Source organism: Nomascus leucogenys, chromosome 2, assembly GCF_006542625.1.
Source record: "Nomascus leucogenys isolate Asia chromosome 2, Asia_NLE_v1, whole genome shotgun sequence".
Taxonomy (NCBI): Eukaryota; Metazoa; Chordata; class Mammalia; order Primates; family Hylobatidae; genus Nomascus; species Nomascus leucogenys.
The window spans coordinates 53,245,525-53,383,800 of record NC_044382.1 but is presented as its reverse complement, the minus strand read 5'-3'; the positions used below and the strand labels follow the sequence as shown (position 1 = coordinate 53,383,800).

The 138,276-nt window shown below is 51.7% G+C and overlaps 7 protein-coding genes across 15 annotated transcripts; 4 read left to right on the top strand and 3 right to left on the bottom strand.

Annotated features, from left to right (window-relative positions):
* Positions 1–5,026: 5,026 nt before the first annotated feature.
* On the top strand, positions 5,027–11,091 carry PDP2 (pyruvate dehyrogenase phosphatase catalytic subunit 2). 2 transcript variants are annotated; one of them, XM_030795725.1, is made up of 2 exons: positions 5,027–5,234; positions 8,824–10,850. In XM_030795725.1, the coding sequence occupies exon 2, from the start codon at positions 8,878–8,880 to the stop codon at positions 10,465–10,467; it is 1,590 nt and encodes a 529-aa protein (XP_030651585.1). In that variant the 5' UTR covers positions 5,027–5,234; positions 8,824–8,877; the 3' UTR covers positions 10,468–10,850. The 2 variants fall into 2 exon arrangements, with proteins under 2 accessions (XP_030651585.1, XP_030651578.1); XM_030795718.1 differs by having other exon boundaries at positions 5,050–5,210; positions 8,824–11,091.
* Positions 11,092–34,029: 22,938 nt separating this feature from the next.
* CDH16 (cadherin 16) lies at positions 34,030–45,170 on the bottom strand. 4 transcript variants are annotated; one of them, XM_030795692.1, is made up of 18 exons: positions 45,098–45,170; positions 44,315–44,372; positions 43,936–44,019; positions 42,293–42,448; positions 42,084–42,222; positions 41,234–41,392; positions 40,152–40,348; positions 39,427–39,549; positions 39,067–39,217; positions 38,612–38,839; positions 38,452–38,528; positions 38,190–38,378; positions 37,847–38,088; positions 37,130–37,263; positions 36,210–36,452; positions 35,936–36,043; positions 35,197–35,313; positions 34,030–34,397 (listed from the first exon to the last, which is right to left on the bottom strand). In XM_030795692.1, exons 2-18 carry the CDS (start codon positions 44,357–44,359, stop codon positions 34,300–34,302), a joined length of 2,490 nt encoding a protein of 829 aa, XP_030651552.1. In that variant the 5' UTR covers positions 44,360–44,372; positions 45,098–45,170; the 3' UTR covers positions 34,030–34,299. The 4 variants fall into 4 exon arrangements, with proteins under 4 accessions (XP_030651552.1, XP_003262914.2, XP_003262915.2 ...); XM_003262866.2 differs by having other exon boundaries at positions 36,210–36,335; XM_003262867.2 differs by lacking the exon at positions 41,234–41,392 and having other exon boundaries at positions 40,152–40,274; positions 42,142–42,222.
* A 2,543-nt stretch (positions 45,171–47,713) lies between these two features.
* On the bottom strand, positions 47,714–51,652 carry RRAD (RRAD, Ras related glycolysis inhibitor and calcium channel regulator). Its single transcript, XM_003262868.4, has 5 exons — positions 51,531–51,652; positions 50,932–51,316; positions 49,856–49,929; positions 49,527–49,731; positions 47,714–48,382 (listed from the first exon to the last, which is right to left on the bottom strand). Exons 2-5 carry the CDS (start codon positions 51,299–51,301, stop codon positions 48,105–48,107), a joined length of 927 nt encoding a protein of 308 aa, XP_003262916.1. The 5' UTR covers positions 51,302–51,316; positions 51,531–51,652; the 3' UTR covers positions 47,714–48,104.
* A 6,989-nt stretch (positions 51,653–58,641) lies between these two features.
* Positions 58,642–61,020, bottom strand: CIAO2B (cytosolic iron-sulfur assembly component 2B). Its single transcript, XM_003262869.4, has 5 exons — positions 60,809–61,020; positions 60,573–60,652; positions 60,203–60,328; positions 59,366–59,411; positions 58,642–58,886 (listed from the first exon to the last, which is right to left on the bottom strand). Exons 1-5 carry the CDS (start codon positions 60,948–60,950, stop codon positions 58,789–58,791), a joined length of 492 nt encoding a protein of 163 aa, XP_003262917.1. The 5' UTR covers positions 60,951–61,020; the 3' UTR covers positions 58,642–58,788.
* A 677-nt stretch (positions 61,021–61,697) lies between these two features.
* On the top strand, positions 61,698–74,388 carry LOC100605306 (cocaine esterase). Its single transcript, XM_012504961.2, has 13 exons — positions 61,698–62,300; positions 67,333–67,537; positions 68,501–68,642; positions 69,495–69,628; positions 69,710–69,968; positions 70,397–70,495; positions 70,780–70,923; positions 71,045–71,125; positions 71,398–71,542; positions 71,958–72,095; positions 72,608–72,680; positions 73,132–73,357; positions 74,272–74,388. Exons 1-12 carry the CDS (start codon positions 62,225–62,227, stop codon positions 73,316–73,318), a joined length of 1,683 nt encoding a protein of 560 aa, XP_012360415.2. The 5' UTR covers positions 61,698–62,224; the 3' UTR covers positions 73,319–73,357; positions 74,272–74,388.
* Positions 74,389–77,088: 2,700 nt separating this feature from the next.
* LOC100599562 (cocaine esterase) lies at positions 77,089–89,868 on the top strand. The gene is given in 13 exon segments (XM_030795672.1): positions 77,089–77,229; positions 77,463–77,690; positions 82,844–83,048; positions 84,013–84,154; positions 84,997–85,130; positions 85,211–85,469; positions 85,898–85,996; positions 86,278–86,418; positions 86,540–86,620; positions 86,879–87,023; positions 87,421–87,558; positions 88,072–88,144; positions 88,606–89,868. Coding segments are annotated over 13 exon segments (1,956 nt in total). The 5' UTR covers positions 77,089–77,105; the 3' UTR covers positions 88,793–89,868.
* A 3,248-nt stretch (positions 89,869–93,116) lies between these two features.
* CES3 (carboxylesterase 3) lies at positions 93,117–120,348 on the top strand. 5 transcript variants are annotated; one of them, XM_004087307.2, is made up of 13 exons: positions 93,117–93,207; positions 108,283–108,487; positions 108,595–108,733; positions 108,907–109,040; positions 109,462–109,615; positions 109,728–109,832; positions 111,358–111,459; positions 111,839–111,979; positions 114,777–114,857; positions 116,369–116,516; positions 117,541–117,690; positions 117,853–117,931; positions 118,039–120,348. In XM_004087307.2, exons 1-13 carry the CDS (start codon positions 93,132–93,134, stop codon positions 118,232–118,234), a joined length of 1,710 nt encoding a protein of 569 aa, XP_004087355.1. In that variant the 5' UTR covers positions 93,117–93,131; the 3' UTR covers positions 118,235–120,348. The 5 variants fall into 5 exon arrangements, with proteins under 5 accessions (XP_004087355.1, XP_003262918.2, XP_012360414.1 ...); XM_003262870.4 differs by lacking the exon at positions 93,117–93,207 and adding an exon at positions 106,028–106,145; XM_012504960.2 differs by lacking the exon at positions 93,117–93,207 and adding an exon at positions 106,028–106,145 and having other exon boundaries at positions 117,862–117,931; positions 118,039–120,280.
* Positions 120,349–138,276: the final 17,928 nt, after the last annotated feature.

The following is a 138,276-nucleotide window of genomic DNA, read 5'->3' as shown; positions in this document are numbered from 1 at the left end:
TATGTGGTGGTGTTCTCCTGTAGTCCCTGTTGAGCCTGTTGAGCCTAGGAGGTTGAAGCTGCAGTGAGCTGTTAACTGTGCCACTGCACTCCAGCCTGGGTGACAGAGCAAGACCCTGTCTCAAAAAAAAAAAAAAAAAAAAAAAAGTCTTGTCTGCATAGGTGAGGAATCAGGGGGCTTTGCAGGAATCATCCAAGAGGTCCATTTCTCTACCCCTGTCACTGACCTGGGTGGTTTTGTTGTTTTGTTTTGTTTTTGAGACACAGTCTTGCTCTGTCATCTGGGCTGGAGTGATCTTAGCTCACTGCAACCTCTGCCTCCTGTGTTCAAGCTATTCTCTTGCATCTGGCTGTTTTAAAAATAATTTTGTGGCCGGGTGCAGTGGCTCACGCCTATAATCCCAGCACTTTGGGAGGCCGAGACGGGCCGATTGCCTGAGCTCAGGAGTTCAAGACCAGCCTGGGCCACATGGTGAAACCCCGTCTCTACTAAAAATACAAAAAAAAAAAAAAAAAAAAAAAATTTAGCCAGGCGTGGCAGCATGTGCCTCTAGTCCCAGCTACTCGGGAGGCTGAGGCAGGAGAATTGCTTGAACCTAGGAGGCAGTGGTTGCAGTGAGCCAAGATTGTGCCACTGCACTCCAGCCTAGGCAGCAGAGCAAGACTTCGTCTCAAAAAAAAGAATAAATAAATAAATAATAAAATAAAATAAAAATACTTTTGGCCAGGCGAGGTGGCTCACGCCTGTAATCCCAGCACTTTGGGAGGCCGAGGTGGGCAGATCACCTGAGGTCAGGAGTTCGAGACCAGCCTGACCAATATGGAGAAACCCCATCTCGACTAAAAATACAAAATTAGCCAGGCATGGTGGTGCATGCCTGTAATCCCAGCTACTTGGGAGGCTGAGGCAGGAGAAGGGCTTGAACGTGGGAGGCGGAGGTTGTGGTGAGCCGAGATAGTGCCATTGCCCTCCAGCCTGGGCAACAAGAGTGAACTCCGTCTCAAAAAAAAAAAAATAGTTTTGCTTTTCCCCCCTCATTATACAAGTTATGCTAGATGGAGTAATGTATATTTACTGTAAAAAAATTGTAATGTTCACCTTTGTCTCTTTAGGATAAATTGAAAGAAGTAGAATTAGTGGATCGAAGGTATGTCCATTGAGTAGCCTCCATGTACGCTCTGTATTAGTCAGTTTTCACACTGCTATGAAGAATACCTGAGACTGCGTAATTTATAAAGGAAAGAGGTTTAATTGAGTTACATTTCCGCATGGCTGGGGAGGCCTCAGGAAACTTATGATCATGGCAGAAGACAAAGGGGAAGCAAGACACGTCTTAAATGGCTGCAGGCAAGCAAGAGCACAGGGGAAACTGTCACTTATAAACAATCAGATCTTCACGAGGTCAGGAGATCGAGACCATCCTGGCTATCACGGTGAAATCCCGTTTCTACTAAAAATACAAAAAATTAGCTGAGAGTGGTGGCAGGCACCTGTAGTCCCAGCTACTTGGGAGGCTGGGACAGGAGAATGGCATGTACCTGGGAGGCGGAGCTTGCAGTGAGCCGATATCGCGCCACTGCACTCCAGCCTGGGCAACAGAGTGAGACTCCGTCAAAAAAAGAAAAAAATCAGATCTCGTGAGAACTCACTCATTATTATGAGAACAGCATGAGGGAACCGCCCTTATGATCCAATCACCTCCCACCAGATCCCTCCCTTGACAAGTGGGAATTACAATTTGAGATGAGATTTGGGTGGGGACAAAGAGCCAAACCATATCACACTCCCTGCTAAGATGGCAATGCTCTCTTGCCAATGTTATGTATTTAAACCATGTTTTAATATTTACCAAGTTGACTGACAAAAATTAATGGTTCATATAATTAGCATTTCTTTTTATTTTATTTATTTATTATTATTATTAATATTATTTTGAGACAAGGTCTGGCTCTTTTGCCCAAGCTGGAGTGTAGTGGCACAATCTTGGCTCACTGCAACCTCTGCCTCCCAGGCTCAAGCCATCCTCCCATCCTCCCACCTCAGTCTCCTGAGTAGCTGGGACTACAGATGCATACCACCATGCCTAGCTAATTTTTGTTTTGTTTGTTTGTTTGTTTGTTTGAGGCGGAGTCTCACTCTGTCACTCAGGCTGGAGTGCAACCTCTACCTACCAGGTTCAAGCACTTCTCCTGCCTCAGCCTCCTGTAGCTAGAATTACAGGCACGAACTACTACACCTGGCTAACTTTTTGTATTTTTAGTAGAGACGGGGTTTCACTGTGTTGGCCAGGCTGGTCTCAAACTCCTGACCTCAAGTGATCTGCCCACCTTGGCCTCCCAAAGTGCTGGGATTGCAGGCGTGAGCCACCTCGCCCAGCCTAATTTTTGTATTTTTTGTAGGGGGGGGTTTCACCATGTTGCCCAGGCTGGTCTCGAACTCCTGAGCTCGAGTGATCTACCTACCTCGGCCTCCTAAATTGTTGGGATTGCAGGCATGAGCCACTGTGCCTGGCCATTTCTTTGGTTTTGAGTGAGGCTGAATATTTTTACATCTTTTCTCTAAAAATGCCAAGCGAACGGCTGGGCATGGTGGCTCACGCCTGTAATCCCAGCACTTTGGGAGGCCAAGGCAGGCGGATCACAAGGTCAAGAGTTTGAGACCAGCCTGGCCAACGTAGTGAAACCCCCTCTCTACTAAAAATACAGAAATTAGCCAGGTATGATGGCACGTGCCTGTGGTCCCAGCTACTTGGGAGGCTGAGCCGGGAGAATCGCTTGAACCCAGGAGGCGGAGGTTGCAGTGAGCCAAGACCACACCATTGCCCTCCCGAGTGGGTGACAGAGTGAGACTCCACATCAAAACAAAAACAAAAACAACCTACCAATCGAGCTATGCTTTCCCTTTCTCGAAGGAGAGAGAAGTAATCCTTTTCCTTCGTATTTGCTTATAAGACCTTGGGACAAGGAAGCCTTGAGAGATCCGGTGAGGGCCATCCTATATAGGGTGACTGAACTGGTTATAGCCTTGAAATGAAAGTTCCAGTGTGCATAAAATCCTCCAGGGTGCATTTTTACTTTGGAAGTGGGTGTGTGTGGTAACTTAGAAAAACTCAGTGGTTTCAGGCTTGGTGGAATGATGTAATTTTTCTCAGGAAAGTGGCGGGGGCAGCCGTCTGTGTGTCTCAGCAGTCAGCCCAGGGCCTGACACATTGTGGGCACCCATAACACCTGCAGATTGAATAATTAAACATTGCTGTCTCTGTCCAGAAGGGTAACCCATTGTGACCCTATATGACCTGTCTGCTGGGGGGAGGGCAGAAGTGTGCTTTTGCATTCTCTTGCACTCATTTATTAGAAACACTTAGACTTATTTTTAGTTTGGGTCTCTTAATATGCAGGAAGAGAGATATTGCCAACCCTGACTTTGAACTTCTGGAAAGGGCTAAGGGTGAGTGGAACTATAAATATACAAGGGCAAGTCTGACAGGAGCAGTTTTATTGTGACCACGTCCTTGGGTCCAGGAGGCTGGCCAGGCTGCCCAGGCAAGCCAGTGTGTCTTCCTTCTGGAAAACCACATTCTCAGGGCTCCAAGTGGCTTTTTCTGGTTGTCTCCCATTTTTCTCTGTCTCCAGGGAAGGACTCCATCTGACTTACCATAGTTACAAGAGTTCTGTTAAAATAATTTATAAGGAAGCAGATGATCACCAGAATGCCACAATGTTAGGACCAGAAGGGACGGAGGGATTATCCGGTGTCGGGGTTCTCTGTCTCTCTCAACCTACCAGCCGCCAGCCATGCTGGTAGTAGCAGACCAATATAATGGTCAGTTCAAAGCTTAATGGTTTGTGGGAAACCACTAAAGACTTTAGGGCAGGAATTTGAGGGTTTTTTTGTTTTTGTTTCTGTTTTTGTTTTTTTTGAGATAGACTCTCACTCTGTCTCCCAGGCTGGCATGCAGTGGCATGATCTCGCCTCAGTGCAACCTCCACCTCCCTGGTTCAAATGATTCTCGTGCCTCAGCCTCCCGAGTAGCTGGGACTACAGGCCCGCACCACCACTCCCAGCTAATTTTTGTATTTTTAGTAGAGACAAGGTTTCGTGATGTTGGTCTCAAACAGGCTGGTCTCAAACTCCTGACCTGAGGTGATCCGCCCGCCTTGGCCTCCCAAAGTGCTGGGATTACAGGCAGGAGCCACCGCACTCGGTCTTGGAATTTGAGTTTCAGAAGTGTCATTCTGCCAGGCGTGATGGCTCACGTCTGTTATCCCAGCACTTTGGGGAGGCTGAAGTGGGAGGATTGCTTGAGCCCGGCAGTTTGAGACCAGCCTGGGCAACATAGAAAGACCTTGTCTCTACCCACCAACCACGAAAAAAGGTGGGAGGGGCGTCATTCTGTCTGTTCTGCTCTGTGGTTAGGACCAAGCCAAAGGTTAAGGAGGGAAAACCGTAAAATCAAGTGAGAGGCTTGGAATAGGGTGGCTGCGTCGCCGGATGGATGAGTGGAGAGAGATTTAGGAGATAGGATTTACAGGATTAGATAATTGGAAAGAGAAGGTGAGGGAGAGGAAGGAGAAGATGCGTCCCAGGGTTTTGGCTTGGGTCTCTGGGCAGATGGTGGGGCCATTATTGGGTTAGGAGAGAAGAGAACAAGCAAGTGTGGCAGAAAGCTGAGTTTGGGGGAAGTTATGTTAGAGGCGCCTGGGGGCCTCCAGAGGCAGGTGTCCAGGTGGCTGGACACCAGGGTGTGGCGCTCAGGAGAGGGTTCTGGAGTGGTCGACACCGAAGTGGAGAGGAAGCAGTGGGGCGTTCTAACAACGGTGAGGAATTGGGGAGGCCGCTGGGTTCGGGGTATGCAGAGTGTAGCGGCCAAGTAGCTGGCGATCTCAGGCACGTGATTGCCTGGTCCCGTAGGCCAGCGCTAGAACACTTTCAGCACCCAGGCAGGGGTAAGGGGCGGTGTTGGCCCCTCCCGGGCCCCGCCTTTCTGCCCGCCTCTCATCCTCTTTAGCCATTGGGCAATACCTCTGTCCATCAAAGGCCCGCCTCCGCAATTGAGCCAACTAGGGCTGGCGGGAGGGCGCTTCCTTCTGGTGCTGGGTCCTGACTAGGGACTGCCTGGGTGAGGTGAGGACCTGGTGGCCGCAGTTGTGGCACTGTGCGCAGGCGCGGAACTGACCGGACCGAGCGGGCGGCTGTGGCCTCGCCAGCTGGTGAGAAGCGGGCGAGGGTCCGAGGTAGGGAAGGGAACGAGCGGGGGATGTGGACACCTCTTTCGCCGCCAGGCCTCGCCGGCCCCTGTCCCTCCCGGCCTGCGGCACCGGCTCAGGTGACTGGGCGGAGAGCTGAGGTGAGGGGGCGGGTCCGCGGCGGAGAGGGACTAGCTGGGCCTACGACCACGGTCACCCCACTCACGTGCGCGCGCCACGTGGGCCCGCGGGCTCGCCGAGGACCCTTGGCTACCTACCGGGGCACCCCACTAGCTGCTCTGGCCCATCGAGCACCCCTTGGAGCTCTGTGTCCCGACTGCGCGCCCCTGTTTTACAGGCTGGCAAGCCGGGGCTCAGAGGCACCAAGCGGGTCACCCGGGGGCACCCAGCTGGGGTACGGCCGTGCCGGGGTTCTAGGGAGATCGGTTTTGGTGGGCTCCGGAGTCCATGCACTTAGCAATGAGACTGTAGTCAGAGATTTGAACTTGGGACCTGTCTGTTTTCTTTAAGGATGCAAAATGGTTTGCGTCCTGGCTGCGGTGGATCTCCCTGCACCGCTGCCTGCCTTGACTGCAGGGCCGGAGCGTCAGGCACCTTCTACTCCAGGACAGACCGCCCCCGCCCCGACTTCTGCGGGGTGGGCTGGCAGGGGGTGGGGAAGTGAGGGGACTGTCCTCAGTCCTGGGAACTCTTGAGATCTCGACAAATGATCTCGAGATCCCGAGGGCAGGATTCATACATGAAACCGGAGAAAATCTCATTATAATGGGTCAAGGTTTTGTTCTGTTTTTTTTTTTTTTAATTTAATTTTATTATATTCCAAGGAAAAGTACCACCAGAGGCTAGTGAAGGGACTAGGAAACTCGTCATCCCCTTGTGGAGGCAGATGTGAAGCTTTTGGAAATCAGTTTGGCAATGAGTCTACACCCTTGGACCTACTGACTCCTTGTTTGGGAAATAACTAGGATAAAACCTAAGTAGAGAAAAGGTTACTGCATAAGGCAGTACAGTTTGGTGGGGTTTTGTTGTTGTTGTTTTTAAAGAGACAGATCTGGCTCTGTCGCCCAGGCTGGAGTGCGGTGGTGTTGATCATAGCTCACTGCAGCCTTGAACTCCTGGCTCAAGCGATCCTCCCACCTCAGCCTCTTGAGTAGCTGGGACTACAGGCATGTACCTGTAATGCCCAGCTAATCTAAAAATTTTTGTGGAGATGGGGCACTTGCTGTATCACCCAGGGTGGTCTTAAACTCCCTAGCCTCAAGTGATCCTCTCGCCTTGGCCTCCCAAAATGCTGAGATTATAGGCATGAGCCACTGTGCCCAATCCAGTTTGGTATTTTATATTAATAAATAGCAAGTAGTAGAAACAACCTCTAAATCTCCAGCAGTAGAGAATAGTTAAGTAAGTTGTGATTATTTATGTCAAAATGTAGCCATCAGATGTGAAAAAATACTCTTATCAGGAATGCTAGATTCAAAGTTGTGGTTACAACTCTACAAAAACATGTACAGAATGACCGGGCACAGTAGCTCCCACCTGTAATCTCAGCACTTTGGGAGGCGGAGGGCAGAAGATCGCTTGAGCCTAGGAGTTTGAGACCAGCCTGGAAAACACAGGGAGACCTGTCTATCAGCTGGGCCTGGTGGCACATGCCTGTAGTCCCAGCTACTTGGGAGGCTGAGGCAGGAGGATCCCTTGAGGCCAGAAAGGTAAGGCTGCAGTGAGCCACGATCTTACCATTGCACTCTAGCCTGGGGACAGAGCCAGGCTCATCTCAAAAAAAAAAAAAAAAAAAGTACAGAATGACTAGAGGGGTATATATACCTAATGATGAAAATAATAACTACTTTTTTTTTTTTTTAGCAGAAGGGTCATATTTTATTAAATTCTCACAAAACCTTCTAAGACTAATATTCCCATTCCACCAATAGATAACTGGAGTGTTACCTCATCTGCAGTGTGTCTGATGCTACACAAGATAGTATCACAGCTAGTGTGCTATTGGGCCTCTGAAAATGTCATATTTAGTCAGTATTTGAGGACTTAGTGTGTGCTGGGTACAGGGCCAGGCACTGGAAAGCTGTTGGTGTGTAAGGCAGCCATAGTTGCTTGAGTCATGGAGTTTATAGACTAGTGGGGAAATATACATGTATGTAAAATTTAGTTTTTGAGACAGGGTCTTACTCTGTCGCCCAGGCTGGAGTGCAGTGGCAGGAGCACAGCTCATTGCAGTCTTGACCTCCAGGGCTTAAGCAATCCTCTCACCTCAGCCTTCCAAGTGAATGGGACTATAGGTGTGCACCACCATGCCCAGCTAATTTGTAAAAAAATTTTTTGTAGAAACCAGGTCTCCTTATGTTGCCCAGGCTGGTCTTGGAACTCCTAGGCTCAAGTGATCCTCCCGCCTCAGCCATTGGAGTGGCTGGGGTTACAGGTATGAGCCACTACGCCAGAAGCAGATTATTTATTTATTTATTTATTTATTTATTTATTTATTTTTGAGGCGGAGTTTCGCTCTATCACCCAGGCTGGAGTGCAGTGGTGTGATTGTGGCTCACTGCAAACTCCGCCTCCTGGGTTCACGCCATTCTCCTGCCTCAGCCTCCTGAGTAGCTGGGACTACAGGCCCCCGTCATCGCACCCAGCTAATTTTTTGTATTTTTAGTAGAGACGGGGTTTCACCGTGTTAGCCAGGATGGTCTCTATCTCCTGACCTCGTGATCCGCCCACCTCGGCCTCCCAAAGTGCTGGGATTACAGGCGTGAGCCACCGCGTCAGGCCTGTTTTTGTTTTTTTTGAGACAGGGTCTCACTCCCTGTCTAGCGAGAGGCCCAGGCTAGACTGCAGTGGCACAATCACTGCTTTCTGCAGCGGCACAATCACTGCTTTCTGCAGCCTCAACTTACCAGGCTCAGATGATTCTCCTACCTCAGCCTCCCAAGTAGCTGTGACTATAGATGCACACCACCATGCCTGGCAATTTTTTTTTTTTTAATTTTTTTGGAGAGACAGGGTTTCACCATGTTGCCCAGGCTAGTCTCCAACTCCTGGGCTCAAGCTGTCCACCCACCTTGGCCTCCCAAAGTGCTAGGATTACAGGCATGAGCCACCACGCCCGGCCCCCGAAGCAGATATTTAAATGAACACTTATAGTCTGCTGGTGAGAGTGAGTTTAGTGTATTTTAAATAGTTTATTCTAAGTCATTTTTGTTCAGGATATTAGCAAATGTTTTCAGAAGTCAGTATTTTTAAGAAATTAAATTTGTGGCCAGGCGCTTTGGCTCACACCTGTAATCCCAGCACTTTGGGAGGCTGAGGCAGGTGGATCACGAGGTCAGGCGATTGAGACCATCCTGGCTAACACGGTGAAACTCTGTCTCTACTAAAAATACAAAAAATTAGCCAGGTGTGGTGGCGGGCTTCTGTAGTCCCAGCTACTCTGGAGGCTGAGGCAGGAGAATGGCATGAACCTGGGAGGCGGAGCTTGCAGTGAGCAGAGATCGCGCCACTGCACTCCAGCCTGGGCGACAGAGCGAGACGCCATCTCAAAAAAAAAAAAAAAAAAAAAAAAAAAAGAAAGAAATTAAATTTGAAATTTCAACTTTTTAATTTTTAGGTTTAAAAATATCCTTTTTTGCTGAAGGAACACATTTGCTGATATAGTTTCAGAATGTCAAGTACTGTGTCCTACTGGATCTTAAATTCTACAAGGAACAGCATTGCCACATTGCAAGGGGGCAGACGCTTATACTCCAGGTATGTCTCAAATAGGAATAAATTAAGATGGAGGCTCTTTTCCCGAGTGCCACCCACCCTAAACAGTTCCCCATGTGGTAGCTTTACTCTGTGCAAAGCCTACAGACACACATCAACAGAGGAAGATGATTTTCACTTGCAACTCAGCCCTGAGCAGATAAATGAAGTGCTTCGAGCTGGCGAGTCAACCCACAAGATTCTTGACCTTGAAAGCAGAGTCCCAAATTCAGTGTTGCGGTTTGAGAGCAACCAGCTGGCTGCCAATTCCCCAGTGGAGGACCGGCGAGGTGTAGCTTCCTGCCTGCAAACCAATGGACTGATGTTTGGCATCTTCGATGGACATGGCGGTCATGCATGTGCCCAAGCAGTGAGCGAGAGGCTCTTCTACTACGTGGCAGTGTCCCTGATGTCCCACCAGACTCTGGAGCACATGGAGGGAGCTATGGAAAGCATGAAACCCTTGCTGCCTATCCTGCATTGGCTCAAGCACCCGGGGGACAGCATCTACAAGGATGTCACATCTGTGCATCTTGACCACCTCCGTGTCTATTGGCAGGAACTGCTTGACTTGCACATGGAAATGGGACTAAGCATTGAAGAAGCGTTAATGTACTCCTTCCAGAGACTGGATTCTGACATCTCGCTGGAAATCCAGGCCCCGCTGGAAGATGAGGTGACAAGGAACCTGTCACTCCAGGTTGCTTTCTCTGGGGCAACAGCTTGCATGGCCCATGTTGATGGAATTCACTTGCACGTGGCAAATGCTGGTGACTGCCGAGCCATCCTTGGTGTCCAGGAGGACAATGGCATGTGGTCTTGTCTGCCCCTTACACGTGACCACAATGCCTGGAACCAGGCTGAGCTGTCCCGGCTAAAGAGGGAGCATCCTGAGTCAGAGGACAGGACGATCATCATGGAGGACAGGCTGCTGGGCGTCCTCATCCCCTGCAGGGCCTTTGGGGATGTTCAGCTGAAGTGGAGTAAAGAGTTGCAGCGCAGCATTCTGGAGAGGGGCTTCAATACCGAGGCCCTCAACATTTACCAGTTCACACCCCCACACTGCTACACTCCACCCTACCTGACTGCTGAGCCTGAGGTTACATACCACAGGCTGAGGCCCCAGGATAAGTTCCTTGTGCTGGCCTCAGATGGCCTGTGGGACATGCTGAGCAATGAGGACGTGGTAAGGCTGGTGGTGGGGCACCTGGCTGAGGCAGATTGGCACAAGACAGACCTGGCCCAGAGACCCGCCAACTTGGGGCTCATGCAGAGCCTGCTGCTGCAGAGGAAAGCCAGCGGGCTCCACGAGGCTGACCAAAATGCAGCCACGCGGCTGATCAGACATGCCATCGGGAACAATGAGTATGGGGAGATGGAGGCAGAGCGGCTGGCGGCAATGCTGACATTGCCAGAGGACTTGGCGAGGATGTACAGGGATGATATCACTGTCACTGTGGTGTATTTTAACTCAGAATCAATCGGTGCATATTACAAGGGGGGTTAAGAATCTCCCATCCTATTGTCAAGGTTAACATAAATGCTCTTCTGAAACGTTTCACTTACTCCTAAACTAGCTATCCAAACCTTACTATTAGAAGTGTGGGCAGATTTAATTTGCTAAATAGACTCACAGGAGGAAAAAAACAAGCAGCCTAGCTTTAAAAACAGTGAAATAGCAGTGATTTCATGTCCCTGTATGTTCTGATTAAGTCTTATATGCAGAGAGGACAGAGCTTAAAGTCTACAGAATTGGCTTGGGCTCGTGTAGCCCAAGTCATTTGATAAAGATGTTGTTAAACTGTGTCAGCCTGAGCCTTCAAAGGGTGAATTTAATCATGATTCTGAGAATAAAGAACTTCAGGATCTTCTTAGGTCTTGCCACAAAAATCTGCAAATTTGATAATTCTCCTGAATTCACAATCATGGACTTCTAGACTATGAAGAGATATTTTATTTGTTTGTCTTTTATTTAAATTACTAAGGCCTAGGTTTACAAAGCATACTACAGGACACTTTTCTATGCAATATCCTAACTGTTTTTTTGTGATTATGCTTGTGAGAAATTTTGTAATACTACGTTCTAGTTCTGTTTTTGTTTATTTTAAAACTGAATCCTTAAACTTGCAAACACACCTACTGTAAGCATGCTTGGAATGACTTGTTTTGGTTTTCAGCTGATAGGATCTATGCCTCTGGACCAGCTGAATTTACTGGTGCAGCTTTTTGTCCCCTCTACTGAGTCCCATTCCAGAAACTTTGAGCCATGCTAGGAGGTAACTAGTCTATGCCTTAACTCCTGACCTTTCTTGCATTAGTAAAATTTCCTCCTGGGCTGAGCCTTTGGGGGTTGATTCACAGCATTTAAGCTTTCTGATTATACCTCTCAAACATTCTTCTGTTAATTCCACACAATCCTTCTACCTCTGCTATGCTGAACCCCTCGTTCATCCTGCGCCTGCCAACTACAAAATACTGTCTGAAAGAATCTTTCACATGTTCCTGCTTCCTGTGGCTGCAGGAAAGGAGAAAATGTGATTGCATGTGATAGTTATGGTGATAGGCGTGTTTAGACAGGACAGGTTAATTTAGTGGATTGTGGACTTAAGATTCAACCTCTATCTGGAGAGGTGAAAACACAAAGGCTTAAGGACAACAGTTTCTAACCAAGATTCTCTGAATCCTTTCCTGAGAGGTGGTGGGGAGGAGGGAGGAGTGAGACTTATCAGATGGGACGCTTGCCCCAAGACTGTGGGATAAACCACCATTGCTAGTCCTCAGGAATTAGACCATATTTAGTATAGGAGTTGGGGCAAAAATAAAAGTGTAATTTGTAATGGTTTCTGTGGGCTATAGACTCTTTGTATTTACTTGGAAATTCAGTTATGTGGATCCGTTTTGGAGATGAATTTCATCTCATGAGTTGCTGTGGCATTTAAACAACAGGAAATGTGTCCCTAAATGGAAACAAATATAATCCCACAAAACCAACAATTTTATTTGCCTCTACTACATCAGGCAGAATTCTTCAATTAAGTTGAACTACATTTGTTGATCCCTTTTCTCATCTTACCTCTTTATGCCACCTACTGAAAAGAAAAGCAGATAGCTAGGTTTGGTTTCCTGTTTTTTGTCTATGTCCCAGCTGACATTCAGTTAAATGTTGGGATACTTCTAATTTGGTGGTGTTTCTCTGTACATTTTTCAGTGCAACTGTTTAGTCATGTGTTTTCATCTAAGAAATTATCTTTTGAATATTTAAGCCTTGATCCTTTTATTCTGAAACCATTAATATTCCTTCTTGGCTGGGTGCGGTGGCTCATGCCTGTGATCCCAGCACTGTGGGAGGCTGAGGCAGATGGATCACCTGAGGTCGGGAATTCGAGACCAGCCTGACCAACATGGAGAAACTCCGTCTCTACTAAAAATACAAAATTAGCCGTGTGTGGTGGTGCATGCCTGTAATCCCAGCTACTTGGGAGGCTGAGGCAGGAAAATCGCTTGAACCCGGGAGGCGGAGGTTGCGGTGAGCCAAGATCGCACCATTCATTGCACTCCAGCCTGGGCAACAAGAGTGAAACTCTGTCTCAACAACAACAAAAAAAAAAAAAAAAAAAATCCATCTTATATCTTAGTTCTTCCTGCCTGCCTGCCTGCCTGCCTTCCTTCCTTCCTCTCTCTCTCTCTCTCTTTCTTTCTTTCTTTCCTTCTTGACAGGGTCTCCCTGTAGCCAGGCTGGAGTGCAATGGCATGATCTTGGCTCACTGCAACCTCTGCAGCCCAGGCTCAAACAATCCTCCTGCCTCAGCCTCCCGAGTAGCTGGGACTATGCACCACCATGCCTGGCTAATTTTTTTAATTTTTTATAGAGACAGGGTTTTGCCATGTTGTCCAGGCTGGTCTGGAACTCCTAGACCCAAGCAATCTGCTCACCTTGGCCTCCCAAAGTGCTGGGATTATAGGCATGAGCCACCACACCCAGCCTATCTCCTAGATCTTGAATCAAAAATAAAATGTAAATCACTTCCATTCCGCTAGCATGAGGGTTTGCTGCTAAAATTGAGGATTCTATCTGACGTTTACTTTTTGTTGTTTTTTGAGACAAGGTCTTGCTTTGTCACCCAGGCTGGAGTGCAGCGGCATCATTATAACTCACTGTCAAACTCCTGGACTCCAATGTTCCCTCCCCTTTTAGCCTCCCAAGTAACTGGGTCTACAGGCATGAACCATCAGGCCCAGATAATTAAAAAAAATTTTTTTTGGTAAAAACATGATCTTGCTATGTTGCTCAGGCTGGATGTCCGACATTTTCTTTGTCCTTTATTCTTTATACCAGCTAAACCCTGGAGTACCCTCGAAGGCTTTACTGGCATACAGAGTACCTGAATCTTACTTTGGAGCCTAGCATAGGTCATAAATGTATCTGATTCATTAACTTGTGAGACAGCTGAGAGAACACAGAGTCCTTACCTGTGTCTCCAGGCATATCTGGTTTTTCTCTGCCTAATAGATTTTCCTGCTTTCTAGTTAGTAATATTGAGAAAGAAGAAAGGCTTATTTATCATTTGCTTTTTTTTTTTTTTTTTTTTTTTTTGAGACGGAGTCTCGCTCTGTCACCCGGGCTGGAGTGCAGTGGCGCAATCTCAGCTCACTGCAAGCTCTGCGTCCTGGGTTCACGCCATTCTCCTGCCTCAGCCTCCTGAGTAGCTGGGACTACAGGCACCCGCCACCGCACCCAGCTAATTTTTTGTATTTTTAGTAGAGACGGGGTTTCACCGTGGTCTCGATCTCCTGACCTCGTGATCCGCCCACCTCGGCCTCCCAAAGTGCTGGGATTACAGGCTTGAGCCACTGCGCCCGGCCTTATCATTTGCTTTTTTTCCACTGTGAATCATCAGTTCTTTCCATGAACATTCTGGGGAGCACCTCCTGATTAGACTCCTGTCTCCCTGACCACTATCCTGCTGTCATTGGACTTCTTGAAGCACATGAGCTACTGCCTCAGGAGACTGGGATTTGAGAGGAGGTTAGTAGTACTTGTCAGGTCTTTCAAAGCATTTGTTATTCCTTTTATACAGAGATTTCAGTATTGAGACTTAAAATGAACTGAAAAATGAGATTGAACATTTAATATTTTGGATGTAACTTTTGAAGAAAGTATGCTTTGGTGCTTAAAATTGTATATGATTTTAGGTAAGAAACTTTGATAATATTGGCATAATTTAGATTTATTTTCTTTCTTTCTTTTTTTGAGACAGTCTCACTCAGTCGCCCAGGCTGAAGTGCAGTGGCACAATCTCAGCTCACTGCAACGTCTGCCTCCCAGGTTAAAGTGACTCTCGTGCCTCTGCCACCGGGTAGCTGGGATTACAGGCATGCACCACCACACACCGCTAATTTTTTGTATTTTTAGTGGAGACAGAGTTTCGCCATGTTGGCCAGGCTGCGAACTCCTGAGCTCAAGTGATCCTCCCACCTCAGCTGCCCAAAGTGCTAGCATTACAGGCATGAGCCACTACGCCTCACCAGATTTTTAAAAAATATATAACTGCATCTCTGTTGATTCTGGGGCTTGGTCGAAATGGATAGATAAGATAGTATTCTAAATTTAAATTCGTGGCTAGGCACTGTGGCCCACACCTGTAATCCCAGCACTTTGGGAGTCCAAGACAGAAGACTCACTTGAGTACAGTATGAGACCAGCCTGGGCAACATAGATCTTGCCTCTACAAAAAATAAAAAATTAAAAAAATTAAAAATAGCCAGGTGTGGCACATGCCTGTAGTCTCAGCTGCTTGGAAGGCTGAAATGAGAGGATCTCTTGAGCCCAGGAGGTCTAGGCCAGAGTGAGCTGTGATCGTGCCATTGCACTCCAAACTGAGTGACAGAGTCTGACTGTGTCTAAAAAAAAAGTTTGAATTAAAAAAAAAAAAGAAGTCAGCTATGCACGGTGGCTCATGCCTGTGATCCCAGCACTTTCGGAGGCCAAAGTGGGTGGATCACCTGAGGTCAGGAGTTTGCGACCAGCCTGACCAACATGGTAAAACCCCATCTCTACTAAAAATGAGAAATTAGCCTGGGATGGTGGCGCATGCCTGTAATCCCTGCTACTTGTGAGGCTGAGGCAGGAGAATCCCTTGAACCCGGGAGGCAGAGGTTGCAGTGAGCCGAGATTGTGCCATTGCACTCCAGCCTGGGCAACAAGAGTGAAACTCCATCTCAAAAAAACAAAAACAAAAAACAAAGTCAAATTAGCTTGATAGATCAGGTTACTTAGATTCAACTTTCTGAGATGTTATTTGTTAACATTAAGGCTAATTTATTATAATGAAAATGTAAACTTTGAGGTATATTAATATATGAACATCTTTTTCCCAGAAGTACCTTTGGCCTAAAAGGTCTTTAGTATTCAGCACACTGGGTAAAGTTCAGTTTAGACACAATCAAATTGGCGTCTTTTAAACATAAGTGAAATATAGAGAGCTTGAACTTGAGCTACTTAAAGAAGATACAGTATAATTAATTATACAGAACAAAACAAAAATGTGTTTAGAGTGACTCTGGCCTGACTCTTGTTCATCAGCCCCTAGTGGCCTATCTTCAGCCTTTGGGAGGTCTTAACTTCCCAGGTTAAGCTAGAATATTCTGGAACTGAGCTGTCCAAATTTCATCTTAAAGTGGATCATTTGACTCTGAAACATGACTCTTGTGGCAGAAAAAGCCCTGGTGTTTCCTCGGAGCTGGGGATAAAGGCCAGTGAGCCAGCCTGTGATGAGAGCTGCCCCTGGCACCATCTGAGTGGAAAGCTCACTGGGACAGCCATGCAGCTCTCCGAGCCGACTGAAGCCCTGTTCCTTACCCCTCAGGCACCTGATGCTTAACTTGCCTCCTGGGAAATAATGATCTAGCATTTACTTGGAACAATGATTAATCATGTTCTTTAATAATTACTGATATTTGTATTTTAAGCTGTATACCAATGTTCGTATTTGACATTGATTTTCTAACCATTAGAGATATTTAATTAAAACTTGTAAATGAAAGAAACAAAACGAAATTTGGTTTCTTTTGGTTTTAATCCTAATTTTTTTTTTCAGTCCTTAGGGTACTAGATTAGGCCAACCTTTGTTTCACCACATTTCTCTGACCGTGGAAGATTTTAGGCTGTTCAAGAGTCCACCCAAAAGAGAAGTATGCTGCTCTGCAAAGTTTTGGTGGCTGTTGCTCAGGAAATCCTCATTTAGTGTTGACCATGTGTGTGGAGACCTGAAAAGAAGTGAAGGCTTTTGTTGTGAGGGTCTCCACACACTCAGGGCCAAAGCCTGCCAGAATTTCATACTATTTAATTTGAGACATTAAAACCAACTTGGTACATTACCCGCCCCCCCCCCCAGAAGAGAGAAGTGGGCAGAAGTGGAAGGGTGCAGTGGCTCATGCCATCATGCCCAGCCAACCCTCCTTTTCAGCGAGATCAAATTGATGCCCAGAGGTTGAAAAACACCCACAACATAGCGGTAGGGCCAGGATTTGAACCAAGTCCAAAGTCCCAATACTGGGCTTTCAGGAAGGGATAATTATGTACAGTTTTTTGCACAATTTTGGCCTGGAATGGGTGGGGCTGGGAGGAGAGGTTGGTGGTACTGAAAGGAAGCTAGAAGGCTTTTTGGGAGTTATTGCTGATAATAGCATAGTTCTATGGGCAGAGTGTGGTGGCTCACACCAGTAATCCCAGCACTTTGGGAGGCCAAGGTGGGAGGATTGCTTAAGCCCAGGAGTTCGAGACCAGCCTGGGCAACATGTGAGACCCCCCATCTCTACAAAAATAAAAATAAAAATTAGCCAGGCAAGGTGGTGTGTTCCTGTAGTCCCAGCTACTTGGGGGGCTGAGATGGGAGGGTTGCTTGAGCCCAGGAGGTGGAGTCTTCATTGAGCCATGATTGTACCTCTCCACTTCAGCCTGTGCAGCCAAGCGAGACCTTGTCTCAAAAATAATAATATAAGGTTGGGCGCTGTGGCTTATGCCTGTAATCCCAGCACTTTGAGAGGCCAAGGTGAGCAGATCACCTGACGTCAGAAGTTCGAGAGCAGCCTGGATAACATGGTGAAACCCTGTCTCTGCTAAAAATATAAAGATTAAATGGGTGTGGTGGCACACACCTGTAATTCCAGCTACTTGGGAGGCTGAGGCAGGAGAATTGCTTGAACCTGGGAGGCAGAGGTTGTAGTGAGCCGAGATGATGCCACAGCACTCCAGCCTGGGCAACAGAGTGAGACTCAGTCTCAAAAATAATAATAATAATAATAATAATAATAATAATAAATAGCTCTGTGGACTCTGATAATGCTTTGGCTCTTATGAGTAAAGCTACATATACTTAACTTATAAACATGCCAATGTCCCATCGTTTTAGAACATGATAAAGGGAACACAGGGAGAATTAATTTCTTTTTTTTTTTTTTTTTGAGACGGAGTTTCACTCTTGTTGCCCAGGCTGGAGTGCAATGGTGCGATCTCAGCTCACCACAACCTCCATCTCCCAGGTTCAAGCAATTCTCCTGCCTCAGCCTCCTGAGTAGCTAGGATTACAGGTATGCACCACCACACCTGGCTAATTTTTAGTAGAGATGGGGTTTCTCCATGTTGGTCAGGCTGGTCTCAAACTCCTGACCTCAGGTGATCTGCCACCTCAGCCTCCCAAAGTGCTGGGATTACAGGCTTGAGCCACCGCATCTGGCCAGAATTAAAATTTTTTAATTGAGCTGTTTGAGCTCTTTAAATAGAGCAGGGGAGGAATTAAACTTATAGACTTATTTTTTGCCTTTCATCTCTATAGGTTTGTTTGTTTGTTTGTTTGTTTGTTTGTTTTTGAGATAGGATCTGGCTCTGTCACCCAGGCTGGAGTGCAATGGCATGATATCTTCTTACTACAACCTCTGCCTCCTGGGCTCAAACCATCCTCCCACCTCAGCCTCCAGAATAGCTGAAACTACAAGTATGTGCCACCATGCCCAGCTAATTTTTTTTGTATTTTGTAGAGATGGGTTTTGCCATGTCATCCAGGCTGGTCTCAAACTCTTGGCCTCAAGTGACCCTCTTGCCTCGGCCTCCCAAAGTGCTAGGATTCCAGGTGTGACCCTCCATGCCTGGCCCATCTCTAGAGTTTCTGTTTCCATTTTACTTGATGCTACTAAATGCCCTTAAATGGTCCCCAGCTTAGTGATCCTCTGAATTGTTGGTGGCCAGTGCTCCAATCAGCTCTCTGGGATGGATGAACCTTTACTGACGTCTGTGGGTCCAAATGTCTTTGCTCCATTGGCCCCTGACTTTCTCTACCAGCAAGCAGCCTTGATCTGGGAAATCACCTAGCTGGGAGGAGCAAGGCAGGAAGTGGGAGGGAGGGTGGAGTGGGGGAGCAGGGCTGCGGAGGCCTGGGCTCCAGTTCTGATATATACATATATATATATATATATATATATTTTTTTTTTTTTTTTTTTGTTGTTGTTGTTGTTGTTTTTTAAGCAGGGTCTTGCTCTATTGCCCAGGCTGGAGTGCAGTGGTTTCAGTCATGGCTCTCTACAACCTTGAACTACTGGCCTCAAGTGATCCTCCTGCCTCAGGCTCTCGAAGTGCTGGGATTACAGATGTGAGCCACCATGTCCAGCCCCAGTTCTTTTTTTTTTTTTTTTTTCATTTTTTCTTTTTTTGAGACGGAGTCTCACTCTGCTCACTCTGTCACCCAGGCTGGAGTGTAGTGACGTGATCTTGGCTCACTGCAACTTCCACCTCCTGGGTTCAAGTGATTCTCGTGCCTCAGCCTCCCGAGTGGCTGGGACTACAGGCATGTGCCACCACACCTGGCTAATTTTTGTATTTTAGTAGAGATGGGGTTTCACTATGTTGGCCAGGCTGGTCTCGAACTCCTGACCTCAGGTGATCCACCTGCCCTGGCTTCCCAAAGCAGCCCCATTAACCTAGCCCCTGGAAGAGTGGTCTGTAGAGGGAGTCTCCAAAGCCTACTCTGTCTCAGATCTCAACTCCTCCTGCCTTTCTGGGGTTCTGGGAAGCCCTCCCATGCCTCACCCCATTTTTCCTCCAACAGATGAACAGAAGGAATGTCTGCCATGAGCCACTGCTCTGTCCATCCTGCACAAGCTTGTGGCCCCGTACGGTGGGTCTGGGATGGGGCTGCAGGACCACTGTGGAGGCAGCGGGACTAGCCAATGTGGCTAGGTGGGAGGAGCCCTGCAGGTGACCTCCTGGAATGGGAAAATAAGCAAGGTCATGTGGTGGCCTCAGGAAGGGCTGGGGGCATGGCTGGCTCTTCATCAGCATAGAGGTAGAGAGGGGGCAAAGTAGAAAGTCCTGCCTCTGGCCGGGCGCGGTGGCTCACGCTTGTAATCCCAGCACTTTGGGAGGCCGAGGCAGGCGAATCACGAGGTCAGGAGATCGAGACCACGGTGAAACCCCGTCTCTATTAAAAAAATACAAAAAAAAAATTAGCCGGGCGTGGTGGCGGGCGCCTGTAGTCCCAGCTACTCCGAGAGGCTGAGGCAGGAGAATGGCGTGAACCCGGGAGGCGGAGCTTGCAGTGAGCTGAGACTGCGCCACTGCACTCCAGCCTGGGTGACAGAGCGAGACTCCGTCTCAAAAAAAAAGCCGGGCGCGGTGGCTCACGCTTGTAATCCCAGCACTTTGGGAGGCCGAGGCAGGCGGATCACGAGGTCAGGAGATCGAGACCACAGTGAAACCCCGTCTCTACTAAAAATACAAAAAAATTAGCCGGGCGTGGTGGCGGGCGCCTGTAGTCCCAGCTACTCGGAGAGGCTGAGGCAGGAGAATGGCGTGAACCCGGGAGGCAGAGCTTGCAGTGAGCCGAGATTGCGCCACTGCACTCCAGCCTGGGCGACAGAGCGAGACTCCGTCTCAAAAAAAAAAAAAAAAAAAAAAAAAAGAAAGTCCTGCCTCAATCCCCCACTTTCCCTGCATGTTGATACCAGGGCTTTTGGGTATTTGTCCTTGTTTCCTCGTTTGCCTCCTCCTCATCCCCATCCCTGTGGCTGCAGTCCTGGTCCCCTGACCTGCCCTGGGGGTGCACAGGCTGCCTGTGGAATGAGTGAGGAAGGATGGGAGGACTGATGGAGCGGCGGATAGACAATTAAGGGAGGAGCAGGTGAGAGAGAAAGGGGCGAACAGTGAGTGGCTGCATGGCTGTGAAAAGTAAGGAAAGTTGGTGAGGAGTGTCCAGTACCAGAGGGCCCTTGGGTGTGGGTGGATGGAAATGAACAATTCGCCAAAAAAAGAACACTACATAGCCAGGTGTAGTAGTGCATGCCTGTGGTCTCAGCTACTTGGGAGGCTGAAGTGTGAGGATCGCTTGAGCCCGGGAGGTCAAGGCTGCAATGAGAGATGATCGCACCACTGCACTGCAGCTTGGGTGACAGAATGAGTTCCTGTCTCCAAAACAAAACAAGACAAACAAACAAAAACAGAAAAATGGGAACACTACAGAAAGGTGAGGGCCATTCTGTGTTCTCACTCAGGGCCCTGGACACAGGATGATCCCGGATGGTGAGGAGGAGATGAGGACATTACTGTATGAGCGGAGAGTTGGCTGAGCTGCTAGAATCCCTTCCTCTGAAACGAAGCAGTGCAGGGATGGGGAGGGGAAGGTTGTCAACCAGCCAGCATGCTCCTGGGCCTCTGGAAGGGGAGAGTGTCCACGGTTCACTTGGGGTCCCAGGGACCTTGCCAGCCCTGTACTGGGCTTTGGCATGAAGGGGTGGAGAAGCTCTTCCAAGTTCTGACTGGTGTCTTGGTTACTAAATCCTGAGGGTGGCATGATGAGAACACCAGTGGGGAGCCTTTGGCTATGGGGTTCTGTGAGTGAGGCAGCATGAAGCAGAAGTTGCCTCTAGATGTCGCCATCTGACCACGCTGGCCTCAGCTGAGTGAAATTGGAGCAAAGTGTTCATGAGATGCGGCCTGAGGCCTGTCCCCAGCCCAAGCTGGGCTTCCCGGCGACTGCAGCCTAGAGTACCTTCGGGAAGCCTCCTGGGACTCGGGATGTCTTTGGGACTGGGAACAAGTGTGGGTGGAGGAAGGGCTGGGTCCTGTGGTCACCCAGCCCTGTCTTGTAGGGAAGGAACTGCTGGGGTCCCAGGAGGAGCGGGAGCCAGGCAGTGGGCTCCAGATGGTGGGGGAGTGGCTGCCACCTTGACCATCTTCCCCCCCATGGCTGTTCCCCTCTGTGGACCGCCCCATGCCTCTGACCCCCATCCTCCCTACCCCATTCCCTACAGCCAGTCCCCACAGCCACTCTTCCAGCAGCCCGGGGGGCCATTCCCATCTGTCCTCCCCTGTCCCAGTTCCAATAATGGACCACACCACCTTTATCTTCCACCGCCTCAGATGACGGCTGTCCGTCTAGTCACCACTCACCACACCATAGTCATCCTGACCATGTCACTCCTTTGCAATGAACCATGGCTCCCCCACACCCTAAGGAGGAAAGCTCAGACTCCGTCTCCCCAGGGTGGCCTCTCCAGCCTCCTCCATCTGCTCCCAGCAGGGTGGGCATGGCCGTCACATGTTCCTAGAACATGCCAGGTTGGCCGGGCGCAGTGGCTCACGCTTGTAATCCCAGCACTTTGGGAGGCCAAGGTGGGCGGATCATGAGGTCAGGAGATCGAGACCACGGTGAAACCCCATCTCTACTAAAAATACAAAAAAATAAAAATTAGCCGGGTGTGGTGGCGGGCACCTGTAGTCCCAGCTACTCGGAGAGGCTGAGGCAGGAGAATGGCATGAACCCGGGAGGCGGAGCTTGCAGTGAGCCGAGATTGTGCCACTGCACTCCAGCCTGGGCAACAGAGCGAGACTCTGTCTCAAAAAAATAAAAATAAAAAAAATAAGAACAACATGCCAGGCCTTTGGCCTTGCTGTTCCCTCCGCTGGAACACCTACCACTGTGCCATCCACCTCCACCTGGGCTTGTTCCTTCGACTCAGCATGACTCTACTGAAGCATCCCCTGCCCTGGGAAGACTTCCTGGCTTTCCAGGCAGTACCAGCTCCTGTCTCCAGTTCCCATGGCAGTGGGACTTCCATCACATCTCCTCAGATAGCTCCCCCATGTCTGTCAGTCTGTCTGCCCTCTTGGCAGCACCAGGAACCTCCTCTGACTCTCTGAGTCCCCAGGGATCAGCCCAGTGCCTGGTATGAAGGAGGCACTTGCACATGCATTTAAAATGTTAGGGAGGAAAGAGTGGGAAAAGAGAAAGAAGTCCTTGTCTTTCCTCACAAGCAGAAGAAGTCACCTCTTGCAAGCATTGGGCCTGTGCCCTGGTTATCCCGGGGATGGAGCCCAAAACCCTCCACCTTTTGCTTCTTGCTATGGGCTTTTTGTTTTGAGACAGAGTCTCACTCTGTTGCCCAGGCTGGAGTGCAGAGGCACGATCATGGCTCACCGCAGCCTCAACAATGTCCGGCTCTGAGCCCAAGCTAAGCCATCATATCCCTTGTGACCTGCACGTATACATCCAGATCACCTGAAGCAACTGAAGATCCACAAAAGAAGTGAAAATAGCCTTAACTGATGACATGCCACCATTTTGATTTGTTTCTGCCCCACCGTAACTGATCAATGTACTTTGTAACCTGCCCCACCCTTAAGAAGTTTCTTTGTAATTCTCCCCACCTTTGAGAATGTACTTTGTGCATTGCTCCTAACTCCACCACCTATCCCAAAACCTATAAGAACTAATGATTAGGCCAGGCGCAGTGGCTAATGCTTGTAATCCCAGCTCTTTGGGAGGCCGAGGCGGGCGGATCACGGGGTCAGGAGATCGAGACCACGGTGAAACCCCGTCTCTACTAAAAATACAAAAAAAAAAAAAAAAAAAAAAAAGAACGAATGATTAATCCACCACCCTTTCTTTGCTGACTCTCTTTTCGGACTCAGCCCACCTGCACCCAGGTGAAATAAACAGCCTTGTTGCTCACACAAAGCCTGTTTGGTGGCCTCTTCACACAGACATGTGAGACAAACTTCCCCTGGCTCAGGTGATCCTCCCACCTCAGCCTTCCGAGTAGCTGGGGCTACAGGTGTGCACCATCACCTGGCTAATTTTTGTATTTTTTGTAGAGATGAGGTTTCGCCATGTTGCCCCAGCTGGCCCTGTTATGGTTTTAAGGATAACCACAAATTCCTTGACACTCTTTCCATCAAGGAGTGGGGTCTAATTCCTCTCCTCTTGAATCTGGGCTGGCCTTAAAGGCTTGCTTATAACTGTCTCATGCGCATCCATGTGAAGAGAGTCCACCAAACAGGCTTTGTGTGAGCAACAAGGCTGTTTATTTATTTTGGACTCAAGGTGGGCTGAGTCCGAAAAAGGAGACAGCAAGGGTGGTGGGATTATCATTAGTTCTTATAGGTTTTGGGATAGGCGGTGGAGTTAGGAGCAATGTTTGGCAGGCAGGGGGTGAATCTCACAAAGTACATTCTCAAGGGTGGGGAGAATTACAAAGAACCTTCTTAAGGGTGGGGGAGATTACAAAGTATATTGATCAGTTAGGGTGGGGCAGAAACAAATCACAATGGTAGAATGTCATCAGTTAAGGCTATTTTCACTTCTATTGTGGATCTTCAGTTGCTTCAGGCCATCTGGATGTGTAAGTGCAGGTCACAAGGGACGTGATGGCTTAGCTTGATGAGCTCAGAGGCCTGACAATAACTAATAGAATATAGTAAGTCTTTATATAATGTCCTCACTTAATGTAGTTCTTGGAAATTGCAGCTTTAAGCAAAATGACGTACAAGGAAACCAATTTTGTCATAGGCTAATTGACATAAACAAGAGTTAAGTTCCTACAGCATATTTCTGGTGATAGAAATATCATCAAACTTCTAAATAAAGACCCAAATGCTTCTCATATTAAACACTGAAACACATGTAAGAAAGACTAACAGAAACAAGGCCAGGCGTGGTGGCTCACGCCTGTAATCCCAGCACTTTGGGAGGCTGGGGAAGGCAGATCAACTGAGGTCAGGGATTTCAGACCAGCTTGGCCAACATGGCGAAACCCTGTCTCTCTAAAAATACAAAAATTAGCTGAGCTTGGTGGTGGGCACCTGTAATCCCAGCTGCTCAGGAGGCTGAGGCAGGAGAATTTCCTGAATCCGGGAGGCAGAGGTTGCAGTGAGCCAAGATTGTGTCATTGCACTCCAGCCTGGGCAACAAGAGTGAAACTCCATCTCAAAAAAAAAAAAAAAAGAAAGAAAGAAAGAAAGAAAGATTAATAAAAACAAAAACAAGTAATACAATTATTTATACAGTTATTCCAGTTCAAGGTCATGGATGGCTGGAGCCTATCCCAGCAGCTCAGGGCGCCAGGCGGGAACCAGGCCTAGACAGGATGCCATTGCCTTGAGTACACTCACACTCATGCAGACTGGGAGCATGCAGACAAGCTAGTTAATCTAACATGCACACCCTTGGGATGGGGGAAGGAATCAGAGTACCCGGAGAAAGTCCACTACAGACTCCACACAGACCGTAGCCCCAGCCAGAAATAGATTTTTTTCTTCATCAATGTTGCAACAAAATAATGTTGAACAAAATGAGCCAGGAGTGGTTGCACACCTCTCTTCCAGCTACTTGGGAGGCTGAGGCAGAAGGACTGCTTGAACCCAGGAGTTTGAGGTTACAGTGAGCTATGATCATGCCATTGCACTCCAGCCTGAGCAATAGAGGCAGACCTGTCTCTAAAACCAACAAACAAATCATTAAAAATAATAATAAAAGCTTTCAGTGACATCCTCCCATTCCTGCCTCCCACCATCCTCCCCTGCTTCCAAGGAGTCAGAAAAATGTCACAATCCCTTCATGATGTGCAAGGCTGAGTGTGACCTGGCCCTGCCCACTCTTCAACCCCATCTCGTACCTCTACCACTTCTGTGCTTCAGCCACTCTGATTTGCTTCCAGCGAGAGAGTCTCTCTGTTAACTGGACATAGTAGGGACTCAATTTGTGATAATTTGTGATCATAAACTAGGTCACATCTGTGAGCCTATGCTCAGAACAGGCTGTGCTGAGCACTTTACATGTATTATCTCATTTAATCTTCATGCAACCCTATGATCAAGTATTATTAAGCCATTTTACAGATGAAGAAACTGAGCCTGGGCAGGTAAAAGGATGTGCCCAAGGTCACAAAAATAGCAAATGCAAAGTGGAGTTTGAAACCTTGGTGTCTGACTCCAAAGCTTCCTCAGCAATAATGCGATTCCACTGAATATATATTGATTTGATAAGAAGCACGTGCTCCACCTGCTCCCCAAAGGCCTGGCAGCAACTTAGGAAGGAGAGTTGGTCTATGGAAGCATTCTAGCAAGAGCTGTAGAGCACTAGGCAAGACGTGAATTGGATGGAGTGTGGGGGCCCCACCCTGAGGCTGGGACCTCTGCCTATGCGTGGGATTTGGGGCTGTGTGCACGCATGGGTCATGGGATACCCTGCATATGGCCTTTCCCTGTGTCCAGGCCAGCCCAGTCCTTGGGGCTGGGAGTGGGCAAGAGCAGGTGAAAGCTTGGGGAGCCCGCCTCGAGCAGGCAGAGTCCAGCAGACCACAGCCTGTCCACTGTCCTGACCCTGCGGCCCTGGACTGGCCTCTGCCCTGGGCCTGGCACCTCTGGCTTGGGGAAGGGCCCAGAACTATTCAGGCACACAGTGAGGCCTGCCCTCCCACCCGCTACCAGTCAGAATTTATCTCAACTGAGTGAGAAATAGAGAGAGGTAGAGAGAGAGAGAGAGAGAGAGGCAATTGCGTAAGAGGATTTGAACATAACTGGTTATGGCACTGGTGTTTGTAAGAAAGAGAAACTGGACACTGTTGACACGTCCTCCTCAAGGGCTGGACAAAGAGATTCTGATGTGTCCATCCTGGCAGACTTTAGAAATAATTAGGAAAAGAAAAAGCGATGGGGGAAGATCTTTATAGTTTATCTGACAGGAAACTGCTAATTGTCAACACTGTAAATGTCGGGGGGAATTGATCACAAAACAGAATGTACAGTGTGACCCCGAGTTGAAATCCCTCCCCCAGCCCTCACACACACTCTTCCACCAGCTCCCTCGTGACTTACCCTATTGGCCAGTGGCCAGAGGGTGGGGGAGGGGACTTATCTTGGGAAATGGATGAGATCATCCCAAGGCTGGCTGATTTAGTACTGGGTAACTTTTTCCACCCTTGTGGCTCTCAGAGACTTCTGTGCTGGCTCCTAAACCTTGGCGCCAGCCTCAGGCTGGAGGGGGGTTATGCTCCCCCACCCCAGGGTGGAGATGGTGGCCAAAGCTGGATAGGGCACAGGTGCTGGGCTGACGCAGAGATGGAGTGGCAGAGGGGCTCTGGGGAGTTCCAGGGCTCAGCTGGGACCCTATGAGAACTTTGCTCCCGGATCTGGGTGTCCTATCATTTCCCAGGGACCTGTGTGTGCAGAAAGTGCATTTTGTGGATACAGGAATATCCCAGAGGATAGCCACTGTGTGAAGAGCTAAGGGGTCTCCCTAGCAGTGCCTCTAACACCTTGGCATGTCTTAGGATTCCAATCAGCCAGCCGGGCTCTCCTCAGACAGGACTCCCCTTGTTTCTGGCCAAAATTCTGGTGGGGATGGTCGTGGGGGGAAGAGATAAGTCTGTGCTGGGAAAGGGACTAGGGCTCAATTCCAGCTCAGCAAATAACCATTCAGTTCAACTCGCTGCCTGCCCCCTACATCCCACGCCCCCACTCTCCCACCCCTTGGTGCCTATCAGGCAATTTCCAGCCTTAAGGAAACTTTGCAGTGTGTCCCAATCCCCTGAGCACAGCCACACCTCTGAGCCTTTGCCTAGACAGTTGTCCCAGCCTGACCACCTTTCCCCTCTCCAGCTGCCTTTGTCAACCCCCACCCTGGAGCTGGGTCAGGTGTCATCTGTCCCCAAGTCAGCGTCCATCATGTCAGCTTGTCTATGTTCAGCTGGGGTGGGCCTGAGGGCAGGAGCTGGGTCCAGGGAAAATTCTAGGGCATGCTGGATGAACGAAACGGTGGGCTCCTGGAAGGAGTCAGGGGTTGGGAGAGGACCAACTGTGTGCTCAGACCAGCTGTTCTGTGCCACGGCCTTGAGGGGGGCACCCAGGAGCCTCAGGCCCCTCAAACCCCACAGCAAACAGCAAGAGAACAGGGTGTGGGGCACTCTGCCTGGGCTCTGCCGGCGAGGAGCAGGAACTGGACAGAACCAGAGTGAGCTGGAGTGTCTCCTCCTTAGCCTGGGCCCTGGGCAGCAGGGCTGGGAATGGAATTCTCCAGTTGGATAGAGCTGTTCCTGGAAAATCCCTATATGCCCTCCCAGAAATGTGCTTTTGTGCCTGGCTCTGGCTCCTTCAGGGTTGGAGGAGAAGGGACCTTTCTGCTGCTAGGCAATTCAGGCAAGGCCCTTACCCTCTCGGACCCCTGGGCCTAGACTCCAGGACAGATGAGCAGAGATTCATGCATCTATTGAGTGCCATCTGTCAGCCTCACTAAATTCTCTCACCCATCTTAAGAGGCAGGGATCAGGGTTCTCGGAGACGCCAAGTGGCTTACCCAAGGTCACATAGCTGAGTTGGGACTCAAGCCCCTACCGATCGAGGGTCAGCCTGCACGCGGTTCCAGCCCCCCACCTGCATTTAGGGTCCCTGAATGGACAAAGTGAGCCTTCAGGCTAAGGACGCCACTGCCAGTTCAGGTCCACCTGACTGAGGCCAGACCTGGCCCTGTGCCTGCCACTCAAAATAACCCTTGTGGTTCTGGGCATGGATCATGGCCCATCACCTGGGACCTATTTTTGTCCTTCGGGTAACAAGGAAGTCTCACCTTGTGCAGTAACCATTTGGGACAAGGATGGAACATGTGACCCCCCAACCCCAGCTGATCTTGCTGCCCTGCCAGGAAGTGACCCCAATTGGGAAGGGGAGGGCCTGCCCCAGCCGCTTCCCAGAACTTGGCTTCCTACCCTCATCCCCCTCTTCTCAGCAGCCCATACCCCTGCACACACACACACACACACACACACACACACACCCACACACACACACACCATAAGCAGGGTGCCCAGAGCATCTGCATTTGTCCTTAGGATCCATTGCCACGCCTTATGCAGTGGCAATGCCACTTTCTCACATCTAGCTGTGGACAAAGCCCATTTCCTCAGGTTCCAGTCAGAGGGCTCTAGAACCCAGCCAGGGATCTAGCATCTAGAACTGGACATTCAGAATTGGGGGCCTGGAATCCTATGGGGCAGTGGCTGATGGCATTTGAAGAAATCACAGAAGCTGTGGGCACGACTACATCCACTCTGAAAGGTCAAGTGCGATCTCAAGGGTCAACCCCAAAAGCCTTTTATAGAAGGGGTGATTCCTGTATGGAGTGGAGCACAGAGACATAGAGCGCACCCCAGCAGACTGAGAAGGGCTGCTTTCTGCTGAAACTAGGCATGTACGCATGTATGGGGATGGGGTGGGAAGGGTCATGTCCGAACCCAGTAACATAAAATAAATGCATAGAAAAAAGACTGGAAAGAAATCTGGTAAAAACATAACTATAACAACAAAACCAAGAATGAGTGCAGCTGTAATGACAATAATAACAGAAGTTGTTCCATTTTTTGAGAGCCAATTATGTGCCGGCCTCTGTGCAAAGTAAGGGCTTTGCTTGTATTATCTCAGTTAATCCCCACCGCGTGCTCTTCTCTGGTTGGGGGTGGGTGGGCAGTGGCCTGTGGGGTGAGCTCTATAAATGTGGTTGTTTTCTACCAGGTCTGCAGCTTCCACAGAGGTAGACAGAGGAGCCCTTAGGCCCCATCTATAGGAGATGTCGTGCTCTCCCTGCCAGCAATGCAGGGTGTGAGATGGCATGGCCAGCCCCCCTTGGGGATGCCTTCAGCGAGCCAGCCAGGCCCACTGAGCTAACCTCAGCCGCCACTTGGCCCTACTCCTCTAGGCGTTGGGGCTCAAAATAGCAGCCACTCGAGAGCTGACAATCAAAGCCCAGCTAAAAAAAGGCCCCTCAGTCTGGGCTCTGTCGCACACGGCTCGTAGAGCCTATTTTAGGGGAGAGGGTGCCGACGTGCCAATGGAAAATCCATAGGGCGGGAGTCTCCCAAAGTGGGAGACCCATGTGCCTCCCTCTCCCCACTCCAGCCCCCCCACCCAAGTGCTCACGTGCACACACACTCACATTTTGCAGCCCTTAGCCTGCTTCCTGACCACTGGACCCTGTCATCTCCACCACAGCCCAGGAGAGGGATGAGGAAATTGAGGATCAGAGAAGGGAATTGACTTGCCCAAGGTCACGTGGCTGGGAAGTGGGCAGGACAGCTGCCAGATGGGGCCACTGTGGCTCACAGTCCAGTGCTCTCCCGTGGAAGAAGCCGCATCACTGAGGAAGCCAATACATTGTTCTCTGGAGTGCCCAAAGCTCAGAGATGGGGCCAACGGTGGGGTGTTCTAGGTTGGACTGAGGGTGAGTAGGGGCTGAGGGTGACCTGTGGTCTTAGCCTCCGCATAGGAAGAAATCTCACTAGAACCCCCCAGGCCAGTTCTAAGGGGACCTTGCCTGGAGAGGCGGCTGGAGCGGGTCCTCATGGGCACTGAGCCCAGCCCAGCCCCCTCATCCTATCCCTGTGACCACCTCACGTCCTGCCCCGCCCAGGCCCCCAGAGGCTGGCAGGCTCTGCCAAGTTTCCAGGGAATGTGTCAGATAAAGGGCTGGTGCTCATGACTCTCTCCCACCCAGCAGCTATCTCTGACCCTATTGCCACTACCACTGCCACCACCACTGGGAGATGGATAAGAATAGCAACAGCCCCAGTGAGTGGGCACCCACAGGGACACCAACCATGTCTTTAGGTGTCCAACCTCAGCCTCAGACTGAGGATGAGTCTCCAGGTTCCCCTTTTCATCAGTTCCAGCCCCACCTAACTCCCCCATCATCCCGGGCCCCAAATCCTACCACATCTTAGGGTAAAACTCCAAGCCTCATCCCTTGCGGCTGCTGCCTCAGCAGGGGGAATCTGGAGGGGATGGCATCGCCACATTGGTCCTGAGCTGGGGCCTGAGCCCTGCCCTTCACTGGGGAGCTGTGTGACCTGGAGCTGGACATTGTCCCTCTCAGGGCCCACAAGCAGGGCAAGGTAGCACAGCAGCCCGTGGAGAATGAGATAGCCAGCCAAGGCCTCTCCAGGGGCTGGGTCCCCTATTGTCCTGGTGACCACAGTCTAGTCTGGCTTCTGAGTGCCCCTGTGAACTCTGACTTTCTGGTCAGTGGGGATGTGAAGAGGGTGAGCGTCCTCATGTCTCACAGATAGGGGTCACTGGGATACGACCACTGGGTGGTGTTGGGGGGGCCCTGCATGAGTCCTGTGACACTCCTGTGAGGGTGTGAGGGTGGCTGCGTCACTACAAGGTAAGAGGCTGTTGTCTTGGAACCCAGGGTGAGCGTAGTTGTGACACCGGAATTGGGAGATCCAGGGAGCCTCATTTCCAACTGTGACACATGGGGGTGATGGAGGGAGCCGAGTCCCAGTCCCCACGTCAGTGACTCCTGCAGCTCTCACAGCCTGACTCATTGCATGGCCCCGGACCTGGTACCCCCAGCCTCCTTGCCCCGGCTCTGGCGCCTTTCTCTCCTCGCGTCCTCCCTGTTCTCAGGCGACTCTTCCTCTTTTGTCCCCCCCATGTCCCCCACCTACAAAGGGGTCCCAGGGAGGAGGTCAGGGATGCTAGGGAAGACCAAGGAAGGGTGGGCCGAGGCAAGCTCCTCGCACACTCACACATTCTGATGTATACATCACACAGACCAGACTGCAGCATATACTTATACACCCACAGACACACGTGTGCACATACGCCTGGTAGAGTGACCGGGCCACTAAGAAGTCTCCCAAGCTCAGTCTTCCAACACCAGCCCTGTCTGGTAGGCCCCCACCACCCCTTAAGTCAGGGCCCCAGGCCGCTGAGGCCCTCACATTAGAAACGCATCCTCCCGCCGCCGCAGCGTGTCTGGAGGTGACACCCTAAGAAGAACTTCTGCCCCGAGGCCCCAGCAGAGTCCTGGGTGGGTGTAGGTAGATGTGGGTGGGGTGGGGTCTCTGAGGGCCCGAGACTGTTGCTTTCTTTGTGGGTAAGGGCTAGACTGACCTCTGGGCCTCTGGCTTCAAGAGCCCTAATCGCTGGGGCTGGAAAAAGTTTAAAAATATCCTCATGTTTACATTCTTTCCAAGCTGCCTCCCAATCCTCCGTGCTGGGTCCCTTTGATCTGGCCCAGTGCCTCTGGAAGGGGCCTGGGAGATGGGGAGCATGAGGCCTCTGCTGGGGCCGACCCCTCAACCCCCTCCAGCTCCAGCCCAGAACCCCGTGAGAACCTGGACATCACAGACCCAGTGAGCACCTGGGCACTGGAAGGGAGCTGGGGCTGGAAGTGGTGTCTTGCACTCTTGCGTTGGGGCTGGAGGTGGGGCCCCTCTCCAAACTCCCTCCCAAAAGCCTGGGCCTCTTGGGACCTCTAGGGAGTGTGTGTAAGTGTGGGGCTGTAGGTCCCTCAACAATCCATGCACTGGGGAAAGTCACATTTACTGAGCCCTGCAGTGCCTGGCACTGTGCTAAATGCATTGTGCAGGGATTAGCTCATGTAGTTTTCCTAACAACAAAAACTTGTATCACCAAGTAAGCCAAGGCTCAGAGAGGTGAAGCAGTTTTCCTGGGGACACATCGCATGGATAAGCACAACACATGCTCTTCTACCTATAGAGCTATTGGTTGGCCCCCACCTTGCTCTAGCAGGGGCGAGGCCCTGCCTGCAGAATGAAGCCTGCCTCACTAGCATTAATATTTACAGGCATTCACGGCCCACTGCCAAGCCTAGAGACCAATCAGCTTTGTGTCTCTCTTCCTCTGTGACCCAGGATAAGCCACACCCCCTCTTTGATCCTCACCTTTCTCTGTTTCTCTATTTATGTAGAGACAGTTTCACTTTGTTGCCTAGGCTGGCCTTGAACTCCTGGCTTCAAGCAATCCTCTCACCCTGGCCTCCCAAAGTGCTGGGATTACAGGCGTGAGCCACCGCACCTGGCCACCTTCCTCTGCAGAATGGGGCTGAGGATACAGGAGAGTTTTATGTCCCCAGATGCCCAAGGAACCTGGGCCCTTGTCTGTGGAGAAGGGGCTTGTGGACCTGGTGGTCAGCTCCAGCACTGACAACCAAGAGTGGTCTGGGTCCTGGAGGCCTGAGGAAGAAGCCCTCAAACTAGAGCAGATGCCTTCATTTGCCCTGGTATCCTGTCATCCACCCTTTTGTCTGTGGGTCTCCCACCCACCTGATTACCAACCCACTCATCCATCTACCCACCAGTCCATCCGGCCATGCATCTGCCTAGCCATCCACTTATCCACTCACCCACGCACCCTCCTATCTCCCTACTTATCCATCTAGGATAAGGGCCAGAAAGTGATGGTTATAGCTCAAGTGACGCATCTTATGGCTGTATGAACCTAGAAATTTCCCTCCTTCTCTTTGCAATTCACCTTTCCATCTTTACGAGAAGGAGCTGATATGGGTGATCTCTAAGGCCCTGCTGGGAGATCTTAGGGGAGCAGAGACCACCTGAACACTGTGGACATTTCCAGAGAGGAAACACGGACCTCGGCCAGATAGTTACGCCATGTGCCGTGGTTCTAAGACTCCCAGCTACGGCCCTTAACCTCCCTGAATTTCAAGGTCCTCCACTGCAAAATGGGGCCAATAATCCACCCTCGTAGGTTGATAGGAAGATTAGATGAGACACTACCTCCAGAAGGTTTGCACCCTGAAGACTTCTGAGTGCATGCAGGCCGAGCAGAGGATATCCTGGCAGAGGGGCAGGGAAGTCCTGCCTGGACGAGGGTAGCCAGCAGAGCCTCCAGTGGGGGTACCTGAGCCAGGATGACAGGGGCCAGCCTCAGAGTCCAATCCCTGGGCTGGGGATCCTGGCTGAGTCTTTGCCAGGTTGCCCGCCCTGTCTCTCTTAGCTGGGCTTGGCCCCTATCCCACAGAATCTGCCAACAGTGGAGAGATTATCTCCTAAAAATAGGGCCTGGGCCCTACAGAGGTTGTTTTTCTCCCTTTCCCGTGATTCACCATCATCAGCTTATGGTGCTTGGGACAGCAAGTCCCACCCTGACTCCCCAGAGATGGTTGCGAAGGGGACATAGGGGATCAGCATGTATCTGGGGTCACCCACAGGTCAGTGATAGAGGTCAATCTGGAGAGCTCAGCTCTTAGCAGGGCTCAGCCGGGCTCAGCAGAGCATCAGGACATGGCTTAATCTTGGGCCAGGTTCAGGAGTTCACCTCAGAGAGGGGCAGCTCCAGAGTAAGCCACAGGGGTGCCTGTCCCACTTCGATTGTCTCCATCTAAGTGACTCCGCTCCTCTAATTTCCTGCAGATGCCCTCATGCACTCACCAGCTTGTGTGTGAAACACAGCAGTGCCTTGGAGCCTACACTGGGGCAGAAGGACGCATCCCCAGCCTCACCTCTCATGCTCCTGACCCATGGGGCCTCACCATCCTGCCCAGGCCCCTGCAGAGACTGAGGGGCCTCTGCCCATCCCTGGGTGTAGGTGACTCATGCACAGGAGCACAAGGTGCTCACACATGAGCAGAAGATGGGGACTCACAAGGTTTTGCCTTCCCATAACAAAGATGACATCGGGGAAAACAGAGAGATGACACCCTCAAAGACACCCCTCCTTGACCATCACCTGCATAGAGTTCACCCATCCAGGGTCTGTGGCTGGTGGGCTCTGGATGCCCACAAAAATGACCCACTTTGCTGTGGCCCCAAGCTCTCACCAATAGCCCATATGATGTCTTCATGCCCTTCCCTGCAGGGGATCTCAGTCTTGTCCTTCAAGCCCAGATCTTTCTATGTGGCAGGAGATGGGGAAGGGATGAAAAAGCAGATGTGTGCAGATTCACACACACACACACATGCACACATAGACACTGAGACACAGACATACCAACTCCGTAGGGCCCAGTCCAGCTCTCTGCGGCTTTATTATTGGGCAAACCTCCTGACATTCGGAGCACTCCCATGGGCAGTGCATAAAGTCGGTGTCCAGGCTCTGGAGACATGCCTGGTGATGGTGATGGTGCCTCCAACCCAGGGCAGATGGAGGGGCTTCTACTTTGTCCTGTCCCCTGCTGGATCTTGGGTGTCGGGCTCTCTCCCAGGGGACTCCGATGGAGCCAGAGGCCAAGCTCCCAGCTACAGCTGCCTGGGCCATTCAGACGGTCGCCTTCAGGGGCACACTGTCCGCTGGTTGATCCGGGTCCTTCTTCCTTGACATGGTCCAGTGGGTGAAAATAAGGATGAGGAAGATTCCTGTGGGGCCCAAGAGGGATGGATCAGGCCTCAGAAGGGGCTGTGGGACTTGTTCATCACGAGGGACTTCCTGTGATTGGCATTGGCTTAACGAAGAGATGAGTTTCCTGGACAGCATCCTGAGGCTGGGCTGGGTATGACTCTGTGGTCCTGGTACCGGGACAAGCTTGACTGCTCCGCCTGCTTGGCCCCTACCCCTCTGAGACTGACCCAGTATACTCAGCCTCCAAAGTCCCCTTCTCTGGGGGACATCAGGGAATGAGTAAGTTGGATGCCAACTCCATGGACCTCCAAGAGAAAGGCTCATCAGAGCAGTGTGCTAGAACCAGCAAGGAAAACCAGCAAGGAGAAAATTTGAGGGGATAAAGAAATAAAGGGGATGGAAGGGGATGCAATTAGGCTAGAAAGACCTGGGTTCTGTCACAACCTGACTGGGTAACCTTGGACCAGTCACTTAACCTCTCTGAGCCTCAGTGACCTCATCTGTAAAATGGGGAGATACCAGGATCTACCTCACAGGGTTGCTGGGAGGGTTCCCAGCAATAGTCCCTACCACACAGTCAATGTGCAATCATGTAACCGTAGATGCTATTATCAGTGATGATATGACTATGATTAACAATTAATCAATGATTAACAATGACTATGATCAAAGGGGCAGGCGCATAATGACTAGGAGAGTTGGGGGCTTCCTTTTTCAGAGCTGGGGGCACCATGGGGACAAAGGTGTTTATTTGGAGGCTGTGGTTCCAACCACCCATTGCCCTTGCCCACGCAGGTAATGCCCAACCTCCATTACCTATTGCTACCAGGGTGCCTACAAGGATGCCTACTGCCGACAGCTTCGTGGGCATGCCCTTCATGCGGCCCACCTTGCGCATGCACTGCCCCTCCATGTTGCAGCGACACACGATCACTGGGGGGAGAGAGGAGGAAGGTAAGAGTAGGGAGGGGAGGGCTGCCCAGCTGCTCAGAGCCCCAGCCCAGCCACCTGGCTGATATGTGTGTGTTTCTGCACATGTGTGTATTCACGTGTGTGTGAAGATATATGCACTAGCCAGGTGTGGTGGCTCACACCTGTAATCCCAGCCCTTTGGGAGGCTGAAATGGGTGGATCACTTAAGCCAGGAGTTCATGGCCGACATGGTGAAACCCTGTCTCTACTAAAAATACAAAAATTAGCTGGGCATGATGGTGCACACCTGTAATCCCTGGTGCACACCTGTAATCCCAGCTACTTGGGAGGCTGAGGCAGGAGAATTGCTTGAATCTGGGAGGCGGAGGTTGTAGTGAGCCGAGATCATGCCACTACACTCCAGCCTGGGTGACAGAGTGAGACTCTGTCTCAAAAAAAAATGTATGTGCCTCTGTGCCTGTTCCTGTGTGCCCAGGTATGTGTGCCCAGCCACAGGTGTGCAAGTGTGCACAGGCATGTGCTGTCCACATGAGGAGTCCGTATGCATGTGTATCCAGCTCCCTCCCCCTGCATCCCAGCAGTTTCCTCAGGAACTGCAGGCTGCACCCAAGCCCAACCTCACCTCGAACCAGGAGCTGCCACATCTGGGCATTGTGGCTGACCACCACGGGGATTATGTGTTCACGCGGCTCCACCCAATGCAGGGCCAAGGTGAGGTAGGCATGGGAACCTTTGGGGACGGCAGGCAACGACCAGGGTCACCAGCCTGGACAGGCCCTCTGGGGGCTGCTCCCTCTAGGCCTAGCCCCACCCCCGTGGTAGAAGGGCATCTCACTTCCAAGTGACACCCCCTCCCTACCTTGGCCACATCCTCCCTCCCTTTCCCCACCACACACCATTGAGAGTCTGGAGGCGCCAATCCCGCTGCACCGTGGGGTTGGGACCAAGGGTGAAGTTGTAGGGACCGTGCCCACTGGCCAGATCGGGGTCCTTGCTGGGTCCACTCACGATCAAGCCATGGTCTTGGCGGGGCGTGCAGAGGTATCGGGTGGGCACAGGGGCGGGAGTCAGGGTTGGGGCAGGAGGGGCCTTCAGGAAGTGGATCACCAGGGGCACAGAGGTGCTCAGTTTCGGCTCATCTGCAGAGGAGGCAGTGCTGAGCTGGCCAGGTGTTGTCAGTGGGAGGGTGAGCTCTGAGGTCCCTGGGCTGCTCCCACAGCCCATGAGTCTTGCCCTACAGACTCCCCTGCCACTCTCCCTCCATGCTTCTCTCCACCTGTCATCATCCCCATGCCACTGTGGACATCCCTGACTGGCGGAGCTCACTGCCGCTGGGTCTGCCCTGTATCACAGTCCAGCTCGGAGTTGAAACCTGCCTCCCGGGGCTCCCCATCCTGGGGCCAGCTCTCTGTCTTGAGCAGTGTTCAGAGTCCTCCACACCTGGCTCCAGTGGCCCATTCACTCCAGCACTCCTTCCCCAGGGGCAGCCTCTGGTCCTCCTGCCACCTCCCCGGCCCTGTACCAGTCCCTGAAGCTGACACCCTGAGAGGCCCTCCAGGGACTAAAGGACAGGGTTGGGAGATTTTGTGTGTCAGTCTAGAAGAGTGGCCAGAGAGGGGAGGCAGACACCAGACTTGCCCGCCGCAGGAGTAGATCCATTCTCAGAGAGGAACATTGAACCCAGCTTCGTATCCGCCTCTCCTGCTTGGGGCTGGGGGTTGCCAGTGAGGGCCTCTGGGAGGAAGTTCAGTCCTGCTGTCTGTCTGTCTGAGGTTTGTACCCCCTCCCAGGGGCTCCCATCACTGCCTGGCCATACCTGTATCCTGGGCCTCCACGAGGACTGTGTAGGTGTCCCCAGGCTGGGCGCCCTGCAGGGACTGGGCAGTGTGCACCTCCCCGGAGACCTTCTCAATGCAGAGCCAGCCCTCTGAGTCATTGACTAGGGAGAACCTGCCGCCCAAGGAAGGAGGTGAGGAGGTACTGGGACTACATACAGGGTTTTGTTCAGAATCCCTCAGGGCTGTGTGACTTGCTTAAATTCTACACCCTCTCTGTGACTCAGGGGCCACAGCAAAGCCTGGGGGGCCCAGTCTCTCTCTCCAGCTTCAGGATTTGTTGTTGTGGTGGTGGTGGGTGTGGGATGAAAAACAGATCATGTGGGTAGGGGAGAAACTCTCAGAGCCTGGGAGGCCCATTTCAACTTTGCTCACTCCAGGTCACCCTGCAAGGGAATCAGAGTCTAGGAACAACCTTGTCTGTCTGAAATCCATTGGGGGGCATTGGAGGAGGGCCTGGTCCTCCCTCCAGGTGCTGAGGCATAATCTGAGCTCTCATGGGGTCCAAAACACCCCTCTCCATGCCCCACCCAGTCCATCCAGCCCCGATCCCTGCCAGGAGTCACAACCTTGGCATTTGCCATAGTTTGAGAAATATTGCAGGCCATAGATAATGTGAGTCCCCTCTGAGGCCCTGGGGTCATCCCCAGGGAGCAGGGGCCATCCAGTCCAGGTAAGGGGCTGGGATTTTAGCTCACCTGAGGGTTCGGCTGATGGGGTCGGAGGGTTGGATGGTCAACAGGAGAGAGCCGGCTGGGGCACTGATGGGGACACTGGCCTCGTAGCTCTCCTGGTCCAACTTGGGGGGTGGCATCATTCTCTCCACCAGCACAGTCACTGTGGCTGTGGCTCCCGGACCTGGGCCTGGCCCCACCAGCTTCGCCACACTCCGCACCACCACTACCACCTCATGACTTGGAGCTACCTCATAACTGAGGTTCTGGAACCAGGAGGCCCAGGTCACTGTGTGGGCCTGGGCAAGGCACACGTGCATGCATGAGTGCATGTGTGGGCCCCTTTCCCAGCCACCCCGGCCCTCACCTTGCAGAGTCTGAGTCTAACATGCCCAGAGTCTGGCTCCCAATCCAGGCCAAAGGTCCCTTCCGTGTCTCCCCTCTCAATGGCAAAATCCATGAGGCGGAAGGCGGGCTCGAGGTCAGCATCAGTGGCTGTGAGCATGGCCACCAGAGTCCCGGGCTCCACATCCTCAGGGAGGCTTATAGGCCCAATCTGGAGAAGGAGGAGGGATGGTGAGCCCCCTGCCAGCATCCTTCCCAAGGCCTTCCTCCCTGCGACTGCTTACCTGGGAAGTGATGAACTCAGGGGCATGATCATTGATGTCTGTGACTGTGACTTCGACCTCACAGGTGCTGCTGAAGCCTGGGGCAGAGGAGAACGTGTTGGTGAGGTCAGGGTAGGAACAGAGGGGACAGGGGGCCTGGGTCACCAATCAGGGCACTTACCACCCTCTATGCCTGCCAGGTCCATGGCCAGCACCAGAAGCAGGATGTTCTGGCCAGCTCGGAGTGGGAGCACCCCCAGTGTCACACTGCCTGAAGTGGGGTCCACCTGGAAGGCTCTCCCCTCTACCCCATCCTCAGGCTCAGGGCTCAGGAGCTGATACACAATGTGGGAATTTGGGGAGCCGGGGGCATCTGCATCCTCTGCTGACAGTCTAGTCACTTCAGTACCTGCAAGACAGCACCTGCCTGGATAGGACCACAGCCCAGCCTGGAGGCCTTACCCACCCACTCCTTATTTTGTGCTGAACTAAACTGAACTTGAGCTCGTGCGTGTGTGTGTGCGTGTGTTATGGAGGGACATTGACATGGGGGCCTGAGGCTGGGTCCTTATCCGAGAGAAGAGCGAGACCAGGTGGTTAATAGAGACTTCGTCCCTCTCCCATCCTGTAGCTCACCTGGGGGGCTGAGCTCAGGGATGCTGACTGCGGGGCCACGTGGAGGGCAGACAGGCACATTGTCATTCTCATCCATCACCAGCACGTGCAGCTCCAGAGGGGCCGCATAGTCCTCGCCACAGGAATTCTGAGCCCGCACCTGGAGCAGGTACTGCGGTGGGCAGTAGGGGGCTTCAGGTCAGGACCAAGGGCAGCTCCAGTCTTGCCTGGCTCTGAGTTTCCTTCTGGTGGGCCAGCTCCAGCTCTTCGGGGCTCTTTCCCACTGCCTCAGCCTCTGTTGTAGTTGTGACACCCCCAAAAGCCAACTGGACCCTGACCAAGCACCCCCAGCCTGCATCCCTGGCTCCCCGTTCATATCACCTCAGCCTGGGCTTCTCTGTCCAGCTCTCTGGTCACGTAGAGGTTTCCCTCCGCATTCACATCAAAGGGTCCCAGGGGATGGCTCTCCAGGTGATAGTGCACATCACCCCCACTCCAGTGTACCTGGGGGGGACACCCCGGGCCAAGGGGCAGGAACGATCCATGTCAGCCCTTGCACCCCATCTGATTTCTGGTTGAGGAGCCTGAGCCCCAACTGTGTGACCCAGGCAAGGTGCTGCCCTCCCTGGGCCTGGAGTCCAGGTGGAATCCTTCTGTTCAGGGCACATGTTGTTAGTGGCCTTGCCCTGGTCCAAGCCTGGAACCTGCCCAAAGTGCCTGAGTGACCAGGTTACTTTATTTTCTGCCCTCTCAGCCTGGGCCTGACCCCAGGGCATTCCTAGAAGAGGCCTGAGACATTCCTGGCCCGGGGTGACAATCCCCATGGCAGCAAGAGGTGACAGCTGTTCTCCCTGAGGAAGCCTTGGGCAAGTTCAAGAGGTCAGAGCACAGAGTCACGCCTGCTAGAGGATGGCAGGGCAGGCTAGGGGCTGTGGGCCTGCGTCCGGGGCCTTGAACACCCCAGTCCACAGTGGGAAGTAATGGGAAGAGTGGAGGGAGGAGCAGGGGTCATGTGGGTTCCAGACCCAGCCCCCAAATATCCATGAGACTCGGGCCTGGCTGCACCATCCATGGGGCTGCTTCAGCACTGACAGCCACTCACTCACCTGGGCCATGTGGTGTGGGTATAGGACTTTGAGATTCTCTGCTAGGTGGATAGGCTCTAGGGGCACCCAGGTGCTCTCTATGATGGAGACTTCCACGGTGGCAGTGGCCTGGTGGCCTGAGGCCTGGTCACCCATGTCCTTGACCTGTACCAACAGGTGGTAGGTCCTCTCCAGGGCATGGTCAAGGCTGGTGCTCCCTAGAACAAGGAAGATGGTCAGCTGAGCAGGCAGCCAGGGAGCAGGCAGCCAGGGAGCAGGGGCCAGGGCATCATTCTCAGCAAGACACCAGACACAAAACCAAGCATACGGCAGGTGATTGGGACACTCTCTTGGCCAAGGGAAGAGAGGAACTTTAAGCACTGTTGTGAGCCTCCAACCACGACACGACAGTTTGCAAAGCCACCTCCATATCTCTCCACACAATGAATGTGTGATAGACTAGAGGGGTAGGTGGATGACCAGGATGAGGTGGTGGGTAGATGGTAGTTGATGGGTTGGTTGGATGAATGGGTGGTTGACTCGGTAGGTGGACAGGAGTTTGAGTGTGTGAATAGGAGAGTGGTTGGATGAAAGGGTGGTTGACTTGGTAGGTGGATGGGAGTTTGACTATGTGAATAGGACAGTGTTTGGATGAGTGATGGGTGGTTGGATTGACTGTGTAAGTGGTTGGGCGGTAGATGGGTGAATGTGTGGCTGGCTATGATGATGTCTGATTCACTTTTCTTTCCATCCCTAGTTCATGCCTCTGGTCTGAGCTTCCAGGTCCAAGTCTCTTCTGCCATCAGTCGCAAGGTCGCCCAGCAGCATCTTAGCTATAAGCCCTTAGACTGTTCCTATCCTTGTCCCTTAGGCCCAGGTCTCCATGGAGTGTGGAGTTGAGGCCCTCCATTCACACCATGTCCTAGCTCTCCATGCCTGGCCCTGCCTCCACACCCTCCTGCCTTGTTGCTCTCTCCACCTAGAGTGCCCTTCCCTCCCTTTTTACCTCTCAAGCTCCCACCCATGCTTGTCTTATGGTTCAGATACCACCTTCTCCAGCCTTCTCTGACCCTCCCTCCCCAGCACATCCTTCTCGGGCTCACCCTTGGGGCTGAGGGCCAGAGCCCCCAGCTGAGTCTCCAGCTGGAACATGTCTGGGGAAGGCTGGGCTGGAACCTGGCTCAGGACGTGAAATCGAAGATCCGAGTTGGCTGTGCCTGGCTCATCCCGGTCTGAAGCCTCAAGGAAGAGGAAGGGGATGCCTGGTTCACGGTGGGAGGGTAAACTGTAAGGGATAGAGAGGGTGGGGAGAGTCTCCCATGCCTCTCCTATTTCTCCTCTGTCCTTTCTTCCCTATCCATCATCACATCAGGACTCTGGAGATGAGCCACAGCTTTTCGTCCTACTTCCTAGATGAGCAAACTAAAGCCAAGAGTGGATGGCACTCTCAGTGGAGTAGGGAGGAACAAGATGGGACAGAAATGGTACAGGATGGGCCAGGCGTGGTGGCTCATGCCTGTAATTCCAGCACTTTGGGAGGCCGAGGCGGGTGGATCACCTGAGGCCAGGAGTGCTAGACCAGCCTGGCCAACAAGGCAAAACCCCGTCTCTTTTAAAAATACAAAAAATTAGCCGGGTGTGGTGGCAGGTGCCTGTAATCCCAGCTACTTGGGAGGCTGAAGCAGGAGAATTGCTTAAACTTAGGAGGAAGAGGTTGCAGTGAGCCGAGATCATGCCATTGCACTCCAGCCTGGGCAACAGAGTGAGAGTCCATCTCAAAAAAAAAAAAAAAAAGAAAAAAGAAAAAAGAAAAAGAAGAAAAGAAAAGAAAAAAGAAATGGGATAGAAATGGCTGCCCTGTCCTATGCCAACTCTCTGGCCATCTCTTCGCTCTCTGCTGTTCCATCAAGGCCCACCTGACCTTACTGTAAATTGGCTGTCCTGGTCACTCACCAGGCCTGGTACCCTGGCTCAGCCGAGCTCTGTAGATGGCTTGAGAGAAATGGGGCACCTGGTCATTCTCATCCTTCACATGGACAAGCACAGGCTGTGGACCCCACAAGACACGTCCATCCTGTGTCTCCAGGGTGACCTGGCAGGGAAGGGGAGTCAGCGTCTGGCCCTGCCTTGCCTGCTCTCCCCTACACCTGGCCCAGCCATACCTGTAGCTGGTACTCTGCCTGCTCCTCTCGGTCCAGGGCCCTGGTCACCAGCAGGAAGCCAGAATCTGGATCCACAGCAAATGGGCCCTCAGCTGCCTTGCCTGAGTCCCCTGACAGCACGATCTGGCCTTCAGCCCCCTCACGGGGCAGCGGCAACTGATGGAAGTGAATAGAAGTGAAGGGAGTGGTGGCCAGGCCTGGGAAATGCCCCCCTCCACCTGATGGCCTCATTTTACATGCGGGGAAACTGAGTCTCAGAGACATCTGGCTCACGTCTGAGGTCACACAGCCAGTAAGCATCAGGACTGAGACTCAGAGCCAGAACTCTTTTCCCTGGACCTGATGCTCCCCAAAACTCTCTGACTCTCTGCCCTTCTTTTTTTTTTGAGAGGGAGTCTTGCTCTGTCACCCAGGCTGGAGTGCAGTGGCGCAATCTCGGCTCACTGCAAGCTCCGCCTCCCGGGTTCACGCCATTCTCCTGCCTCAGCCTCTCCGAGTAGCTGGGACTACAGGTGCCCGCCACCACGCCTGGCTAATTTTTTTGTATTTTTAGTAGAGACGGGGTTTCACCGTGGTCTCGGTCTCCTGACCTCATGATCCGCCCGCCTCAGCCTCCCAAAGTGCTGGGATTACAAGCGTGAGCCACCGCGCCCGGCCCTCTGCCCTTCTTTCTGAAACTTGTTCTTTAACTTAAAGCTCTACTCTCCACTAGGATTAAAATCTGTTAGTCATTCCCACTGCAGGTTGAGCATCTCTAAGCCAAAAATTTGAAATCTGAAATACTCAAAATCTGAAACTTTTTGAGCACCAACATGACGTGACAAGTGGAGAATGCCGCATCTGACCTCATGAGACAGGTCACAGTCAACACATAGTCAGAACTTTGTTTCATGCACAAAATCATTAAAAATATTCGCCCAGGAGCAGACTCACACTGGGCTCTTGGCCCCTCAAGGATTCTATCAGAATTTCACTTCTATACCGTCAGCTCCTTCTCGCCATAGCCTCCCCAGCTCGCAAATCCCAAAGTGGTAATCCCAGCACTTTGGGAGCCCAAGGTGGGCGGCTCACCTGAGGTCAGGTGTTCGAGACTAGCCTGGCCAACATGGCGAAGCCCTGTCTCTACTAAAAATACAAAAAAAAAAAAAAAAAAAAAAAATTAGCCAGGAGTGGTGGTGCATGCCTGTAGTCCCAGCTCCTCAGGAGGCTGAGGCAGGAGAATCTTTTGAACCCAGGACGTGGAAGTTGCAGTGAGCTGAGAACACGCTACTGCACTCCAGCCTGGGTGACAAGAGTAAAACTTCGTCTCAAAAGAAAAAAAATGTGTAATGTTACCTTCAGGCTATGTGTATAAGGTGTATATGAAACATAAATGAATTTCGTATCTAGATTTGGGTTCCATTCCCCAAGATATCTCATGATGTATATGCAAATATTCCAAAATCTGAAAAAAAAAATTCAAAATCTGCAACACTTCTGGTCCCAATCATTTCAGATAGGGGACATTCAACCTGTATAACATGTACATACTCTCTGGAAAGTAGGGTTTCAAAGAGAAACAGCAAGAGGAAGGGTGCCAGAGGAAGGAGAAGGACTTTGTGGGGAGGGATCCCCCCTGCCCCAACCCCAGCTCTCCGGCTCACCTTGGTCAGGTATAAAGGGAAATTTCCACCATAGTTTTCTGGAACGTCCACAGACAGCTCTGCAGGCTGGGCCTCCGGGAGAGCCTGTGGGAGGATTCTCACCTTGTCACCAGGCTCTATCTTCCTGCGTGGGCACTGGGACCCAACAGAAGAGGGGAATTTCTGCCCCCTCCCAGGGCCTGGCCATACCTTAGTCCATCCACCCGCACTCTGGCCTTTGACCTCCTCATCCCACGGTAGCTCTGTAGTCCCAGCTCTGACCCCTCCCATGCCTTGCACCGTTCTCATGGTCAGTGCAATTGGTCTGGGTGGAGTTGGGGGCAAGAGTGTCAACCCCCAAGGCCAAGACCTGAAGGAGAGGAGGCAGGGCCTAGCTCACCTGGGCGACGGAGACACAAAGCAGCCACAGCCAGGCAGGGACCATGGTCAGGACAGGCCTGAGGGACACAGCAGTGAGGATCCAGCCCAGGTGGGTGGGGAGGGGCTTTCCATCCCACACACACAACTAGTGGGATCGCACTGCAGACTAGCCTCCTCTTCCTCCCCTCCAAAGGAGCTGAGGCTCCCCATCTCCTACAGGGTAGTGCCCTGCTCCTTGGCCAGGCCCACCAAGGCCCCCAGGCCCAGCCACCTTGCATCTAGGCTCTTGGCCCATCAAGTACTCTATCGGAATTTCACCTCTAGACCTCCAGCTCCTTCTCGCCATAGCCTCCCCAGGTCGCAGATCCCAAAGTGGTAATTTTCTAGCAACCCCCCAAATCACAAAAGTTTGAAGCTGGAAAGTTCCTGAAGACTTGGAGGGTCACTTCCTGAAGTCACCTCTTGTTGCAGGCAAGGCCTGAAGGCTGGGGTCTGGCCAAGGTCACAGAGGACTTGACCACAGGAGGAGTCCTCCTAGCTCAGGGCCTCTGGGATTGTCCTGCCTCCCACTGCCACCTTCTAGACAAGGAGAGCCCCCGGAGCAGGAGCCCGGCCCTTGTCTCATTATTTCCCAGCCCTTGTCATGGAGCTGGGCAGGCAGAGCAGCGATAAAATAACAACCCCTCTAAGATGAGGCCCTGAGAATTCTTTCCCAGATGACGAGGACAGGGCAGTGTTTCTCCTTTCTCCGACACCAACCCCAGCCTCAGCCATGCCCTCCCCTCCACTCCCAGCCCCTCACCCTCCAGCACCCAAGACTGGCTCCCTAGGTCCAGCTGCCAAGCAAGAGGGCTCCTTCTCCAGGGGGCTCTGGCCAGGCTGGGCTGGGTGGGGCAAGGCAGGACACTTGATCAGGTAGGAGGGTTCAGCCACGCTTGCTCAGGAGTGGAAAAGGCCACTGGGCCCACAGCAGCAGGCCTGGCCCTGCCCAGCCCCCCAAGTTACTCATTGACTTTGGAAAGCTAGGAGCTGCTCAGCATCCGTGACTGCCAGCCCCAGGAGGTGGGGAGATGGTTGGCCTGGCACTCCCTCGACCCCAGCACAGCCCAGGAGGTATTCCTTGGCCCTCTGGGTCTGGACACTGCTTTTTCTGTGGCTCCAGACTTGGTCTCACTTATCTCCCAGGCTCCAGAGTCTGCAGCCACACCTTTGCACACTCTGTTCCTTTTGCATGGAACACCCTTCCCACTCATTCATCTGTGTGGTAAGCACCTGCTCATGCTTCAGTGCTCAGCTCAAATGTTCCTTTTTCCAGGAAACTTCCCCTATGTTCCCAGGCTTGTTCAGGAGCCTCCTCTGGCAATGCCCCTCCCCCTCACGCCATGCCATGTGCTATCTCTATTAATACACAGAGGACACCAGATTGTCATTGTCTGCCTCTTACATTAGACTGGGAGCCCTTTGAGAGCAGAACTCAGGGACTCAGGAATGACCTGGCTCTCATTCTGCCCTGGCAGCTCCCCATGGCTTGTGGAACTAAGACAAGGAGCTGGAGGTTGCAAAGGATGGGTGAGCAGTGCATGAGTGGAAGTGGGTATTGGGGCTCCAGACCACCCCCCGAGGGGGACCTGTGGTGGGGGAGTGCAGCAGCCTATGAGCTCCCGAAGTCCTTACATTGGCCACTCAACAGTGACAGGGCTGAGACAGTCGGCAGTCTCGTGCCTCTAAGAAGATTAAACTGGCTCAGGTGACCTTGAGGGAGTTGCAGGGCTGAACAGGGGCTCTCCCCGCAATGAGGGCAGCCAAGCAGAGCCAGGAGATGCTTCTGGGGCCTGGGAGTCTGGAACGAGGGGAGAGGGTGGGAAGTGGGTCTCCAGTCCCTCCCCAGCCTTGGAGCTTCCCATGGTCCCCACGAAGTCCTTCCCACGGTACATCTGATTAGTCTCTCTCTCAGGCCAGAAGCTACCCCCAGCTGCCCCCAGCCTTGTCACAAGCTGAGTGCCTGCTTCAGGGTCACTCTGGCACCCAGCCTGGAGCAGTGCAGTGTGGGGAGGTTGAAGGGGCTTTCACACGTGTTAAGCTCCTGCTCTGCGCCCAGCACTGCTCTGAGCACATACCTTCATTATGCCACATACTGCGTTCTGAAGGGCCATTGTGCCCGTGTCACACGCTGGGGCACAGAGAAGCTGAGTGGTTTGCCTAGGGTCACACAGTCAATAAGTGACAGCCAGGAAGGCCTGGGGACCCTCACTTGCTCTGAAACTACCATGCCTTCTGCATTCCTTGAAGTATGTGGGGAGGAGGGGCAGAGCAGCAACAGCTCTGAGCAGTTACCTCTGCCCTGGGGAGCACGTGGGTGAATCTCAGCACTCCCCTGTATATGGAGGGGCAGCCCTCAAGCCTCCTCCTGCCATTCAACAAGCTGCAATCAGGATTCTAACCAGGTTGCCAAGGCTCCCTGGAGTCTGTGGAATGAATACATTGAACTAAGGAAGGAATGTATGGACCTTGGCCCAGAACCTTCTTAGAAACTGCCCCCCACCTCGCCCCAGGCTGCCTCCAGGCTTTGGAGATGGGCAGACCTGTATACCAGTACCCACTCAGCCACTTCCCACCCGGCACCAAATGGGGATGGTTTTTCCTGAGACCATGTAGATAAAAACTCTTAGCAGCACTTGTGCCGAGGGTGAGGGAGCCATGGGCATGGGTGGGCAGGGAGACAGGTGCATCCCTAAACATAAGCATGAGTACACCTTCCTATACAAATGCAAGACCTCTCATTCCAGGCAGGGCGGGCTCCCGGCAGCTGTTCCCACCAAAACTGAATTAGCCAATGCTGAGCATGGAATGTTCTGGCCTGGATACTCATGGTAGAGAGAACAGTGAGGGCCTCCTCAGTAGCTCAACCCCAGCGAAGAGGTGGAGGAGCCATGTGGAGCTGTGTGTGCCTTCACAAACCACCCTTCCGAGGTCTCTATCCCTAACCTCAGCTGATTCCAGCCCCTCAAGAGGGAACAGGGCAGAAATACCAGCTGTGGAGCCAGATCCTGCCTGGTTGTGAGACCCAGGGTTCCTGCCTGGTTGTGAGACCCAGGGCAGAATGTGTTCCCTTGAGCAGCCTCAGTTTCCCTTTATGGACAGTGAGGTGATTGAACCCTCAATCAGTTGGGCAACACCAGGCCCCAGTGCAGAAAGAGAAGAATCTGGATAACAGGGACTGGGAGGGGTTTGTGTCTCCTGCTCCTTGAACTCCTAACCAGACCCGATGCCCATCCCAGCTGGCTATATCCGGACCCTCACATTAACACATCATGGCCACACACTAGGGTGGGGCAGTGAGCCCCCACCCCTCAACTTCAGAAATCCTTCCAGCTCCTGAAGCGCCCAGATAGGAGGAAAGAGAGTCAACAGCCATGACTATCAGGAAATAGCCTTTATTACAAAAATCTGCATGTAAACAAATAGCCACCGCACTGATCAGCCTCCCTCCAGGGCAGGCACACCCGGGCTGTGAAAAAAGGCAGAGTCCTCTCCCGGCACACAGGCCTGCCCCGCGGCTGCGCTGCGGCTTCTTGGGACGCATATGAGCCTGCGCATGCATCTCTGTGGGCCCAGCCCTCACTGGCCCCTGGGAGCCACCTCTCAGGGCAGCACTGTCTATCTGTCCATGACCATGAGGTTGGGGGTGCCCGGCTGGCAGCTCCGAGGGACCCAGAGTCTGAGCCTGCTCTGAGGCACCTGGGGCAGTTGGCTGGGCCAGCCCACCAACCCTTCCGTTCGTCTCCCACCACAGTGGGAGCGGGTGGGACCTAGAGAACCGAGAGGTCGTGGCAGGACTTGGACTTGGCGCGAAAGGCCATCTTGCGGCTGTTACGAGCTACGATGCGGCCCAAGAAGCGCTTCGCCTTTTTGCCAAGGCTCTCTCGCCTCCGGGTGCCTGCTTGCCGTCGCGCGTTGGCCTCTTTGCTGTCCCTGCGCAGGCGTATCTGGCGCACGACACCTTCAAACAGCGCCTGGACATTGTGGTGCAATGCCGCTGATGTCTCAATGAACTTGCAGTCAAAGACCACCGCGCAGGCCCGGCCCTCTGTGTGGGTGGGGAAAGGCAGGCACCAGTAAACAAAGGGTGGGTGAGTGAGGAGCCCCCTCCAACACTGGCCACCCATGGAAGCTGCCACTCGAGAATTTGCAAGGTCCTCCCCGAAAACACAGAGACCCCAGCTCCTGTACTGAGGGTACTGGGCACTGCTGTGTCACCCAGTAGGCAGAGTGCCTGCGTTTAAGGAGCCCCTAAAACAGTGGCCCTCAAAAGGAGATCCACTTATTGAAATAATTTGAAGCCTGATGTTTAAACAAAGTACGACAGTAGTAAACACAGGAAAATGAGAACTATGTTGGACAACTTAGTATCTTATATTATTTTTCTGAGACGGAGTCTCGCTATCTCCCAGGCTGGAGTGCAGTGGCACAATCTCGGCTCACCGCAATCTCCGCCTCCTGGGTTCACGCCATTCTCCTGCCTCAGCCTCCCGAGTAGCTGGGACTACAGGTGCCTGCCACCATGCCGGGCTAATTTTTTGTATTTTTAGTAGAGACGGGGTTTCACCATGCTGGCCAAGATGGTCTCAATCTCCTGACCTCGTGATCTGCCCGACTCGGCCTCCCAAAGTGCTGGAATTACAGGCGTGAGCCATCCCCCGGCCCGCACCCGGCACAACTTAGTATTTTTTTAATTCGAGGTTATATCACGATGAATGATCCAGTGGACTGGGGTTGCGGGGACAAGATCACCAAGTCACTGCTGGGTTCCTCTGAGGGGCTCAGTACTGGGGACCACAGAAAAGGATGCTGAGGCCAAGTGGGAAGGGTCTTCCCCGGAGCCAAGTCTACTCTAAGAATGGCCCAGACCTAGGACACAGGCTCTGATCTCCTGGCCTGTTCCCCTACACTCTCTTCCACCCACTTACCCCCCAACCAGCCAGGCCAGGACCTAGAGGGGCAGGAGAGGAGGGCCCTGTGGTCCCCAGCTCCCCTATCAGATTTGGTTCTTTCACCAGCCCTCTGGGGCCTTCCGGAGCCCTGCGAGCAGGCACCGGCTGTCTCCCATTTCCCTCCCCGCCAGTTTTCTTTCTGAACATTTTTAGCCTCTGATGATCCGCGGGGACTCAAGCTGAGCCAAGACTGCCTGGATCAAGGGTGCTCCCTCCCCCTGCGACCTGCCGCCTACTCACCATCCACTGAGACCTCACGAGAGCGCACCAGGTCACTCTTGTTGCCCACAAGGATGATGGGCACATCATCTGTTTGCCGTGCACGCCGCAGCTGGACTCGCAGTTCTGAGGCCTTCTCGAAGCTGCCCTTGTCCGTCACTGAGTACACGATGACATAGGCATCCCCCATGGCCATGCAGTGGCCGGGCAACCAGCGGCCCCCGTCCTGGGGAACACACACACACATCTGCTCAACAGTCCTCATGCCCCCGACACGAGCCTGGCACTCCCAGACCCCTAACCCAACTCACTCCTCCCTCCCCTGCCCTGGGTCTCAGCCTGCACCCTACCTGCTCCCAAATGTCGTAGACCATGAGTGATGCCTCTTCTCCGTCCACCACAATGGAGCGATCATAGGTGTGCCCTAGGCAGGAGGCCAGTAGACAGGTTACCAGCTGACTGTCAAAGCCCCTGCTGCCAGGTTTCCTGTTCTGGCCACACCCTCCAACTCCTCCCCAGAGCCCTCCTTACCCTCCACTCCACTTGCAGATGCTGGTATGTGGCAACAGCAGTGCCAGGCAGGGAAGTGGGAGCTGGAGGGCATGGTGTGCCTGACCTCCACCCACATGCCCCCCAAGCTAGCAATGTCCCAGGTGGCCGCTTCAATGCCCCCTGCCCTTCTGCTTCCTGGGTCCCAAGATGGCTCTGACCCAGTGGCCTGAGTTAGAATACTGACTGTCCTGCTCCCTGGGGACCTTGGCCACCTAGGGCTCCTCTCTTACAGGAGGAACTCTGGTTAGAAACTCTGACCTGTCCCTGATAGGCAGGGAGGGATGTCCGGTCCCATCCCACAGAGTAGCCATATCTATGCCCTGGCCTTCTACTCTGGGCATTTCTTCCCTACCAAAGGCTGGGGGGTGTCCCTTCTTCTTTCCTTTCCCCATTTATGAAATGGGTAGGTAGAGGCATGATTCCGAAAGCGCCAATAGAATTCCACACTATTGGCCAGGCGCGGTGGCTCACGCCTGTAATCCCAGCACTTTGGGAAGCCGAGGTGGGCGGATCACGAGGTCAGAAGTTCGAGACCAGCCTGGCCAACATGGTGAAACCCCATCTCTGCTAAAAACACAAATATTAGCCGGGTGGGGTGGTGGGCGCCTGTAATCCTAGCTACTCTGGAGGCTGAGGCAGAAGAATCCCTTGAAACCTGAAGGCGGAGATTGCAGTGAGCCTAGATCGAGGCCACTGCACTCCAGCCTGGGCGAAAGAGGGAAACTCCATCTCAAAATAATAATAATAATAACAATAACAATAATAACAATGATAATAACAATAATTCCACGGTACTTGCGGCTTTGAGTTCCGGTCTCAGCCCCTAGTCCTAGCCCCCTGATCGTCCCTCCCCTGAACAGCTGGGTCCCCTCACCTGCTGCCTCTGCCTCAGGACCGTCCTCCACACCGCCGAAGATGCGCGCCAGGGCGCTCTTGCCCACGCCAGGCGCCCCCAGTAGCAGCACCTTGTAAACGCTCTCGTCTGAGTCACTGCCCGCTGAGCTGAGCGAGTCCTCGGAGTCCTCGGGCCAGTCCAGTCTGGGACCCTGGGTCCCCGTCCCGGCCGCGGCCGCCGCCAGGGCACCGGGGGCCAGCGCCGCCTGCAGGTCGCGCTCGTCCACCGGCATGCTGCGGCGGTGCAGCGGCGGCGCGGGGCCCCAGGGTGTGCTGCCCCGACGGCGCTCGCGCTCCTGGCCCCCGCCGCGGCTCCCGCCCGCTCCGCTGCCGCCGCCGTTCAGGGTCATCGCGTCCGGGGCCGTCTAGGGGATCAGGAACCCGGGTGGCTGTGTAAGCCGCGAGGGAGGCGGGACCCGGGGCGCACCTGCCCAACCTGGAGTCAGACGGGATGCTCCGGCCGAGGTCCCGCCGCAGCCCTCCCCCAGCCCCGAGGTCGCGGAGCCCTCACCCGGGACCCCTCCGGACCTGACGCATCCATCTGCAGCTGCCCCGACCCCGCTCCTCCAGGACACTCACCCACTCGCACACAGACACGCTCAGGACTAGGATCGGGATTAGGATGCCACCCACTCGTAGTCCGGACTCGGACTCTCGGGTTTCCGCCGCCGCTGCTGCGGCAGCCACCGCCTTCTCAGCCCGCACTGGGCTCTGGCTCCAGAGCCACCTATTTAAGCCTCCACCCGCCCCCGCTCCCGCCCCCGGTCCGCGCTGCTGCGGGGGCTGACGTGTCTGTCCACCCCCACCAGGGGAATCCCCCACCTCCTCCTCGGACCTCACACCCCCGACACCCCGCCCTACCCGCCAGGGGAGTAGCGGTAGCTGTCTGGGAATAGAGGGGCTGACCGGTAGGCGAGGTCCGGGGCTGTGTGTGTGTGTGTGAGAAGGAGAGAGAGAGTGAGGTTGCTGGGGGAGTACGTGATGGGGAGGCAGGCAGCGGGGTAAACTCAACCAGCCAAGAGCAGCAACTGCCCTCTGGAGAAGCATTCGGTCTGGCCCCGTGAGAGTGAATTCTCCCTTCCCTCTCCCCAAGTCCCGGTTCGTCCTCTTAGCAAGTAAACTAGTTACAGGCTGGACAGAGATCCCCCTTCTCTGCCCATGACACCCACTCGCCATAGGCTCAGGTCTGAGCTAGAATTTAGGGGGTGTCCTAAATTCACACAAAATCCTTTCCACTCCCTCCCCATCCTGGAGTTGAAGATTCTCCCTAACGAGCCTACCCTTCAGTGTGAGGGTTGGTGTCACCCCATGAGCCCCTGGGGGCCCTAAGAGGGCTGCTGGGGGTGGGGGCAGCTCTGACAGTGTTGCAGGTGGAGATGCCTGCTTGAATCCCGGGGAGGAAACCCCAGCCCAGAAGAGAGAAGGGATTAAACTCAGTCCCCATCCCACCTCCCAGCACCCACCAGGCAGCTGCCAGCAACTCTGCTAAAAATAAATAATCTGCCCCAGCCCTGGCCCTGGCCCTGGTTATTCTGCTCCTGGACTGGAAGTTGCCCAGAGTTGGGGAAATCCAGGCCAGTGGGTGTTGAATGCCAGCTGGAGCCAGCCACTTTGAGTCGTCAAGGTCTCCCTTCTTCCCTCTAGCTGCAGGCTGAGCCAGCCACCCAGGGCACATCCAGGGCCTAGAGGTTCAGGCCCACACCCAAGAGGGGCATAAACACAGGGTGTGGTCAAGGCATGAGGAGTGTCTTAGCTCCCTGCTCATCTCTCAGGGGTGTGAGGGCTGCAGGTCAGGCTGTGAGGTATTTTGTGACAGGGACCTGCTATCAGACTGTGACATCTGATTGTGACAAGTGTGGTGGGGGTGGGAGGGCATCCATTTGGGGCTCAGGTGACATCACAGATGGATGGACCCTGGTGGGTTGTAGTAGGTTGTCATGGAGACCTGGGCCAGGCTCTTTGGCTGCTGCATCAGTTTCCTTGGCAATGCCTAAGAAGCCCTCGGATTGAGGAGGACCTGGCTCGGTAAGATTAGGGCCCTCTTGTCCTTGAGGTCTCCAAAGTAGGCAAAAGCTGGGCTGAGGGGTGGCCTGCCCATGGTCCTAGGGGATCTTGGAGGCCTGAGCATCCCCATGCTGATTCTGGCTTCCTGAATGAACTCCAGTGGGAAGAGGGAGTTATGGGCAGAGCTTCCCATTAGCAGACAAGTCTAAAGAGCCAGCACACACTTCCCATGAGGAATCCTGGCTGGGCTGCCTGTGCCCCCTCCAACCCCACAATTGTGCCACTGGAAAGAGCCCCTAGGTGTCTGGCAGAGGGTGAGGGTGGGGGGTAGCTGTGGCCCTTCCCAGCAGGGGGCCATGCAAAGAAGGAGGGCTGGGTTTCCCCTCTGGCAATCTGAGCTCTTGACCTCAGCAGTGTTTCTTCATTGCCAAGGGAACTGCATCCACAAAGGGCCACTCAAGCCCCAGGCATTCCAGTGGCTGCTCCAACAGGCCAGAGACACTCACCACAAGCTAGATATGGCCAGGGGCCCCAGGGATTAACACCAGGACACGACCTTGAGACACCCCCACTCCCATCACCTGGTCCTCCCAGCTCTCTGGGCTGAGCATGGCTGCCCAGGAGGAATAAACTGAGGCCAGAACCACTCCTAGGTCCACCCGGGCTTCAGATCCCAGCTGTGCTCCTTGCTAGCTGTTTCACCTGTGTCCATTTATCTAGGCTGAGCCTCAGTTTCTCCAGTGTAGAACAGGGATCATCCTTTCCTGACGGTTATTATGAGACAAAACAAACATGAAATGCAGAGGCACAGTAGTTGGCTCAAGTTGGACACACAGTAATATCTCACTAAGAGCACGTTTATCATCATCATCCTTGGTTGGATGGGGCAGGTTAGGTGAATTTGTGGTCCCTCTCCTGTTTCTGCTCCACTCTCTCCAGGACGGTGGTCTGTCCAGGAGTGGGGCAGAGGTCTCAGGAACAATGCAGATACCTCTGCCCTAGCCCCATACCCATGTCTCCTCTCTGCAGGACCCCACACTCTTCCCCCTCCCTCAGGTGACAAGATGTTGCAGAGGAACTGGGCTGGGCTTCAGTGTCCCCACCCCCTCCTCACACCACAGCCTTCAGGCCCCAGGGCCTCTGCTGTGTTCTAAGGCCCAATGCATTCATTCATTCCGCAGTCCTGTACTAAATGCCTACTGTGTGCCAGGCCCTTGTGCTGGGGGCAGGATGATGAGCAAAAATAGACATGGCTGGGCATGTTCATACATGTCATCTAATCCCTGGGTCAAACTCAAGCTATGATTTGTTGTTCCCATTTTGTAGACATGGTAACCAAGGCCTGAGGGGTCACAGGCCAGAAACAGCAGAGCCAGAGATACCTGGTGGAGGGTTTCAGGAACCTCAAACTTCACCACCCCCTGTACCCGTGTCCTCAGATAGCATCTGGGGTTCCAGAAAGTTCCCTGGGCACTGGCCCAGGATGCACAGATGGTGGCCCTGCAGGCAGCCAGGGGCCAGGCACTGATGAGTCAAGAGTGACAAGAGAACTATCTGATACATCAGCTGTGGCATGAGCAGTTTGGTGTCCCTTACCCACCATGGCCTGGCTGCCAGGAAGGCCAGCCAAATGACTCAACCACACCTGCCGCCCCCATGACTCCCTTTGTCCCCAGCTCAACACAGACGCCATGGCCACCTCAGACAGGGACTGTCAGGCAGAAGGTACACACGTCGCAGGGTGAGGCCTTCAGCTTGGGAAGGCTCCCCGGGGCTCAGCTGCTCACCCTGCCTCTCTGGAGCCCTCAGCTTCCTCATCTGTGCGGGATACAGTGCCTAGATCATCAGAGCTAGGCCTAGACCCATTTAAATCTCCCAAGAGCAGTCCCGAGTGGTTGCCATGACTATCCCCCTATCACAGATGAAGCAGCTCTGGGCAATAGGGGCTGATGGCTTCACCTCTCTGATCTTAGGTAGCCAGATCTAGCACCTCCTCTTGGTCATTAGGTGGTGAGACCACTCCCTCCTAAGAGTGAGCCGAGTGGGGGCAATAGGAGTTGGGGTTCAGGATGGGCTTAGCCCCTTCTGTAGGCAACGGCGCCCCCTGCCAGCTGCACAGCACCTATCAAGCTGCTCAGGGCCTCCTTTACTCCCTAGCCAGAAGTCTTTTTTTTTTGAGACAGGGTCTTGCTCTGTCACCCAGGATGGAGTACAGTGGCACAACAGCTCACTGCAGCCTCAACCTCCTGGGCTCAAGTGATCCTCCCACCTCCACCTCCCAAGTAGCTGGAACCACAGGCATGCACCACCATTCCCCACTAATTACACACAAAAATTTTATTTTAGAGACAGGATCTTGCTATGTTGCCCAGGCTTGCCTCAAACTGCTGGGCTCAGGCGATCCTCTCACATCAGCCTCCCAAAATGCTGGGCTCAGGCGATCCTCTCACATCAGCCTCCCAAAATGCTGGGATTACAAGTGTGAGCCACTGTGCCCGGCTAGACGTATTGAGAAGTAAATTAGAGGCCGGGCGCGGTGGCTCACGCTTGTAATCCCAGCACTTTGGGAGGCCGAGGCGGGCGGATCATGAGGTCAGGAGATTGAGACCACGGTGAAACCCCATCTCTACTAAAAATACAAAAAAAAATTAGCCAGGCGTGGTGGCAGGCGCCTGTAGTCCCAGCTACTAGGAGAGGCTGAGGCAGGAGAATGGCGTGAATCCGGGAGGCGGAGCTTGCAGTGAGCCGAGATTGCACCACTGCACTCCAGCCTGGGTGACAGAGCGAGACTCCGTCTCAAAAAAAAAAAAAAGAGAAGCAAATTAGAGTTGTTCCTTGGTATCCACAGGGGATTGGTTCCAGGATCCCCATGAATCCCAAAATCCATGAATACTTAACTAACTCCTTTTCATATTTTTTTACTTTATTTTTTAAATTCAACTTCAGTGGCTGAGATCAAGTCTCTTATATAAAATGGCATAGTATTTGCATTTAACCTCTGCACATTCTTCCATATATTTTAAGTCATCTCCGGATTACTACTGTAATACCTAATACAATGTATTGTAAGTTGTTGTTAGACTGCATTGGTTAGGGAATAACAAGAAAAAAAGTTTGTACATGTCTAGTACAGATACAGTCATCCTAGGCCTAACTACATTTTCGATCCACAGTGGGTTGTACCCATGGATGTAGAACCCATGCATAATGACTACATTTATTCTAGAAGCCCATTTCCTGTCCAAAAATTGGGGATAAAGAATAGCAAGCTAGGTGCGATGGCACACGCCTGAGAGAGAGAGAGAGGACAGCAATTGCTGCATAGGGCTGGATGGAGAACTAACTAGATAGTAAGTGTAAAGCCCTCGGCTGAATTCCATTCTTAGGATAGGCTCAATGCTGTCAGCAGGCCCTCAAGAACAGATCTGCAAAATGGCCAGGATCCCTACTGAGGTTTCTCTGCCCACAATCACATCTGGGCCTCAGTAGGGATGAGGTGGGGTTGGGCACTGCTTCTTAATATTGCCATTTATCCTCAGAGAATGAGACTAAGGCAGGAAGGATGTTCCCCTGGGAAAGTGATCCTAAGCGGCTAAGCCAAGGTCTAAGCCCTACAGTCTGTCCAAATGCAATCTGGGCACAGGGCCAAGGGGAGGCAGAGGCCTTAGACCCGAGCACATCACTTCACGGTGCTGAGCTTCCCTCTTACTCAACACTGGGGGTGACACACGCCTTTGGGAGGGCTGATTGAGAGGGTGCCTCAGGTTCCCTTCAACAGAGAAGTCTGATGTCACTGCCCTTACCAGGGACCAGATGGCCATCACTAACAGCAGCAAAAGCTGGCATCACACACCTACTAGTGGGTTTATAAAATATATATGCCATTCCTGGGCAGGGTTTTCATCAAAAAGCTCAAACCTGGACTCATTGAGGCCTTTAGATCAATTTCCAGTTACAGGCAACACATATCAGGAACAAATCAGACTGCAGGACTGGGACTTCTCTGAACTTTTCCAAAAAATCACTGTGAAAAAAGACAAAGGGCCGGGCATGGTGTTCACACCTGTAATCCCAGCACTTTGTGAGGCTTGAGCCTGGGAGTTTGAGACCAGCTTAGGCAACATAGGGAGACCCAGTCTCTACAAAAAATTAAAAAATTAGCCTGGCATGGTAGCACATGCCTGTAGTCCCAGCTACTCGGGAGACTGAGGCAAGAGGATCACTTGGGCCTAGGAGGTTGAGGCTACAGTGAGCTCTGATCATATCACTGCACTCCAGCCTGGGTGGCAGAGCAATACACTACCTCTTAACAAAATGTTGTTTTGAATTAAAAAAACTGAAAAACAGCCAGGCGCGGTGGCTCACGCTTGTAATCCCAGCACTTTGGGAGGCCGAGGCGGGCGGATCCCGAGGTCAGGAGATCAAGACCACGGTGAAACCCCGTCTCTACTAAAAATACAAAAAATTAGCCAGGCTTGGTGGCGGGCGCCTGTAGTCCCAGCTACTCGGAGAGGCTGAGGCAGGAGAATGGCGTGAACCCGGGAGGCGGAGCTTGCAGTGAGCCGAGATTGCGCCACTGCACTCCAGCCTGGGCGACAGAGCGAGACTCCGTCTCAAAAAAAAAAACAAAAAAAAACAAAAAAAAACTGAAAAACAGCTAGGTGTGATACTCAAGCCTATAATCCCAGTGCTTTGGCAGACCAGGTGAGAGAATTGCTTGAGGACAAGAACTCAAGACCAGGCTGGGCAACACAGCAAGGCCTCATCTCTACCCAAAAAAATAAAAAATAAAAATAAATAAATAAATAAATAAATTTTAAAAAAAATTCGGCTGGTTAGGGTGGCTCATACTTGTAATCCCAACATTTTGGGAGGATGAGGCAGGAGGATCACTTAAGCCCAGGAGCTAGAGACCGGCCTGGGCAACCTAGGAGACCCTGTCTCTACAAGAAAATTAAAAATTAGCCAGGCATGGTGGTGCATGCCTGCAGTCCCAGCTATTCGGGAGGCTGAAGTGGGAGGATCCCTTGAACCCAGGAAGTCAAGGCTGCAGAAAGGTATAATTGTGCCACTGTATTCCAGCCTGGGCAACAGAGCAAGACTCTGTCCCCTCGAAGAAAAAAAATTTGGCCAGGAATGGTGGTGTATGCCTGTAATCCAAGCTACTTGGGAGGCCAAGGCTGGAGGATTGCTTGAACCCAGGAGTTGGAGGCTGCAGTGAGCTACAATCTTGCCACTGCTCCTAGGCCTGGGCAACAGGGTAAGACCTTGTCTCAAAAACAAAACAAAAACAACTATGAATGACACATTAGGGAAATCCAGATATGCCTGGGTATTAGATGGTATTGAGGAACTGTTCATTTTCTGATCAGATAAAAGTATTGTGGCTATACAGGCTTATATTGACTATAGGGGCTGCAGTACTTCAAAGTGAAGAGTCAAGTCTCTGCAGCTTACTTAATGATATTTACATACGCACACATAAATAAGACCAGTGTTGCAATATGTCAACAACTGTTGACTCTAGTGGTGGTGGTGGGCATACAGGCACATTCATACACTACTCTTTCCATTTTGATTTTATTTTACGAAAAGTTGCAAGTACACCACCCTTCAGAGGCACTTACTACCACCATCCCCCCTCAAACTCCAAATGACTCCACCAAGATGAAAGACACCAAGGCACGCTGGGAACTGAATATAAATTAACTTTATTACAAAAAACAAAATGTTAGTTTCTCATTGTGAGTGACTCAAGAAAACAAGGGTAAGAGCCCTGGCAGGAGCTGGGACCAGGATAACAGTATGCAGGCTGAGGGGCCAAAGGCCAGGCTCAGGAGCGGGCTGACAGGCACTGATTCACAACCTCCAGGAGGTGGGTGTTCTCCAGGGCAGCTGCCACCCGCTCCTTATCTGCAAGTTGCTTGTTCACTAGGTGGGAAGGAGGGTGTGGGGAAGGCAGAGTCAAAGCTAGGCTCTGGCCAGAGTGCTAGCCAGCCCTACCTCTGAACCTCTGTATAGGATCTGTCCCCCACAGCAACAGAGCCCTCCTGTCACCTCCTTCCCAGGACCCCACATCTTGATCAGGCTACTTCAACCACGTGAGCCCACCTAATCTGCCTTGTTAGGATCCCTCCCCCTGGCTGCCTCCTGCGCTGCTGAAGCCTGACACATTCTGGTCCTGTATATTTGGTGAGAGGGGATTTGGGAGAAGAGGACATGGTAAGCACAGGAGAGTCTTGTCAGGCCAGCTTTGGTTTAGGTTATAACCTACACTGAGGAGTCTCTGGCAATTTCACTCATGCAGTTACCCATCCCCAGTCTTGCCCATAGACTCCTGTGCAAGGGGGAAGCCTCAGACTGCTTAGGGGGTGCCCGGGCCAACACCCTCACCACCAGTCCACACTTACCTGCATGCTCTGAGGCATGGGTCCCCGGAGTAATGTGCACGTCCATCTGGGAGGGAGATAACCAGGGCCTGAACACCCACCCACCGACCCACACTTTTCCCTGCAGCCCCCAGACCCTCAGGCACCATTTCCAGCTGATCCTTCCTCCTAATCATGCCTTTGGACTCTGGCCCTTCCGTTACACCCCAAACCCATCCACAAGTATTCCAATTCTTTTTTTTTTTTTTTCAAGACTGAGTCTTGCTCTGTTGCCCAGGCTGGAGTACAGTAGAGTGATCTTGGCTCACTGCAACCTCTGTCCCCCAGGTTCAATTTGATTCTCCTTCCTCAGCCACCCGTGTAGCTGGGACCACAGGCACATGCCACCACCCCCCGCTAATTTTTGTATTTTTAGTAGAGATGAGGTTTCACCATGTTGGCCAGGCTGGTCTCCAACTCCTAACCTCAGGTGATCCACCCGCCTCAGCCTCCCAAAGTGCTGGGATTACAGGCGTGAGCCACCGCGCCCGGCCCTAGCTATTCCAATTCTGTCCAAAGAACTGGCCCACTACTGCTGACTTAAAGTGCTGCCTGTGCCCCACCCCTGGTCCAAACCCATCTGCCGCTCCCTGCTGCCCTTCCTGCCACACTCTTCAATACTTTTCTCCACTTTCCAGCTCAGATCTTTATTCTTGTCACATCGACTTGGAAAGCTTCCTCCCAGTTTCCTCTCTGCTAATGGGGATCCTTCCAGGCCCCACTCTGATGTCCTCTCCATGTTCATGCTCTCCCAGTCCCCATCCTCAGCAGTAGACCCTCAATGCCTGGTCCCACTCCCGGGGCTCAGCTCCAACTTACCTTGAAACGCTGAGGAAGGGAGCGCAGAAGCTTGACCTTGATGGACAGGCCAATAAGGGTGGCCATGCTGCAGTGCGGAATGGTTGGTGTGAAGGCCACAGCCACTGTACTCTCGGGGTCGCTAACCTGGTTGTGGAGGGGAGATGTCAAGAGTCAACCACCCTCAGCCCAAGGCCCCTCTTCTTAGTTTGTTGCTTTGGGCAAATCACCCAACTTCTATGGGCCTCCGTTTCAACACCCATAAAATAGGCACAATCTCCCTTCCCTAAGATACCCTTCAGTGTTCGTGAGCGTAGAGCACGCCAGCTCCTGGTGCACAGAAACCTTTCTGACTCTCTGGAACAACTCGCTCCCCTCGGAAGTGACTCACCTGAACCCGCACCTGCTCTACTACGTTCAACTCCTCTAGCGTCAGTGGATGCTCCGGGTCATTGATGGAGCGAATCAGATGTGGGAAGTGAAGGAAAAGGGACTCTACGCCCTTGCCCACTCAGAACCCTCTGTCAAGAACGCCCTGCTGGGATGCGGCTCCACCAGCTGCTCGACATCACTGCTCCCCCCACCGCAAGCCCCCGGAACCCGCCCGCGCCCAGCAGCGGCGGATATCGAAGATCTCGCGTGCGTCGATGCTGTCGGGAACCTGCTCGTCCTCCTCGCCCGCCGTCACGGGCCGCTCCCCAGAGCGCTGGTAGATGAGGGGGTTGGCATTCTCCAGGAGGCCGCCGCCTACCCCGCCGCCGCCTACCATCGCGGAACCACCACCGCCGATCCCAGCAGGCCTGCGCTTCCGCTCCTACCCGCGCACTTCCGGAGAACGGGAAGGGGGCGTGGCGTGGCGACGGGGTCGCGCGAGGGACACGCCGCGTTGTGGGTTCTCCGCCTGAGGTGTGAGAGAATCCGTGACCACGGCGCTGGCCGCTCCGACTCGGGAACATGATGGTCGCTGGAGCAAAGGCGCTGAGAAGGGACCTTGGCGGCGCTGGGTCGTGCGAGCCAGTAGCGGGCTGAAACGTAGAGGCCAGAGCCAGGTCTCAGGGGGCACTAAAGGCGGTCGGAGGTGATCCCCACACCGCTTCCTCCTGGAAGTCAGGCTGGCCGGGAGCTCCCGTATCCAGGACGGTTGGTCGCCTCTGGCCTGGCAGGGCTCCTAGTGTCTCGGGACCTCCCGGTGACGCGCCTGCGTCCCCTGCTGCACCATAGGCCCAGGAGTACGGCGTCCCCATCGCTCGGACCGGCAGGCGCTGGTGAAATGTTTGTCAAGTGGATAAATGACCATGGCCGTGGTCTCCGCGGGAGGTGAGGAAACTGAAAGCCACCAAGGCAAAGGGGGGCGGTCCTTAAGAAGTGCCGCGGTCACGTGTACGTTTCAAAAGATGGGCGTGACTGAGTAGGGAGGGGACCGCGGAGACCCTCAGGCCCTGGACTGTAAGGGGATGAGGGGCCGTGAAGGGGAACCCAGGAAACTGAGTCCTGAAAGCAAGGAGGAGCTTCTAGAATGAAGGGCGCCATCACGCCTCCCTGCCTTTGCTCAAGCGGTTCCTTCACCCCGATCAAGTTCTTTCCCATTTCTCCATCTGGGGGGATCCTGAATGTGCACCTCCTCAGAGAAGCCCTCCTGGGGTCTCCAATTCTAGTTTATTGCCCCCTCCTATCGATCCCCCAGCACGCTCATCGGGCCTGTGGACAAGGACAGGTTTGAGGAGAGGATTCCCTGGATCGCGGAGGGGCTACAGAAGCCGCCCAGCCCCTTCCGAGGATGCCAAAGGGGCCCGGGCAGAGGGGAAGTGGCCGTGCCCGGACCTGCCTGCCACTAGATCCCCACCCACCTATGACTGCTCAGTCCGGCTCTCCTGCCAGACCCACCTTTCCTTGGCCCAAGCTAGCGCACCCCGCCCACTCCCTGCCCAGTCCAAACTCCGAGGCTGGGCAAGGCACTTGATCCACGGCTGGAACGACCTGGGGCAGCCTCTGGGTGAACAGCAGCGTGATCGCCGGCAGCGAACCGAGACCAGCGAGCCGACCATGCGGCTGCACCGACTTCGGGCGCGGCTGAGCGCGGTAGCCTGTGGGCTCCTGCTGCTTCTAGTCCACGGCCAGGGTGAGGCTCCCGCGGAGGGGTGACAGGGACCGGGCTCAGATCTGCCAAATGCTGCGGAGGCAGAACCTGACAGTGCGGGGAGGGAAGGTGCCTGAGAGGTAGGAGCTGGTGGAGATGACAGCGTGGAACTCGTGAGCCCCACGCGACGCCTCCCCACCACCCAGGGTGGGCTCCTAGAAGCGCAGAAGGGGTCGGGCTGCGGGACACCACGGCGAGGAACCAGCGGAGTACAGGGACCCCAGGAGCGCCGGGACATGCCAGGCCGGGTCGGCAGCCTTGGGCTGGAGTGGGTGAGGTATTGAGGGTGCGGGAATTCAGTCCATTTCCCTCTTATGATTGGGGCTGTAGCCAGTGCTGCCGGCCGGTAATAACAATAACAGCTTCTCGCAGCATCTGGCTCTGAGTGTGTGGCGTCCTTTGCTAGGGGGGCGCTCTGACCCCTCCAAAGGGGCCTCAGACAATGTTAGTGGTCCTTGGGGAACAGAAGCCTCCAGTCCCCAAATCCGAAAACAGATCTAAGATGCTGCAGTGGTTGGGTGCGGTTGGCTCACGCCTGTAATCCCAACACACTGGAAGGCCAAGGGGGAGAATCACTTGAGCCCAGGATTTGGAGGCCTCCCTGGGCAACATAGTGAGACTCGGTGTGTACAAAAAATTAGAAGAAATTAGTGCGCTGTGGTGCCTTGTGACCTGTAGTCCCAGCTACTTGGGAGGCTGAGGTGGGAGGGTCACTTTAGCAGGGGAGGGTGACCTGTAGTCCCAGCTACTTGGGAGGCTCAGGTGGGAGGTCACTTTAGCAGGGGAGGGTGACCTGTAGTCCCAACTACTTGGGAGGCTGAGGTGGGAGGTCACTTTAGCAGGGGAGGTTGAGGCTGCAGTGAGCCTTCATCCCAGTACTGCACTCCAGCCTGGGTGAAAAAGCAAAAATCTGTCTCAAAAAAAAAAAAAAAGCCAAAAAGCTCGTGGTGTCCCTGACACCATTTACGTCATCCTGGGGAAGGGCACAGCTTGGCTTCCAGGGCAAAGGTGAAGGCTCTGTGTGCCTGCCAGGCTTCTCCAGACCCTTATCAGAAGCTCCAGGAGTGTTTCGGCCTTTGGTCCTCTCACCCGAAACTCTCCTGTGTATGATCTGACTGTCTCTCCCGACCCTTTCCTAATTTAATCTGCCCAGGTGAAGTCCATGCTCCCCCACCCCATGGTGCACTCCTGCAGGGCTTCCTCCCATGCCTGCCCTTGACCACATTCTAGAATTCACCAGGAGCCCAGGCAGGAAGATCTGCCTGGCCTCACAGATGGCTACCTTTTAAAATACTTTGGGCCAGGCGCAGTGGCTCACACCTGTTATCCCAGCACTTTGAGAGGCAGAGATGGGAGGATCGCTTGAGGCTAGGAGTTAGAGACCAGCTTGGGCAACAAGACTGGTTTCTACCAAAAAAAAAAAAAAAAAAAGTCAGGCATGGTGGCAGACAGCTGTACTCCTAGCCACTCAAGAGGCTGAGGTGGGAGGATCTCAAGCCCAGGAGGTGGAGAGCTGTAATCACACTACTTTACTCCAACCTGGGCAACAGATAGAGACCTTGTCTGACAAATATATAGATATACATATATAGATATACACACATATATGTATATATATATACATATATCTATATACGTATATCTATATATGTATATCTATATATATATATATAAATTTTGGATTGGACCCACATTCAGAAAAAATAATTGACAAGCCATAGGAGGGTACAGGTGATGTGTGCCACACTCTTTTTACCCAACCAGTCCTGGCTTCTCCTCAGGGGCCATCAAAGTTCCCATGGCCCACACTGGAAACTGCTTGTTGACACTGCAGTACACACAGTGCCCAGCAGTTTACACAAGAATAGATGTGTGCACTTGTCCTTGATTTTCATCTAAATGGTCATAAACTCACCCACTTTCTGGGGCCAGGATTTTCCACTTTCTAACACGAGGGGTGGCCTCCACACACCCCTACATGGTAGAGCTTCTTCATACTGATTAATGGAAGGGCTTCTCTCAAGGATGAAGCAAGTAATGAATCTCTTTATTACATGAGTTGATGTATCAGGTCTCTAACCAGGGACATTTCAGCAGGTGATGTCCTTTGCCGTAACAAACATCAGGCATCAGTGGCCAGTGGCCACAGAGAATTACCTGGATAGACATCCTCTCCAGCAAGGAATCGTGTGTAGGAGCGTGTTACTGGGGAGAGGAATGGGCCTTTTGACTTGGAGACATTGTTAAAATGTCCTCTCTGGTGTCTGTAAATGTCTACTGACCCTGGGCTCACCCACACCAGGTGGCATCAAACATATTGATCCATGTTGAACTGACAGGTGTAGGGTGGCATTAGCTCCCTAAGGCTGCTTTCGTTTTTTGACTTTTTTTTTTTCTTGAGACAGGGTCTCACTTTGTCATTGAGGCTGGAGTGCAGTGGTGCCATCTCGAGTTACTGCAACCTCTGCTTCCCAGGTTCAAGAGATTCTCATGCCTCAACCTCCCAAATACCTGGGTCTACAGGCACGCACCACCATGCCCAGCTAATTTTTGTGTCTTTTGGTAGAGATGGGGTTTCACCATGTTGGCCAGGCTAGTCTTGAACTCCTAACCTCAAGTGATCCACCTGCCTCGGCCTCCCAAAGTGCTGGGATTACAGATGTCAGCCACCACACCTGGTCTGTTTTTTGACTTTTTATTATGGAACTGGGCTCAGATCTTACAGAAAGCAGAACCTGAGATTCCAAAAGGGAAGATGCCAGGCAGGTGGGAGCTAGTGGGAATAATAATAGCAGGTGAACCTCCCTGAGGCACAGAGAGGGTCAAGGCTGCTCGAGGGCTGCACAGCACTAAAGGATGAGCCAAGTCTGAGGTAGAAAGAGTAGTATAACAAATCCAATGTACCCATTGTCCGCCTTCAGCAATGACGAAGATCTTGTTTTTGTTTTAAATCAGCTTTCTCAGGTTGAATATAACCTGGTGTTTTCTGGATGGCCACCTCTCTCTTTCACCATCATTTGAAACAAATCCCAGACGTGATATCATCTGTAAATCTTTCATCATGTCCTACTAAAAGAAAAGGAACATATATATGTATGTGTGTATTTCCACAACATAATATGTTCTCAATTTAATCAAATATATAGTCAAGTGTTCTTTAATATTTATAAATGATACTTGTATTAATACAAGTTTTTAAAAAATAAATCAGGATTAAATAAAGTTCATAATTTGCAAGTTGGTAGTTTTTTTTTTTTTTTGAGATGGAGTCTCACTCTGTCACCCAGGCTCACTGCAACATCCATCTCCAGGGTTCAAGGGATCATCATGCCTCAGCCTCCCAAGTGGCTGGAATTACAGGTACACACCACCACACTTGAGTATTTTTTGTATTTTTAGTAGAGACAGGGTTTCACCATGTTGACCAGGCTGGTTTTGAACTCCTGACCTCAGGGGATCCACCCACCTTGACCTCCCAAAGTGCTGGGATTGCCAGCATAAGGCTCCATGCATGGCCAATTCTCTTGTTTTATACTTAGGAGTAGAATTGCTCAGTCATATGGCAACTCTATGTTTAATCTCAGAAAAACTGCCAGACTGTTTTCCAAAGCAGCTGCACCATTTTACCTTCCCACTGGCAATGTATGAAAGTTCCAAGTTTTCCACATCCTTACCAACGCTTATTATCCTCTGTCATTTTTATGTGCTTCTTGAATCTCTTTCAGTCTTCAGATTTACCCTCTGCCTGTCTTTTATTTTCTTTCTAAATTTTGTTGCATGTTGAAGAAACCAGTTTATTTGTTCTGGAGAGGATCCCACCATTCAGGTTTTGCTGATTGCGTCCCGGCGGAGTCTTCTTAACTGTTCTTCTGTCTCCTGTCGACCCTGTAACTTGTATTTATATTCTAGAGGCATAATCAGATTTGGGTTTTAGGTTTTATTTTGTTTTGTTTTTTTGGAGGGCTACTTCACATGTGGTGCTGCATACTTCTGATAGAAAATATGTAATGTCTGATTGTCTTGCTTGTTGTGATACCACAAAACGAGTGGTTGACATCACAGTGAGAATTCAATGTGCATTTCTCCTACTATAAATGAGGTAAAGCTCTCTTTGTTTATTTGAGAGACACTGAATTTGTATCGCTTATTCTGAACATATTCCTATGCTGCTTTTCCTTTTGTGTAGCTGGCATATTCTTTGTTTGTAGAAATTCTGTATCTATTAAGAGGACTGACTTTCTCTGTTAGGTGATTTTCAATTAATTGCTCCCTGCCTGATCCCCACAGCAGATAGGCGGTGTTTTTTTGTTTGTTTGTTGGTTGGTTTTTGAGACAGGTTCTCACTCTGTCACCCAGGCTGGAGTTCAGTGATGCAATCACAGCTCAATGTAGTCTCAACCTCCCAGGCTCATGCAATCTTCCCACCTCAGCTTGCTAAATAGCTGGGACTACAGGCATGCACCATCATACCCTGCTAATTTATTTTCTTGATTTTGTTTCAGAGACAGAGTTCCACTAGGGTCCCCAGGCCAGGCGCAGTGGTTTTTCTGTCCCAGCCACAGCCATAATTCTCTCTTGTAGCTCTTTTCACCAACATCACTCACAGTTTCGAGGATGCATTCTTTATGTCATTTCTTGCCACCTTGGGCATGACATCCCTGAGGACAGGAACCTTGCCTGCCCAATTCCCACCATCATCCTACTGTCACATGACCTGGCACACAGTTGAAAGGATACTCTAGTCCCATCAAGAACATGTGACCCTTTGTTTGAAGGTCCTAGGGCTGAACGATGATGCCTGGCCCCAAGGAGCCTCAGCCTGGTGGGAAGGAGACAGGCCCAGGAAGGCAGAGCAGGAAGGGAGTGTTACAGGCAGGAAGTTTGTAAAGCCCATGTTTATAGATCAGGATCCCTTGAGCTGAGCTGAGGATGGCAAGGAGGCGGCAATACCAACAGTCTGGGAGGGCAGTCGATTGGTCAAACCCAACCGTGATGTCTGTCTCTCTGCCCACAGGCCAGGACTCTGCCAGTCCCATCCGGACCACACACACGGGGCAGGTGCTGGGGAGTCTTGTCCATGTCAAGGGCGCCGATGCCGGGGTCCATACCTTCCTGGGAATTCCCTTTGCCAAGCCACCTCTAGGTCCGCTGCGATTTGCACCCCCTGAGCCCCCTGAATCTTGGAGTGGTGTGAGGGATGGAACTACCCATCCGGCTGTGTAAGCTTTCCCAGGGGTCCAGGGAACTCCAGGCCCTGGGGCAGGGGTGGGGGTGCTCTGAGCTCAGCTAGGCTGCAGTTGTCATTTCATCTAAACCCCCACAGCCAGTTTTCCTTCTGAGTTTCGTGGATTCCCATGTGCATTTTTCTGATCAGCATGCTGAGGCTCGGGAGGGCAGAATAACTTCTCAGACTCCTGGCTCAGGGCTTGGCATTCAGAGGACATTGGCTCCAGGTGCTGAAGGGAGGGGCAGACACATATATCTCCCCAGATTCTGGTTATGCCGAGCTTTCCCTGCCACCAGTGGCAGATGTCTCTGGGAAAGGTTCGGGTTGGCTCTATGAACCTTGTAGGAGCCCCTAACTCTAGTGGCAGATATTTAAAATAGCTGAAGAGAACAGTAGGGGTAGCTTTCTGGGGACCCGCACTCTCCACAGTCACTGTGTCCACTGCCGGGGCCAGGAGCCATTGGCCAAGAGATGTGTATATTTTTCCAACTGGAGGCCATGTGGGAATGATGAGTTTTTGAAAGTTTAGACTTGGGATGAGGGACATCCCACTGCCCTTCTCATGAGAAATTAACATCCATTCACTCATGTGGCACACATATGTGGGCTATTCCCCTGTTCCAGGCCTGTGGGGGTACAGCGATATAGTGGTGAAAGTCAACACATGCAGCCAATGGTCCTCATAGAAACCCTTAAGAGTCAAGGTTTCCAGCATTGGGAGGAATGATACCCAAGGTCCTCAATAACCTCGAGGCCTCCCTGGAAGTCCAAGCTCCATCCCAGCTTCCCCAGAGCCTGTGGACTGTAACTTGGTGGGAAGGGATTTTTGAGAGGGATCATGTGTGTGCAGGGTATTGTGGGAAGGATCTGAGGGTGGCTGGGAGCACATCTGAATCCAGGGTCTCGTTTTGGCCATGATCTGGCCGCTGGACTGATTGTTTGCCCTGGTTACCAGGTGTCTACAGGACCTCACCATAATGGAATCAGAGGTTCGGAACCAAGTCAATGTGACCATCCCTTCCATCTCCATGTCTGAGGACTGCCTGTACCTCAGCATCTACACGCCAGCCTATAGCCATGAAGGCTCTAACCTGCCGGTGGGTGTCTGGACACACAGTTCCCTGCGGGTTGGAGGACAATTCTTCTGCAAGAAGCTAGAAAGGCAATATTAGTTCAGGCCCTGCTGCAGAGTGGACACTGCTGAGAAGTTTCTCACTACCAGGTCCAAGAAATGCTCCTTACCCAGGCTGGGCAGCTGGCCCCTGGACATGGGGTCACAGAGTTCTGGCTGCTCCCAGAGGTCAAAGGCTGTGGCTCTGGGCTGGACCCAGGACTCACCCAGCCAACGCATGCCCAGGAGATCCACTCAAGTGCCCAAGGGCTGCACCTTGAGGTGACCAAGAACCCCAGCCATGGATAATCCGTTGGGCCTATGAGAATGGGCACACACAAAAACTTTTTTGTTAGAGATGGCATCATGCTCTGTTGCCCAGGCTGGAATGCAGTGGCATGAACGTAGCTCTCTGTAGCCTCGAATTCCTGGATGATCTTCCCATCTCAGCCTCCCGAGTGGCTGGGACTACTGGCCTATGCCACCATGCCTGGCTAATTTTTAAAACATTTTCTGTTGAAACAGGGTCTCACTATGTGGTTCAGGCTAAGGACATTTTTGATTAATGTTCATGTGGAGCCATCAGGGAGATAACCCTTTTCTTTTCACTTTGGCGAGTTTCCTGGGACTAATAAAACCAGGCTTTGATACAGGGGGTCGATCCCAAAAGATGTGAGTCCTGGTCTTCCTGTTAGATCTTGGGTGCCTAGTCTGTGGCCCACGTAATGAATTTGTGCTGGAGTTCTAATGGGGAGGTAGACAAAGGCAAAGCACTGGTTGGTCTAGTTGGGGTTCTGGCTGGGTGGGCACATCGTGGTAGCTGCCTTGATTTCCCCAGGTGATGGTGTGGATCCACGGTGGTGGGCTTGTTTTTGGCATGGCTTCCATGTATGATGGTTCCATGCTGGCCGCCTTGGAGGACGTGGTGGTGGTCACCATCCAGTACCGCCTGGGTGTCCTAGGCTTCTTCAGGTGAGACTAGGGCTGGGCTGGGCAACGTGGGCTGAGTGGGGTCAGGACAGCCCTATGATCCCTGTCTCTGCTACTTCTCAGCACTGGAGACAAACATGCAACCGGCAACTGGGGCTACCTGGACCAAGTGGCCGCACTACGCTGGGTCCAGCAGAATATCGCCCACTTTGGAGGCAATCCTGACCGTGTCACCATTTTTGGCGAGTCTGCGGGTGGCACGAGCGTGTCTTCACTTGTTGTGTCCCCCATATCCCAAGGACTCTTCCATGGGGCCATCATGGAGAGTGGCGTGGCCCTCCTGCCTGGCCTCATTGCCAGCTCAGCTGATGTCATCTCCACGGTGAGTGCCCTCAGCTGCGTAGGCCTAGGCCTGCTCCCTCCCCTCATACCCCTCAGAGCCTCTGTCTGTTAAACAGGGATGACTAGGGCCATCGGGAGCATGCCCCAGGAGCTGCTGCCTACCGTGGAATTGCTGGGGGGCTCCAGGGTCAGAATGCGCATCCTTCTGCCATTGCAGAGGCCAAGTTTGTTCTGTGACCTCTGTGCAAAGTTGTCACCCTAGGGATCCCCATCATGAGGAGAACCATTTAGGCAGATGGGATGGCCCCTATGTCTGGGACTTCTGAGGTGGAACAGTGTCAGAACTGCAGGACTTCATACACAGTACCCTCTGAGATTTGGGGTGCCCCTGTCCTTGGCCAGGGCCTTGGGCAAACTCCTCTCCTCTACCTGGAAGGATGAGCCAGCCCCTGCCTGGTCCCTTTGCAGGTGGTGGCCAACCTGTCTGCCTGTGACCAAGTTGATTCTGAGGCCCTGGTGGGCTGCCTGCGGGGCAAGAGTAAAGAGGACATTCTTGCAATTAACAAGGTTGGTCTAAACGGATGTGGGTGTAGAGGAAGGGGTGCAATAGGCATGGTGCTGGCAGGCCTGCATGCCCCTCATATTCCTTGGGCACAGTACCTCATCTGCATGCCTGAGTGTCATAGCCCTGGGTGGGGACTGAAGGTTGGTGCATGCCCGAGCCAGGCATTGACCTCCTGGGGTGGATATGAGCATCCGGGGATGAACCGGGAAGGAGTGGAAGGTACTCAGACAGCATCAGAAGATGTCTGGGACCTGATCTTGTTCCCTGACCTTGCATTTCCCCTCAGCCTTTCCACATGATGATCCCCGGAGTGGTGGATGGGATCTTCCTGCCCAGGCACCCCCAGGAGCTGCTGGCCTCTGCCGACTTTCTACCTGTTCCCAGCATCATTGGTGTCAACAACGATGAATTCGGCTGGGTCATCCCCAATGTGAGGCCCAACCCAAGTCCTCAAGTGCCTGGGGAGCCCATCTGGTAGTGGGGGGTATTCAGGGCTTCAGAGCTCCAGGCTTATTCCATCCTCAACTACTGACTCTCTCCCGGCCTCCTAGGTCACAAGTATTTATGACACCCAGAAGGAAATGGACAGAGAGGCCTCCCAGGCTGTTCTGCAGGAAATGTTAAGGCTAATGGTAAGGCTCCTGGGGTCCCTCGTCAATGGAGACGGGCTCCTGTCTTGTCCCGAGACAGAGGGAATTCAACCCCCAGATACCCTGCCTATGTAGTGACCGCTATGAGCAAAGGCCCAGGTGTGTGTGTGCTTGGGGGTGGGATCACCTCAGAGCCTCGCCTTTGCTCCCCCTTCCTGTTCCATCTCATGGTCCATCTCCCCAAGCCTGAGGCCACCTCCTCCCTGCCCCTGGCAACCAGACTAACCTGCCTTTTCCTGATCCACCTGGGGTAGATGTTGCCTCCTACATTTGGTGACCTGCTGATGGAGGAGTACATTGGGGACAATGGGGATCCCCAGACCCTCCAAGCCCAGTTCCAGGAGATGATGGCGGACTCCATGTTCGTGATCCCTGCCCTCCAAGTAGCACATTTTCAGTGTGAGTATATTTGGACCTAAGGCCTGGCTGGCAGGGGTACAGCTCAGGGCTGTGGGTTCCAGGTGAGACCTGTTGCTTTTCCAGTCCCCACTCATTTTTACTGGGCCCCTGAGACACTTGATGTCCATCATTGCAGTAAATCTTCATGGCTAGCCCAAAAGACAGACATTTCCCCATTTCACAGATGAGGAAATTGAAGTTAGGGACCTTCAGTGACTTGCCCAAGATGACACAGCTAAGAAGTCCGAGGCCATGATTTATCCCAAGTCTCTTCCTCTGCTCCTTCCCGAGCCTGGGGCTCCTCACCCCGCTGTCCAGATTCCAGCCAGCTTTGGACCTAGGTGTCTTATCACCATGGGTGAGCAAGAAGGCTGCAGGGGAGGGGCCACCGTGTCACAGGCTGTCCACCCCACAGGTTCCCGGGCCCCTGTGTACTTCTACGAGTTCCAGCATCAGCCGAGCTGGGTCAAGAACATCAGGCCGCTGCATGTGAAGGCAGACCATGGTGATGAACTTCCTTTTGTTTTTGGAACTTTGTTCTGGGGCAACTTCGGTGAGTCTTCTTCCTTTCCCGGGAGGTGGGCTGGGACCCTGGTGGGTCCCTGAAGGGTGATTGATTGTCATCACTGCCCAGATAAGGAAACTGAGGCTCAGAGAGAGGATGAGATCAGGTGTCCAAGGTTTGACAGCTCCAAAGGCTGCGCCAGGATTAGAATTAACTACTCTTCAGACTGTAGCCTGTGCTCCCTCCGCCCCTCCCCACCCTTGGGTGTCTGGCGTGGTGCAGAGCAGGTGTTTCAGCAACATGTTTGTTTCTTCAATGACTCCCAGAGACAGAAGGAAAAAGGGGCCTTCGGGGCCAGGAAGGAGCCCAGGATGGAGTCAGCCAGAGCTTGGACTAAGGGGAAAGTTTGGAAAAGGGGAAGGCTGGCTCCTGAGGGCAGTGGGAGAAAAAGCAGAGAAGCGGGACTGGGGACAGAGGGCAAATGGGCCAAGGACAAGCTCCACCTGGGATACTGAGGTAGGACATCCTGACCAAGACACATGTCCCCTTTCTTTCTGCAGTTAAATTCACTGAGGAGGAGGAGCGGCTAAGCAGGAAGATGATGAAGTACTGGGCCAACTTTGCTCGAAACGGGTGAGACGGCACACCCCTGTCCCAACCTCCCTGGGTTGGGGGGCTTGTGCCCATCCAGCAGTCTCCTAGTCGGGGTGACCTCATGAGCACAGCCGCATCCTTCATCACATGATAGCCCCTTCCTCAGCTCAGGGACCCACTCGGACAGCGTGGGGGTGTGTGGGGCAGTGGACACGCTCCATCTCTCCGGTCTACCTAGAGGGTGGGCACCAGTGCTGTGCCACTGTTAGGGTCTCCCTCTCAGAGAGAGGGACACAACAGAGCCGGCCGCCCCGCCTCCACTGGTGCTGACACTAGCTTGTTTCCTGTTTCTGGAAGCCTCCCCGCTCATTCCCCAAGCCCACCTGGCCTGCTTGGCTGCCTTGCCTGACCAGACTCAGGGTGCTGAGGTCTGGGCTCCGGGGGCTCAGAGTGACCCTCATAACGCCCTGCTGGGATGGCATGTCTACAGGAACCCCAATGGCGAGGGTCTGCCACACTGGCCGCTGTTCGACCAGGAGGAGCAATACCTGCAGCTGAACCTACAGCCTGTGGTGGGCCGGGCTCTGAAGGCCCACAGGCTCCAGTTCTGGAAGAAGGCGCTGTCCCAGAAGATCCAGGAGCTCAAGGAACCTGAAGAGAGACACACAGAGCTGTAGCTCCCTGTGTTGGGGAGGAGGGGGTCGGCTCGCTTACAGGTGAGGGTCAGCCTGCTGTGCCCACACACAGCCACTGAGGAGAAAGAAGTTGATTCCTTCATTCACTTAGCCATTCATTCATTATTCCGTCCATCCATTCAGCAAGCATTTATTAAGAACTTACTCAGGCATGAGGGCTCATACCTGTAATCCCAGCTATTGGGGAAGCTGAGTTGGGAGGATGGCTTGAGGCTAGATGTTTGAGACCAGCCAGGGTAATAAAGTGAGACCCCTTCTCAAAAAAAAAAAAAAAAAGAGAAAGAGAGTGTATGATTAGAAACTAAATAGGAAAGTTTTGAGCTTCAAGTCAATGACAAGTAAAAAAGATTTTTGAAAAGCAAAGCAAACAAAATATAAAGGGAAAAAACTATGAGAAAAATAAAAATAAAAAGAGAATAATAGGCCAGGCACTGTGGCTCATGCCTGTAATCCCAGCACTTTTGGGAGGTCAAGATTGGCAGATCACTTGAGGACAGGATTCGGAGACCAGCCTGGCAAACATGGTAAAACCGCATCTATATGGAAAATACAAAAATTAGATGGGCTCAGTGGTGTACACCTGTAATCCCAGCTACTCAGGAGGCTGAGGCAGGAGAATCATTTGAACCCGGGAGGCAGAGGTTGCAGTGAGCCAAGATTGGGCCGCTGCACTCCAGCCTGGTCAAGAAGAGCAAAACTCCATTTCAAAAAAAAAAAAAGAGAATAGAAGATGCTACTGTACCATGTTAGCTACCAAACCTGCCACGGTTCCTCTCTTGTTAGACACACTCGATAGATCCCCCACTGAGCTGTGGATGGGCAAAACCCAGTGGAATCCCACCCTCCCCAACACCCCACTGAGCCTTGGGCCCCATCCTCCCTTCCTCATCTCCACCTTCTCCCTGCCTTCTCTCTTCTCTCCTCTGAACCCCCAGGCCTTTCCCACTTTGAGGGAGGTGCTTTCAAGAATGTTGCCCACACCTGAGTGTGAGAAGCCTATGTCTGGTTCATCCCTGAGAGGTCTGAAAGAATAAAAATAAATTCTAAAAAAAGCCTCTGTCTGCCTCTCCACAAGCCCCAAGTGCTCTTATATCTGTGAGTGGCCAATAGAAAACCTGGATACCGGAATGCCTAGTGTCTTAGTCCATTCAGCTGCTATAGCAAAAATACTACCGGCTAGGCTAGGTGCAGTGGCCAACACCCATAATCCCAACACTTTGGGAGGCTGAGGTGGGCGGATCATTTGAGGCCCGGAGTTTGAGGCCAGCCTGGACAACAGGGTGAAACCCTGTCTGTACTAAAAATACAAAAATTAGCCAGGCTTTGTGGTGCATACCTAGAATGCCAGCTACCGGGGAGGCTGAGACACGAAAATCACTTGAACCCAGGAGGCAGAGGTTACGGTGAGCCATGATTGCACCACTGCACTCCAGTCTGGGCGGCAGGGCAAGACCCTGCCTCAAAAATAAATAAATAAAATTACCGGTTAGGCCGGGTGTGGTGGCTCATGCCCGTAATCCCAGCACTTTTGGAGGCTGGGGTGGGCCTCCTGAGCTTGAGCCCAGCAGTTCAAGACCAGCCTAGGCAGCGTGGAGAAATGCCATCTCTACAAAAAAATACAAAAATTATTTGGATGTGGTGGCACACACCTGTAGTCTCAGTTACTCAGGACGCTGAGGCAGGCGAATCACTGAGGCTAGGAGGTCAAGGCTGCAGTGAGTAGTGATTGCACCACTACACTCCAGCCTGGGCAACACAGCAAGACCCTGTCTGAAAAAAATAGAGTTTCCTTTACTGATATAAAGTTTAAACAAAATACTACAGGTTGCTATTATAAACTGGGTGCCTTATAATTACAAAAATGTATTGCTTACAGTTCTGGAGGCTTGGACATCGAGGATGAAGGTGCCAGCACATTTGATGTCTGGCAAGGACTTGTTCTTTGGTTAATAGATGACAACCTTAGGCCAGCTGGGTGCCTCACACCTGTAATCCCAGCACTTTTGGGAGGCCAAGGCTGGGGGGATGACCTGAGGTCAGGAGTTCAAGACCAGCCTGGCCAACATGGTGAAACCCCATCTCTACTAAAAATACAAAAATTAGATGGGCCTGGTGGCAGGCCCCTGTAATCCCAGCTACTCAGGAGGCTGAGGCAGGAGAATGGCTTGATACTGGAGGCAGAGGTTGCAGTGAGCTGAGATCACAGCACTACACTCCAGCCTGGGCAACAATGGGAGACACCATCTCAAAAAAAAAAAAAAAAAAAAACCACCCACCCAACTATCGATGTCCTGCAGAGGTGACTCACCCCATTTTTGTCAGAAGCAAGATTGGACTTGTCCATAGGCCCCTGAGCCCGGGCCTCTGGCACAGTGGCCAGGAAAGCCAAGCTGCTTCCTCAGTCGCCAGTCTCCTGAAGGTTGCTCTTCTTCTCAGTGGTTCTACAGACACTGTAAGGCCCATACTCACAGGATATTAGCACACTTGCGAAGAGATTCCTGTCCTCTGGCTCCCAGGGGCCTCTCCATCCAGGGAGATGTCCTCTCGCTTTTCAGAATTCCCCTGCCAACCTTTCAACCCCCTGAGCATCCACGAACTCACCATGTGTATCCACATGATTATTTTCCTACTTACCTCATTGTTGTCCCTAAACTTTTCTCCTTCCCCGCTCTGCAAAAACCTCATCTTTTATCTCGTGTGCAAAAGTGGCCAATTGTGTTTAATCGGCCTCTTGGTTTCACCCAAGTATATTCTCTCTGTCATTAAAAGGCTGTATTCCTGTCTCACAGACCCTAATAATCCACTTATGCCCCTGCCTCTGACCATCTTGCCTCTCAGGGCACCAGTTTTCCACGGGGAAAGTCTCCCTTCTTTCCATCCACGGCCTTTAAGCCCAACTATAGAGCCCTGTGAAGTTTGGGACAAAGACCAGGACACCCACATTGCCCATATTGTCCACCAGGTGGTAGACAAGGATAATATTAAGCCAGGACTGACTTGAATTTGAGAAAGGGAGGAGACTTTCCTTTCAATGAACACTGATTGGTGCATAATGTTCCCACTACATTCTGAAAGCATTTATTGAGCACCGGCTGCATGCATGTTTCTGTATGTTTTTCAGTTCTGCAGATCTACAATATACCTTCCCAAAGTCGGTTTCCAGCATTACTGTTTAGACTTAATAGTTATATTTTTAACAGCTTTCTGGTGGAATAACTTACAATTAAATTTACCTCCTGCCCCTACCTTTTTTTTTTTGAGACAAGATCTGGTTCTGTCACCCAGGCTAGAATGCAGTGGCGTGATCACAGATCACTGCAACCTCCACCTCCGGGCTTCAGACACTGCACGGCCCATAGTTACAAGACCACAGCACACTCCCATGCCCAGGCTGGTTGGTCGCCTCTGGTCTGGCAGGGCTCCCAGTGTCTCGGAATCTCCCAGTGACGCGCCTGCCTCCCCTGCTGCAACACAGGCTCAGGAGTGCCGGATCTGCATCGCTCTGACCGGCAGGTGCTCATGAAATGTTCGTCAAGTGGATAAATGACCATGGCCCTGGTCTCCGCAGGAGATGAGGAAACTGAAAGCCACCGAGGCAAAGGGGGGCGTTCCTTTAGAAGTGCGGTGGTCACGTGTACGTTTCAAAGAAGGGCGTGACTGAGTAGGGAGGGGACTGCGGAGACCCTCAGACCCTGGACTGTAAGGGGATGAGGGGCTGTGAAGGGGAACCCAGGAAACTGAGTCCCGAAAGCAAGGAGGAGCTTCCAGAATGAAGGGCGCCCTCACTCCTCCCTGCCTTTGCTCAAGCGGTTCCTTCACCCCGATCAAGTTCCTTCCCATTTCTCCATCTGTGGGGATCCTGAATGTGCACCTCCTCAGAGAAGCCCTCCTGGGTTCTCCAGTTCTAGTTTATTGCCCCCTCCTATCGATCCCCCAGCACGCTCATCGGGCCTGTGGACAAGGACAGGTTTGAGGAGAGGATTCTCTAGATCGTGGAGTGACTGGAGAAGCGGCGCAGCCCCTTCCGAGGATGCCAAAGGGGCCCGGGCAGAGGGGAAGTGGCCGTGCCCGGACCTGCCTGCCACTAGATCGCCACCCACCTATGACTGTTCAATCCGCTCCCCAGACCCATCTTTCCCCGCCCAAGCCAGCCCACCCCGCCCACTCCCTGCCCAGTCCAAACTCCAAGGCTGGGCAAGGCACTGATCCACGGCTGGACCGACCCGGGGGCAGCCTCTGGGTGAAAAGCAGCGTGTCCGCCGGCAGCGAACCAAGGCCAGCGAGCCGACCATGCGGCTGCACAGACTTCGCGCAGTGGCCTGTGGTCTCCTGCTGCTTCTAGTCCACGGCCAGGGTGAGGCTCCCTCGGAGGGGCGACAGGGACCGGGCTCAGATCTGCCAAATGCTTCGGAGGCACGACCTGATAGTGCGGGAGGGCAGGCGCCTGGGAGGTAGGAGCTGGTGGAGATGACAGCGTGAAACTCATGAGCCCCAGGCGACGCCTCCCCGCTGCCCAAGGTGGGCTCCTAGAAGTGCGGAAAGGGTCGGGACACCTGCGGGACACCACGGCGAGGAACCAGCGTGGTACAGGGGCCCCAAGAGCGCTGGGACATGCCAGGCTGGGTCGGCAGTCTCGGGTCAGAGTGGGTGAGGGATTGGGGTGCGGGGATTCAGTCCATTTCCCTCTTATGATTGTGGCTGTAGCCGGTGCTGCCGGCCGGTAATAACAATAATAGCTTCTGGCAGCATCTGGCTCTGAGTGTGTGGCGTGGCCAGGGGGGCGCCCTGACCCCTCCAAAGGGGCCTCAGATAAGGTTAGTGATCCTTGGGGAACAGAAGCCCCCAGGCTCCAAATCCTAAAGCAGATCTAAGAGGCCGCAGTGGCTGGGTGCGATTGGCTCACTCCTTTAATCCCAGCACTTTGGAAGGCCAAGGGGGAGAATCGCTTGAGCCCAGGAGTTGGAGGCCAGCCTGGGCAACATAGTGAGACTCGGAGTGTACAAAAAATTAAAGGAAATTAGTGGGCTGTGGTGGCCGGTGACCTGTAGTCCAGCTACTTGGGAGGCTGAGGCCGCAGTGAGCCTTCATTGCACTGCTACCCTCCAGTCTGGGTGAAAAAGCAAAAATCTGTCTCCAGAAACAAGAGCCAAAGAGCTCGTGGTGTCCCTCATGCCATTTACCTCATCCTGGGCAAGGGCACAACTTGGCTTCCAGGGCGAAGGTAATGGCTCTGTGTGCCTGCCAGGCTTCTCCAGGCCCTTATCAGAAGCTCAGGGAGTGTTTTGGCCTTTGGTTCTCTCACCTGAAACTCTCCTAAGTGTATGATCTGACTGCCTCTCCTGACCCTTTCCCAATTTAATCTGCCCAGGTGAAGTCCATACTCCCCCCGCCCCATGGTGCACCCCTGCAGGGCTTCCTCCCGTGCCTGCCCTTGACCACATTCTAGAATTCACCAGCAGCCCAGCAGGAAGATCTGCCCAGCCTCACAGATAGCTACCTTTCAAAATATTTTGGGCCAGGCACAGTGGCTCACACCTGTTATCCCAGCACTGTGAGAGGCAGAGATGGGAGGATCGCTAGAGCCTAGGAGTTAGAGACCAGCTTGGGCAACGAGACTTGTCTCTACCCAAAAAAAAAAAAAAAAAAAAAAGGACTCACGCATGGTGGCACACACCTGTACTCCCAGCTACTCGGGAGGCTGAGGTGGGAGGATCTCAAGCCCAGGAGGTGGAGGCTGCTGTGAGCTGTAATCACACCACTGCATTCCAGCCTGGGCAACAGATGGAGATCTTGTCTGACAAATATATATGTATAGAAAATTTTGGGTTGGACCCACATTCAGAAAAAATAATTGACAAGCCATAGGAGGGTACAGGTGATGTGTGCCATCCTCTTTTGTCCCAACAAGTCTTGGTGTCTCCTCAGGGGCCATCAAAGTCCCCATGGCCCACACTGGAAACTGCTTGTTGACACTGCAGTACACACAGTGCCCAGCAGTTTACACAAGAATAGATGTGTGCACTTGTCCTTGATTTTCATCTAAATGGTCATAAACTCACCCACTTTCTGGGGCCAGGCTTTTCTATTTCCTAACACAAGGGGTGGCCTCCACACACCCCTACATGGTAGAGCTTCTTCGTACTGATTAATGGAAGAGCTTCTGTCCACGATGAAGCAAGTAATGAATCTCTTTATTCCATGAAGTTGATGTACCAGGTCTCTAACCAGGGACGTTTCAGCAGGTGATGTCCTTTGCTGTAACAAACATCAGGCATCAGTGGCCAGTGGCCACAGAGAATTACCTGGATAGACATGCTCTCCAGCAAGGAATCGTGTGTAGGAGCGTGTTACTGGGGAGAGGAATGGGCCTTTTGACTTGGAGACATTGTTAAAATGTCCTCTCTGGTGTCTGTAAATGTCTACTGACCCTGGGCTCACCCACACCAGGTGGCATCAAACATATTGATCCATGTTGAACTGACAGGTGTAGGGTGGCATTAGCTCCCTGAGGCTGCTTTCGTTTTTTGACTTTTTTTTTTTTTCTTGAGACAGGATCTCACTCTGTCACCCAGGCAGGAGTGCAGTGGTGCCATATCGAATTACTACAACCTCTGCTTCCCAGGTTCAAAAGATTCTCATGCCTCAGCCTCCCAAATAGCTGGGTCTACAGGCACGCGCCACCACGCCCAGCTAATTGTTGTATCTTTTGGTAGAGACAGGGTTTCACCATGTTGGCCAGGCTAGTCTCGAACTCCTAACCTCAAGTGATCCACCTGCCTCAGCCTCCCGAAGTGCTGGGATTACAGACCTCAGCCACCACAACTGGTCTGTTTTTTGACTTTTTATTATGGAACTGGGCTCAGATTTCCCAAACCCTACAGAAGCAGAACCTGAGATTCCAAAAGGGAAGGTGCCAGGCAGGTGGGAACTGATGGGAATAACAATAACAGGTGAAACTCCCTGAGGCACAGAGAGGGTCAAGGCTGCTCGAGGGCTGCACAGCACCAAGGGATGAGCCAAGTCTGTGGTAGAAACAGTAGTATAACAAATCCAACTTACCCATTGTCCACCTTCAGCAATGATGAAGATCTTGTTTTCGTTTCTGTTTTAAATCAGCTTTCTCAGGTTGAATATAACCTGGTGCTTTCTGGGTGGCCACCTCTCTCTTGCAGCATTATTTGAAACAAATCCCAGACATCATATAATCTGTAAATTTTTCATCATGTCCTACTATAGAAAAGGAACATATATATGTATATGTGTATTTCCACAACATAATATGTTCTCAATTTAATCAAATAGTCAAATGTTCGTTAATATTTATAAATGATGCTTGTATTAATACAAGTGTTTTTTTTTTTTTTGAGACGGAGTCTCACTCTGTCGCCCAGGCTGGAGTGCAGTGGCATGATCTCGGCTCACTGCAAGCTCCGCCTCCTGGGTTCACGCCATTCTCCTGCCTCAGCCTCTTGAGTAGCTGGGATTGCAGGTGCCCGCCACCATGCCTGGCTATTTTTTTTTTTTTTTTGTATTTTTAGTAGAGATGGGGTTTCACCATGTTAGCCAGGATGGTCTTGATCTAACCTCGTGATCTGCCTGCCTCAACCTCTCAAAGTGCTGGGGTTAAAGACATGAGCCACCGCACCTGCCAAGTGTTTTTTTTTAAAAAAATATATATTGGGGTTCAAATAAGGTTCATACTTTGCAAATTGGTAGATTTTTTTTTTTTTTTTTTTTTTTTGAGAAGGAGCCTCATTCTGTAGCCCAGGCTCATTGCAACCTCCACCTCCTGGGTTCAAGGGATCCTCATGCCTCAGCCTCCCAAGTAGCTAGAATTACAGGCACATGCCACCATGAATGGCTAATTTTTGTATTTTTAGTAGAGACAGGGTTTCTCCATGTTGACCAGGCTGGTTTCGAACTCCTGGCCTCAGGCGATCCACCCACCTTAACCTCCCAAAGTGCTGGGATTACAGGCCTGAGCCTCCATGCCCTGCCAATTCTCTTGGCTTTATACTTAGGAGTGGAATTGCTGAGTCATATGGCAGCTCTATGTTTAATTCCCTGAAAAACTGCCAGACTGTTTTCCAAAGCCCATTTTACCTTCCCACTGCCCCATTTTGCCTTCCCAGTGGCAATGTATGAAAGTTGCAAGTTTTCCACTTCCTTACCAACAGTTATTATTATCTGTCATTTTTATGTGTTTCTTGAATCTCTTTCAATCTTCAAATATTCCCTCTGCTTCCCTTTTATTTTCTTTCTCAATTTGGTTGCATATGGAAGAAACCAGTTTATTTGTTCTGGAGAGGATCCCACCATTCAGGTTTTGCTGATTGCATCCCAGTGGTGTCTTTTAACTGTTCTTCTGTCCCCTGTCTACCATGTAAACTTGTATTTATATTCTAGAAGCATAGTCAGATTTGGGTTTTAGGTTTTGTATTGCTTTGTTTTGTTTTTTGGAGGACTACTTCACATGTGGTGCTGTGTACTTCTGATAGAAAATATGTAATGTCTGATTGTCCTGCTTTTTGTGATACCACAAAAAGAGTGGTTGACATCACAGTGAGAATTCTATGTGCATTTCTTTTACTATGAATGAGGTAAAGATGTCTTTGTTTATTTGAAAGACACTGATTTGTATTCCTTATTCTTAACATATTCCTATGCTGCTTTTCCTTTTGTGTCGCTGGTATATTCTTTGTTTGTAGAAATTCTTTATCTATTAAAGACTGACTTTCTCTGTTAGGTGATTTTCAATCCCTTCCTCCCTCCCTCATCCTCACAGAAGATAGGCTGTGCTTTTTTTCTTCTTCTTTTTTTTTTGAGACAGGTTCTCACTGTGTCACCCAGGCTGGAGTGCAGTGACGCTATCACGGCTCAATGTAGCTTCAACCTCCCAGGCTCAAGCAATCCTCCCACCTCAGCTTGCCAAATAGCTGGGACTACAGGCATGCACCACCACACCCCGCCCATTTATTTCCTGATTTTTTTGCAGTGACAGAGTCCCACTATGGTCCCCAGGCCAGCTGCTGTGCTTTTTATATCCCAGCCACAGCCATACTTTTCTCTTGCACCTCTTTTCACCAACATCACTCATGGTTTGGATGATGCTTTCTTTACGTCATTTCTTGCCACCTTGGGCATGACATCCCTGAGGACAGGAACCTTGCCTGCCCAATTCCCACCATCATCCTACTGTCATATGACCTGGCACACAGTTGAAAGGACACTCTAGTCCCATCAAGGGCATGTGACCCTTTGTTTGAAGGTCCTAGGGCTGAATGATGATGCCGGGCCCCAAGGAGCCTCAGCCTGGTGGGATGGAGACAGGCCCAGGAAGCCAGAGCGGGAAGCGAGTGTTACAGGCAGGAAGTTTGTAAAGCCCGTGTTTACGGATCAGGATCCCTTGAGCTAAGATGAGGATGGCAAGGAAGCAGCAATACCAACAGTCTGGGAGGGCAGTCGATTGGTCAAACCCAACCGTGATGTCTGTCTCTCTGCCCACAGGCCAGGACTCTGCCAGTCCCATCCGGACCACACACACGGGGCAGGTGCTGGGGAGTCTTGTCCACGTGAAGGGCGCCAGTGCCAGGGTCCAAACCTTCCTGGGAATTCCCTTTGCCAAGCCACCTCTAGGTCTGCTGCGATTTGCACCTCCTGAGCCCCCTGAATCTTGGAGTGGTGTGAGGGATGGAACCACCCATCCGGCCATGTAAGCTCTCCAAGGGGTCCAGGGAACTCCAGACAATGGGGCACGGGTTAGGGTGCGCTGAGCTCAGCTAGGCTGCAGTTGTCATTTCATCTAAACCCCCACAGCCAGTTTTCCTTCTGAGTTTCGTGGATTCCCGTGTGCATTTTTCCAATGAGCATGCTGAGGCTCGGGAGGGCCGAATAACTTCTCCGACTCCTGGCTCAGGGCTTGGCATTCAGAAGACATTGCCTCCAGGTGGTGAACGGAGGGGCAGACACACATATCTCCCCAGATTCTGGTTATGCCAAACTTTCTCTGCCACCATTGGCAGGTGTCTCTGGGAAAGGTTCGGGTTGGCTCTATGAACCTTGTAGGAGCCCCTAACTCTAGTGGCAGGTGTTGCAAATAGCTGAAGAGAACAGTAGGGGTAGCTTTCTGGGGACCCGCACTCTCCACAGTCACTGTGTCCGCTGACAGGACTAGGAGCCATTGGCCAAGAGACGTGTATATGTTTCCAACTGGAGGCCATGTGGGAATGATGAGTTTTTGAGAGTTTAGACTTGGGATGAGGGACATCCCACTGCCCTTCTCATGAGAAATTAACATCCATTCACTCATGTAGCACACATATGTGGGCTACTCCCCTGTTCCAGGCCTGAGGGGGTACAGCCATATAGTGGTGAATGTCAACATATGCAGCAAATGGTTCTCACAGAAACCCCTAAGATTCAAGGTTTCCAGCATTGGGAGGAATGATACCCAAGGTCCTCAATAACCTCGAGGCCTCCCTGGAAGTCCAAGCTCCATCCCAGCTTCCCCAGAGCCTGTGGCCTGTAACTTGGTGGGAAGGGATTTTTGAGAGGGATCACATGTCGAGCAGAGTCTTGTGGAAAGGGGCTGAGGGTGGCTGGGAGCACATCTGAACCCAGGGTCTGGTTTTGGCTACAGCCCCGCCCCTGGACTGATTATTTGCCCTGGTTACCAGGTGTCTGCAGGACCTCACCGCAGTGGAGTCAGAGTTTTTTAGCCAGTTCAATGTGACCATCCCTTCTGTCCCCATGTCCGAGGACTGCCTGTACCTCAGCATCTACACGCCAGCCCATAGCCATGAAGGCTCTAACCTGCCGGTGGGTGTCAGGCCACAGTTCACTGGGGGTTGGAGGACAGTTCTGCAAGAAGCTGAAAAGGACAATCTTAGCTCAGGCCCTGCTGCAGAATGGACGCTGCTGAGAAGTTTCTCACTACCAGGTCCAAGAAATGCTCCTTACTCAGACTGGGCAGCTGGCCCCTGGACATGGGGTCACAGAGTTCTGGCTGCTCCCAGAGGTTAAAGGCTGTGGCTCTGGGGTGGACCCAGAACTCACTCAGCCAACTCATGCCCTGGAGATCCATTCAAGTGCCCAAGGGCTGCACCTTGAGGTGACCAAGAACCCCAGCCATGGATAATCTGTTGGGCCTATGAGAATGGGCACGCACAAAACCTTTTTTTTTGTTAGAGATGGCATCATGCTCTGTTGCCCAGGCTAAAATGCAGTGGCATGAACATACCTCTCTGTAACCTCAAAATCCTGGGTGATCCTCCCAGGTTAGCCTCCCGAGTAGCTGGGACTACTGGCCTATTCCGCCAGTAGTGTTGAAATGGGGTCGCACTATGTGGTTCAGCCTAAGGACATTTTTGGTTAATGTTCATGTGGAGCCATCAGGGAGACACCCCTTTTCTTTCCACTTCGGTGAGTTTTCTGGGGCTAATGAAACCAGACTTTGATACAGGGTGGTTCGATTGCAATGATTGGGAGGCCTGGTCTTCCTGATAGATCTTGGGTGCCTAACCATTTGCCCATGTAATGAATTTGTGCTCGAGAGCTAATGGGGACGTAGAGAGAGGCAAAGCACCGATTGGTCTAGGTAGTGGCCCTGATGGGGTTCTGGCTGGGTGGGCGCATCGTGGTAGCTGCCTTGATTTCCCCAGGTGATGGTGTGGATCCACGGTGGTGCGCTTGTTTTTGGCATGGCTTCCATGTATGATGGTTCCATGCTGGCCGCCTTGGAGGACGTGGTGGTGGTCACCATCCAGTACCGCCTGGGTGTCCTGGGCTTCTTCAGGTGAGACTAGGGCTGGGCTGGGCAACCCGGGCTGAGCGGGGCCAGGACAGCCCTGTGATTCCTGTCCCTGCACTTCTCAGCACTGGAGACAAACATGCAACCGGCAACTGGGGCTACCTGGACCAAGTGGCCGCACTACGCTGGGTCCGGCAGAATATCGCCCACTTTGGAGGCAATCCTGACCGTGTCACCATTTTTGGCGAGTCTGCAGGTGGCACGAGTGTGTCTTCACTTGTTGTGTCCCCTATATCCCAAGGACTCTTCCACGGAGCCATCATGGAGAGTGGCGTGGCCCTCCTGCCTGGCCTCATTGCCAGCTCAGCTGATGTCATCTCCACAGTGAGTGCCCTCAGCTGAAGAGGCCTAGGCCTGCTCCCTCCCCTCATACCCCTCAGAGCCTCTGTCTGTTAAACGGGGATGACTAGGGCCATCGGGAGCATGCCCCAGGAGCTGCTGCCTACCGTGGAATTGCTGGGGGGCTCCAGGGTCAGAATGTGCATCCTTCTGCCACTGCAGAGGCTGAGCTTGTTCTGTGGCTTCTGTGCAAAGTTGTCACCCTAGGGATCCCCATCATAAGGAGAATAATCTAGGCAGATGGGATGGCCCCTATGTCTGGGACTTCTGAGTTGGAACAGTGTCAGAACTGCAGGAACTCATACACAGTACCCTCTGAGATTTGGGTTGCCCCTGTCCTTGGCCAGGGCCTTGGGCAAACTCCTCTCCTCTACCTGGAAGGATGAGCCAGCCCCTGCCTGGTCCCTTTGCAGGTGGTGGCCAACCTGTCTGCCTGTGACCAAGTTGACTCTGAGGCCCTGGCGGGCTGTCTGCGGGGCAAGAGTAAAGAGGACATTCTTGCAATTAACAAGGTTGGTCTAAATGGATGTGGGTGTAGAGGAAGGGGTGCAATAGGCATGGGGCTGGCAAGCCTGCACAGCCCTCATATTCCCTGGGCACAGTACCTCATCTGCTTGCCTGGGTGTCATAGCCCTGGGTGGGACTGAAAGTCGGTGCATGCTGAACCAGACATTGATCTCCTGGGGTGGGTATGAGCATCCGGGGATAAACTGGGAAGGAGTGGAAGGTACTCAGAGGGCATCGGAAGATGTCTGGGACCTGATCTTGTTCCCTGACCTTGCATTTCCCTCAGCCTTTCAAGATGATCCCCGGAGTGGTGGATGGAGTCTTCCTGCCCAGGCACCCCCAGGAGCTGCTGGCCTCTGCTGACTTCCAACCTGTCCCCTGCATCGTTGGTGTCAACAGTGATGAATTCGGCTGGCTCATCCCCAAGGTGAAGCCCAACCCAAGCCCACAAGTGCCTGGGGAGCCCATCTGGTAGTAGGGGGTGTTCAGGGCTTCAGATCTCCAAGCTCATCCCATCCCCAGCTACAGACTCTCTCCCGGCCTCCCAGGTCATGAGGATCTATGACACCCAGAAGGAAATGGACAGAGAGGCCTCCCAGGCTGCTCTGCAGGAAATGTTAACGCTGATGGTAAGGCTCCTGGGGTCCCTCGCCAATGGAGAAGGGGTCCTCTCCTGTCCTGAGGCAGAGGAAATCCAACCCCCAGATACCCTGCCTATGTAGTGACCCCCATGAGCAAAGGCCTGGGTGTGTGTGTGTTCAGGGGTGGGGTCACCTCAGAGCCTCGCCTTTGCTCCCTCTTCCTGTTCCATCCCCAAGCCTGAAACCACCTCATCCATGCGCCTGGCGTCCAGTCTAACCTGCCTCTTCCTGATCCACCTGGGGTAGATGTTGCCTCCTACATTTGGTGACCTGCTGATGGAGGAGTACATTGGGGACAATGGGGATCCCCAGACCCTCCAAGCCCAGTTCCAGGAGATGATGGCGGACTCCATGTTCGTGATCCCCGCACTCCAAGTAGCACATTTTCAGCGTGAGTATATTTGGACCAAAGCCTGGCTGGCAGGGTACAGCTCAGGGCTGTGGGTCCCAGGTGAGACCTGCTGCTGTCCGGGTCCACACTCATGTTTATTGGGCTCCGGGAACACTTGACGTCCATCATTGCAGTAAATCCTCATGGCTAGCCCAAAAACCCGACATTTCCCCCATTTTGCAGATGAGCAAATTGAAGTTAGGGACCTTCAGTGACTTGCCCAAGATGACACAGCAAAGAATCGCAAGTCCCTTCCTCTGCTCCTGCCCCAGCCTGGGGCTCCTCACCCCGCTGTCCAGATTCCAGCCAGCTTTGGACCTAGGTGTCTTATCACCATGAGTGAGGCAAGAAGTCTTCAGGGGAGGGGCCACCGTGTCATGGGCTGTCCACCCCACAGGTTCCCGGGCCCCTGTGTACTTCTACGAGTTCCAGCATCAGCCGAGCTGGGTCAAGAACATCAGGCCGCTGCATGTGAAGGCAGACCATGGTGATGAACTTCCTTTTGTTTTTGGAACTTTCTTCTGGGGCAACTTCGGTGAGTCTTCTTCCTTTCCCGGGAGGTGGGCTGGGACCCTGGCTGGGTCCCTGAAGGGTGATTGATTGTCATCACTGCCCAGATAAGGAAACTGAGGCTCAGAGAGAGGATGAGATCAGGTGTCCAAGGTTTGACAGCTCCAAAGGCTGCGCCAGGATTAGAATTAACTACTCTTCAGACTGTAGCCTGTGCTCCCTCCGCCCCTCCCCACCCTTGGGTGTCTGGCGTGGTGCAGAGCAGGTGTTTCAGCGACATGTTTGTTTCTTCAATGACTCCCAGAGATAGAAGGAAGAAGGGGCCTTCGGGGCCACGAAGGAGCCCAGGATAGAGTCAGCCAGAGCCTGAGCTGAGGGGAAAGTTTGGAAAAGGGGAGGGCTGGCTACTGAGGGCAGTGGAAGAAAAAGCAGAGAAGCAGGACTGGGGACCGAGGTCTTGGGGGCCACGGACAAGCTCCACCTGGGATGCTGAGGTGGGACATCCTGACAAAGACACATGTCCTCTTCCTCTTGGCAGTTAAATTCACTGAGGAAGAGGAACGGCTAAGCAGGAAGATGATGAAGTACTGGGCCAACTTTGCACGAAACAGGTGAGACGGCACACCCCTGCCTCAACCTCCCCGATTGGGGGGCTTGTGCCCATCCAGTGCTCTCCTAGTCTGGGGTGACCTCATGAGCACACCCGCATCCTTCATCACATGATAGCCCCTTCCCCAGCTCCGGGACCCATTTGGACAGGGTAGGGGTGCGTGGGGCAGTGGACACGCTCCATCTCTCCGTTCTGCCTGGAGGGTAGGCGCCAATGCTGTGCCACTGTCAGTGCCTCCCTCTCAGAGAGAGGGGCACAACAGAGCTGGCTGCCCAGCCCCCACTGGTGATGACACTAGCCAGAGGGAGCTTATTTCCCGTTTCTGGAAGCCTCCCTGCTCCTTCCCCAAGCCCACCTGGCGTGCTTGGCTGCTTTGCTTGACCAGATTCAGGGTGCTCAGGTCTGGGGTCCAGAGGCTCAGAGTGACCCCCATACCACCCTGGTGGGACGGCATGTCTACAGGAACCCCAATGGCAAGGGTCTGCCACACTGGCCGCTGTTCGACCAGGAGGAGCAATACCTGCAGCTGAACCTACAGCCTGTGGTGGGCCGGGCTCTGAAGGCCCACAGGCTCCAGTTCTGGAAGAAGGCGCTGTCCCAGAAGATCCAGGAGCTCAAGGAACCTGAAGAGAGACACACAGAGCTGTAGCTCCCTGTGCTGGGGAGGAGGGGGTCGGCTCGCTTACAGGTGAGGGTCAGCCTGCTGTGCCCACACACAGCCACTGAGGAGAAAGAAGTTGATTCCTTCATTCACTTAGCCATTCATTCATTATTCCGTCCATCCATTCAGCAAGCATTTATTAAGAACTTACTCAGGCATGAGGGCTCATACCTGAAATCCCAGCTATCGGGAAGGCCGAGATGGGAGGATGGCTTGAGGCCAGAGGTTTTAGCCCAGCCAGGGCAATACAGTGAGACCCCTTCTCAAAAAAAGAAAGAGAGAGAGAGAAAGAGTGTGTGTTAGAAACTAAATAGGAAAGTTTTGAGCTTCAAGTTAGTGACAAGTAAAAAAGATTTTTAAAAAGCAAAGAAAACAAAATATAAGGAGAAAAAAAACATGAGAAAAATAAAAATAAAAAGAGAATAATAGGCCAGGCACTGTGGCTCATGCCTGTAATGCCAGCACTTTTGGGAGGTCAAGGTGGGCAGACCATCTGAGGACAGGAGTTTGAGACCAGCCTGGCCAACATGGTGAAACCCCATCTCTATGAAAAATAAAAAAATTCGACGGGCACAGTTGTGATGCACACCTGTAATCCCAGCTACTCAGGAGGCTGAGGTAGGAGAATCACTTGAACCTGGGAGGCAGAGGTTGCAGTGAGCTGAGATTGTGCCACTGTACTCCACCCTGGGCAATAAGAACGAGACTCCGTTTCCAAAAAAAAGAGAGAGAATAGAAGAAGCTACTGCATGATGTTAGTTACCAAGCCTGCCATGGGTCCTCTCTTGTTAGACACACTGGATAGATCCCCCCACTGAGCTGTGGATGGGCAAACCCCAGTGGAAACCCACCCTCCCCAACACCCCACTGAGCCCTGGGCCCCCTCCTCCCTTCCTCACCTCCACCTTCTCCCTGCCTTCTCTCTTCTCTCCCCTGAGCCCCCAGATCTTTCCCACTTTGAGGGAGGTGCTTTGAAGAATGTTGCCCACACCTAACTGTCAGAAGCCTATGTCCGTTCATCCCTGAGAGATCTGAAAAAATAAAAATAAATTCTAAAAATAAAAGTCTACCTCTCCACAAGCCCCAGGTGATCCTATATCTTTGAGTAGCCAATAGGAAACCTGGACAGCGGAATGCCTAGTGTCTTAGTCCATTCAGCTGCTATAGCAAAAATACTACCAGTTAGGCTGGGTGCAGTGGCCCACACCTATAATGCCAGCACTTTGGCAGGCCAAGGTAGGCGGAACACTTGAGGCCAGGAGTTTGAGACCAGCCTGTCCAACGTGGTGAAACCCTGTCTCTACTAAAAATACAAAAATTAGCCGGGCTTTGTGGTGCATACCTAGAATGTCAGTTACGCGGGAGACTGAGATACGAAAATCACTTGAACTCGGGAGGCAGAATTTGCAGTGAGCCGAGATTGCACCACTGCACTCCAGTCTGGATGGCAGAGCGAGACCCTGCCTCAAAAATAAGTAAATAAATAAGTAAATATTACCAGTTAGGCCGGGTGCAGTGGCTCATGCTTGTAATCCCGGCACTATTGGAGACTGAGGTGGACCTCCTGAGCTTGAGCCCAGGAGTTCAAGACCAACCTAGGCAGTGTGGAGAAATGCCATCTCTACAAAAAAATACAAAAATTATTTGGATGTGGTGGCACACACCTGTAGTCTCAGTTACTCAGAAGGCTGAGGCAGGTGAATCACTGAGCCTGGGAGGTCAAGGCCACAGTGAGTCGTGATTGCACCACTACACTCCAGCCTGGGCAACACAGCAAGACCCTGTCTAAAAAAATAGTTTCCTATACTAATATAAAACTTAAACAAAATACTACAGGTTGCTATTATAAACTGGGTGTCTTATAATGACGGAAATGTATTGCTTACAGTTCTGGAGGCTTGGACATCGAGGATGAAGGTGCCAGAAGATTTGGTGTCTGGCAAGGACTTGTTCTCTGGTTAATAGATGACAACCTTAGGCCAGCTGGGTGCCTCACATCTGTAATCCCAGCACTTTTGGGAGGCCAAGGCAGGGGGATCACCTGAGGTCAGGAGTTCAAGACCAGCCTGGCCAACATGGTGAAACCCCATCTCTACTAAAAATACAAAAATTAGACGGGCATAGTGGCAGGCCCCTGTAATCCCAGCTACTCAGGAGGCTGAGGCAGGAGAATGGCTTGATACTGGAGGCAGAGGTTGCAGTGAGCTGAGATCACAGCACTACACTCCAGCCTGGGCAACAATGGGAGACACCATCTCAAAAAAATAAAACAAGCCACCAACCCAACTATCGATGTCCTGCAGAGGTGACTCACCCCATTTTTGTAAGAAGCAAGATTGGGCTTGTCCATAGGCCCCTGAGCCTGGACTGCCTGCACAGTGGCCAGGAAAGCCAAACTGCCTCCTCAGTGGCCCGTATTCTGAAGGTTGCTCTTTTTCTCAGTGGTTCTACAGACACTGTAAGGCCCATACTCACAGGATCATAGCACACCTGCTAAGAGATTCCTGTCCCCTGGCTCCCAGGGGCCTCTCCATCCAGGGAGATGTCCTCTCGCCTTTCAGAATTCCCCTGCCAACTTTTCAACTCCCTTAGCATCCCCAAACTCACCATGTGTGGCCACATGATTACTTTTCCTACTTACCTCATTGTTGTCCCTAAACTTTTCTCCTTCCCCCCTCTGCAAAAAACCTCATATTTTATCTCAGTGTGCAAAAGTGGCCAATTGTGTTCAAACACAATTTGGTTTCACCAAAGTATATTCTCTCTGTCATTAAGAGGCTGTATTCCTGTCCCATAGACCCTAAGAATCCCCTTATGCACCTACCTCTGAACGACTTGCCTCTCAGGGCACTGGTTTTTCAGGGGGAAAATCTCCCTTCTTTCCAGCCACAGCCTTTAAGCCCAACTACAGAGCTTTATGAAGTTTGGGGGTGAAAGACCAGGACACTCACATTGCCCATTTTGGCCACCAGGTGGTAGACAAGGATAAAATATTAAGCCTGGACTGACTTGAACTGGAGAGAGGGAGGAGAATTTCCTTTCAATGAACACTGATTGGTGCATAATGTTCCCATTACATTCTGAAAGCATTTATTGAGCACCAGCTGCATGCATGTCTCTGTATGTTTTTCAGTTCTGAAGATCTACAATATACCTTCCCAAAGTCCACTCCTAGGATTATTGTTTAGCCTTAATGGTTACTTTTCTAAAGCTTTATGGTGAAATAACTTACAATTAAATTTACCCCCTACCCCCCACCTTTTTTTAATTTTTTTTTTATTTTTATTTTTTGAGACAAGATCTCATTCTGTCACCCACGCTAGAATGCAGTGGTGCCATCACAGATCACTGCAGCCTCCACCTGAGGGCTTCAGACACTGTACGGCCCGTAGTTACAGGACCATAGCACACTCCCGTGCCCAGAACGGTTGGTCGCCTCTGGTCTGGCAGGGCTCCTAGTGTCTCGGGATCTCCCGGTGACGCGCCTGCCTCCCCTGCTGCACCATAGGCCCGGGAGTGTTGGGTCCCCAGCGCTTACGCCGGAAGGCGCTGGTGAAATTTTCGTCAGGTGGATAAATGACCATGTCCATGCTCTCCGTGGGAGGTGAGGAAACTGAAACCCACCGAGGCAAAGGGGGGCGCTCCTTAAGAAGTGTTGCAGTCACATGTACGTTTCAAATGAAGGGCGTGACTGAGTAGGGAGGGGACCGCGGAGACCTTCAGACCCTGGACTGTAAGGGGATGAGGGGCCGTGAAGGGGGACCCAGGAAACTGAGTCCCGAAAGCAAGGAGGAGCTTCCAGAATGAAGGGCGCCATCACGCCTCCCTGCCTTTGCTCAAGCGATTCCTTCACCCCAATCAAGTTCCTTCCCGTTTCTCCATCTGTGGGGATCCTGAAAGTGCACCTCCTCAGAGAAGCCCTCCTGGGGTCTCCAATTCTAGTTTATTGCCCCCTCCTATTGATCCCCCAGCACGCTCATCGGGCCTGTGCACAAGGACAGGTTTGAGAAGAGGATTCCCTGGATCGCAGAGGACTACAGAAGCCGCGCAGCCCCTTCCGAGGATGCCAAAGGGGCCCGGGCAGAGGGGAAGTGGCCGTGTCCGGGCCTGCCTGCCACTAGATCCCCACCCACTTATGACTGTTCAGTCCGGCTCTCCTGCCAGACCCACCTTTCCCCGGCCCAAGCCAGCGCACCCCGCCCACTCCCTGCCCAGTCCAAACTCCGAGGCTGGACAAGGCACTGATCCATGGCTGGACCTACCCGGGGCGCCTCTGGGTGAACAGCAGCGTGTCTGCCCGCAGGGAATCGAGACCAGCAAGCCGACCATGCGGCTGCACCAACTTCGGGCGCGGCTGAGCGCGGTGGCCTGTGGGCTCCTGCTGCTTCTAGTCCACGGCCAGGGTGAGGCTCCCGCGGAGGGGTGACAGGGACCGCGCTCAGATCTGTCAAATGCTGCGGAGGCAGAACCTGACAGTGCGGGAGGGAAGGTGCCTGGGAGGTAGGAGCTGGTGGAGATGACAGCGCGGAACTCTTGAGCCCCAGGCGACGCCTCCCCGCCGCCCAGGGTGGGCTCCTAGAAGCACAGAAAGGGTCGGGACACCTGCGGGACACCACGGCGAGGAACCAGCGTGGTACAGGGGCCCCAAGAGCGCTGGGACATGCCAGGCTGGGTCGGCAGCATTGGGCCGGAGTGAGTGAGGTATTGAGGGTGCGGGAATTCAGTCCATTTCCCTCTTATGATTGGGGCTGTAGCTGGTGCTGCTGGCCGGTAATAACAATAATAGCTTCTGGCAGCAGCTGGCTCTGAGTGTGTGGTGTTCTTGGCCAGGGGGGCGCCCTGAACCCTCCAAACGGGCCTCAGACGAGGATAGTGGTCCTTGAGGAGCAGAAGCCCCCAGGCTCCAAATCCTGAAGCAGATCCAAGAGGCAGCAGTGGCTGGGTGCGATTGGTTCACGCCTGTAATCCCAGCACACTGGAAGGCCAAGGGAATTGCTTGAGCCCAGGAGTTGGAGACCAGCCTGGACAACACAGTGAGACTCAGAGTGTACAAAAAATTAAAGGAAATTAGTGGGCTGTGGTGCCTGTGACCTGTAGTCCCAGCTACTTGGGAGGCTGAGGTGGGAGGTCACTTTAGCAGGGAGGTTGAGGCTGCAGTGAGCCTTCATCCGCTCAGCCTGGGTGAAAAAGCAAAAATCTGTCTCCAGAAACAAGAGCCAAAGAGCTCGTGGTGTCCTTCATGCCATTTACCTCATCCTGGGCAAGGGCACAACTTGGCTTCCAGGGTGAAGGTGATGGCTCTGTGTGCCTGCCAGGCTTCTCCAGGCCCTTATCAGAAACTGGGGGAGTGTTTCAGCCTTTGGTTCTCTCACCTGAAACTCTCCTAAGTGTGTGATTTGACTGCCTCTCCCGACCCTTTCCCAATTTAATCTGCCCAGGTGGAGTCCATGCTCCCCCGCCCCATGGTGCACTCCTGCAGGCCTTCCTTCCGTGCCTGCCCTTGACCACAGTCTAGAGTTCACCAGGAGCCTAGCAGGAAGATCTGCCCAGCCTCACAGATAGCTACCTTTCAAAACATTTTGGGCCAGGCACAGTGGCTCACACCTGTTATCCCAGCACTGTGAGAGGCAGAGATGGGAGGATCACATGAGGCTAGGAGTTAAAGACCAGCTTGGGCAACAAGAGTTGTCTCTACTAAAAAAAAAAAAAAAGGACTCAGGCATGGTGGCACACACCTGTACTCCAAGCTACTCGGGAGGCTGAGGTGGGAGGATCTCAAGCCCAGGAGGTGGAGGCTGCAGTGAGCTGTAATCACACCACTGTGCTCCAGCCTGGGCAACAGATGGAGTCCAAGGTTTTACATATATATTATACTACATTACATTATATTATATTGTATTATATTATATTATAAATATATGTGTGTCTGACAAATATATTATATATTTTGGGAGAGACAGGATTTCACCATGTTGGCCAGGCTGGTCTCGAACTCCTAACCTCAAGTGATCCACCCACCTCGGCCTCCCAAAGTGCTGGGACTAAAGACATCAGCCGCCTCACCTGACTTGTTTTCTGACTTTTTATTATGGAACTGGGCTCAGATTTCCCAAATCCTACAGAAACAGAACCTGAGATTCCAAAAGGGAAGGTGCCAGGCAGGTGGGAGCTGGTGGGAATAACAACAGCAGGTGAATCTCCCTGAGGCACAGAGAGGGTCAAGGCTGCTCGAGGGCTGTACAGCACCAAGGGATGAGCCAAGTCTGAGGTAGAAAGAGAAGTATAACAAATCCAATGTCCCCATTGTCCGCCTTCAGCAATGACGAATATCTTGTTTTTGTTTTTTTTTTTAAATCAGCTTTCTCAGGTTGAATATAACCTGGTGTTTTCTGGATGGCCACCTCTCTCTTGCATCATTATTTGATCACAGACATCATATCATCTGTAAATTTTTCATCATGTCCTACTAAAGAAAAGAAACATATGTATGTATGTGTATATTTCCACAACATATTATGTTCTCAATTTAATCAAATATGTAGTTATGTTCTTTAGTATTTATAAATGATACTTGTGTTAATACAAGTATTTTTTTAAAATCAGGATTCAAATAAGGTTCATACTTTGCAAATAAGTAGACGTTTCTTTCTTTCTTTCTTTCTTTCTTTCTTTCTTTCTTTCTTTCTTTCCTTTTTTTTTGAGATGGAGTCTCACTCTGTCACCCAGGCTCACTGCAACCTCTGCCTCTCGGGTTCAAGGGATCCTCATACCTCAGCGTCCCAAGTAGCTGGAATTACAGGCACACACCACCACGCCTGGCTAACTTTTGTATCTTTAGTAGAGATAGGGTTTCACCATGTCGGCCAGGCTGGTTTCAAACGCCTGACCTCAGGTGATCCACGCATCTTGACCTCTTAAACTGCTGGGATTACAGGCGTGAGCCTCCATGCCCTGCCAATTCTCTTGGCTTTATAGTTAGGAGTGGAATTGTTGAGTCATATGGCAACTCTATGTTAATCCCCTGAAAAACTGCCAGACTGTTTTCCAAAGCAGCTGCACCATTTTACCTTCCCACTGGCAATGTATGAAAGTTCCCATTTTTCCACATCCTTACCAACACTTATTATTCTCTGTCATTTTTATTTGTTTCTTGAGTCTCTTTCAGTCTTCAGATTTCCCCTCTGCCTCTCTTTTAAAAATTTTCTTTCTAAATTTTGTTGCATGTTGAAGAAAACAGTTTATTTGTTCTGGAGAGGATCCCACCATTTAGGTTTTGCTGATTGCGTCCCGGTGGTGTCTTTTAACTGTTCTTTCTGTCCCCTGTCTACTGTGTAAACTTGTATTTATATTCTAGACGCATAATCAGATTTGGGTTTTAGGTTTTATTTTGTTTTGTTTTTTGGAGGGCTACTTCACATGTGGTGCTGTGTACTTCTGATAGAAAATATGTAACATCTGATTGTCTTGCTTGTTGTGATACCACAGAATGAGTGGTTGACATCACAGTGAGAATTCAATGTGCATTTCTCTTACTATGAATGAGATAAGGATCTCTTTGTTTATTTGAGAGACACTGATTTGTATTGCTTATTCTGAACATATTCTTATGCTGCTTTTTCTGTTGTATAGGTAACATATTCTTTGTTTGTAGAAATTCTTTATCTATTAAGAGGACTGACTTTCTCTGTTAGGTGATTTCCAATCACTTCCTCCCTCCCTGATCCCCACAGCAGTCACACTATGTTTTTTTTTGGAGACTAGGTCTTGCTTTGTTGCCTAGGCTAGTGTGCAAGCACAGGATCATAGGTCATGCAGCATTGAAATCCTTCTGCCTTAGCCTTCTGAGTAGCTGAGTAGCTGGCCCGGAGTTTGACACCAGCCTGGCCAACACGGTGAACCCCTGTCTCTACTAAAAATACAAAAATTAGCCAGGCTTGGTGGTGCACACCTATGATCCTACATATTCGGGAGGCTGAGACACAAGAATCACTTGAACGCAGGAAGCGGAGGTTGCAGTGAGCCAAGATTGCACTACCGCACACTAGTCTGGGTGACGGAGCGAGATTCTGTCTCAAAAAATAAATAAATAAATACTACTGGTTAGGCCAGGCGCAGTGGCTCATGCCCGTAATCCCAGCACTTTTGGATGCCAAGGTGGGCCTCCTGAACTTGAGCCCAGGAGTTTGAGACTAGCCTAGGCAGCATGGAGAAATGCCATCTCTACAAAAAAAAAAGTAAAAAATTAGCTGGATGCGGTGGCACACACCTGTAGTCTCGGTTACTCAGTAGACTGAGGTGGGCATATCACTTGAGCCTGGGAGGTCAGAGCTGCAGTGAGTCATGATGGTGCCACTACACTCCAGCCTGGGCAATGCAGCAAGACCCTGTCTCAAAAAAAAAGTTTCCTATAATGATATAAAACTTTAAAAAAATTCTACAGATTGATATTATAAACTGAGTGCCTTCATGTGACAGAAATGTATTATTTACAGTTCTGGAGGCTTAGAAGTCCAGGATCAAGGTGTCAGCAGATTTGGTGTCTGGCAATGACTTGTTCTCTGGTTAATTGATGGCAGCCTCTCACTGTGTGCTCCCCTGGAGGAAAGGGAAAACAAGCTCCCTCTGGCCTCTTTTGTAAGGACACTAATCCCTTCACCTCCTGAAGTCCCCACCTCTTGATACCATCACACTGGGGATTAGGTTGCACCATACAAATTTTTGAGGCAATACGAACATTTAAACCATAGCACTTAGAGCTCCCAGATTTCAGCCACCAAGGTCACCAACTACTGAAAATGTAAAAGTTCTTATACTCCCCTTTTGTCCCACTAAATGTCATCTATCACTGACATTTAAAACAAGCCACCTTTACAGGCCAGGTGCGGTGGTTCCTGCCTGTAATCCCAGCACTTTGGGAGGCCAAGCCAGGTGGATCACCTGAGGTCAGGATTTCGAGACTAGCCTGGCCAACAAGGTGAAACCCTGTCTTTACTAAATACAAAAATTAACCAAGCGTGGTGGCACATCCCTGTAATCCCAGCTACTTGGGAGGCTGAGCCAGGAGAATTGCTTGAACCCGGGAAGTGGAGATTGTAGCAAGCTGAGATTGTGTCATTATACTCCAGCCTGGGTGACAGAGCAAGACTCTATCTAAAAAAAAAAACAAAAACAAAAACAAACAAACAAAAAAAAAACAAGCTATCTCCCCACCTATCTGTGTCCTGCAGAGGTGACTCACCCCATTTTTGTAAGAAGCAAGACTGGGCTTGTCCACAGGCCCCTGAGCCTGGGCCGCCTGCACAGTGGCCAGGAAAGCCAAGCCGCTTCCTCAGTGGCCCGTCTCCTGAAGGTTGCTCTTCTTCTCAGTGGTTCTACAAACACTGTAAGGCCCATACTCACAGGATCATAGCACGCTCGCGAAGATGTTTATCTGTGGGTGTGCCCTGGAAGTGGGATTGAGGGTCCAAAGGTCCAGGCATATCTAAGAAAAGAGATTCCTGTTCCCTGGCTCCCAGGGGCCTCTCCACCCAGGGAGATGTTCTCTCGCCTTTCAGAATTCCCCTGCCAACCTTTCAACCCCCTGAGCATCCACGAACTCATCACGTGTGTCCACGTGATTATTTTCCTACTTACCTCATTGTTGTCCCTGAACTTTTCTCCTTCCTTGCTCCTCAAAAATCCTTCTCATATTATATCTCAGTGTGCAAAGATGGCCAATTGTGTTCAATCAGCCTCTTGGTTTCACCAAAGTATATTCTCTCTGTCATTAAGAGGCTGTATTCTTGTCCCATAGACCCTAATAATCCCCTTACACCCCTACCTCTGACCAACTTGCCTCTCAGGGCACCGGTTTTCCAGGGGGAAAGTCTCCCTTCTTTCCATCCATGGCCTTTAAGCCCAACTACGGCCTTTCGAAGCTTGGAGGTGAAAGACCAGGACATCCACTTTGCCCATTTTGGCCACCAGGTGGCAGACAAGGATAATGTTAAACCTGGGCTGACTTGAATTTGAGAGATGGGGGGAGACTTTCCTTTCAATAAACACTGGTGCATAATGTTTCCACTACATTCTGAAAGCATTTATTGAACACCGGCTGCATGCCTGGCTCTGTATGTTTTTCAGTTCTGCAGATGTACAATTTACTTTCCCAATATATATTCCCAGGATTACAGTTTAGACTTAATAGTTGTTTTTTAACAGCTTTATAGTGAAATAACTTACAATTAAATTTACCTCCCCCCACCCTTTTTTTTTTTTTGAGACAAGGTCTCGTTCTGTCACCTAGGCTGGAATGCAGTGGCACAATCACAGCTTACTGCAGCGTCCACCTCCTGGGCTCAAGTCATCCCCCACCTCCGCCTCCCAAGTAGCCAGGACCACAGGCGCATGCCACCATGGCTGGAGAACTTAAATTTTTTTATTTTTTTATTTTTTTATTTTTTTTTTTTTGAGACGATTTGCTTTCAGGCTGGATGCATAATTTTGGTAGAGGCAAAGTCTCACTAGGTTACCCAGCTGGTCTCCAACTCCTAGGATCAAGTGATCTTTCCATCTAGACCTCCCAAATTGGTAGGATTACAGGCAGATGTGAACCACTGTGCTTGGCCTAAACTCACCCATTTTCAGTGTACAGTTTGATCACTTTGAGCAAATGTATAAGACATGCAAACATCACCACGTGGAGTTTTACAATGTTTCTATCACTCCAAAATTCGCTCAAGCCCTTTTGCAGTCAATCGTCCTGATCCATGCTCCTAAGCAACCACCAAATTGCTTTCCATTGCTATAGTTTGCGTTTTCTAGAATATGAATGAAATAATACAAATTATAAATTAATATAATAATACTAATCATATAAATGAAATAACTTGCGATTGGCTTCTGTCAATTGTGTTTTTGAAATTCAACCAGTAGTTCTTTTCTTTTATTGCGGACTGGTATTCCATGTATAAATATACCCCCTTTCTTTTTCTTTAGAGACAGGGTCTTGCTATGTTGTTCAGGCTGGTCTTGAACTCCTGGGCTTAAACAATCCTCCCGCCTCAGCCTCCCAAAGTGCTGGGATTGTAGAAGTGAGCCAGTGTGCCTCGCCAATATATGCAATTTTATTAATTCATCAGTGTAGGGGTGGCCTGCCCCTCCACACCTGTGCGTATATTTCACCAGGTGGGATGAGAGACTGAGAAAAGAAATAAGACAGAGAGACAAAGTATAGAGAAAGAAAAGTGGGCCCAGGAGACCGGCACTCAGCATACGGAGGACTTGCACCGGCACCAGTCTCTGAGTTCCCTCAGTCTTTATTATTATTTTCACTATCTCAGCAAGAGGAATGCGGCAGAAGAGTAGGGTGATAGTGGGGAGAAGGTCAGCAAGAAAACATGTGAGCAAAGGAATCTGTGTCATAATTAAGTTCAAGGGGAGGTACTATGTCTGGATGTGCACGTAGGCCAGATTTATGTTTCTCTCTGCCCAAACATCTCAGTGGAGTAAACATAACAAGGCAGCATTGCTGCCAACATGTCTCACCTCCCGCCACAGGGCGGTTTTTTTCCTATCTCAGAATTGAACAAATGTACAATCGGGTTTTATACCAAGACATTCCGTTCCCAGGGGCAGGCAGGAGACAGTGGCCTTCCTCTTATCTCAACTGCAAGAGGCCTTCCTCTTTTACTAATGCTCCTCAGCACAGACCCTTTACGGGTGTCGGGCTGGGGGACCGTCAGGTCTTTCTCATCCCACGAGGCCATATTTCAGACTATCACATGGGGAGAAACCTTGGACAATACCCGGCTTTCCAAGGCAGAGGTCCCTGCGGCTTTTCGCAGTGCATTGTGCCCCTGGTTTATTGAGACTAGAGAATGGCGATGACTTTTACCAAGCATACTGCTTGTAAACATTTTGTTAACAAGGCACGTCCTGCACAGCCCTAGATCCCTTAAACCTTGATTCCATACAACACGTGTTTTTGTGAGCTCAAGGTTGGGGCAAAGAGGTTGGGGCAAAGTTACAGATTAACAGCATCTCAGGGCAAAGCAATTGTCCAGGGTACAGGTCAAAATGAAATTTCTTATATCTTCCCTCTCTACACAGACACAGTAACAGTCTGATCTCTCTTTCTTTTCCCTACAATCAGTGGGTGCACATTTGAGTGACTTCCATTTTTGTGGTATTTTTATAAAGCTGCTGTGAACATTTTCAGACAAGTCTTTCATTTCTGTGGGGTAGATAGCTGAGAGTGGACACTCACCATATAAGGCCATTCTGGATCATATGGCGAGGGTGTGTTTTACTTTTAAAGAAAACGCCCCTTATTTAAAGATCTACACTAGGCTGGGCGCGGTGGCTCACGCCTGTAATCCTAGCACTTTGGGAGGCCAAGGCAGGTGGATCACCTGAAGTCAGAAGTTTGAGACCAGCCTGGCCAACATGGTAAAACTCCGTCTCTACTAAAAATACAAAAATTAGCCGGGCATGGTGGCACATGCCTGTAATCCCAGCTTCTTCAGAGGCTGAGGCACGGGAATTGCTTGAACCTAGGAGGCACAGGTTGCAATGAGCCGAGACTGCACCACTGCACTCCAACCTGGGCAACAGAGCAAGACTCTCAAAATAAATAAATAAATAAATATCTACACTACACGATAAATACACAGATTTCTTTTGTGTGACAGAGTCTTGCTGTGTCACCTAGGCTGATATTTTTAAAAAATAAAATGCCAAACTGTTTTCCAAAATGACTATATGATTTTTGCAACCCTACTAGCCATCTGTGAGGGTTCCAGATGCTCTCTATCCTCACCAAAACTTGGTCTTATGGGTCTTAAATCTGATTTTTTCAGGTTTTGGTTTTGGTTTTTGTTTTTTTAGAGTCAGGGTCTCTCTGTCACCAAGGCTAGAGTGCAGTGGCATGATCATAGCTCGCCGTAACCTTAAACTCCCGGGCTCAAGGAATCTTCCCACTTCAGCCTCCTGAGTAGCTAGCAATACAGGCATTTTTAAAAATGCTGTGGCTGGGGCCAGGCGCGGTGGCTCACGCTTGTAATCCCAGCACTTTGGGAGGCCGAGGCAGGAGGATCACAAGGTCAGGAGATCGAGACCATCCTGGCTAACACGGTGAAACCTCGTCTCTACTAAAAATACAAAAAATTCTCCGGGCGTGGTGGCGGGTGCCTGTACTCCCAGCTACTCCGGAGGCTGAGGCAGGAGAATGGCGTGAGCCCGGGAGGCGGAGCTTGCAGTGAGCGGAGATCACAACACTGCACTCCAGCCTGGGTGACAGAGCGAGACTCCCTCTCAAAAAAAAAAAAAAAAAAATTCTGTGGCTGGGCGCAGTGGTTCATGCCTGTAATCCCAGCACTTTGGGATGCTGAGGCAGGCAGATCACGAGGTCAGGAGATCGAGACCATCCTGGCCAACATGGTGAAACCCCGTCTCTGCTAATAATACAAAAATTAGCTGGGCGTGGTGGTGTGCACCTGTAGTCCCAGCTACTCTGGAGGCTGAGGCAGGAGAATTGCTTGAACCCAGGAGGTGGAGGTTGCAGTGAGCTGAGATTGCACAACTCCACTCCAGCCTGGCGACAGAGCGAGACTCTGACTCAAAAGACAAAACAAAAAGACATTGTAGAGATGGGATCTCATTATATTGCCCAGGCTAATCTCAAAATCCTGGGCTCAAGCTATCCCCTTGCCTGAGCCTCCCATATTGCTAGGATTACAGGTGTGAGCCATCACACCTGACCCTGATTTTTTCTAATGGGTGTTTAGTGGCATCTCATTGCAATTGGTCCCTTGGACTTTTAGCCTCTGCTTTTGACTCTTTGTCTCTCTCTGTGTGTCTCTGTCTCTCTACATTTACTATATATGTAACATTTCCTCACACACAGAGAAATGTGCTCCCGAGATGACTCTTCTTTTCCTTTCACTTCTTTTTCTTGAGACAGAGTCTCCCTTTACTACCCAGGCTGGAGTGCTGTGGCACGATCATGGCTCACTGCAGCCTTGACTTCCTGGGCTCAGGCAATCCTCCCACCTCAGCCTCTTGAGTAGCTGCAACTAAAGGCATGCAACACCAGCCTAGCAATTAAAAAAAAATTCTGTAGAGATAGGGTCTCGCTATGTTACCCAGGCTGGTCTTGAACTCCTGAGCTCAAGTGATCCTTCTGCCTCAGCCTCCCAAAGTGCTGGGATTACAGGTGTGAGCCACCATGCCTGGCCTTCGTTTCACATTTTTATGATTCCCTCAGTCATCATCAATGCCAGGACCTCTGAACGATAGCACGGTAAGTGGTGGAATACATGGGCATGTTCACCCCAGTAGTCATGGACAGCAGCCCAGGAATTTGGAAGAAGTTGACCTGTTCATGTAAAGGAGCTTTGTCACTGGACTCTGAGCTGGGAGGAGCTGGGGACCTCTTAGCACCCAAAGCCCAGCTATTAATTAGGGCATGGGAATTAAGGGCAGAGTTAGCGTCTACCAAGGCAGGAGGCTGGGAGGATGGCTGGGGCCACAGTGAGTTGGATGGGAGACATTGAATCAATAACAGGCCGTGCTGTTGGGTGGAGGTCAAGAGCAACTTCTGGTGGAGACTGGAAGGAGAGAAACTGGAGACAGCAAAGGTGGATGACTAGCTTTCCTAGAAATAAGAACAGAAGGGCCAGGCGTGGTGGCTCACGCCTGTAATCCTGGCACTTTGGGAGGTGGAGGGAGGAGGATTGCTTGAGCCCAGCAGTTCGAGACCAGCCTGGACAGCATAGGGAGATCCCATCTCTACAAAAAATACAAAAAGTAAAAAAATAACCAGGCATGATGGCACACATGCACCTGTAGTCCCAGCTACTTGGGAGGCCAAGGTGGGAGGATCACTTAAATCCAGGAGATCGAGGCTGCAGTGGGCCAAGATCATGCCACTATACTCTACCCTGGGTGACAGAGTGAGACCCTGTCTCCAAAAAAAAAAAAAAAAAAAAAAAAAGAAGAAGAAGAAAGAGAGGAAGGTAGGAAGGAAGTGGAGGGGAGGGAAAGAAAGCAAGAAAGAAAAAAGAAGAAAGAGAAAGGAAAGAAAAAAGAAGAAAGAGAAAGAAAAGAAAGAGAGATACAGAAAAGAGAGGAAATAAAAAGAAAGAGAAAAAGAGAAAAGAAAGAGAAAGAAAGGAAAGAAAGAAAGAGAGGGAGAGCGAAAGAAAGGAAGGAGGGGAGGGGAAAAGACAGAAGAATGGAGCAATATCTAGAGGGCAAAGTGGGTCAAGGCAGGCTTTGATGGTGGCATTTACACAGAAGCTGTGTTTGCAGCTGATGGGAGGGATGCCGCTACGGAAGAGACAGCCCTGAGGACGTGGGAGGGGACCAGGGTCTAGTGTCCATGGGTAGGTCCCAGATCTGGGACTAGAGCAAGACAAGCAAGTGTAAAATTTAGAAGGCATTCATTCTCAGGTGCCGACCCTCTACTGGTATGACCCCGGGGGTGAGTGACTCTTTAACTTTTATGCCCTGGGCGCCTTGCTGGCCTGTCTCACCCTAGTCCTGGCCCTGGTAGGCCCATCCACAATGCTAGGAGGGATGGCAGACCTAGCTGCAGGGAGTTGGGAAACTTGGCCTTGGGAGCAGATGGAGAGCTCTCCTGACAGCATCTATACCTGAAGATGGAAGGTAAGATTGCGGGCGGAGAAGAGATCCAGGTGCCTTGATGTGAGTGTTGAAGGTGGAAAGCATGCCAGAGCCAGGTGCTAAAATCTTCAGCAAATGATCAAGGGAGTGTGGCTGGGAGGTGGCAGGGCTGTGATGGCAACAAGAAGAGGAAGGTGGAACAGGGAAGGACAAAGGTCTGGAGGCAGCTCTGAAAAGGAGACCCCACCCCAGGCTGCCGGGGAGATTCAGGAAGCTGCAATGGTTTTTTATTGATTTTTTTTTAGAGACAGAGTCTTGCTATGTTGCCCAAGCTGGCCTCAAGCTCCTGGGCTCAAGCAATCCTCCTGCCTCATCCTCCTGAGTAGCTGGGACTACAGACTTGTGCCACAATGCCCAGCTGGCACTAGTTATTTTTTGTAGAAGGGAAGTTTCATCCTAAAGCCTGTCTCTTCAGCTCTGGGTGCCAGCTGGAGCCCCGGAAGGGGATCTGGAATCGTGTTTAGGCACAACCCTCACTCTGTCCTTCACTGGGCCAGCAAATATCTATCCATCCTCCCACCGCCTACTCCCAGCCAGACATGTTCCTGACACTGAGGCCCAAAAGTAAGTCCTGCCCTCCCTTGGGGTGGGAGCCTCCTAAGCCAGCAGAGAGACAGATGCCCTGCAGATCCCCACCCCGGTCAAGAGCAGGCTTCCATCATTTCTGGTTCCCAGCCTCTCCTCTCCTCAGGCTTCCATGAATTCTGGTTCCAAGCCCCTCCCCTCCTCTCCCCTCCCCTCCCTCCCTCCCTCCCTCTCTCTCTTTCTTTCTTTCTCTCTTTCTTTGTCTTGCTCTATAGCCTAGCCTAGAGTGCAGTGGCATTATCACAGCTCACTGCAGTCTCGACAGCCTGGGCTCAAGTGATCCTCTCACCTCAGCCTCCCAAGTAGCTGGGACCACAGACATGCACCATCACACCTGGCTAATTTTTTTATTTTTTCTAGAGACATGTCTCCCTGTGTTGCCCAGGTGGGTCTCAAACTCCTGGGCTCAAGCGATCCTCCTGCCCCATCCTCCTAAAACACTAAGATTACAGGTATGAGCCACCACACCCAGTCCCAAGCCTCATGTTTTCACACACACACACACACACACACACACACACACACACACACGCAAACATGTACCCTCACTTCAATGCTATGAGGTGGGTCCTATTATCATCACTGTTTCATTTTCTTTCACATTTTAACATGAGATTTGGAGGGGACGAAACATCCAAACCATATCAAGCCCTCACCTCAGGCCAGGTGGCCCACTCAGAGTGGCACCCCAGGGTCACTGGCCACCACTTCCTAGGGTCAGTGATGTGATCATCTTGGGATGAACGCACAGGATTTCATGGAGATCACCAAGTCAGGAGAGCTGGAATTTGAAAACAGTGGGTCTGGGAGGGCTGTGATATCAACCAGGCCTCTGCAGGGCGCTCAGCTAGCCCTGCCTCTGGCTCAGCCTGAGCATGGGGCTGGCCACCAGCTAGGTGGCGCTGTCCTTGGAGGTTCTATAGCACAGCCCTTTAGAGATCAGTGGTGCTGAAGGGCAGGGATCTTATTCCACCTTCTGAAGCTTCTGTCGAACCAGTTGTAAGGAGAATGGAGACAGCAGTGAGAGTGGAGTCTGGGGTCCTTGTCGGGGTGGTCTGTCTGCTCCTGGCATGCCCTGCCACAGCCACTGGTAAGACACACCTGCTGGGCCTGCAGAGGGACTTGGTGTGGAGGAGTCAAGAGTGAGACAGGGACAGGGAGCAGTGGGCAGACCGCTCGGGAAAGAGTCCTGTTTGGAGGCAGAGCAGGGGTTGTGCATTCTCTCTGGGCAGGCGCTCTGCTCTTGCTATATTTGTTTCATTGTTTTTGTTGTTGTTGTTTGTGATAGAGTGTCCCTCTTGTTGCCCAGGCTGGAGTGCAATGGTGCGATCTCGGCTCACTGCAACTTCTGCCTCCTGGATTCAAGCGATTCTTTTGCCTCAGCCTCCTGAGTAGCTGGGATTACAAGCACCTGCCACATGGCCGGCTAATTTTTGTATTTTTAGCAGAGATGGAGTTTCACCATGTGGGTCAGGCTGGTCTCAAACGCCTGACCACAGGTGAACCACCTGCCTCGGCCTCCCAAAGTGCTGCCATTACAGGCATGAGCCACTGTACCCGCTCTACTCTTGCTATCTTCAATGATCGCCAAGGGCAGCCCTGCCAGGGGCCATGATTGCCTTTATGGTTTTTTGTTTGTTTGGAGGCAGTTGCGTTCTGTCACACAGACTGGAGTGCAGTGGCGTGATCTCGGCTCACTGCAACTTCCACCTCCCGGTTCAAGCGATCCTCCTGCCTCAGCCTCCTGAGTAGCTGGGATTACAGGCACCTGCCACCATGGCCGGCTAATTTTTGTATTTTTAACAGAGACGGGGTTTCACCATTTTGGCCAAGCTAGTCTCAAACTCCTGACCTCAGGTGACCCACCTGCCTCGGCCTCCCAAAGTGCTAGGATTACAGGGGTGAGCCGCCGCAACTGGCCTGTCTTTATGTTTTAAGGGGGCTTGAGATTTGTTTTAATGAAGTATAGTAAGACAAGCAGATATGCAAATGACTATCATGAGGGAAGGAGTTTGCTCGTAGTTCCCTGTGAACAGGAAGCAGGCCATGCCACACTGGGCCACAGAGGGAAGCACCAGGTGGCATCGGCCAGGAGGCAGAGGGAGCAGGGGGAAAATGTGGGCAAGCTCCTTTGCCACAGTTGCTGTGGGAAGGAATAGGCAAGGCAGGCTAAACAGGTTTACAATTGGCAGCAGGCTCTGAGGAAAGGGGCTGTCCCCAGCTTCCTGGTACCTGGCTCTACAGTGATTATGGCTAGTGGATGGCAGCCAGGGGCTGAGAGCTGTATAAAGGAGGTGGTTGGGGTATGGCTCTGGACTGGTTTGCCTTTGCTCCCTAGAGAATTGCCTGCCAATTCCAACTCCCCAGAGAGCTGCCTCCTATCTGTAGGAATTGTCTAGCCTGGGAGAGGCAGTCCTCCAGTCTTAGTCTGTTTGTGTTGTTGTAAAAGAATACAGGAAGCTGGGTAATTCACAAAGAAAAGAAGTTTAATTAGCTCACAGTTCTGCAGGCCATACAAGAAACATGGTGCCAGCTGGGCATGATGGCTCACACCTGTAATCCCAGCACTTGGGAAGGCTGAGGCAAAAGGATTGCTTGAGCCCAGGAGTTTGAGACCAGCCTGGGCAACATAATGAGACCCCATCTCTATTTTTTAAAAAATAATTCAGGGCTGGGTATGATGGCTCATGCCTGTAATCCCAGCACTTTGGGAGCCCCAGGTGGATGGATTACTTGAGGTCAGGAGTTCGAGACCAGCCTGGCCAACATGGTGAAACACGTCTCTACTAAAAATACAAAAATTAGCCAGGCATTGTGGTGCACACCTGTAATCCCAGCTACTTGGGAGGCTGAGGCCCTAGAGTCACTTGAACCCGGGAGTCACAGGTTGCAGTGAGCCAAGATCGTGCCACTGCACTCCAGCTTGGTCAACAGAGCTAGACCCTGTCTCAAAAACAAAAAAACAAACAAATGGGCAAATGGCTGGCCCCAAGGCTCAAGGCCCTAGTGGCAGGCCCGGTCTGGCCTGGAGTGGAGTGGTAGTGACTCTCAGGCAGGCAGGGAGGAGGAAGTTGGGCGTCAACCTAAGACCAGGCTCACCGGCTTGCTGGGAAGGTTACCAAGATGCTGTGTGGTAAGTACTGAGAACAGCCTGAGTGTTTGTCTTTCACTCCTTCCCCTCATGGGGGCTGCAAACTCACCCAGTGGCCTTTCTGTCCTTCCCTCAGGGCCCAAAGTTGCTCAGCCTGAAGTAGACACCACCCTGGGTCGTGTGCGAGGCCGGCAGGTGGGCGTGAAGGGCACAGACCGCCTTGTGAATGTCTTCCTGGGCATTCCATTTGCCCAGCCGCCACTGGGGCCTGACCGGTTCTCAGCCCCACGCCCAGCACAGCCCTGGGAGGGTGTGCGGGATGCCAGCACTGCGCCCCCAATGTGAGTAGTGCTGGTGGAGGCGGGCAAACAGGCAGGTTGCGGGAGAATCCTGCTGCTGGGGCTTGTGGGGCTGAACAGCTGGACCTCAGGCCCACCCTTGGCCACAGGTGCCTACAAGACGTGGAGAGCATGAACAACAGCAGATTTGTCCTCAACGGAAAACAGCAGATCTTCTCTGTTTCAGAGGACTGCCTGGTCCTCAACATCTATAGCCCAGCTGAGGCCACCGCAGGGGCTGGCAGGCCGGTAGGCACCCCAGAGGGCCCTGTCCACCTGATCCAGCTCCACTATGCCCACCTGTCCCCTCCCTGTCCCTGTTTCCAAAGCACCCTAGAGATCCTGAGACTGCCCTGGGCTGGCAGGTGGGCAGCTGAGGTCTCAGGAGCTTGGGGGTCAGTGCCCCATGGCCACCTCTGCAGGTCATGGTATGGGTCCATGGAGGCGCTCTGATAACTGGCGCTGCCACCTCCTACGATGGATCAGCCCTGGCTGCCTATGGGAATGTGGTCGTGGTTACAGTCCAGTACCGCCTTGGGGTCCTTGGCTTCTTCAGGTGAGACAACAGGCCTGGCCAGAGCACTGCCTGCACCAGGGAGAGGCCAGCTCACCAGAGCAACTGGGGATCTAGGCTGGGGTCCGGAACCTGAATGGAGGGCCGCTTACCCATGCTGTCTGGGGCAGAGAAGGGCAACCCCCAAGCCTCCACCCTGGGAGAGGGGTCCAGCCAAAGCCAGAATTATACAGTGAACTTGATCCCTTGGGCAGAGGGCATTGATTCCTGGGCTGAAGCCCAGGTTCCAGCAGGATATGGGACAAAGAGCAACAGGCTCCGGAGATGCCAGCCATGGCTCCCAGACAGGCCAGACCTGGGGAGCAGAGAAGGGTCTAGCATCCTGGTGGCTAATTCAAAGCAAACCTGCAGAGGCTGGCGAGGAGCCAGGCTGAACTAACCATTGCCCCAACACTGCCCCCAGCACTGGAGATGAGCATGCACCTGGCAACCAGGGCTTCCTAGATGTGGTAGCTGCTCTGCGCTGGGTACAAGGAAACATCACCCCCTTCGGGGGTGACCTCAACTGTGTCACCGTCTTTGGTGGATCTGCTGGTGGAAGCATCATCTCTGGCCTGGTAAGTCACCATAGGGGGCTAGTGATGGTGGCCAGGATGGCTCCGGTGGTCTCAGAACTCCCAGCTCCTCTGCCCTCCTCTGACAGCAATCTACTCTCTCCAATGCACCTAGGTCCTGTCCCCGATGGCTGCAGGGCTGTTCCACAGAGCCATTACACAGAGTGGGGTCATCACCACCCCAGGGATCATCGAGTCTCACCCCTGGCCCCTAGCTCAGGTCTGCATTTCCTTCCCTCTCTTACTCCATGCGTGCCTCCCATACCCCACTCTATGCTGGCCCTGGGGTCTCAGAGTAGCGGGGGTTGCTGGCAGGGAGCTCCCTGTTAGAAAAGAGGAGCCCAATAAGACGAAGGAGCATCAGAGGAAACAACTGCTGCATTCTAGCATGTTGGCAGTCAGGGAGGGCTTCCTGAAGGAGGCCACCCTGAAGCATATCATTGTTGGTCCTTTCTCCAGGGTGTGGTCTTCAGGAGCACCCCTCTCTGCCCCAGACAGCATGGTGGAGGAGGTCTCCATTGCCAGCCACCTGCTGCCTGAGAGCTCTCCATTCAGGCTCCAGATCCCCACCCTAGATCCTCATTGTAAGGCCTTTTGAAGAGAATCCAGGGGAGGGAAGTCACAGTGGGAACTGCATCTGCAAAGGCTGCAGGTGTGGGAGAGAGTGACAGGTCCTGCAGCAGCAAGCTTGCAGGTTAGGGAACAGGGCAGGAAGTGAAGGCGCTGGAGAAGTGGGGGCCATGCCTGGGAATCTGGACTTTCTCCAGAGGGCAAGAAGAAGTTGGGCAAAGACAAGGTTGAGCTACTTGGAGCAGAAGGTGGGTTGGAGGGCGCTGTCCTGAAGATCAAGAGGCCAGTGAAATGACCAGGGTAGAGTCCAGGAGAAAGAGACAGGATGGAATAGCGATAGAGCCATCGTGGGGAGAGGGGGCAAATGTGAGCAGGATTTGGAAGGCTGGGTCAGTTCTCTCACCTGGCCCCAGATGGCGGCCAAGGCAGAGAGGGCTGGGCATTGTAACCACTGGGTACAAGATGATTCTGGGACCTCTGCGTGGGCATGTTGACCCTTGTATGGACAACAGCATCCACCTCTCAACCTCCCCATCCCATCCTCTTTCCCATGGCCAGGAGATATTTTCTCGACCACAGACTTGAGGTCATTCCCTGTCTCTCCCGTGTCCAAAGAAAAACACAGCTCAAGGCTGAGGCGGGCAGATCACAAGGTCAGGAGATCGAGGCGATCCTGGCTAACATGGTGAAACCCTGTCTCTACTAAAAATACAAAAAATTAGCGGGATGTGGTGGCAGGTGCCTGTAGTCCCAGCTACTCAGGAGGCTGAGGCAGGAGAATGGCATGAACCTGGGAGGCAGAGCTTGCAGTGAGCCGAGATCACGCCACTGCACTCCAGCCTGGGTGACAGAGCGAGAGTCCGTCTCAAAAAAACATAAATAAATAAAAGATAATGACACTATTCTTAGAGGGCAATGAGGACTCAGCGCCCCCATTCCCCCAGATAATAAAATTATGATCTAATAGGGGACGCAAGGGGGCCCTTGGGACCACCCAAGCTGACGGGCAGGGCAGGCTTCTCAGGAGTGGTGGCAAGTCTATGACCAGTCTCGGGGTCGATCTGTGACATCGCATCCGGCTGTCCTACAGATGCACCCTCTCTGTGGGAGGCAGAGGGCTGCAAGGTGGGGCTGAGTGGCTGAGAGGGAGCCATGACTCTTTCATTTGTCCCCAGAAAATCACAAACACCTTGGCCTGCAGCTCCAGCTCCCCGGCTGAGATGGTACAGTGCCTTCGGCAGAAGGAAGGAGAAGAGCTGGTCCTTAGCAAGAAGCTGGTATGGCCACCCTTTGGGGGATGGTGCCGGGCAATGGCACAGAGGGGGTTCTATCCATGCCCTGCAGGAGCAGAGGGGTAGTCTACTCCTAGGTGGGGCTGGGGACAGCAGCTCATGAGGGGAAGCGGCTGAGGGCTTGGAGACAAAAATGGAGGGCCATCTCCATCCCCACAGCAGGCCTGTCTTCTAGGAAAGAAACTGGAAGCGTCCATCGCCCTGATCTCCCGGTTCCCCTGACCCCCTTAGCCCTGGTGATCTCCATCCCTTCACTTTCCCTCCAGGTTCAGCCACTCAGGCCTGCGGCTCAGTGGCTCCTGGGGTCCTAGCCTTTGAGGCTTGGCCCTAACTTGGGAGCCTCCTGCATTGCTTTCTCCTGCAGAAAATGACTATCTATCCTCTCACCGTTGATGGCACTGTCTTCCCCAAAAGCCCCAAGGAGCTCCTGAAGGAGAAGCCCTTCTACTCTGTGCCCTTCCTCATGGGTGTCAACAACCATGAATTCAGCTGGCTCATCCCCAGGGTGAGTGTGCTCCCGCCCCTGTGCCCTTCAAGGCCCTGCGCCAGCCAGTACCTCCCACCCCAGCATCAACACTACAACCTTGTGAGCTGAGCACTCCTGTTACTCCCATTTGATAAGTGAGAAAGCAGAGGCCCAGAAAGGTTTGAGGGACTTGCCCAAGGTCACTCAGCTTTGTTTTTTTGTGTTGTTGTTGTTGTTTTGTTTTGTTTTCTTTTTCTTTTTTTTTTTTTTTTTTGTAGACAGAGTCTTGCTCTGTCACCCAGGCTGGAGTGCAGTGGTGCGATCTCAGCTCACTGCAACCTCCACCTCCTGGGTTCAAGAGTTTCTCCTGCCTCAGCCTCCCAAGCAGCTGGGATTACAGGCACATGCCACCACACCCGGCTAATTTTTGTATTTTTATAGAGATGAGGTTTCACCACGTTGGCCAGGCTGGTCTCGAACTCCTGACCTCAAGTAATCCACCTGCTTTGGCCTCCCGAAGTATTGGGATTACAGGCGTGGGCTGCTACAATAAAGCAAATGTTTTATTTTAGGGAACCAGACTTTTGCACAAACTGGCCTACTGGGCAGTGCTGATCTGGTCAGCATATTCCTGCCTTGGTGTCTGGTTTATACATCAGGCTCTATGAGACTGGTTAGTGTGATTCAGTGCCGGAGCAATTGACTAAGACTCTCAGGTTTTAGATATCAAGCCACTGGGGACCTCATGAGCTAAGTGCCTTCCAGTCCTTTCCAGGTGCATAGAACTTCCCACAAGAGTGCCAGCACTGTGCTTTCATCTTTCATCCCAAGGATCTTGTTTATGTCATTCTTATTCTTCTACCCATCTTCATAGCAATGATTTTCTTCACTTTTCTTTTTTTTTTTTTTTTTTCCATCTTGGCCCATTGCACACCCTAAGACAAAGCAATCCGTTTTTTGTTGTTGTTGTTTGTGTTTGTTTGTTTTTTGAGACAGAGTCTCAATCCATCATCCAGTCTGCAGTGCAGCAGCGCCATCATGACTCACTACTGCCTCAACCTCTCAGGCCCGAGCAATCTTCCCAGCTTCCTGAGTAGCTGGGACCTCAGGCCTGTGCCACCACACTCTGCTAACTTGGCCTCAAGCAATCCTCCTGCCTTGACCTCCCAAAGTGCTGGGATTACAGGCATGAGCCACAGCACCCAGCCAGCAACCACTTTTAATGGCTGCAAATCTTCCACAAATGGAGGGTCTGATTACATTGTTCTTTCATCTTGGCATTTGGGCAGCTTCTAGTTTTTTGGTTTGTTTGTTTGCTTTGTTTTTGAGATGGAGTTTCGCTCTTGTTGCCCAGGCTGGAGTGCAATGGCGTGATCTTAGCTCACTACACCGCAACCTCTGCCTCCCAGGTTCAAGTGATTCTCCTGCCTCAGCCTTCTGAGTAGCTGGGATTACAGGCATCTGCCATCATGCCTGGCTAATTTTTGTATTTTTTTTAGTAGAGATGGGTTTTCTCCATGTTGATCATGCTGGTCTGGAACTCCTGAACTCAGGTGATCCACCAGCCTTGGCCTCCCAAAGTGCTGGGATTATAGGCATGAGGCCACACCCGGCCCTGGCAACTTCTAGTTTTTACCACTGAGGCTGATAGCGCAGTGAATGTCTTCATGTCCATAGCTTTTGTCCTCTGACTTAGCCCTTTGGAATCAATCCCCTCATATTGGTCTCTTGGTATGTGAGAGAGAGGCTCATGCGACCTTGACACTCAAAGACAAAGCTTAAGCCGGGTGCGGTGGCTCATGCCTGTAATCCCAGCACTTTGGGAGGCTGAGGTGGGTGGGTCACTTGAAGTCAGGAGTTCGAGACCAGCCTAGCCGACATGGTGAAACCCCATCTGTACTAAAAATACAAAAATTAGCTGGGCGTGGTGGTGCATGCCTGTAATCCCAGCTACTCAGGAGGCTGAGGCATGAGAATCACTTGAACCCAGGAGGCAGAGGCCGCAGTGAGCCGAGACTGTGCCACTATACTCCAGCCTGGGTGACAGAGTGAGACACTGTCTCACAAAAGACAAAGCTTGTAAAAGTTTTCGGGTCAATGCCCTAGACTCTGGCAGGCAGCCTTAACCCCACACCATCAACTTCCAGTTGTATGAGTGAAACCAAGGGAACCCCAAACTGGCTGTGCCCCAGGACCTGGGGAGATCTGCCTGGCATGAAAGGCTGTGCCCAGGACTTGTTACTGAGAATATTTCTTAGAAGTTGGGTGACTAAGGCTGGGCACGGTGGCTCATGCCTTTAATCCCAGCACTTCGGGAGGCCAAGGCAGGCGTTATCACTCAAGGCCAGGAGTTTGAGACCAGCCTGGCCAACATGGCAAAACCCCACCTCTAGTAAAAATAGAAAAATTAGCCAGGCATGGTGGTGCGTGTCTGCGGTCCCAGCTACTCGGGAGGTTGAGGCAGGAGAATAGCTTGAACCCGGGAGGCGGAGGTTGCGGTGAGCCAAGATTGCGCCACTGCACTCCAGCCTGGGCAACAGAGTGAGTCTCTGTCTCAAAAAAAAAAAAAAAAAGTTAAAGAAATTCTTTCATTGTCTACAGTTGCCTTTAACCACTTGCCTGTTGTATTTGGGGCTGCTCTCCCCACCCACACCCACCACCTCCCACCAATTTGAGGTTTATCTTTTTGGGTCTGTGGACTTTTCGGCCCCATTTTGGCCAAGTGCTCCATGATGAGTTTCTGGCCTCAGGACTGTGAACACTTTCTTGCCCAGGGCTGGGAGTCGGGGTGAGCCAGTGGGCAGGCTCCACTGAGAGGGCCTTGGTGTCCACACAGGGCTGGGGTCTCCTGGATACAATGGAGCAGATGAGCCGGGAGGACATGCTGGCCATCTCAACACCCATCTTGACCAGTCTGGTGAGACAAGAGGCAGGAGGGAGGAGGCTAGTGGGTATCCCATCCAACAGCACAGTCTCTGCCCCTACCTTCCCACACTCACAGCTACCCACCTACCACCAAGCCCCTTTGTCTAACTGATCAATTTTACTTCCACTCTGGAATCTCCTTAGACACGAGCCAGTGTGGTTCTCAAAGGAAAACCATCATCACCATCATCGTCAAGATGAAACTGCCCGTTAATGAGCACATATTATGTGCCACGGACTATGGTGCACTGAGTGCCGGGAAAGGGATTCATCTCCTTCAATCCTCACTGCAACTCTTTTTTCTTTTCTTTTCTTTTCTTTTCTTTTTTTTTTTTTTTTGAGACAGAGTCTTGCTCTGACGCCGAGGCTGGAGTGCAGTGGCCCGATCTCGGCTCACTGCAACATCCATCTCCCTCATTCAAGTGATTCTCATGCCTCAGCCTCCCGAGTAGCTGGGATTACAGGCACCTGCCACTATGCCCGGCTAATTTTTGTATTTTAATAGAGACAGGGTTTCACCATGTTGGCCAGGCTGGTCTCACACTCCTGACCTCAGGTGATTCGCCCGCCTCAGCCTCCCAAAGTGCTGGGATTGCAGGCGTGGAGCCACCGCGCCCGGCACTGCAACTCTTTACAGAGGAATTTTCACTAGCCCCATTTTACATATGAGGAAACTGAGGCTTGAGGTGTCATGGTGGGGAAGGGGCAGAGGCACAGTTTAAGCCAGTTCTGTCTGACCCCAGAGCCTCAGCTGTCAGACGTGGAGCTAGATAGACCTGGGGCCAAATCCCAGCCCTGGGCACTTGCCCAGTTATCCTATCCCCTCTAAGCCCATCTCTTCATCTATACATGGGGATGATACTGCCCACTCGCCTGGGCTGTTGTAAGGAGACCAGACGTTGCTTTTGAAGAGTCTACCTGGGATCTCAATACCAGGGGCTGTTCAATCTTTGTCCATTTCCCTTCTTTGGAAGCCCCAGAACCCTTCCCATTCACACAATCTCATCACTGCCCTCTGGAGCTGAAGGGAGCCCCTATCATTTCTGCTCTCACTTACTTCCCAGTTAACTTCAACCGAGCACCTGCTTCCAGGCCAGACCCTTTGCTGGGGACTTCACATAGGCTGCCAGGCAGAGACTGACTTTCAGAGAGGTTTAGCCACCTGTCTGAGATCACACAGCCAAGCAGTGGTTGCAGAGCTAAGATTTGACTCCAAACCTGAGCTTATGCCAAACTCCCAGGGAGGCAGAGAGGCAGCTGGCTGTCCCCTGGACCATGAGGCCTGGTCAATGTTTGCAGCTAGTCATTTTATCATCATCATCATCATCATCATCATCATCATCATCATCATCGTGGAAATTGGTGTTATTATGAGCATGTGCTGCCAAAGGCAGAATTGAATCAGGCTATGAGGGAAGCTATGCTGGAGAGTTTGGGGCTTCCTGGGAGGGTCTGCCACAGCTGTGCACCCTGAGAAGGCCTGAGCCTGGCCTCTTGCCCCAGGATGTGCCCCCTGAGATGATGCCCACCATCATAGATGAATACCTAGGCAGCAACTCGGACGCACAAGCCAAACGCCAGGCGTTCCAGGAATTCATGGGTGACGTATTCATCAATGTTCCCACCTACAGTTTTTCAAGATACCTTCGAGGTAAGCCTATCCCTGGCCACCTGCCCAACCCCTCCCACTTGGACCCAGGAGCTGGGTCATCACAGGTGACATGGCATGATAGGGTGCTGGTTCCCCCGATGCCTTGCACCCCACACCCCACTGCCCCCCAAACCCCTCTTTCTCTGGGATGCAGTGTCACAGTAATGAGAGGTGTCTCCAGCAGGAAACTATGCAGAGGAGAAAACCCCAGGCTCAGAGAGGTACAATGACTCACCAAAGGTCACCCAGCAGGGCCTATCACTAATTCTCAGGGATTCACTCAATTGGGTGATTTCATCCTCTTTCAGCACTTCTGGCGGGAAAGTCTTGCTTCCTTCAAGCCTAGTAGCTAATCCCTGAAGCAGACCTGGAACAGTTCCACGTTTTCAACTTTGTGACCTTGGGCAAGATACCTACCCCCTCTGTGCCTCGATTTCCTCCCTTGTAAAATGGAAATAATAATAGAATCTAATCTATTAAGTCTATTAATACAGAATCTAATCTATTGTGATGGGGATTAAATAAATGATGACACTGGCCAGGCGCGGTGGGTGGCTCAAGCTTGTGATCCCAGTACTTTGGGAGAAGCGGGAGGATCGCTTGAGCCCAGGAGTTCAAGGCCAGCCTGGGCAACATATTGATCCCAATCGCTACACAAGTTTTTTAAAAATTAGCCAGGCATGGTGGTACACACCTGTAGTCCCAGATACTTGGGAAGCTGAAGTGGGAAGATCACTTGAGCGCAGGAGTCTCAGGCTGCAGTGAGCCATGATCATGCCACTGCACTCCAGCCCGGTCGACAGCGAGACCATTTCAAAGATTAAAATAAAAATATTAAATTAAAATGATGACACAAAGCACACAGAATGGTGCCTGTCACCTAGCAAGCGCTCAGTAAATGTTTGCAGCTAGTCATTTTATCATCATCATCATGGAAATTGGTGTTATTATGAGCATGTGCTGCCAAAAGCAGCATCAAATCAGGCTATGAGTGCCTAACTCCCATCCCATCCTTTCTTTGTAGATTCTGGAAGCCCTGTCTTTTTCTATGAGTTCCAGCATCGACCCAGTTCTTTTGCGAAGATCAAACCTGCCTGGGTGAAGGCTGATCATGCGGCTGAGGGTGCTTTTGTGTTCGGAGGTCCCTTCCTCATGGATGAGAGCTCCCGCCTGGGTGAGGACAGACAGACAGACATGTGATCCCTAGGCTGCCAGACTCCAAGGGGCCTGGGCAGGGCTTGCAGGAACACAGGTCTCCAGTCAGCACTGAGGATCCTTGGGTCCCTTCCAAGTCCCACCTGACTCTCATTCAGTTCTGTCCCTCTCACCTTTCCAGCCTTTCCAGAGGCCACAGAGGAGGAGAAGCAGCTAAGCCTCACCATGATGGCCCAGTGGACCCACTTTGCCCGTACAGGGTGAGTGAGTGACAGGGCATAGCTGGCTTTGGGCCTGGGATGCTCAGGTCGGCCCCTCTGGGGGACAGCACAGGAAGCCTTGGTCCTCATTCATTTTTCCCACCCAGGGACCCCAATAGCAAGGGTCTGCCTCCTTGGCCCCGATTCAACCAGGCGGAACAATATCTGGAGATCAACCCAGTGCCACGGGCCCGACAGAAGTTCAGGGAGGCCCGGATGCAGTTCTGGTCAGAGACGCTCCCCAGCAAGATACAACAGTGGCACCAGAAGCAGAAGAACAGGAAGCCCCAGGAGGACCTTTGAGGCCAGGCCTGAACCTTCTTGGCTGGGGCAAACCACTCTTCAAGTGGTGGCAGAGTCCCAGCAGGGCAGCCAGCCTCTCCCCCTGCTGAGACTTTAATCTCAACCAGCCCTACATGGAGTCATGTTCCTTAAAGTGTCAGCTGCTCTGTGACTGGCATTATGTTCTTTTGAAATGTCACAAGGCTGCCTCCCACCTCTGGGCCATTGTACAAGTTCTTCCCTCTCCCTGAAGTGCCTTTCCTGCTTTCTTCGTGGTAGGTTCTAGCACATTCCTCTAGCTTCCTAGAGGACTCACTCCCCCAGGAAGCCTTCCCTGCCTTCTCTGGGCTGTGCGGCCCCAAGTCTGCCTCCATTAGAGCACAGTCCATCCGAGGCTAGCACTGTGTCTGTGTCTGTCTCCCCCTCAGAGGAGCTCTCTGAAAATGGGGATTAGCCTAACCCCACTCTGTCACCCACACTAGGATCGGGCGGGACCTGGAGTTAGGGGATGTTTGCTGAGTGAGTGAAACACAGAGTATGGGAATGGCAGCTGCTGAACTTGAACCCAGAGCCTTCAGGTGCCAAAGCCATACTCAGGCCCCCACCGACACTGTCCACCTTGGCCAGAAGGGTGCCTGCCAGTGGCAGAGACCTGGGATGGGAAAAGTCCTGGGGCGCCAGGGGATCCAGCCTAGACCAGACCTTAGCCCCTGACTAAGGCCTCAGACTAGGGTGGGAGGGGTATCCTCCTCTCTGCTGCCCAGTCCTGGCCCCTGCACATGACAACAGAATCCAGCAGGGCCATGAGTGTCACCCAGACCTGACCCTCACCAATTCCAGCCCTGACCCTCAGGACACTGGATGCCAGCTCCCAGCCCCAGTGCCGGGTCCTCCCTCCCTTCCTGGCTTGGGGATACCAGTTTCTGGGGAGCTCAGCACAGCTCCAAGAGCACCCACCAAGACACAGCAGGACAGACGAGGGGAGGGCATCTGGACCAGGGCATCAGTCGGGCTATTGTCACAGAGAAAAGAAGAGACCCACCCACTTGGGCTGCAAAAGGTGAAAAGCACCAAGAGGTTTTCAGAGTGGAAGTGAGAGGTGACAGTGTGCTGGCAGCCCTCACAGCCCTCGCTCGCTCTCGGCGCCTCCTCTGCCTGGACTTCCACTTTGGCAGCACTTGAGGAGCGCTTCAGCCTGCCACTGCACTGTGGGAGCCCCTTTCTGGGCTGGCCAAGGCCGGAGCCGGCTCCCTCAGCTTGCAGGGAGGTGTGGAGGGAGAGGTGCAGGCGGGAACCAGGGCCGCGCGTGGCACTTGCGGGCCAGTGGAAGTTCTGGGTGGGCGTGGGCTTGGCAGACCCCGCACTCGGAGCTGCCGGCCCTGGGCAGTGAGGAGCTTAGCACCTGGGCCAGCAGCTACTGTGCTCGATTTCTCGCTGGGCCTTAGCTGCCTCCCAGCAGGGCAGGGCTCGGGACCTGCAGCCCACCATGCCTGAGCCTCCCCCGACCCCGGTGGGCTCCTGTGCAGCCAGAGCCTCTCCGACGAGCACCGCCCCCTGCTCCATGGCGCCCAGTCCCATCGACCACCCAAGGGATGAGGAATGCGGGCGCACGGCATGGGACTGGCAGGCAGCTCCACCTGCTGCCCACGTGCAGGATCCACTGGGTGAAGCCAGCTGGGTTCCTGAGTCTGGTGGGGACTTGGAGAACCTTTATGTCTAGCTAAGGGATTGTAAATACACCAATCAGCACTCTGCATCTAGCTCAAGGTTTGTAAACACACCAATCAGCCCCCTGTGTCTAGCTCAGGGTTTGTGAATGCACCAGTCGACACTCTGTATCTAGCTACTCTGGTGGGGACTTGGAGAACCTTTGTGTGGACACTGTATCTAGCTAATCTAGTGGGGATGTGGAGAACCTTTGTGTCTAGCTCAGGGATTGTAAACGCACCAATCAGCACCCTGTCAAAACAGACCTCTCGGCTCTCTGTAAAATGGACCAATCAGCAGGATGTGGGTGGGGCCAGATAAGAGAATAAAAGCAGGCTGCCCGAGCCAACAGTGGCAACCCGGTTGGGTCCTCTTCTGCACTGTGGAAGCTTTGTTCTTCCCCTCTTTGCAATAAATCTTGCTTCTGCTCACTCTTTGGGTCCACACTGCCTTTATGAGCTATAGCACTCACCGCAAAGGTCTGCAGCTTCACTCCTGAAGCCAATCAGATCACGAACCCACAGGGAGGAAGGAACAACTCCAGACATGCCACCTTAAGAGCTGTAACACTCACCGCAAAGGTCTGCAGCTTCACTCCTAAGCCAGCGAGACCACGAACCCACCAGAAGGAAGAAACTCTGAACACATCTGAACATCAGAAGGAACAAACTCAGGACACGCCGCCTTTAAGAACTGTAACATTCACCCGGAGGGTCCGCGGCTTCATTCTTGAAGTCAGAGAGACCAAGAACCCACCAATTCCGGACACAGAAGTAAACATTTCTTGCTTTGAGGATGAATGTACCACTACCTTAAAACACCTGGGTTTGTTTTTGTTTTTGTTTTAGAGACAGGGTCCACTCTGCTGTGCATGCTGGACTGAAGTGGCACAATTGTAGCTCACTGCAGCCTTGAACTCCTGGAACTCACTGCAGCCTCGAACTCAATCAAGCGATTCTCCCACCTCAGCCTCCCAAGTAGCTGGGACTACAAGTGAGTGTCACCATGCCTGGATAATTTTTTTAGTTTTTGTAGGGACAGGGTCTCACCATGTTGCCCAGACTGGCCTCAAACTCCTGGCCTCAGATGATCTTCCCGGCTCGGCCTTCCAAAACACTGGGATTGCAGGTGTGACCCACTGTGCCCAGCCAACACCTGGATTTCAATACATATCTCAGAGTCTCCCCTGCCCCCGTTATGCCATCCTACCAGCTCCAGTCCCACAAATGCCCTTCCTCAGTCAGACTGAGCTGCTGGCTGCTGATGGGTGCGTGAAAAGCATTTTCATTTTCTTTTTTCTTTCTTTCTTTCTGTCTTTTTTTTGAGACGGAGTTTCACTCTTGTTGCCCAGGCTGGAGTGCAATGACACGATCTCAGCCCACTGCAACCTCCACCTCCCGGGTCCAAGCGATTCTCCTGCATCAGCCTCCTGAGTAGCTGGGATTACAGGTGCGCACCACCACGCCCAGCTAATTTTTTGTATTTTTAGTAGAGACAGGTGTTTCACCATGTTGACCAGGCTGGTCTCGAACTCCTGACTTCAGATGATCCACCCGTCTCAGCCTCCCAAAGTGCTGGGATTACAGGCGTGAGCCACCGTGCCCGGCCGGCATTTTCATTTCCAACTGGAACCAGCTCTGTTCTGGGAAGTCCATTTTGGGGAGGAAGGAGAGACAGAAAGCCAGAAGGGCTCTGAGTCATGTCATTCCCCTACTTGAAAGTTCCTGGTGACTCCCTGTCTCCCTTAGGACAAGTCCAAGTTCTCCACGTGCCACTGAAGTCCTGCTATTTTCATCCCCTTCCTTCCACCAGGGAAGTTCATCCCCACAAGCTGGTAGAGCTTCACAAGTAGACAGGCCCTGGCTGGGCGCAGTGGCCCAGGCCTGTAATCCCAGCACTTTGGGAAGCCGAGACGGGTGGATCACCTGAGGTCAGGAGTTTGAGACCAGCCTGGCCAACATGGCGAAACCTTGTCTGTACTAAAAATACAGAAATTAGCCAGGCGTGGTAGTGTGCACCTGTAGTCCCAGCTACTAGAGAGGCTGAGCCAGGAGAATCACATGAACCCGGGAGGCAGAGGTTGCAGTGAGCCAAGATCATGCCACTGCACTTCAGCCTGGGTGACAGAGTGAGACCTTGTCTCAAAAACAAAACAAAACAAAACAGGACCCAATAATACAGTGTGTAACTGGGACACGAAGGGCTTTGAGGACACAGAGACGTAGACCAGCCCAGACTTGGGGGACAGGGAAGGAGGGACATCTCAGCTGAGACCCGAGGAATAAACAGAGGTTACTCAACCATGCAGACCAGCGTAGAAGACTGGAAGGGTGGGGAACAGGGGAAGGGTGTGCCTGGCAGGGGGAACAACAGGAGCAGAGGCCTGAAGGATGCAATGTGCGGAGGAATCGCAGCTCTGCAGGGCTGGAGAGGTCAGCAAAGAGCAGACGTGAGAGGACTTGTGGGCTGCGACGGGGGGCGGCATGGACTTGACGCTCATGGAAGCCCTGTTGTATGGTTGAGGGTGGCTGGGAGAGGGGAGAGGAGGGGGAGAGCAGGGAGAACAGGGAAGGGACCAGGGTGGGCTGCCAAGTGGACGGAGAGGCACTGGTGGGCTCCAGATTTAGAGTCCGCAGACAAGACCGGAAGACTGACCAAACACAGAGGTCAGGGAAAAGAAGCCCCGCCAGGGCAGCCTTAAGGCAAGTAGGAGCAGACCCAGAAATCAGGGGTCTGGTGTGGGCCACCCTGGATGTACAAAGAGGCCTCTTCCTCCGGGCCTGACGGTGGCCCACACAGGACAGCCATGGGGGTGTGTGTGTGGGGGGGTGTTACCAGGTTGGGTATAGCCAACACCAGCAGGCCCTGGAGAGGGTGGGCAAGCTGGCTGCTGAGGCCTCAGACCCTGTCCTAGCTCCAGCCCTCTCCGCCAAGGGCATCCTTCACCCAGGGAGGGGGGAAAATGTCTGGTACCACCCCAGGGGCCGGGGAATATGACCTGCCAGGCAGAGGGGATTCCAGGCCTCATGCCTCTCTATTCTCTCTTCCCTGAGGCTCCCTGAAGGCCCCTCCATGCCCTAGGACCCAGCAGCCATGCAGAGCTCAAGGGAGCAAGCCAAAGACTCAGACAGGCGTGGCCCTGCAGGACAGGGACTGGTGGACCCGGGAGCCTCCCAGTGGTAGGGCCACAGGAAGGGCCAAGTGAACAGTGTAGGGGTGTGAGCACCAGGGGGCGCTGCAGGATCAGACCTGCACACCTGGACCCCGCCACAGGATGAGGTCCTAGCAGATGCTTCCAGTATCTACCCAAGGCCAAACTTAGTTACTCACACGACCTGACGGTCTCACACACACACACTCACGGATAGGGTTCCTATGAGTTCCACCATTTACTGGGTGTGTATCTTTTATTTTATTTCTATTTTTTATTTTTGTTGAGATAGAGTCTCACTCTGTCACCAAGGCTGGAGTACAGTGGTGCAATCTTGGTTCACTGCAACTTCTGCCTCCAGGGTTCAAATGATTCTTGTGCCTCAGCCTCCCAAGTAGCTGGGATTACAGGCGCGCACCACCACACCCAGCTAATTTTTGTATTTTTAGTAGAGACGGGGTTTCACCATGTTTGCCAGGCTGGTCTCGAACTCTTGGCCCCAAGTGATCCACCCACCTCAGCCTCCCAAAGTGCTGGGATTACAGGCATGAGCCACTGCACTCAGCCACGGATGTGTATCTTTGAGTAAGCTATGTATCCTCTTCGTTCCTCAGTTTTCTCATCTGTAAAATGAGAGTAAGGATAGTGACTCCCTTCCTAGGTCTGGCTGTGAGTACTGAAACATCATTAGCATAAAGCACCTAGAGTCGTGCTTGACACACAGCCAGTGCTAAATAAGTGCTCCCTGGCACAGGTATAAACACTCCGCTCACAATGTCCAAAAAAAATCATATGGCTCCTCGACTACCACTCAAACATGGAAGAATTGGGGTATGTCAGGAGGCATCATAATTTTGGCATGAGTCTCTTCCACCTTAAAATAACTTCTGCGACTAGGTGCAGTTGCTCACGCCTGTAACCCCAGCACTTTGGGAAGCCGAGGTGGGAGGATCGCTTGAGGCCAGGAATTTAAGACCAGCCTGGGCAACATAGCAAGGCCCCATCTGTACAAAAAGTTTTAAAAATTAGCCAGATGTTGTGTCTCACACCTATAGTAGTGTGAGGCAGGAGGATGGCTTGAGCCCAGGAGTTCGAGGTTACAGCGAGCTGATTGAGCCACAACACTCCAGGCTGGGCAACAGAGTGAGACCCTGTCTCTAGGTAAATAAATAACTTCTGGGCCTGTAGCTGCCCAAAAGAATTGGTGGGTGGGCCCCTGGGAGGCTCTGAATGGCAGGTTGAGTGTCATATAGAGTCTGTTTCCCTCCCTGGGGACTTCAGGGAAGCCATGTTCAAGCTCCTCCCCAGTCTGTCTATAGCCCCACCTCCTGGGTTTTAGCCACCCCCCTTCTCCACTTACGCACCGCCCCCCACCTCCACCCCAGTTCCCAGTCCAGCCTGCCCAGGCTCTGGGAAGGCTACTGCAAGAACAGGAAGGAACTTGGCAGGGGAACGCCAGTTCTGGTTCTTGGAAATAGTGGCGCCCACATGGCCTTCTTTCCCTGCCTTAGCCTGCCTGCCTTCCTTCCCATCATCCCCAGACCTCCCACACTTTGGGGCATCGTTGCCACTAGAGCCTCTCTTCAGGTGAGGTTGCCACTCCCTGCTGCCCCCAAGCTGGCCCCTTCCCACTCTTCGGACCTTGACCAGGACCCCAGGAAACAAGGCAATCACTGGCGGTGTGGGTAGGGGTGACGTCCAGGCTTCTCCTGGCCACCCACTGAGCTCTCCTCTGAGCCCAAGCTTACTCACACCTGGCCTCTCCCACAGGCCTCTGGGCGGTCCTCTGGGGTTCTGAGAGGACTCCACCTTACAGATGAGGAATTTAGAATCAGAGAGGGGCAATACTGTGCCTGAGGCCACACAGAGTGAGAACAAAGCCAGGACTCACACCCAAGTTTACTGGCCTTCAAACTCCAAGTCCTTCCCCTCCGTCATGTGCCCTCATGTCTAGAGTGGGCTTTGCAGGTGCTGGAGTTGGGGTCTAGTGGGCTGACTTAGGTGGGGGGACTGGGATTCTAGTTAGGCCAGCAAGGGAGGCCCAGAGGAGGGGTTTTGCAAGGCAGTGGCTTCAGACTGGGGCTGGACAGCCCGCAGGGAGATGACAGGGGCCAGCCCTGCTCTCCCTCAGATGCCTTTGTGAGTTCCCTCTGTCCTTTGGGTCTGGACTGTGGCTCCTGGAGTTTGTCAGCATGCACAGTGCTACCCCAGCCAGACTGCAGGGCCTCAGTCCTACCAACCGGGTGTGCAGGTGCAGAGGAGTGTGCAGGTGCAGGGGAGCCTGTGGAGGGAAGGGCCATGTTGAGCTTCCCTACCCAAGGAGGGTGGGCCTCTAGACCCTGTTCCCCTCAAGCACCATCCGAGGGCACAAGGAAGAGAAGATCCTGAGCCAGGACATATCGACTCTGGGAGGAGATGAGCAGCCGTGGGAGGCGATGAAACCCCCAGGCCTCCCAGGAGATCAGGTAACCCTCAGAGCAGGCCCAGAATCACCACGGGGTCTCAGAGTAATAAGGCTGACCAGGTGAGTAGCCAGAGCCCCTCACCTCCACCTGCTCCCACCTCCTGAGGCACCTCTGTGATGACACAGGACAAGCCCCAGGAGTTAGTGCCCAGCCTTGGCCAGGACCATCCCCTGGGGTGGGAGCTACCTAAAGTTGCCACCCCAAGGAAGGCCTGGAAGCAATCTGACTCACCATATGCCTAGGGCGAGTCCTGGTCAGGCCCTGTCTGTTCCTCTGTGACCCCCAGACCACAACACGGGCAGGCTCCTGGCCCTGGCCCGCCTCCCGGCCCCTCACCATGCCCTAGGACTGACATTAGTACAGGGCTGCACCTCGGTCCCCATGTGGCTAGCTGGAGGCATGCCTGGGTCTTGGCCCGAGCCTGGGGAGTGGGGCTGGAAAGTGCCAGGCCAGAATTCTGGGTAAGAGACAGCATTGGGCCAAGCATGGTGGCTTATGCCTGCAATCCCAACACTTGGCCTCCCAAGGAGGCCAAGGTGGAAGGATTGCTTGAGCCCAGGAGTTTGAGAACAGCTTAGGCAATATAGTGAGACCCTTGTCTCTACAAAAACATTAGCCAGGCATAGTGGCTGTGATCCCAGCTACTTGGGAGGGTGAAGTGGGAGGATCTTTGAACCCAGGAGGTCAGGGCGGCAGTGAGCTGTGATCATGTCCTTGCACTCCAGCCTGGGTGACAGAGTGAGACTCTGTCCTTTTACAGGACTGAGGGGCTTCAGCAGATCAGTCCTGGCCTCCAAGACACCCCGGAAGGAGTCGAGCTGGGTCTTGCAGGATAACTAGGAGTTCATCTGTCCCTTCCAAGACCCTTTGCAGCTTAGCGCTCTGTCAGGAGTCAGTCCTTCCACAAAACTCCCCCTACCCGTTTCCTTTGTGTTTTTTTCTCTCTCTCTCTCTTTCTCTCTCTTTCCCTCTTTTTTGAGACAAGGTCTTGCTGTGTCACCCAGGCTTGAGTCTTTGTGTTTTCTTCTTTCTCTCCCTTTCTTTTCTTTTCTATTCTCTTCTTTCTTTCCCTTCCTTCCTTCCTTCTTTCCTTCCTTCCTTCCTTCCTTCCTTCCTTCCTTCCTTCCTTCCTTCCTTCCTTTCTTCCTTTTCTTTTCTTTCTCTCTCTCTCTCTCCTTCATTCCTGTCTAAAACAAAAAAACAAAAAACAAAACTGAAGCTTATCCTGATTAGGTAAAATGTATATGGTAAGCCCTAAAACAAACACTTAAAACAATGATGACAAAAACAAAACTAAAAATACACAGTGAAATAAGTCATTAAAGAAATGAGGCCAGGCATGGTGGCTCACGTCTATAATCCCAGCACCTTGGGAGGCTGAGGCGGGCAGATCACTTGAGGTCAGGAGTTTGAGACCAGCCTGGCCAACGTGGTGAAACCCCATCCTACTAAAAATACAAAAATTAGCTGTGCATGATGGTGGGCACCTGTAATCCCAGCTACTCAGGAGGCTGAGGCAGTAGAATCGCTTGAACCTGGGAGGCAGAGGTTACAGTGAGCTGAGACGGTGCCATTGCAGTCCAACCTGGGCAACAGAGTGAGACTTGGTCTCAAAAAAAAAAAAAAAAAAAAGAAAGAAATTTAAATACATACCAGAAAATATTTACTTAATACAAAGAAAGCAGTAAAGGATAAATAAAAGACAAAAAAGACACAAGACACATGGAAAAGAAGAAGTAAATTGGCAGTTGGTTTATAGTGAACTTCGTGGGCCCACTTATACACACATTTTTTTCAAGAAATTTATTAAACATTTACGGAGATTTGTAACAAATTGAGAAAACTGGCAGATGAACTGCCACCCCTCAGATGTTGAGACCAACCTACCCTCTTTCTTCTTCTCCTCCTCAGCCTACTCAACATGAAGATAAGGATGAAAACTTTGTGATGATCCACTTCCATTTAATGAATATTAGATATATTTTCTCTTTTTTGTGATTTTCTTAATAACATTTTCTTTTCTCTAGCTTGCTTTATTGTAAGAATACATTATATAATACATATGACATACAAAATATGTGTTAATTGGCCAGGTGCAGTGGCTCACACCTGTAATCCCAGTACTTTGGGAGGCCGAGGTGGGCAGGTCAGCTAAGGCCAGGAGTTCAAGACCAGCCTGGGCAACATGGCGAAACCTCGTCTCTAACAAAAAATACAAAAATTAGCCTGGCATGGTGGCAGACACCTGCAATCCCAGCTACTCAGGAGGCTGAGGCAGAAGAATTGCTTGAACTCGGGAGGTGGAGGTTGCAGTGAAGCCGAGATCACGCCACTGCATTCGAGCCTGGGTGTCAAAAATAAAAAACAAAAAAAAGTGTTAATCGACGACTATGTTATCAGTAAGGCTTCCAGCCAACAGTATGCTATTAGTAAAGTTTATTGGGTGTCAAAAGTTATATGCAGATTTTCAACTGCATGGCGGTCAACGCCCCTAACACCCACATTGTTCAAGGGTCAACTATATACTTAAGAGTGGAATCGCTGGGTTATATGGCAACTCTATGTTTCATCATTTGAGGAACTGCCAAACTGTTTTCTAAAACCACTGTTTTCTACACCACTTTATATTCCCACCAGCGATCTATAAGATTTCTTCACTTTGTCAAAATTTATCGTCCGACTTATTTATTTATTTTGAGATAGTGCCTTGCTCTATCACCCAGGCTGGAGTGCAGTGGAACAGTTTTGGCTCACTACAAACTCCGCCTTTGAGGCTGAAGCAGTTCTTCTGCATCAGCCTCCCGAGCATCTGGGATTACAGGCGCCCACCACCACACGCAGCTAATTTTTGTAATTTTAGAAGAGACAGGGTTTCACCGTGTTGGCCAGGCTGGTCTCGAACTCCTGACCTCAAGTGATCCACCTGCCTCGGCCTCCCAAAGTGCTGTGATTACAGGCGTGAGCCACCATGCCTGGCCTTATTATCTGACTCTTTAATTCTAGCCATCCTAGTAGGTGTGAAGTAGTAGTGTCTAATATTGGTTTGATTTGCATTTCCCTGATGGCTAATGATGTCGAGCATCTTTTCATGTTCTTGCTGGCTCTTTTTATATTTCTGGGAGAAAGGTTTACTCAAATCCTCTGCCCATTTAAAAAAATTAAGTTGTCTTTTTGTTGTTGAATTGTAAGATACCTTTATATATTCCAGATATAAGTCCTTATCAGATATATAATTTGCAAATCTTTTCTCCCATTCTGTGGGTTGTCTTTTCCATTTTTCCATAGTGGCCTTTGCAACACGAAAGTTTTTCATTTTGATGAAGTCCAAATTACCTATTTTTGTTGTTGTTTCTCATGCTTTTGGTATCGTATCTAAGAATACGTCACTAAACCGTGAAGATTTACCTCTATGTCCTCTAAGAGTTTTATAGTTTTAGCTCTTACATTTAGGACTTTGATTCATATTGAGTTAATTTTTGTACATAGTGTGATATAACGGTCTTTTTTTTTTTTTTTTGAGACAGGATCTTGCTCTGTTGCTCAGGCTAGAGTGCAGTGGCACAATCATAGCTCACTGCAGCCTCAACCTCCTGGGCTCAAGCAATCCTCCCACCTCAGCCTCCCCAGTAGCTGGGACTACACACACATTCCACCATGCCTGGCTCATCTTTTTTACTTTTTGTTGCCCAGGCTGGTCTTAAACTTCTGGGCTCAAGCGATCCTCTCAAAGTGCTGGGATTACAGGTGTGAGCCACTGCACCTGAGCCAACTTTATTCTTTTGCATATGGCATGATCCAGTTTTCCCAACATCATTTGTTGGAAAGACTATTCTTTCCCTTATTGAATGGTCTTGACACCTTTGTTGAAAATCAGTTCACCTTGGCCAGGAATGGTGGCTCACACCTGTAATCCTAGCACTTCGGGAGGCCGAAGCAAGAGGGTCATTTGAGCCCTGGAGTTCAAGACCAGCCTGGGTAACCTAGTGAGAGTCCATCTCTGAAAATAAATAAACTAATTAAATCAGTTAACCATAGAGACATGGGTTTATTTATGGACTCTCAATTCTGTATATCTGTCTTATGCCAGCACCATACTCTCCCTCTCTTTTTTTTTTTTTTGACAGAGTCTCACTCTGTTGCCCATGCTGGAGTGCAGTGGCACCATCTCAGCTCACTGCAAGCTTTGCCTCCCCAGTTCACGCCATTCTCCTGCCTCAGCCTCCCAAAGTGTAGTCACAGCTACAGTAGCTGGGACTGCAGGCACCCACCACCACGCCCAGCTAATTTTTTTCTTTCTTTTTTCTTTTTCTTTCTTGCTTTTTTTTTTTTTATTTTTTTTATTTTTAGTAGAGACACGGTTTCACCATGTTAGCCAGGAATGGTCTCGATTTCCTGACCTCGTGATCCGCCTGCCTCGGCCTCCCAAAGTGCTGGGATTACAGGCGTGAGCCACTGCGCCCGGCCCAGTACCACGCTCTCTTAATAGCATTTCTTCCTCATAAGTTTTGAAGTAGGGACATGTGAGTTCTTCTACTTTGTTCCTTTTCAAGATTGTTTTGCTTGAAGTGGGACCACAGACATGTGCCACCCACACCCGGATAATTTCCTTTTATTTTTTGTAGAGAAGGGATCTCACTATGTGGCCCAGGCTGGTCTCAAACTCCTGGGCTCAAGTGATCCTCCTGCCTTGGTGTCTCAAAGTGCTGCGATTACAGACATGAGCCACTATGCCTGGCCACTTCTGTCACTTTTTGCTTCATATATTTTAGTGCTCTGTTATCTGGTACATATATGTTTATAATTGCATGTCTTCCTGATAGATTGACATTTTTATCATTATAAAATACTCTTCTTTATCTCTAGTAATATTTTAAAAGTCTACATTGCCTGATACTAGCCTAGCCACTCCAACTTTCTTGTGGTTACTGTGTCCATGATATACTTTTTCCCATTCTCTTATTTTCAATTTATTTGTATCTTTGACTCTAAAGTCTGTCTCCTGTAGACAGCATATAGGGGACTTTTTAAAAAATCCAATCTGGGCTGAATGTGGTGGCTCACGCCTGTAATCCCAGCACTTTGGGAGGCCAAGGCTGGTGGATCACTTAAGGTCAGGAGTTCAAGACCAGCCTAGCCAATATGGTGAAACCCCATCTGTACTAAAAATACAAAAAAAAAAAAATTAGCTGGGCGTGGTAGCGCATGCCTGTAATCCCAGCTACTCGGGAGGCTGAAGCAGGAGAATCACTTGAACCCAGGATGCGAAGGTTGCAGCGAACCAAGATCGTGCCATTGCACTTCCAGCCTGTGTGACAGAGCAAGACTTTGTCTCCAAAAAATGAATAAATAAAATTTTTTTTAAAATCCCATCTGACAGTCTCTGCCTTTTGACTGGATTGTTTAATCCACTCACATTTAATGTTATTCCTGACATAGTTGGATTTACTGCTGTCATTTTACTTTTTGTTTTCCATGTGTCTGGTGTCTTTTTTGTCTTCTATTTATCCTTTACTGCTTTCTTTGTTTTAAGTAAATGTTTTCTAGTGAAGTATTTAAATTTCTTTAATAATTAATATCACTGTATATTTTTAGTTTTGTTGTTGTTATTGTTGTTTTTAGTGGTTGTTTTAGGGCTTACCATATACATTTTACCTAAAGAGAATCAGCTTCAGAGGTTTTTTTGTTTTTTTTGTTTTGTTTTGTTTTGTTTCGTTTTGAGACAGGGTCTCACTCTGTTGCCTAGGCTGGAGTGCAGTGGCATGATCTCGGCTCACTGCCGCCTCCATCTCCTGGGCTCAGGTGATCCTCCCACCTCAGCCTCCCAAGTAGCTGGGAGTACAGGGGTGCACCACCACCCCCAGCTAATTATTTTTTGTATTTTTAGTACAGACAAGGTTTCACCATGCTGCCAAGGCTGGTCTTGAACTCCTGGGCTCAAGCAATCCACCCACCTTGGCCTCCCAAAGTGCTGGGGTTATAGGTGTGAGCCACAGTGCCTGGCCCTATCTCTACTAGCTTAATTTCAGTGAGATATAGAAACATTATTCCTATATATCCCTATTCACTTTTCACCCTTTTGTGGTATTATTGTTATATGTATTACATCTATTAATGTTACAAGCGCAAAAATACATTGTACGATTGTTATTTTACTGTTTTCATTTTGTTAGCCCAATGCAGCTTACTTCCACCCACCTCCTTTGTGTTGTCATTGGCAAATATATTAAATTTCTACATGTTACAGGCCAATAATACACTTTATGCATATTCTTTTATAAATTGCCTTGGTCAATTTTTGCTTTAAATCTTTTATAAATTGCTGTTTTAAGTTAAGGTTTTTAAAAAAGGAAAAAAATTATTCTGTGTTTTATAATTACAACTTTCCTCTTTAAGCAATAAAAGAGCCACAGATATGGGGAATTACACAGACATCACAATCTCCACCATGCTGTGGTGTGCCCCGTGCAGTCCCTCCCACTTAACAGCAATTTGTTTAATCCTCACAACAACCCTCACAATTAGTCATTGTTAGCTCTGTTTTACAGATGGGACAATTGAAGCTCAGAAGGGTCTTCTGGGACACATGGACGGTAAGAGACTAAGTGAGCTTGGGGCCTACATCTTGTTTTTTTGTTTTTTTGTTTTTTGAGATGGAGTCTGGTTCTGTCATCCAGGCTGGAGTGTAGTGGTGCGATCTCAACCTGCATCCTCCACCCCTCCACCGGTTCAAATGATTCTCCTGCCTCAGCCTCCCAAGTTGCTGGGATTACAGGTGTGTGCTACCACACCGAGTTAATTTCTGTATTTTTAGTAGAGATGAGGTTTCACCACGTTAGGCAGGCTGATCTTGAACTCCTGACCTCAGGTGATCCACCACCTTGGCCTCCCAAAGTGCTGGGATTACAGGCGTGAGCCACCGTGCCCGGCCTGTTGGGGCCTACATCAGTCAGACTCAGAGATCAATGCTTATTCCACAGCACGACTTCCTTCCCTTTGCTCAACCAAGATACATAGGAATGTTCTCAAGAAAATTCTACTAAGAGACTCAGGCAAATAACACCCAGGCTTTCTGAGAAAAGACTGATTCTCGGAAAAGATGATGCTGTACCAGGACTACCTCACTGAAAACTCTACTAAGAGACTCAGGCAAATAACACCCAGGCTTTCTGAGAAAAGGCTGATTCTCAGAAAATATGATACTGTACCAGGACTACGTGGTTGACGTGGCTGCCCACTCAACATCCCCTGTGCCCCATGTGAGCATCAGATGGGGCACACGTGTGTCCTGGGCACCTCATCACGGTACCTGGCCTGGCACGACTGCTTCCCATATGGGCTGGGTGAAAGGTTGTTGCTTCCCCAGGGACAGGTGGCAGGAGTAGAACCAGAGGTTGGCAGAACTCGTCCTTGAGGCCCACACAGATGTGGCCAAGGAGCTGCATAGCTGAGTGGGGGAGTCTATGTGTGGCTGGCCCCTAGGCCTAGCAGGTGGATTCACAATCTTGTCTGTCTTCCCCACTGCCCCCTTCCCCTGTCCTCTGCCCGACAGCTTGTCCTGTGCCTTCTGAACTTTGTCCTGTGCCTTCTGAACTTTGTCAGATCCTGGGCAGCAAAACAAGCAGCTTCCTCACCTCCCACAGCCTAATATCCATTCTTCTATTGATGTGGCCACAGCCTATAGGAGAACCTGGCAGAATGAGGCTGTGAGGATAGGCAGGCAGTCAACAGAGAGAGATGTGGTCCAGGCCAGGTGGAGCTGCTGGTAGTCCTTGCTTTCCTGGTCCTGCCCGCCCTGTCCTCCCATCCCTGCCCCTTTAAACCTCACACTGACTGAACCCTCAACTAATGTTCATTTTTTTAAATATGGAAAATACCACTTTGAGAGGCTGAGTCAGGTGGATAACCTGAAGTCAGGAGTTCGAGATTATCCTGGCCAACATGGTAAACATGCTACTAAAAATAGAAAAATTAGCTGGCTGTGGTGGTGAGCACCTGAATTCCCAGCTACTCAGGAGGCTGAGGCAGGAGAATCGCTTGAAGCCAAGAGGTGGAGATTGCAGTAAGCCAAGATCATGCTATTGCACTCCAGCCTAGGCAACATGAGTGAAATTCTGTCTCAAAAAATAAATACATAAATAAATATGGAAAATATGTGGCCGGGCGTGGTGGCTCATGCCTGTAATCCCAGCACTTTGGCAGGCCAAGGCGGGCAGATCACATGAGCTGACAAGTTTGAGACCAGCCTGGCCAACATAGTGAAACCCTGTCTCTACAAAAAATAAAAAAATTAGCTGGGTGTGGTGACATGTACCTATAATCCCAGCTGCTCAGGAGGCTGAGGTGGGAGAATCACCTGAGCCCAGGAGGCAGAGGTTGCAGTGAGCCGAGATCATGCCACCGCGCTCCAGCCTGTGTGACAGTGAGATCTCATCTAAAAAAAAAAAAATTATATTTTTAAAAGTGGAAAATACATAGAATTTTAAAAATGAAATGAAAAATCAAGGTAGCTTATGACCCTAGGCCAACCTCACAGATACCATTTTATTTTCAATCCTACCTGTCTGCTGTTATTTTAGACATCTTTGGAGTGTTTTTGATTGTTTTTTAAAGACTGGGTCTTGATCTGTTGCCCAGGCTGGATTGCTGGCATGATCATAGCTCACTGCAGCCTCCAACTCCTGGGCTCAAGTGATCCTCCTGCCTCAGCCTCCCACTTTGGAGTATTTTGATGTGTACGTTCCATGCCTCATCTGGTCGTATTCAATATGCAATTTCAAATTCTATCTTTTCCAAGTTGACCTGTGGCTGGGTGAGTTGACTCACGTCTGTAATCCCGGCACTTTGGCAGGCCAAGGTGGGCAAATCATGTGAGCTCACGAGTTTGAGACCAGCCTGGCCAACACGGTGAAACCCTGTCTCTACTAAAAATACAAAAATTAGCCAGGCATGGTGGCACACACCTGTAGTCCCAGCTACTCGGGAGGCTGAGGCAGGATAATTGCTTGAACCCAGGAGGCAGTGGCTGCAGTGAGCCAAGATCGCACCACTGCACCCCAGCCTGGGCAACAGAGCGAGACTCTGTCTCAAAATAAACAAACCAAAACCAATACTTTTCTCAAGTACTGGTGACAACAGCTAACACAGTATACTGCATTTAAAGTATATTGACCTGCATTAACTCATGAACCCTCACTACAACCTCGTGAGATACATCCTATTACTATACTAATTTTACAGATGGAGAAATTGAGGTTCAGAGAAGTTAAGTGATTTGCCCAAGGTCACAGAGCAAGTAAGTGGCAGCAATGAGATTCAAACATGGGCAAACCACCACACTAAGCCATCTGCTACTGTGGAATCTTGTAGAACATGCTACTAACTGACCCTGCAGCATATATTATATTCTGTAGATGTAACATCCTTTCTTCACCCATCCCCTCCATTTGTGTTCGGGTGAGGCCATTATCAAGAAGGCTGTAGGACACCAATCATGTGAATAATTGTGTGTGTGTGTGTGTTTTGGATGGTTTTCTGAACCAAATTTGTCAGTCAAAGGATGCAGGTGGGTTTCAGGCTCTTGCTCTACGTTGTTCAATGACTTTAGGAAGGACCGCATGATTCACACGCCTGCCATCAGAAAACCAAGACACCTGCTTCACCAACTGCGAGGGTACCACGGTGGGGACACTGGACACTGATGTGTCATCCCAGACCCCAGGATGCAGTGAACTTGAATTCTCCAAGCTACTTCAGCACATGAGAATTTCCAACTGCGAGGGTACCACGGTGGGGACACTGGACACTGATGTGTCATCCCAGACCCCAGGATGCAGTGAACTTGAATTCTCCAAGCTACTTCAGCACATGAGAATTTTCTAGAAAATGGTCTGAGAACCATTTCCACAACTCCTGGGCCCTTCAGCCATTCAAGGCTTAAAAGAGAGTTGAAAGTGGGTTTTGACCAGATGTGGTGGCTCACGTCTGTAATCCCAGCACTTTGGGAGGCTGAGGCGGGTGGATCACTTGAGATCAGGCATTCGAGACCAGACTGGCCAACATGGTGAAACCCTGTCTTTACTAAGAATACAAAAATTAGCCAGGGGTGGTGGCACAGGCCTGTAGTCCCAGCTACTTGGGAGGCTGAAGCAGGAGAATCGCTTGAACCCAGGAGGCAGAGGTTGCAGTGAGCCGAGATCGGGCCACTGCACTCCAGCCTGGATGACAGAGTGAGACCCTGTCTCAAAAATAAATAAATAGGCCAGACACGGTGGCTCTTGCCTGTAATCCCAACACTTTGGGAGGCCGAGGCAGGCGGATCACGAGGTCAGAAGATTGAGACCATCCTGGCTAACACGATGAAACCCTGTCTCTACTAAAAATACAAAAAGTTAGCCGGGCGTGGTGGCACGCACCCGTAGTCCCAGCTACTCAGGAGGCTGAGGCAAGAGAATCGCTTGAAATCGGGAGGCGGAGCTTGCAGTGAGCCGAGATGGTGCCACTATACTCCAGCCTGGGCGACAGAGTGAGACTCTGTCTCAAAAAAATAAATAAATAATAAAAGTGGGTTTTGTTTTTTGTTTTTTGTTTTGGGGTATTTTGGTTAGAGACAGAGTCTTAGTCTGTCTTGACTGCCTGGGCTCAATTGATCCTCCTGCCTCAGCCTCCCATGTAGCTGGGTCTACAGGCATGTACCACCACATCTGGCTGACTTTTTAATTTTTTGTAAAGACAGGGTCTCACTATGTTGTCCAGGCTGGTCTTGAACTCCTGGCCTTAAGTGGTCCTCCTGCCTTGGCCTCCCGAAGTGCTGGGATTACAGGCATGAGCCACCGCAAGTTAACATGTTATGCTGGGGAGGAGTTAGGAGAGAGATTTTCTTTGTAGAGAGCTGTTACCTCGCTGTGAGTTCTCACCCCACTTCTTTCCCCTCAAGCGTGTGGGCATGAGACCATGGGGAGGATGAGTGGTGCTTTCCACCATAGGAGGCTCAGCCAGCCAGAGCCTGACTCCACCCTGCCATCGTGAGTGGGGCAGAAGGGGCTGCAATGGGATGGGCCACACCTCTGCTGAGGTGGGGCAAGGGATATTGGAGGTTTGCCCATGTAGACCCCACAGGATAAGTGTCAGAGGCAGGGGTGGGGGATCATCTTGAGCCTTCATTAGAGGAGCATAGAGTCCAGGCAGCAATGATTGGGCAGTGAATGCCACATTCCTTGGGACTGAGGAAGGGTCACAAGGATGGGAACTGTGGGAGAGGAGTCCCAAATAAAGAGCATCTCCGAAGAACTCAGAAAATTGACTGTGAAAGAAGGAGGAGGCTTTAACCATCTGTCAGGCCTATAGAGCAAGAGGCTGTGGGCCAAGGGAGAAGTTCTCTGTTCCCCTGCCTTTTCCCCTCCCCAGCACAGAAGCCCAACAGACCCTCTTTTCACAAAGATGGGCCAGGACCCCAGACTTTGGGGGTACACGAAGAGAGGAAACATCTTACCTTTTTATTTTTTCTTTGAGATGGAGTCTCACTCTGTCACCCAGGCTGGAGTATAGTGGCGCCATCTCGGCTCACTGCAAGCTCCGCCTCCCGGTTTCAAGCGATTCTCTTGCCTCAGCCTCCTGAGTAGCTGGGACTACGGGCGCCTGCCACCACGCCCGGGTAATTTTTTTGTATTTTTAGTAGGGACGGGGTTTCATCGTGTTAGCCAGGATGGTCTCAATCTTCTGACCTCGTGATCCGCCTGCCTCGGCCTCCCAAAGTGTTGGGATTACAGGCATGAGTCACCGTGCCCGGCCTATTTATTTATTTTTGAGACAGGGTCTCACTCTGTCACCCAGGCTGGAGTGCAGTGGCTTGATCTCGGCTCACTGCAACCTCCGCCTCCCAGGTTCAAGCCATCCTCCTGCCTCAGCCTCCTGAGTAGCTGGGACTACAGGCACACACTACCACACCCGGCTAATTTTTGTATTCTTTGTTTTAGTAGAGACAGGGTTTCACCATGTTGGCCAGGCTGGTCTCGAACTCCTGACCTCAGGTGATCCGCCCACCTCAGCCTTCCAAAGTGCTGGTATTACAGGCGTGAGCCACCACACCCAGCCCCATCTTACCTTTGACTGAAGATGGGACTGCTGTCTCCTTGCTTCCACCTCCCACACTTGCTCCTGTGGCTCCAAACTTCAAACAGGATCTTTCTTTGCCTGGCCCACTCCTCCTCATCCTTTACTTAGAAGATTAGATCTTTTCCAGGGAATCTTCCTTCCCACCACCCAGCCCTGGGCTCACTCCTCGGGTGCCCCTCTGGGCTCCCACATTATGGTTGCTTTCAGGTCCTGCTTCCCCATGCGGACTATGAACCTGTGAGGACAGCCAAGGGTCAGGATGTGCCCCCCAGGAAAGGCAGGGAAGAGGCTGGACAAGGCACTGAGGAGCAGGGAGGCCCAAGACCCTCAAATCCACAGACAGGAAGCCTTGGCTGAAGGGCCAAGTAACCAGGTGTTCTACTTCAATCTTGGCACCCACTGTATGCTTAGACCTTGACTCACACATGTTCAGCTTTAAGCCACTGCACAGATAAGCAAACTGGGCAGAGATTGCAGGCTGATCAGTTTGTCTGAAGAGCCAAGATCAGCTAGCGTGACCTGTTGCCCAAGGCAGAGACAAGGCTGTGGGCTGGTCAGAAGCTGGTTACAATTCCTCCCACCCCAGTACTTGCTGGCAGGGATTAAGAGCAGATAAAAGTGTGCTCACA

Bases quoted from the DNA above. Each gene is read 5' to 3' on its own strand.
- LOC100605306 (XM_012504961.2), top strand. From the start codon at position 62,225: ATGCGGCTGCACCGACTTCGGGCGCGGCTGAGCGCGGTAGCCTGTGGG. The intron at 67,538-68,500 runs GTAAGCTTTCCC...CCTGGTTACCAG, and splicing joins GGAACTACCCATCCGGCTGT to GTGTCTACAGGACCTCACCA. The intron at 70,496-70,779 runs GTTGGTCTAAAC...ATTTCCCCTCAG, and splicing joins ACATTCTTGCAATTAACAAG to CCTTTCCACATGATGATCCC.
- CES3 (XM_003262870.4), top strand. From the start codon at position 106,064: ATGGAGACAGCAGTGAGAGTGGAGTCTGGGGTCCTTGTCGGGGTGGTC. The intron at 109,041-109,461 runs GTGAGACAACAG...CACTGCCCCCAG, and splicing joins GGGGTCCTTGGCTTCTTCAG to CACTGGAGATGAGCATGCAC. The intron at 114,858-116,368 runs GTGAGACAAGAG...CTCTTGCCCCAG, and splicing joins CACCCATCTTGACCAGTCTG to GATGTGCCCCCTGAGATGAT.
- CDH16 (XM_030795692.1), bottom strand. From the start codon at position 44,359: ATGGTCCCTGCCTGGCTGTGGCTGCTTTGTGTCTCCGTCGCCCAG. The intron at 44,020-44,314 runs GTGAGCTAGGCC...ATCCTCCCACAG, and splicing joins TTTGTGTCTCCGTCGCCCAG to GCTCTCCCGGAGGCCCAGCC. The intron at 36,044-36,209 runs GTGTGTGGTGGG...CCGTCCCCAAAG, and splicing joins GCGCCTCCAGACTCTCAATG to GTTCCCATGCCTACCTCACC.
- CIAO2B (XM_003262869.4), bottom strand. From the start codon at position 60,950: ATGGTAGGCGGCGGCGGGGTAGGCGGCGGCCTCCTGGAGAATGCCAAC. The intron at 60,653-60,808 runs ATATCCGCCGCT...TTCACTTCCCAC, and splicing joins CGACGCACGCGAGATCTTCG to ATCTGATTCGCTCCATCAAT. The intron at 59,412-60,202 runs GTAAGTTGGAGC...TCTCCCTCCCAG, and splicing joins CCCTTCCTCAGCGTTTCAAG to ATGGACGTGCACATTACTCC.
- PDP2 (XM_030795718.1), top strand. From the start codon at position 8,878: ATGTCAAGTACTGTGTCCTACTGGATCTTAAATTCTACAAGGAACAGC.
- RRAD (XM_003262868.4), bottom strand. From the start codon at position 51,301: ATGACCCTGAACGGCGGCGGCAGCGGAGCGGGCGGGAGCCGCGGCGGG. The intron at 49,732-49,855 runs GTAGGGTGCAGG...TGTGTTCCCCAG, and splicing joins TCTACGACATTTGGGAGCAG to GACGGGGGCCGCTGGTTGCC. The intron at 48,383-49,526 runs GTGAGTAGGCGG...CCACCCACACAG, and splicing joins TCGTGAGGTCTCAGTGGATG to AGGGCCGGGCCTGCGCGGTG.